General features: G+C 45.9%; 1 protein-coding gene across 1 annotated transcript; it reads right to left on the bottom strand.

Annotated features, from left to right (window-relative positions):
- Positions 1 to 35,015: 35,015 nt before the first annotated feature.
- On the bottom strand, positions 35,016 to 105,206 carry LOC138286772 (keratin, type II cytoskeletal 8-like). The gene is made up of 7 exons (XM_069227271.1): positions 105,099 to 105,206; positions 101,726 to 101,821; positions 100,090 to 100,254; positions 96,702 to 96,827; positions 47,445 to 47,665; positions 46,467 to 46,521; positions 35,016 to 35,949 (listed from the first exon to the last, which is right to left on the bottom strand). Exons 2-6 carry the CDS (start codon positions 101,786 to 101,788, stop codon positions 46,497 to 46,499), a joined length of 600 nt encoding a protein of 199 aa, XP_069083372.1. The 5' UTR covers positions 101,789 to 101,821; positions 105,099 to 105,206; the 3' UTR covers positions 35,016 to 35,949; positions 46,467 to 46,496.
- Between the last annotated feature and the right edge of the window lie 38,973 nt (positions 105,207 to 144,179).

The raw sequence follows: 144,179 nt of genomic DNA, 5'->3' as shown, positions 1-144,179 counted from the left end.
AAACAAACAGATGTTGCTGTAAGACTTCAGTGAGAGAAATACACCAACACTGCTGCAAGACTTCAGTGAGAGACACACACCCACCTTGCTTATGAAACGCACAGTTGCTGCTATAAGACTTCAGTGAGGGAAACAACACAACATTGCTAAAGAAAAACACCAGCATTGCTGCAAGACTAGTGAGACACACATCCACATTGCTAATGAAACAAACAGATGTTGCTGTAAGACTTCAGTGAGGGTAACACACCAACATTGCTAAAGAAATACACCAATATTGCTGCTACACTTCAGTGAAGCAAACACATCAAGATTGCTAAAGTAACACACTAACATTACTAGTGCAACACGCTAACATTGCTGCAAGACTTCAGTGAGAGAAACACACCAACATTGCTAAAGTAATGCGCTGAAATTGCTACAGAAAATCACTCTGACATTGCTTCAAGACTTCAGTGACACAAAAATGTAGATATTGCTGCAAGATTTATGAGAAACACACCGACACTGCTAGAGAAACATATCGACATTGCTGTAAGACTTCAGTGAGAGAAACACACTGACATTGCTAAAGAAACGCAAAGACATTGCTGCAAGATTTCAGTGAGTGAACACACTGACATTGCTAAAGGAACACACCAACATGGTTGCAAGATTTCATTGAGTGAACACACTGACCTTGCTAAAGGAACAAACCAACATGGTTGCAAGATTTCAGTGAGTGAACACACTGCCGTCGCTAAAGAAACACACCGACATTGCTGCAAGATTTCAGTGAGTGAACACACTGACATTGCTAAGGAAACACACAGACATTGCTGCAGGATTTCAGAGAGTGAACACACTGACATCACTAAATAAACACTCTGACATTGCTGCAAGATTTCAGTGAGTGAACACACTGACATTGCTAAAGAAACGCACACCCATTGCTGCAAGATTTCAGTGACAGAAGCACAATGACATTGCTGCACGACTTCAGTGACAGGAACTTACAGACATTGCTACAAGACTTGAATGAGAGAAACACTGACACTGTTGGAGAAACACACTGACATTACTACAAGACTTCAGTGACAGAAACTCACCGACATTGTTACAAGATGTCGGTGACGAAGTAACACATTTGGAGCCATAGAAACACGTTGTCATTGCCGCAGGAATTCGGTGACATAAAACCCACCCATTGTGCTCGTTAAGTACTGTAATATAGAAGCACATATATAGCTCTGCGCGCCTTTAGAGCCACTGATGCTCACTGACAGAGCTGCAAGTTTCAGTGACTTAGAAAAGCATCAACAGTGCTTTGAGAATTTGGTGATATAGGTCCTGATTATATGTTGCCATTATGGTAGCGATGGAGTCCCCTCCCCCCAGTATGGTGGCCCTCTCACCCAATCTACATGCGGGCGGCCCTTCCGTTTGGTCACATCAGAGACTTCTCTGTTGTACAAGGCCACTTCTCAGCCGGCCTTGGGGAGTAAGGGCCATCAGAGAAATGGCTACATGTCCACACGCCCAATTTAGATGTAGGCAGTTTTTACTATCTTTCCCCGGCAGGCAGTGAGGGACTGTAAAATGGTAATAATGCCTCCCTTCCCCAATGAGAGAAAACTCCCAAGGCTAGGGAAGCATTACTTTATTTCTTTACAAAAAAAGAAAATCAAGTCTTCTAGATGTTGTTTTTGTAAAGCAAACAAGATACTCTGTGCTACAGGGCTGCGTCCTGCTGATGCAGCCTTGAGACACAGAGTAAAATGCATTGATAGGAACTCCTGTGGCAGTGCATGCTTCGTGGTCATTTGTAAATTAGGCGGGTGGCCCCTACATCGTGGGAACGGAGTAATTTACTCTGTCCCCGTGGAGGGATGGCAGGCTGTCCATCCAGACATAAATCAGGGCCATAGTCATTGATATATGATATAGGCTTTGATATGTGTGCAAAACATATAAACACATTGAAGGTGCTGCAAGATTTCAGTGGTATACAAACATTGTCAGCAGTAGCAGACTGTGGTGATATAGAAACACATCTACAGTGCTGCTGGACCTCAGTAGTATAAGAAATATATAGTAATTAAGTATAACAAACTTCATTTTAGCATGATGAATTTACAGGAATGATTCACTGCTTTTTACACAATATAGAATATTCACCAGGCATGTGTGCTCATTGAAGTAAAGAACCATGCTGCAACCAAAAATACAGCAACCTTGATGACTGGGTGGGTACAAAAAGTAACAGCATGCAGGATAAATGAACACGTCACGAGTACTTAGGATTTCAATCTGCCAAAGTGCAGCCTGTCCATTAAAACCAAGGTCATTTTGTACTAATTCCTGTAACTTTTTTCACGGACAATATAGTTTCGGGGTTCAGAAATTAAAACAAAAGCACATAAATTCACAGAAGAAAGAGAGTGCTAGAGTTCCCCATCTCATATAAAGTAAGAACTGCAACTCCATTCCTTATGCGATCAACAGGAAAAGAGCTTTAGCAAACAGTACCGAGGGAAGCAAGGCTCCGCCCACATGGTGAGAACCCTGACTCTAGTACACAGGCACTGGAAGTATCAGTGCGTGCGGTGCTGCAGCACCCCTTGAAATAGTCATGCTGGATTTCAGGAGGCGAATGAGCAATACAGCCACCTTTACATTTCTTCTTTATCCTGTCACATTTTCTGTGCATTCAAAGCTGAAGGTCAAAATCAGGCTATGGCTTCTGAGAAATTGCTGTTTATTCTTTTAACATGAAGATTGGTGTTTACTTTTTGTTTTCTGGCTGCTGAGTAAGAGGATTTTGTTGAAGTGAACTATGTGCCAATCGTGCTGGAGTACAAGCGAAAGATGTACCAACTTACAGATGTTTTATCAAAACTTATAGGCCCATATTTATACTTTTTGACGCAAAAATTAGCGCCGGCTAACGCCATTCTGAAGCGCCATGCGGGCGCCGTATTTATTGAATGACGTTAGCTGGCGTTAGCCGCCGGCGCCGTCTGGTGTGCGTTAAAAAAAACGACGTACACCAGGCAGCGCCGGCGTAGGGGGGAAATGGGGCTTGGGCGTCAAGAAATGGGGCAAGTCAGGTTGAGGCAATTTTTTCGCCTCAACCCGATTTGCGCCATTTTTAATTCACTCCCAACCCCCATAGAAATGACTCCTGTCTTAGCAAAGACAGGAGTCATGCCCCCTTGCCCAATGGCCATGCCCAGGGGACTTATGTACTTATGACAAAGTAGGTGTCCACGCTAAAAAATGATGCTAACTCCATGGACTTTGGCGCTAGACGCGTCTAACGCCAAAGTATAAATATGGAGTTAGTTTTGCGTCGAAATTGCGTCAAAAAAAACGACGCAATTCCGGCGCAAACGGAGTATAAATATGCCCCATAATGTTTGAATGAAAGGCTGAAGGCTCTCATTTTTTCCTAACACAATACAATTTAAATACATATATGTACTGTACAAATATTTCAAAATACACCAGCAGTTAAGAAATCACAAATGAAGCACTATTTAGGTCGCAGGTTACCAGACAGCATAGCTGTCGGGTTTGCTGAAGGCATCTTGAGAACAGTCAGTAAACTGACGCTGGAATGCATTCTGCCTGTTGCTTACCATTGACTTTGTGGTCTGTAACTCACATTTTCTGGCTTTCCATTTGCTGGCTTTATTTGCTTTAGACTGTCCAGCTTGTGTTCATCCCTTCAGTTGCCCAACCTTGTTTACTGTATTCTTCCACAAACACCTTCTGAAAACATGCCTTTAAATCTTTTTATTATCTTGTCACATTTGCTGTGACAGAGGTCAGATGTCAGGCTCTCTCTTCCAGGGAGTTTGGAGTTTATTTTTCTTTCTCTGACTTTAAGGTGAGAGAATTTATATGACAATCCTGCTGAGTAGAGTAATCATTTAAGACAAGAAGGGATGTTCTTTCATTTCTAGCACACAACAAAAAAAAAATTATATAGTCTGAATGATGTTTCAGACTATATCAGAATTAGTACAAATGAAGCACATTTTTTGTAATTCTGAAGTGTGGTGGAAACTAATATTTGAATACAATCAAAACACATCAATACACTAGGTAATGACACTTGCACACATTATCGTTTATGTGCAGGAAAACCATATTTCGGTGCAAATGTAATAGTCATTTCAATTGAAATCTATGCCACGCCACTCCATTCTGACACCCCACTCCCCCCTGACATGCCACTCCACTCTATGCCCCTCCACTCTAAGACACTCTGCGACACACAACGCCCCTTGACTCCACGCTACTCCAATCTTCGCCACTCACTCCACAACCAAACATGTCACTCCACTCTTTGCCCCTCCACTCCACACTAATCACCCCATTCCATTCTATTCCACTCCAATCCACCCTACTCCAATCCATCCCACTCCTCTCCAATGTACCTCAATCTTCCCCACCCCTTTTCGCTACAATTACTCCAATCTGTTCCACTCCAATCTACCCCACTCCACTCCACCCACCCCCTCCATCACAATCTACCCCACACCACCCCAATCCACCCCTCTTCAATCTCCCCCACTTCAGTCTACACCAGTCTAACCCAATCTACCCCACTCTAACCAAATCTACCTCACTCCAACCCAATCCACCCATTCCCCTCTACTATGATCCAGTCAACCCTACTCCACTACAATGTATCTCACTACAACATACCCCACTCCACTCAACCTCAATCTTCCCCGCTCTACACCAAACTACTCCACTCCAGTCCAATCCACCCCACTGAATCTAACCCCGTCAACACCACCATCACTCCAATCTACCCCACTCAACCCCAATCTACCGCTCTCCACTCAAATTTACCCCACTCTTCTCCTATCTATCCCAGTCTACCCCACTCCAGTCCACTCCATTCTATCCCAATCCACCACACTCCAGTATACCCCAGTACAGCCCACGCTACTCCACTCTACTTGAATCCACTCCAATCTACCTCACTCCACTCTTCTATACTCCACTCCAATCTACCCATTCCATTTACCTATCTCTATTCAAATTTGCCCAACTGTACCCCGAATCTCCACTGCAATCCATCCAACACCCCTCCACTCTATTCTACCCCACTCTCCTCCAAACTACCCCACTCCAATTTAACCCACTCCACTCCACCCCAATCCAATTTATCCCACTCCCCCAATCTATGATACTCCAATCTACCCCTCCCCAATCTACTCCACCCCAACCTACCCCTGCCTACTCCACTCCATTCTACTCCACTACACTCCAATCTATCCCAGCCCACTCCAATCTATCCCACTCCAATGATCTCTCTCCATCTAGACCACTCCAATCTACCCACTCCAATCTACACTCCATTCCAATTTACCCTACTCTAATCCACCCAGTCTACCCCACTCTAAACCATCCGCCTCTACCCACTCCACTCCAAAGCAGTCTACCCCACTGCACTCCACTCTTCCCCAATCTATTTCACTTCACTCCAATTTGTCAAACTCCAATCCACCCCACTCCAATCTAGTTGCACTGATCCACCCTATCTATTCCACTTTACTCAACCCCATTCTACCCCACTTCATTCCACTCTATCCAGTCTACCCAACTGAGGTCTACCCACTCCAATCCACCCAATCTACCCCACTCTACTCTAACCTAATCTACCACACTCCATCCCACTCTACCAAATCTACCCCACTCCACTTCACTCTAATCTACCACATGCCACTCAAATCCACCCCAATCCAATCTAATCTAACCCATTCCACCCAAATCCACCCCACTTCAATCTACCCTATCGCACTCCACCCCAAACTACTCCACTGCAATCTACCCTATCCAATCCGCTGCACTCCAATCTAACCCAGTCTACTCCTCTCCAATCTACTCCGCCCTAATCCACCCAATCTACCCCACTCCACTCTAGCCCACTCCACCCTAATCTACCCCACTCCAAACTACGCCTCTCCACTCCAATCTATCCCACTCCAATCCACCCCACTCCATTAGAATCTACCCGTCCATCCCGATCTACTCCACAACACACTATCCAACTCCACTCCAACCTACTCCACTCCAATCTACCCCACCCCAATCTACCCCACTCCACTCTCTCACCTCTCCAATCTACTCCACTCCAATCTGCCCCACTCCAATTTATTGTACTCTTAACTACCCCAATCTATTCCACTCCACCCCAATCTTCCTCAATCCATCCCAATTTACCCCAGTCCAACGCACCACGCTAATCTACGCAACTCCCCCACTCTAATATACCCACTCCAATCTTTCCCAATCCACCCCCCTTCAGTCTACCCCTCCCTACCCACACTCCACTCTACGCTGACTTACTCCACTCCACTCTACCCTAATCTCCCCTATTCCACTCATCCCCACTCAAATCTACCCCACGCAATGCCACTAACTTTAGCCATGCTGAACAGCAGCTACACTGGTGTACGACATGGCTAATCCTAATCAGAAAGGCGAGACCTATTGGTTTTGCCACTGCTTGTTTTGCAATTCTGATGGAAGCAAAACATTTTAACAGGATCAAAACAAATCCAGATACTTTAGTTGGTGATATGAAAAGGATAATTAGCCACTGAAACTCAATTCCCACACAGTGCTGTTTGTCTACTATGTAAAACTCCAAGTCTGTGAAAATTTAGTGGCCATTTCAATGGACAATCTGCTGTCTGTAAATGCCCACACCAAGCCATATTAATATATTTGCAGCAGTCTGCTCTACAATGCACCCCCTCCTGCAGAGCACCCCATTCCCACTCTCCTGCTGAATGGGCGTGGCTCATTGACTGCACTTCTTCTTGGTATGATGCTTGGATGATATTCAGAATCCCTATGCTTCAGTGATGTGGCATTGATGGCCGCACCACCACTCTGAACATTGCTCCAGCATCACTGCTACAAGGTTAGATTGCACAGAACCTGTGTACTTCTGTCGAACAGGAGTGCTTGTTGCAATTCCATCAGCTCCAGGTGGCTTTTCCCGCAGTTAGCATGACCAGCTCCTCCTTATGTAATAAGGCGGGGCGTGTAAATGTTAACCAGCAGGGTGTATGCAGGGTCAGACTGGCCTATGGGGCAATCTGACACATGGCTGCTAAGTTTTCAGTATGCATATGTGTGACATTTCTCTGTTTGCATGCTGTTTATGTGTGACATTTACATGTCTCGTGCGTGACACGATGAGTGACACTTGTGACAGCAAGCAGCTGGAAAAGAAAATTGGTGCAACGTAGACAGTTCCATCCTTATTTTATTGTTTAACCTGAAGTACAGGAACTTAAATGTATAAAGTGTGAATAGTAAAACTACAGTAACAGGACTTAATGAGAGGAAAACAATCAGATTAACTAGTCACACCTGATAGAGGATTACCCCCAGATCACCAACATTAACCCATGTCAGGTCCCAACCTGCTCTCCTCTTTGTACCTTTATTCATAGAGTCAAATGACCTATCTAAGTAACACACCTGATAGCCAGTATTGTTGTGCGAAATGCCTAGGACTAGAAACTGTGCACTAATGACAGTGAAGTTGTCACCGTAGTCGCAGAGCTCACATTTAAAATCTTAGACGTATTAACTTTCCAATTTAGTGACATCACAGATGTCAACACACAACAAAACTGTGTGAACGCAGCTTTCTTTCCTGGTCTACAAGTTTAGCAAAGGCAGCAGAAAGCCGAGCTGTAGAGCAGGGGCCTGGAATGGGGCTTTCAGACTCCTTCTAATAGGGAACATTGTAAGTGTCACGCAAGCCCAAATTTAAGGAAAACACAGTTTCATAGACACTCTATACTTTGATCCCCGCCTTTCCAAGGTAACAGAACCCTACGTTTGTGCATTGAACTAGGACCACTGTAGAGACATATTTTGGACATTGTTGAATAGGCTTCACCGCCACACCTGAATGGTGCAAATGGCAGCACCACTGACAGGTAGAATCTAATTCACAGCATGCAAAATGAGAAGTCTGATGGTGCTAATGAAATTGCCTAAATCTGTGTGAACTAACTAGGTTACCAAATTTCTGGGTTTAACACGGACATTTTACGTGTGGGCACGATATGTGTTGTGTTTGAGTGTCAGTGAATAAATCTTTGGGTGAAGAAAAACAATAATAACTTTTTTTTATAGCGCACCGTGCTGTACCATTAAGATTGACCAATAGGCTGCTAACCTAGGAAGATGAAAAGCTGAGTAGGCCTTACCAGGATTTTGTTCTGGGAACGTGCTGAGCACTTCATTTGTCAGGATGGGATTCTTACCTCATATCTACAGAAAGCCGAGCTCACGGAAAGCCGAGTTGCTGTGAATAAAGATGAACGCAGGCCGTTTATAGGTCCCCATTCGGGTAGATGTCTTGGCCGTCAGCAGTACAGGCTGATAAGCGTCAGCGGTCATGAAATTAGATAGGTACAGTCTGCCATGAAAAGCATATTGAAAGTATGTCATCTGTGCCAGCAGATTGACGAGCTGCGCACGTTTCACCCAAAGCCTTAAAGACAAACAATAATTGACCTCTCTTTGACCCTGTGGATCCGGCCCTGTTTCAGGCACTGACCCGCGAAATGCTGATTCCAGAGCACATAGTAAAAATCTATATAATTTGGTGCCAAATAGGGAACAACTACAGAACTCAGAATCGCATGACAATTTTTTAATGCGGGAAAGACTACCGATTTGCGTTAGTCTGACCCATAATGCGTGGCACTTGGCAGGGCTGCTGGCAGTGCCCGGTGGGCTGGGCTGGCAGGTCACTGTGTGGAACGATTTTTTGGGGCCCGGTTTTCAGTATGAAGGGCCAGTTTTGTTGTTGATTTCCTCGCTATTACCACAAACATTGCATGCAGGAAACTCGAATCCATGCAATCTTCCAAACTCTGTGCAGTGGCGTAACAAAGGCTCCGGCAGCCCACGCGGTGCGGGGTGTGGGGCGTTGGGGGGGGGGCGAGCTTCAGGGGGCCCACTCAGGACATAACACTGTGCAGGGGCTTCAGGCCCCTCACCTGGTCCAGGACAGAAGGGGCCCCTCTACAGGTACTTTGCAAGGGGATGGGGCTCAATTTTCGTTATGCCACTGACCTTGTGAAGCTCCTATACAGCTCGTCTTTACTAGTTCAAAACTGGATTGCAAATGTGGACCTCTTTTTAAGCTATCTGATTCGGTAATGGGGACAACTTTAAATTTGATGTCTGGACCTATTCTGTGTCCCAGGCCGACCCTGGATGTCTATACAAGTGAGAGACTTCCACCACCCTGTGGCCGAATTAAGAAGTGCAGTCTATTACTTAAAAATGTAATGCTAGAAACGAAGGATTAACCCATAAAGCATGAAAAAGAATCTCCATGTCCTTTCAGCGAAACGTACTTTGGATGTGTCTGATTGAGTGAAGTGCCCTGAAGTCATCAAACAATCAAAATTCTGTCATACATAATGGTGACCCTATGGGTTACCAGCCACTTCTGTGGTGGCAGTGCCTGGTGCCACTGGTGGAAATGTGTGGCGCAATTCTAAGAACAATTCTGAGCCCTTATTTATTTTTCGAAAATTAAGCACTGGGGTTCTCAGGGCTAAAGACCCCTCAGCTGACCTCGGGGGACCATGAGTTCTGTTTTTAGAGGTCTACAGGGTCGGACAGGCCTATAGAGAAATCTGTCAATGCCTGAAGGGCTGCTTTACCAGGTCAGTGCATGGCTGTTTTTTAGGGCTGTTTGTAGCCCGATTTCATGGTCTGGTGGCCAGTTTTCTCTATTCATCCCTCTGGTATTAACACAAACTTTCCCTTCAGCAAGCACAAATGCATACAGCCCCTCCTCATACCTTGCAAAAACACATGTACATCTTCTCTTTACAAGTTTAATACTGCCCTGATTTGCAAAAGTGGACCCCTCATTTTTAGCTATTTGATTCACTAGTGGGATCACTTTTCTTTTGGTGCCCGGACCTATTCTTTGTTCCAGTCCGATCCTGGAGGTGTAGGCCTACTAACGACATCCCAGGTTTGCCTGCTGTTGTTCCCCGCAGACCGTTTATCTGTTTTAAAGCAGTTTAATTCATGCTCCAATGACTTATCACTAATTCCATTACTCTGGGTCCATCCTCCCACATTGGGGTCACTATATTCTGAAGCGTGTCAGCCTCCCACAGCCCAGCTTAGTAGAGCTGAGAACACCAATCAGATCACAACATTTTCAAGTAGCCTTATTTACCGCGGACTTATAACAGGACGGGCTAGTCCAGAACATCCTGGCATCATTCAGCTTTTAAAGCAATCCTCCTCCGAGTCTGATAAGTTTGCCTGGTCACACAACAGGAGGCAGTGAGGGTCTGTTGACCAGAATGAGAAAGAAGACGGTATTACTGGCGATTAATTGAAATATCACTTCTTCATCCTCTTCCTTGTTCTTGTCATTACATTAGGAGGCCCAAAAAAGGCCCCGGAAAATTGGCCAAAAAATGGGCAACACGATTAGCTGCTGCTCACTGCCTGTTTATTATGAAAAGGCTCTAGTAAATATCACTTCTTAGCTGAGAGAACTCCAGAAAGGTCTGTGGGCTGCCCCCACGTTGCTGTGTGCAATGCTTAACAAAAGGTGAAGAAGGTGGCGGTATTTCTGCCCCACAAGTGTAGGTTACAAAAGTTCCTTGTGATTCTGCCCAGGAACCAATCACAGCCCTGGCAGGTCTCCCTTGAATAGTTTCCTGAATCTGGTAGGCGGGGGCTATCGAGGACTTGACTCAGAGACTTAGCGCCTGAGTGAAAGGCTTAGACAGTGGCGTAACATGGGGGTGGGGGGCGAGGTGTGTGGGGTGTTACACCCCCTAATAAGTGTATTTTCTGGTATATAGTTGGGTGCAGGGGCTTTCACTCGGGTATGGTGAGTCCTCTGTCGGATTTCACAAGGAACGTTTACATAAACACAGCCAAAAACCAACACACTTAATCTCCCTCTCTGCTTTAAAGTCTTAAAATGTTTTGGTAATTTTACAAAATATTGTGTTTTCTCTCACTTAATACCTCTACCAATCCGTATTCATCTCCCTTTCCACCGGGGTTGGACTGGAATACAAAATAAGCCCGATCACCAAAATGAAAGTGGCCCCCACTAGCAAAGCAGTTAGCTAAAAAGTGGTAATATCAGACAAATCAACAATAAAACTAGTCCATCTGGCTGTAAAACCTGCCCACAACTGCTACAAAAACGACCCATACACTGCTCTGTCAGACCAGCCCATCAGGCACTGCCTATTTGCCCCATAGGACAATTACTGTACCCTGCTTTTTGGATAATGTATTTTAACATTATATGCCAGCTTTATTGTTAATAAATCTGATGCTGACCCCCTCAACCCACCAAAAAAACAATCTTACTGACCAAGCTATGCCCCTGTGCTTAGACCCTTTCTTGGAAGGATCAAAATGAACTAAAAATGTGCCTTGTTCTCAATAAGAAGACACTGTCTCAAGGTAAAATGAAAGTGTTTTTTCTTTAACATCCAAAGTTTGGAAATCAACTTCTTCAAGAGAAGAGCAAAATGGATACAATTCATGTAAAATAATTTCTTGATCCACATTAAGGGAAATCTCATGACTGTTTTATCTGGAAACATCCTGAGAAAGAGATGCTTACGGGAAAGAGATCCTGATTTCTCCAATCTTTTGGCTGTGGTAACAACTGTCTGAAAAGGAATTATCAAGGTTACTTGCTTTAAATCAGCTGAGGAGGCGTAAACGCAAGTCACAACCATTGACACCACCACCACAGAATATTTTTAAACCCATCATAGTCCCCCATCGACCGCTGACAATAGTCACCACTGAAAACCCTCCCGAAGAAAGGTTGGAATACACACTCTGTTCTGATTGGATCGAAGTTTCTTTCCTCACACCATGTTCCCAAATATTCCCAATGATGTAATTCCCAATTTTTTGATGGATAGTAAATCCCACCTGAACACTTCGCATCAGGTTCACATTTGAAAAATGGTGCAAACCTGATTAAAACCTTTTGTAAATCTGGGCTTCACTGTTGCTGGCATATCTGCTTGCATCTGCAACCAGGACCTTACTGACGGGGGTTCTTGTTCCGAGCTTGATAACAGAGGACTTCTGATCTTTGAATTATGGCTTATGGAAGACACACTATGCCTGAATCCACGCACAACCTGGCCCCTAAAACTTTAACACCCTGTGTCAACTACAAGTGAAAGTTTCTTCATGTTATTAAGAATCTCTTATCTTGAAATTCTTTCAGAACAGCATCTCTGCCTCTGAGCTCTGGAATTCAAATGGCCCAACCATCTGTGTAGGTAAGGATTTAAAAGGAAACCTTGTGAAGAGGGACAAACAAAAGAGTGATCACCTTGGTGAATACTTGGGGAAGTGATTTGAGGCCAAAACCTACTGAAAGTGCTGGTCTTCTACCATAAACCTTGGTACATCTGATCACTGGGAAAGGACAGAATGTGCAAGTAAACATCCCGAGCATCTGTAGCCATCAGAAGGTATAAAAACTATTTAGAGCTCCTTGCAAGCTGCTTTGCACTTTACAGATACACAAAACACAGAGCTAGTAGTGTTGTTATGTTGCGAATGGGCAATCTCCTAACAGTTAGGAGAATGGAGTACTCAAAGGAGTTTGGGAGTACTCAGATCAAACCTTTTAATCACTATAGTAAAATTATTTTTCGGACTTATGTCTCAATCACAGGCAGAATACTTCTGGGTGTTCCACAATATGTTGGTGGATTGATACTTTATAAAACCACGAAAACAGAGGTAGGAGAAATCCACCCTGCCCCACAGTCTCCTAGTCAGATACTCAAACTGCACACCAAGGTAGGGCAGGTGTATGACTCGCACCCTTAGTTTCCAAAGTCGTAATTTCTTATATGCTAATTCCACACTATTACCCCATGTGGAAAAAATGTTTGTCATGGACGGAAATTCCTCACCCACACAATCGTGCAATGCTTCATCCTTGGCCAGTCCACCCTCTCCGGTTAAGATGGTACTAACCCGGTGGTCTCAACCTTAACACACAAAAAAAAAATTGTTGGGAAAAGGCAGCTCAGAATAAAGTATGTCCTGGTAAATGTAGGGAACCAGCTCTCAGTATAATAAATCTGCCTCTCTGCGTATCCTGGATGTCACCGTTATTAGTTGGTTTGCACATGCTGAGTTTCTCACCACAAAATTACCTGAATGGAGCTACCCACAGAATATTGTTGCTAAGGCAGAGAGGAGAGCCCGAATAGCAATCGGGACTTACTGCTGGAAACCCGAGTAAGGGAACCCAAGAATTGTCTGATATGTGTTAGCACATACAGTCCACTTTTGAATGAAATGAAGAGAATGATTAACAAACACTGGCGGTTTTGTCTTCGGGCCCTTAGGATTTGAGAAACCAATGTTCTCATTTAGGGCAGCTAGCAGCCTGCTTGATCAGCTGTTACACACAAGACCACGGGCCCTTTGAGAAGGTCCAAGCCAAAGGACCCTTTAGAATTTCTAGAATTTACCCCGTGCAAGAGGTCACTCCCCGTGTGGTCAGCGTTATGTATGCCACCTAACTAAAAAGGCAAAGGAGTTGGACCTGGGACTCGATCCACCATGGACCTATTGCGGCTTCAGTAACTGCAATACGAAGAATGTGGTGTATGTGATCACATCCACACGTGGACTTCTGCATTAATGAGCATGGGAGCACTTTTAGGTGCAAAAGGACCACAGCCAAACTGGTGCACCACTTTCTGGAAGTTGGCCACAGCACAGATGACTTCGTTTGGTTTATAATTGAACATAAGGACCTGAAGAACACTGATCCGCACACTCTTTATTTAGGATGGAGCAAAGGTGGGTGTACTCCCTTCACACTGATACGAAAGGACTGAATGATGACCTACCATGGTCGCAATTACATATGAAATAAATGTTGACTCTGTTTCACTTAAGACTCCTGACCATTCTCCCAGTCTACATAACACAGGGGTCTGGGGTACTGCCTTCCTTTCTTTCAGAAGGTGCATCTGATGATGTTTCGGTGCACTGAGGTTATTTCAACCCTACGTGTCAGTTTGCTGGCGATGGATAGACTGTATGCAGAAAAAATCCCGACATGAAAGGCATCACTGTTGGGAATCTTTCCTTCTTTATCCCAGGAGTGGTGACATGAACCCCAGGATGTATCATGGTCACTGATAAGATATCTAAAGTACCGCTCTGAGAGCACCATCGGGACTTTTTCAAATTAAGCACAAGATAATAGCATTTCAGCTACCACAAGACTGGGAACTTAATTCTGTTTCTTTGAGTATAAGTGCCCCACACAAACTGGGTAGGTTTCAGCTATGGGGACCCCCATGCTTGAACACCAGTATATGCCTCCTTTCATTGTATGAATACTTAATATATACTCGTGCCTGTTCAACCGCTAGGGTTGGGCAGAAGGATATGGAGGCTGAAAGTATTAACAAGTTGTAAAATAAACTTAGACAAATACAGGAAAGAAATGCAACTATTTTTTTCTGTTATATTTTTGAGGAATTCCTGTAAAAATCCAAAGCATTGTTTCAAAACAGAATGAGGACGTGAACGTGCTAAGAGCCGCCCGCCCCTCATCTGGGGGATCAGAACTACATTTCCCATCAGGCTTCTGTGCACAGACACGACCTCCGTCACGCGCCCGATGCGCTCCTTAGCAGAGGCCGCCTGTAGCACAGAGGAATGCAGCAGCACTGTAGAGGCACGAGGACAGGTATAGGGCGCCAGGTCTACACCTTAACAGAGTAAGGGGAGGCAACACGAAGACCGTACAGTAATGAGGGGGTACCGAGGCCTAATCATCAGTTTCCACAGGTGATGGAAGGTGGGCTAACAAGCTCAACTATATACCTTGTATCTCCCTTTTGACTCGACACAAAAGACCGTACAGTAATGAGGGGTACCAGGGCCTAATTATCAATGTCCACTGGTGATGCAGATGGACTTAACAAGCTCCACTATAAACAATGCATTTTAGGGGGGATGGATGGGGCCATTTAACTACATCATACAACAATGTTTACCTCGTGGTATGGCACAAGACCTGTGATGGGAAATACCGGCGGGGGACAAGGGCCTAATAATGTATGTGCACTTACAAATATGAGTACGGGTAATAAGGTCTCCGGTTGGTATTACTTACCCATGGAGCCATTGGAGCTCACAAAATGTGTGGAACGTGGACATTTAATGATGTAACTGAGATTCTACAAAGAGGGATTGTTAGAACCCTCAGTCATATCTTGTGTTTACCAGCCATGTATGAGATTTGCCAGACTGGGACACCTCTTTTTGTGGTTTTTTTACAATGATTAAACATATAGGAGCCTGATTTAGAACTTGGCGGATGGAATACTCAATGTATCCAGGACATAATGGGATCATACTACAGCAGATAGGATATCTATCATGTTTGTGATGGAGTAGTTCCCTCCGCCAATTTCTAAATCAGGCCCATAGTGAGCAAAATGCTAGGCATGTTGTTACCCCAGACGTTTTTGCCTCCATTTATAAGATTGGATTCACCTACAGATTTGGTTTGATTTCAAGAACTTTGTTTTTTATAGGCCCAGGATTTTATGGATTGGCTTGTACGGGGGCTTTCCCAGACCAATCCCAACAACATAGCTGTCAAGGGATGTCACTATCCTTGCCACTGTGGAATTGCGCTGGTAGCCTTTGCCTACACAGCTGTTGTTCTCTTGGCTCCTTCTTTGGCATTCAGCGCTCTCATCCACACTTTAAGTGGTTGCACCCATGCGGCCTTCTGCACACCATTTAAGTTCATCATGGTCTAGGGTATGAGGGTATGTACGGTATAGAGCTCGACACCTTAGGTCACCTTTTGAGCAGAACATTAGGGATCTCTCTACCTACACGTATGGTAGTTCATGCTTTAATTGACCTCTGTCAGATTTTGCCCCGCGCCTTGGAAGGGGTTCTGAATTCTGGTGAGTCATCCTCAACAACATGAGACGGGGCTGAATACTGGTGATTCATCCTCAGCTGCCGAGTCATCAACAACAACAACTTGAGGTGGCCATCTTTGAAGCTCTGAACTATAAGTAGCTTGGCTCCTGAACATTCAATGCTTCACATCAAGGAATCCAGACTTGATGCATCTCCTGTCCAGCTTCTGAATTCGGATCAAATGTCTCACTCTGTATATGATAAGTACTCTATATAGAGCTCTTCCGCTGTGATATTAGTCCCACGGCCACCACACTCATTGATAGGGGCTTTGTTGCCCTGCTTGGGCCTCTGGCCGCAAACCTGGATAAAGGAAAGTTTGGTACCTTTAACCACCGGCAAAAACTGAGCATTCTAGCTGCCAGTCATTCTAAAAACAGCCATGCTAGGGTTTTTTTAGCTGCATAGCTAAGTTTGTTGTTTATTGTATAAGTTGTGTTCTCTTTTAACCTCCCTAGGAACTCTTTATATTTGTGCAATCTGGTGTGCTATCATGTGAGGAGAAACACTAACCATCGGTGTGCACTTTGTCAGCGTACTAGTGGAGATCACGCATCTACTAGGTATGAAGGATGACACTACACAATTTATGTGTTGTGATATATAATGTTGAGCTGTGACAAGTAATGTATGTACACTTGTGATATTCTTGTTTTTGCACATCATCGTGAGGTCATACGGTGTTGCCCCTCCTCGAGTGCGCCGATTAGCAGGCGCAGTATCTTGTTTCGCCCCTTTTGCAAACCCTAAGTATCCTTTTAGATAACCTCTGTCAGTTTCCGTTTGGGTGATATAACTGTCCTGCTACCTGTACTAACATTTTACTTATGAGTACTGGTTCTGTAGGTCCAAGTGAGACCTCTGGAGGATACTGAATCTTTACGTTTGTTGCTTTGGTAAATTGTTTTAGCCTTTTTTTCTTTAGCTTGTTATTTTAGTTTGTTGTTTGTTTCCAAACCCCTTTCCCTTGTGTTCATCCCGACCCCCTGCGTTCTTCTTCTGCCGGTGGCGGTGTGGTGAATGCAGGGGAGAGACGGTGCGTGCTGCTCCCACAACTCTTGGTCTTGGACCTCGAGGATGATGACCTAAAACTGCAACATGCTTTGCCAATAGCAACTAGCTTATATGCATTGTTATTGTTTACTTCTGGTCCTCAGTGTGTTACTACAGGCAAGGTGCCCCCTCATAGTGACTGATGAGGTTTATCCCTGACGACTGCAGGGTAAGTTTGCATATACACATATTGTTGCATGTTTGACACAATGCTGTGCAATCACAAGGAATGAAAATAAGTACTTTAGATGTGGATCACCCAAGATTTTTCCACTGTGTGATTTTTTTCAATGTGTGTTTTTACGAGTGATACACACCAGTGTGTTTTTTACATCATCCCCTATTTTCTACTATAGGTTTCTGGATTTATGATATATAATTGTGTGTTGTTTTATCACTAGATGTATCAACATGACTACGTAAGAATTAGTCTTACCTCAATGCATGATTTTTACATGCAGGACAGACAGTAGGGACCTTGTGACGGACGTGCCATGACGAAGGCCCAAGACCCTGTCCCTGGGAGCACCATTTTTTCTCCAGGCGGGTATCCTCTCTTTTGGTGGGCTGAAACATGTTGGGGGTGTGGTGAATCCTTATCATTCCTAGACACCTCTCTAAGGTCGCTCCTGAGATTGGAGCAACCAATGTTTAATCCTACCCTGTGCAATCCAACTAAGAAAGGAGACATCCAGGATGCGCACAGAGGCATTTTTATTATAGCAAGATCTGGTTCCCTACATTTAACAGGACATACTTTTTCAAGCTTCCTTCTCGTACCAAAAACTGTTTTTGGGGTTAAGGTTGAGACTGCCCGGTTAGTGCCATCTTAACCTGATGGGGCAGACCAGCCAAGAATGAAGCATGCCACGATTACGTGGGTGAGGCATTTCTGTCCATAAACAACATTTGACCACTTAGGGGGTAATAGTGGAGAATTAGGATATATGAGATACAACTTTGGAAATTTAGGGGCATATTTAAGAAAAGTGGTTCTGCACACAGTGCAGCGCCACTTTTCTTACACCCTTTAACGCCCCGTACCGCCACCTTGTGTGCACCGTATTTGAAATACGGCGCACCATGGCGCAGGTTAGGGGGCAATAGTGTAATGTTTTATGATGCTATTGATGTACTCTGCAGGAGTAGCAACATTTTGGCGGTACTCCTGCAGAGTACATAGGGGCCCATTGTAAACAATGGTGTGCCGTCTTTTAATGCCTGATCTGAGCAGGTGTTAAAAGTGCCGAAAGAATGGTGGAAAGAAATCTGTTAGATTTTCTTGCGACATTTTTTTGCCCCCCTAAAGGGGAAACGCCCCCTTTGCATACATTATGTCTGGCGCAGGCATAATGTAACGCAAAGGGTTACAAAGTGGCGCAATGCATGCATTGCTCCACTTTGTAAATATGGCACGAGGATTTTGGCCATCTAACGAAACATCAAAAGAATGACGCTAATGTGTCAGTAGATGGCGTTGGGGACTCCTAAATATGCCCCTCACGGTGTGAGTCGTACACTTGCCCTACCTTGGTGTGTGGATTTATACTCTAGACATCTGAAAGATTACAGCGGCTGGTGACTACATCCATGGGTCTTTCAGAAATTAGACTCTATAGATATGATTGCTTCTCATCTGAATTCTCAGCTAAATCAGTTTTACAATTGGCGACTGGACCCATGAAACCTGGCCTCAAATGCTTTTCTGCAGGATTGGTCAACTGGTTATCTTTATGCCTTTTCCATTTTGTTCTGACCCCCAGGTGCCTGGTTTTGCAGACAGAATTCATGGGTAGTTACTGTCACTTTTTCATGGAGGGCTCAGCTCTAGTTCCTCTGGTCCCTACAGCTATTACCAGACACAAATCTGCAGTGGCAGCTCATTCCTTTTTATAGTGGTGGGGCAACCTGGGGGACACTCCAGGGATGCCTTTAGGTGCAACCCCAAAGCTCTCAATCGTAGTCTGTTACAAACAATGTTTATAACAGGTCACAATTAAGACCTGTGGAGTTGAGCCTGAAGGCAGTCCAAGTCTATAAAAATAAATTAAACAATAAATGTATTTTTTTTTTAAAGTACTCCTCATCTACAGCCCTCTCCGCTCCTGAAGTTTGGCACAAGGGGTCTCTGGGCCAACTCCCCTAAGCAATCCAGACGCTGCCCTCATGCTGTTAACCAGCACCTAGACTGCAGGGAGAGGCCTCTCTCAGTGCCCACAAGAGCCTGTGTCTGCTCTCCACCCAGCTGTCTAAGACAGCTCAGGTGGAGAGGTTTAAAGTGCGCACGTGTGGCTTGCCTTTGTAAGACAGCCGGCCAAAGTGACATGCGCACTTTAAACTTTGTGTGCACCACTCCTCTGCTGCCAATCAGCAGTAATCCTACTTCCCCAGCACCTGGCCCGGGCTTTCTGGCTGCACAGAAAAATAAAACGGTTATAAAATAATTTTATTACCTTTTTATTTTTCATTTTTACAGTGCTAGCAGCAGGGTCGGCTATGCTCCTCAGCCTAAATGGAGTGTCCGCCTCTGCACCTGTGTTTCTTGTGTATCATACACTGTTGTTGCTGATGCCTCAGAGAGTCGCTTCTGAGCTGATTCTGTCAGGCATCCTCCTTTTGTTGGCTCAGAATCCTTCTGGGAAACCTGGGCTCTCACAGTACTTCCGGCTTCAGCTATTAACCTTATTCAGTCACCATGGCCCAGGCAACTTCCAAAGCCTACAAGTCAGTTTGTTGATTTTGGTCTCATTGGTGCATGGAAAGAAATCCTAATCCTATTTTGGCATATGATACCACACTTCTTAATTTCCTACCTTCCTTTGCATCGTAAATGAAATCCTTCCCGACTACAAAGCTGAAATGTCTATAGCGCAGAGGCATGTTGATCATAAACTAGTCATCTTTTAGTTTGCAGGTTGTTGAAGAATATTCAATATTTTAAACCCCAGAATACAATTTTTAGTCACTATGGGATGTTAATACGGTCCTCCAGATAATCTACACATGCCCTAATAATGATTGGCTTTCTTTTAAAAGTTAACTGCATTATTTTGTTTAATTTCCTTCAAGAGATAGTCAGATGCTAAGGTAGTGAGCATTCATATGGGACATTATAAACTTTGAAAATGTGTTTTTCTCAGTTATGAGATGTACACAAAATGTTTTCTTTGAGTTGAGTATCTATATTTTCGTTCACATCTGAAGCTATGTGTGGCTCTATGTCTGAAAGAATGTGAAGTACAAACGCTGAATCTAATCTTCTCATAAGTTATTGCTATATCTTTTAGGAAGCCTAGGTCTTCTTCCTCCATCCTGGCCTGATGTGGTAAGTGGATGAAGGCCTTAGTTGGCGTAGACTCCGATACTCTTAGGGCATATTTACAACAATAGTGGTGCTGGCCAGTGCAGCACGTCACCTTGCTGCACTGCCCTAGGCCACAGGGAAAGGGCAGAAATGCACTGTGTTTACAAAATATGGTGCATGTCTGTCCCTTCCTCCTGCACTGGTGGCCTTTTGGCTGCCTAACGCCAACGCAAACACCCTTGCACCATGGCGTGATGGTGCCTGCGTTGCATGCCGATTATTTTTGTGTAGGAAGGGACACCTTTCTGCACAAAAGCAATCCTGGGAGGCTTTTTCCTCCGTCTATGTGTGCTGCAGAATGCAGCACTCATAGAAAGAGTTAAAAATGAGAAGAAATAAAGATATTTCTCCTCGCTACGCCTCCCCTGGGAAGGGATAACGATTCCCAGATTTACACGTCCTTGTGAATCTCGGAACGCATCAAAACTCTTGGGTTTTGCATGGGAAAACCCACTGCAGTGCCCATGGAACGCCCCCCTGGAGCAGAGTAAGGCAACTTGTGCTGCGGTGCCTTACCTTATATCGATGAGGCCATGAAAAGCCACGCAAAGTGGCACTGCGTGCTCTCATAGATATGGACCTACACTTTGCAGCGCCTGAGCGTAAAAAAAAGTGACACACGGGCGGCACATGGGGCTTGTAAATACACCCCTTAGTGTTTACACCATCAGGGGTTCAGTGATCTCCAAAGCTTTCTGGGCTGGAGCAGGGTTAAAAGACATTCTTAGATCTGCCGATGGGTCAAGAGTTTCTAAGTTCAATTTTTCTGTTTGCCGGTGGCTCACGCCTCTTTTGCTATTGTTGGTGCTCTGTGAACATGCATGATATAGCCCCCCCGACTTCCCATAACATGCAGATTATCCCAGCTACGCTCACATAGGAAATTCCTGATTTAATTATCCCTCTACTCTCTTTGTTTAATTAAATGTACTTTATTTCCTTCCAAAAACGACTTTGATTGCGCTATAAGTTCTCTTTCCTTTCTCCTCACTAGTACCTGGTTCCACAGTGCGGGGACCGAGATGATGACGGGATACAATCACATACACATGATCTAGTTGACTCAGGGGAGACATCTTGGACTAACAGAGATGAAGTTGCTTTGATTCTCTTGGGATTTCTCTCACTGATGGTGTTTTTTTATTCTTTCATAGACTTTGATTTGCTCTTTCATCAAGAAACGAGGCTGAGCGTAAACTCGGACTCCCCATATGGATTATGGGTGGATTTAATTGGTTTTCTGAACACATGCTGGGTGTCACATGAATACCAAGAAATATAGTATTTTTGTTTTGTGTGGCTACTGTGATTAATAGTGGCAACATTGGAGAAGCATAACATTGGCCTCTGTGTACCTAATAAAACTGGAACTAAGGGTAATGCAGCTGGGAAAGTCTGCCTTTTCCACATGGTTCCAGGTTTACCATCAAAGACTGACTCTGACAGCTTGTGATGACATGTTTCAGGTATGGTAGTCTTTCTTCATTCTTGGTTAGATGGCGATGTCTTATTCACACAGCAGTAGGCGTGAGCTTTTGGGGTTAAGCATTAAGGCGGGAGGTTTTTCACATGTGCTCATGCATCTTGCAGGCTGATAGCCATGCCTGTTGTCCAGGAGATGGTGATGCTCTTGTCTTTTTCTGTGTGAGGGATTCCTGCACTGACGCAGTCTGTCTTTACTGTATGTTCTGTCCGTGAGAAAGGCACGGGCTCTACCTGTTGAGTGTGTGTCACTGTTGCTTGTGTTGCATGTGTGATTTGAATGATGGATGCTTGCTGCTAGAGCTGCATTTGTTCCATGTGTGACTGAAGGAAGCTTTTCTTGCTGCTGCAAATATTGACCTCTATTATGAGTGTCGCGGTGTTGGTATGATATTTATTACATGACATAAATAACAGTACGCTGGGCATGAGTATTTTTTGCATATAATAAATGTCTTTGATTGCAAGTTTCCCTATTAAAAAAGGTGTAGCGTGCCGACACTAAATGTCACAGTATTTTTGGGGTATATTCAGTGTGGAATATTTAAGGGACAGAATACAGGGAGTGCAGAATTATTAGGCAAATGAGTATTTTGACCACATCATCCTCTTTATGCATGTTGTCTTACTCCACGCTGTATAGGCTCGAAAGCCTACTACCAATTAAGCATATTAGGTGATGTGCATCTCTGTAATGAGAAGGGGTGTGGTCTAATGACATCAACACCCTATATCAGGTGTGCATAATTATTAGGCAACTTCCTTTCCTTTGGCAAAATGGGTCAAAAGAAGGACTTGACAGGCTCAGAAAAGTAAAAAATAGTGAGATATCTTGCAGAGGCATGCAGCACTCTTAAAATTGCAAAGCTTCTGAAGCGTGATCATCGAACAATCAAGCGTTTCATTCAAAATAGTCAACAGGGTCGCTAGAAGCGTGTGGAAAAACCAAGGCGCAAAATAACTGCCCATGAACTGAGAAAAGTCAAGCGTGCAGCTGCCACGATGCCACTTGCCACCAGTTTGGCCATATTTCAGAGCTGCAACATCACTGGAGTGCCCAAAAGCACAAGGTGTGCAATACTCAGAGACATGGCCAAGGTAAGAAAGGCTGAAAGACGACCACCACTGAACAAGACACACAAGCTGAAATGTCAAGACTGGGCCAAGAAATATCTCAAGACTGATTTTTCTAAGGTTTTATGGACTGATGAAATGAGAGTGAGTCTTGATGGGCCAGATGGATGGGCCCGTGGCTGGATTGGTAAAGGGCAGAGAGCTCCAGTCCGACTCAGACGCCAGCAAGGTGGAGGTGGAGTACTGGTTTGGGCTGGTATCATCAAAGATGAGCTTGTGGGGCCTTTTCGGGTTGAGGATGGAGTCAAGCTCAACTCCCAGTCCTACTGCCAGTTCCTGGAAGACACCTTCTTCAAGCAGTGGTACAGGAAGAAGTCTGCATCCTTCAAGAAAAACATGATTTTCATGCAGGACAATGCTCCATCACACGCGTCCAAGTACTCCACAGCGTGGCTGGCAAGAAAGGGTATAAAAGAAGGAAATCTAATGACATGGCCTCCTTGTTCACCTGATCTGAACCCCATTGAGAACCTGTGGTCCATCATCAAATGTGAGATTAACAAGGAGGGAAAACAGTACACCTCTCTGAACAGTGTCTGGGAGGCTGTGGTTGCTGCTGCACGCAATGTTGATGGTGAACAGATCAAAACACTGACAGAATCCATGGATGGCAGGCTTTTGAGTGTCCTTGCAAAGAAAGGTGGCTATATTGGTCACTGATTTGTTTTTGTTTTGATTTTGAATGCCAGAAATGTATATTTGTGAATGTTGAGATGTTATATTGGTTTCACTGGTAATAATAAATAATTGAAATGGGTATATATTTGTTTTTTGTTAAGTTGCCTAATAATTATGCACAGTAATAGTCACCTGCACACACAGATATCCCCCTAACATAGCTAAAACTAAAAACAAACTAAAAACTACTTCCAAAAATATTCAGCTTTGATATTAATGAGTTTTTTGGGTTCATTGAGAACATGGTTGTTGTTCAATAATAAAATTAATCCTCAAAAATACAACTTGCCTAATAATTCTGCACTCCCTGTATTGTTAGAACAATATCAAGAGGCAAAATATCAGAAGATATGTTTCTATAATATTTCTATAAAGAACTCTGCATATATGGACCTTGGTGATATACATATCTTCAAGGTACATGGATGTGTCGTTCAGAATAGTGAACCTCACCTCCCTCTATGCAATTAACTGTTCGATATTTTGTCCCTCAATAATGTGGTAACAATATTCTGTCCCTTTGATATTTAGGATTCAATATTACCTTCTATAATCTAATGTCCACCTGAGTAACATTACACCTGTCAGGTTTTATTGCGCATGATGATTACCAGGTTCAATAACATCTGACAAACTCATAATTCTGACTCACGTGCTAACAGAGTTTTGCATGGTTGTCAGACTTTTTCCAGTCACTTGTAATCAAGGCCACAGTAAGTGTGCATGGGAGGCCCCCCGTGGCCCCCTGCACCTGTTCTCTGTCAGGCGTTTCATAGCGGTGCTACACCATGAAACCGCTGGCGGAGCATGACGTCGTAATCCCCATGGCAGCGCTGACGGAGCTGGTGGTTCCCTGCCTGTCCGACCGCCAGGGTTGTAATGTGGCGGTTGGACCGCTGCTTTGACGGCGGTCCAGACCGCCGCAGTGAGTGTGGTGGTCTACAGACCTCCACACTCGTAATAAGGCCCTTGGTCTTTCCTTTTGTCCAACAAATTAGTTTGATTACGCACAGACTAGGAAAGATTTATTCAAATTGACACAGAAGTTCAAATGGAAAAAGCACTTTCTCACGAATCCCAGAATATAGAACTGACTAAGGTTGATAGGAGGGAGCTGTTGGCTAACCATGATTTCACAATAGGAGATGTGGACTTGCTTGTAACCTTGCATGAATTGGAAGGTGGTGACACCATGAGGCAGGAGAACATTGAGAGGTTCTTAGAGGGTTTGGGCATTACCTACAATAAGAGCATTCCTAGCCCTTTTAGACCGAAATCTACTTTCATACTTCAATCTTCCTATAATGTGATAGATGCCTTCCAAGATGTCACCATAAAACATCTTAAGAATCTTAGGAGAAGGAAGCTTAGGTCCAATAAAAATGCAACCTGGTCACAATACAAAGCTATAAGAACGTTGGCGGAGGATAAGAGCATTGTTATTTGGCCCGCTGACAAGGGGGGCAATGTGGTTATTTTACCTATTGGTATGTATGTAAATGAGGCTGAGAGACAACTGCAGATGCAGGAATGTTACCAAGTGATTACTAGAGATGAATACCTTGAGATCATTAAAGTTTTCTGGGACAAGCTCAGTGATTGAAAGAACAGGGTCTATTGGAGCAAGACAAGTATGATTTTTCTTAAAATGTAATCATCCTAAAACTCTGGTAATGTATTTGTTGCCTAAGATACACAAACATAGTAGCAATCCTCCTGGGAGACCAATTGTGTCCTTTATAGGGAGTTTGCTCGAAAATTGCTCTAGAGTTGCAGACCACTTTATCAAACCTTTTGTGACTGCTCTTCCCTCTTTTGTTCAAGACACAAAAGATTTTCTTAGGAAAATTCATGATAGCTGGATTAACATATAGTAATGAAAATTACTTTACGTTAAAATACTGTAGAAATTCTCTGAAAAAACAAAGGTTACAGGGATGTTATAATTAGGAAATTGAATTAAAAATACCTTAGAAATTCGCAATTTTTCTATTCCATATAAAATATTTAAATGAAAATGATCTCTGATTTAAAATTAGGTTAAAATTACTGTAGTTTTATTTTTATTTTGTTGTCAATTTAAAATAAATATATTCAATTAATGTACATTAATAGTTAAAAAGTTTTTTAGCCTTTTTTTAAAGAACTCCATCCAAGTGTGAAAGGTTGCTAGTAGTAATTTGACAGATGTAAATTTGGCGCCTCCCTTTGTTTCAGGGAGTGGAGACATGTAAATCAAGTCTATATTTTGTAGTAAATTTGACTTACTTATATAGTATTCCGGACTTACTCCTGAATTATATGAGTAAGCCGGGAATGCTATTGATGTAAGTCACCTACTCATAGCAAAATCATTATTAACTGGGGCCCTGTATTTTCACTAGTATACCAAGAGTACTCCTGGTGTACTACAAGACTACATCACAGCAATATCTATGGACTATTAGTAAAAGAGGACAGATGGCATGATTTATGAAGGTGTTTTTCCTAGGTTAAGACAGTTTGAAAATAAAGTGAGTAGCCAGATAAATACCTCACCCTAACTTTGAACCATTGGGCAGCGCATGAGTGAACAAAATAGGCAATCACGCTCCTTTTTGTTAAGGTCTTCAGAAAATATTAATCTAAACAAAGTTTGAAAAAAATGTTGAAAATTAAAAAAAATTCACAGTTTGATTTTAAAATCATTTGATCAAAAAGCTTCATGTGTATCAGTCTATTCTTTCTTCCTTTTTTCTTTCATTCTTTCCTTTCTTATTCTTCATTCACTCTTTCCTTCTGTCTGTCATTCATTTTTTCTTTTTTAATTTCATCTTTCTTTCTTTACAGTTTCTGCCTCTTTTCATTCAACACTTATTCCTTCTTTGGCTTTCACTTTGTCCAGTCCTCAGTTATTCAATTTCTTCTTCCTTCTATCTTTTTGTCCTTTATAGTTCCTTTCATTAGTGTTTCATTCTGTTCATCATTCCTTCCTTCTTCCTATTCTGCTTCTGTTCATTTTTCTTTCTTGTTATAATTCTCCTGCACTTTGTGTCTCCCCTTCCTTCAATTCTTCTTTCACTTATTACTATGTTTTTTTAGTTATGTCTCTCTTTCTCTTATTTCCTTTATTTGTTATGTGTATTTGTAAAGTACTGTATCTTCCATAAGGGTATCGCGGTGCTGAGCAGGATTGTGCCAGGCCCTGCTTATGGTAAGTGTGTTAATTGAAAAGCCTGATGTTCAGCTTCTTGGGGAGTTCAAGAGCGGAGAAGACTCTGGTGTGGAGTGAGAGGCAGTTCTATGCATTAGGAGCAATTTACTAGAATGCCCATCCTCCTGATCTGGTCCTGCACATGTGTTGGATGTGTGCAAGTGGGAGTCCTGCGGAGCGGCGGTGTCTGGGAGGTTTGTGGAAGGGGATGTGACTATTCAGTTAAGTGGGGAGTAAGTTGTGTAGTGCCTTAAATGTGTGTGTGAGGTGTTTGAAATTAGCACATATGTGTATTGGGAGCCAGTTGAGTGCCCTGGAATATGGTGTAATGTTAGTTCTGTGACAGAGATTGAGGATGAGTTATGGATGGTTTGTAGTCTTCTAGTGAGGTACTTTCATGGTCCTGGCCTAGAGGGTGTTCCGGTAGTCCAACTTGCTGGTGAGAGGCATGGGTGACAATTTATGCTTGTGAGCCATTTGACAATCTTCTTCAACATCTTTAGGAAGTAGAAGCAGGATGGAGTGACATTCCTGACTTGTGCAGTTATGTCCAGTCAGCTGTTGATGATTAGTCCGAGGCTCCTGGTGTGGGTCCAAGTTTCGACTGGCCACTAGTTGGAGTCCCGCATTGAGGTGTTTTTTGAAAAGATCCCTACTTCTGTCTTGTCAGTATTGAGGTTGAGACACTTGGCTTTCATCCAATTAGAGACCTGGGTCATGCAGACAGAGAACGTATTTCTTGTGTTGGGGGTCTTGTCCAAGAAGGGGAGAATGAGTTGCGTGTCATCAGCGCAGGAGAGGATACCAGGCCGACAGCTTGTGTTCTCTCTATTAAGAATGAGCAGATGCAGTGGAGAGCATGTACTTGGATGCCAACCTCCTGGAGGTACCTGATGAGGAAGGGTTGTAAGACTGTGTCAAACGCTGAAGAAAGGTCCAGGAAAATGAGGGGTGCTGTGTCTCCTCTATTAAGGATCATGGGGGTGTCATCTGTGAGAGGGACGAGTGCTCTTTTCTGTACTGTGGTTGAGCCTGAATCCAGACTGTGTGCTTTTGAGGAGCTGGAGGTTGCTGAGGTGACCAGTGAGGTATCGGATGATTAGTTTCTCTTAGACCTTTGCCCAGTATTTTAGAAGGGAGATGGGAGTGGTAGTTGGACAGCATGGCTGGGTCAGTGGATGGCCTCAGGGGTCATGGAATGTGGCTTAGTCGATGGAGACATTGAGGATGGGTTCTTGTGATTCTTTGATCTGTAGGAATCCTTTGATGATGGTGTGGTGGGAACAAGGATCACTTGGGGCCCCCAAATGGACAGTCTTCATGGTAGCAGTGATTTTTACAGTGGTGATGCAGGCCACAGGTCAGGGTTCATTCTAGAGCCCTGATGAGAAGTTAAGTTGTGATGGTGACGGGATCCGGTTGAGGGTTGAAGATGCTGTATATTTAGGTGATTTTTGTTACAGAATTTTGAAGACTTGTTACAAAGGTCTTGTGAAGGGGTGAAGTTGTTGGAGGCAGCAGGAGGTGTGGTGCAATTTTTGATGATGGCGAAGATTTTCTTGCTTGTGTTAGTGCTGGCGTTGATGTGATCTGCAAGAGCTGTGTGCTTAGTGTTCCATAGCTGCTGGTGATATCATCTTAGGGATGATTTGAAGATTTGTTATCTGTGGTGTCTTGACTTGTTCTCCATTTTCACACCAGCTGGTTGCAGTGGTGTTTCTTCAGCCTGCGGTGCTCTGTGGACCAACTGGCCTGGGGTCAGGCTCTCGCTGGTAGGCTACACTTGAGGGGAGCCAGGATGTTAGCTCATGCGGTCATCTAGTCGTTTACGTTCTTGGTGGCTTTCGCTAAGTTACTGGTGTGCTCTGTCCGATGCGCGGGCAGGGCAGAAGCCCACTCCTCTTCTGTGATGTTTTTCCAGCTGCAGCAGGTGGTTCTGGTGGTGGTAGGTCTGTGGTGGTGCGGTATAGGTATGCTGAAACCAACCATCATAGTTTCTGGATTATGGTCTTTGATGTTGATGACGGAGGAGAAAAGAGGGTACACCAAGAGGGTGGGTTTGGTAATGTACCGAGTGAGACTAAGGTTTGCAAATGTTTCTCGAAGGGTCTTTGAGTTTTGATTGGTGTGGTATTCTAATTTCAAGTTAAGTTCTTCATGGAGGATGAAGGTTCTGGTGCAGATGATGGCGGTGAGATGAAGTCTGTAATGTTCTTGGTATAATAGGTGCTGGATCTTGGTGGTCTATATGCGAGGGTTCTGCTCAGGTAGAAGTTGGCTGTGATGTGTATCGTGAGTGTGAGGTGTTTCATGTGTAGATGGTGCAGCTGATGGAATCTTTGAATATAATGGCAACTGCACCTCTGGGCTTCTGCTAATGGTCTTGCCTGCCAATCTTGTAGCCAGCACTTATAGCTGTAGTAATGTCGTACAGTGGTTGAATTTAGCCATGTTTCCATGGAAAGGAGCAGGTCCAGGGCCTGATTGTGCAGTAGGTCCCGTAGCTCCATGGCATGTTTGGTGAGTGAGCAGGTAGGAGCATGCATCAAGTGTGGCATGGTGTATGGATGGTGTTTGGTCTATGTGTGCCTGAGTAAGTGGCTGGTTTGTGTGAGTGTGGCCAAGTGTGGTGCTGAGTGGGGGAGTGGTAGATCCAGGGTTCCTGGTGCTTGGCACCATATATATATATAATTGCCACCAGTTCTTTTGCAGTTGCAGCTTGCGTCTTCAAAGCAATGCACATACTTCAACTGCTGCATTTCAACTGTATTTTTTAAGTGGCAATAAAAAAGTAAAGTAACTCTTGTGATTATGTTTCTGCTTTAAAAGGATCTGACTTTTGTCTAGCGGCAGTTTTGATACTATAAAGTAGCGCAGAAGGTTTATATGCCTACTGCAAAGATCAAATCTGTATTATATGTGAATAGCTGAGTGGATTAGTAAAGCCAGACATTACTTGCTCTATAATACAAATGAAATGTATGTGCGAGAGGGGCTATGGAGAGATGAAATGCACTTTTGCTGGGTGGTAATGAGGGAATCGGAGGAAGAGGTCATGGGAGTGGGAGCACCAATAATGCTTATTGGACTGGGCGCTAGAGGCGCTAAAGACTGTGATGATTGGTATGTGTCAAGGTGATGTAATAGTGTGTCTTTTTTGTTTTTTTGAGTGTCTTGAGAGAACATGTTGATTGAGGGAAGAAGCAAAGGTAAAGTGACTTTTACTGTTGCAGGTATCACACACAGACCCACCAGCAATTTTGTGACTGTTTAAATAGGCTATTATTTTAGAGTGACAGTTTCGCCAGTAACAGAGATGGCATCTCGTTGGATGACTGCTGCCCACGCCCTAACTCTAGTTATAGAGGACAGCTCTGACATAGGATCAGAGACTGAGACAGCAGATACTGAGACAGCATCTGAGGGATAGGACAATGGTGCAGACTCTGGGAGTGATTTTTCAATCGGAGGAGCCCCATTCGATAACTCCTCTTCTAGTGATTATGAGGGAGGTGATGAGGAGAGTCCTGCTGTCCACTCACAAGCACAATCTGTGCAGCGGGACAATAGTGGGTTAGCCCAACCTAGAGAGCAGGTGCATGCGGCGGCAAGCACAGAGAGAGTGCTCTTTTGGGAGCTCCCCAATTTAGTTCAGCCCCAAATTCCACCGCCCAAATCCTATTGTGGAGACATCAAAATTATCTATCACAAACAACCTGGTTTTGTAAGGCAGGCACCTGTGTTTTTGGTCCTGGGCTCAGAGGCCATATAGGGAAACCTACCAAGCCCAGACATTTCTGGAAACTAGACATCTAGGGGAGTCCACAGAGGAGTGACTTGTGTGGATTCCCCAAAGTTTTCCTACCCAGAATGCCCTGCAAAACTGAAATGTTGAATAAAAACTATTTTTTGTTGCATTTCTGTCACACAAACTACAGGAATATGCTGGGATCCACAAATTTCCTACCACCCAGTGTTTCCCCACCTGTCCTGCTAAAAACGCTAGCCCACTTGAGTGCCTGTACCTAGTGCTTGCGTCAGGAATGGATCACCCCTGGGTCAACAGTTGCCGTCATGTAAGGACCAACATTGACAGTTGTGTGATCTATTCCTGACAAGGGCACTAGACCTACCCACACAAGTGAGGTACCATGTTTATCAGGAGACTTGGGGAAATGCTGGGTGGAAGGAAATTCGTGGCTCCTCTCAGATTCCAGAACTTTATGTCATTGAAATGTGAAGAAAAAATGTTTTTTTTGTAAAATATTGAGAATTGCAAAGGGTTCTGGTTAACAGAACCTGGTGAGAGCTCCACAAGTTACTCCATCCTGGGTTCCCCTAGGTGTCTAGTTTTAAAAAATGGACAGGTTTGGTAGGTTTGTTAGGTACCAGCTGAGCTAGAGACCAAAATCCACAGCTAGGCACTTTCCAAAAAACACATCAGTTTTATTTGATGTGTTCATGTTGCGTTTTGGGGCATTTCCGTTCGCGGACACTAGGCCTACCAACACAGGTTAGGTACCATTTGTATCGGGAGACTTGGGGGAATGCTGCGTGGAAGGACATTTTTGGCGTCTCTCAAATTCCGGAACTTTCCATCACCGAAATGTGAGGAAAAAGTGTTTTGTTTTGCCAAATGTTAAGGTTTGCAAAGGATTTGGGGTAACAGAACCTGGTAAGAGCCCCACCAGTCATTCTGAATTCCCCTAGATGTCTAGTTTTCAAAAATGTATAGGTTTGCTAGGTTTCCCTAGGTTCCGGCTGAGTTAGAGGCCAAAGACCACAAAAATAAGGTTCGTTTTCTTTGGGAGAATGTGATGTGTCCACGTTGTGTTTTGGGACATTTCCTGTCGCGGGCACTAGGCCTACCCCCACAAGTGAGGTACCATTTTTATCGGGAGACTTTGGGAAATGTTGGGTGGAAGGATGTTTGTAGCTCCTCTTAGATTCCAGAACTTTGCAGCACCGAAATCTGAGGGAAAAGTGTTTTTTTTGTGCCAAATTTGGAGGTTTGCAATGGAATCTGGGTAACAGAACCTGGTAAGAGCCCCACAAGTCACCCCATCCTAGATTCCCTAGGTGTCTAGTTTTAAAAAATCCACAGGTTTGGTAGGTTTCCCTAGGTGCCGGCTGAGCTAGAGTCCAAGGACCACAGCTAGGCACGTTCCAAAATCAGATTTCAATATAAAAATGTGATGTGTCCATGTTGCGTTTCCTGTTGTGGGCAGTAGGCCTACCCACACAAGTGAGGTCCCATTTTTACCGTGAGACTTGGGGGAACACAGAATAGCACAACAAGTGTTATTGCCCCTTGTCTTTCTCTACATTTTTTCCTTCCAAATGTAAGACAGTCTGTAAAAATCAAGTCTATTTGAGAAATGCCCCCCTGTAATTCACATGCTAGTATGGGGACCCCAGAATTCAGAGATATGCAAATAACCACTGCTTCTCAATATCTTATCTTGTGCCCATTTTGAAAATACAAAGGTTTCCTAGAAACCTATTTTTCAGTCGTTATATTTATACCCGGTATACAATGAAAACACGTATCAAGTTGCAGCTCATTTATTGGCTCTGGGTACCTAGGGTTCTTGATGAACCTACAAGCCATATATATCCCCGCAACCAGAAGAGTCCAGCAGATGTAATGGTATATTGCTTTTGAAAATTTGACTTCAAAGGAAAAAGTTAGAGAGTAAAATGTGAAGAAAAAAAATGGCTGGGTTTTTTCAGCTCAATATCAATATATTTTTATTTTAGCTGTTACTTTCTGTAGGAAAACCTTGAAGGATCTACACAAATGACCCCTTGCTGAATTCAGACTTTTGTCTACTTTTCGGAAATGTTTAACTGTCCGGGATCCAGCATTGGTTTCACACCTATTTCTGTCACTAACTGAAAGGAGGCTGAAAGCACAAAAAATAGCAAAAATGGGTATGTCCCTGTAAAATGCCAAAATTGTGTTAAAAATTTGTTTTTTTTATTCAAGTCTACCTGTTTCTGAAAGCTGGGAAGATGGTGATTTTTAGCACCACATATCCTTTGTTGATGCCATTTTCAGGGGAAAAAACACATGCTTTCTTCTGCAGCCCTTTTTCCCATTTTTCAGAAAAAAAACCAAAATATTTGCTGTATTTTGGCTAATTTCTTGGTCTCCTCCAGGGGAACCCACAAACTCTGGGTACCTTTAGAATCCCTAGGATGTTGGAAAAAAAGGAAAAAAATTTAGCGTGGATAGCTTATGTGGACAAAAAGTTATGAAGGCCTAAGTGCGAACTACCGCAAATAGCCAAAAAAGGGCTCAGCATTAGAGGTGGGGGGAAGGCCCAGCAGGTAAGGGGTTAAGTAGTACCTAGGAGGTTGTATGAGCCTGGGGTGCCGTGGGCAAGAAACCAGTGATGTCACTTCCTGTGCAGATGGATGATGGAAAAATTCAGGGTTGTCACAACCTGTGCAGATGAGGGATGGGAAATTATATCCTCTTGCTTGGTGTCTTCTTTTAAAGATAGTTTTGGCGGGAAACCAGGAATGTCACTTCCTGTTCAGATGGATGATGGGCAATTCAGTCATGTCACTTTCTCTGCAGATGCATGTTGATAAATCCAGTGAAGTCACTTCCTGTGCAGATGCATGATGGGAAAAACCATCCTTCCTTTCTTTCTTTCTTCTTGCCTCACTTGCTTTTGTCTTTAATTAGTCTTTTTCTTCTTTGCATTATTTTGTTCTATTGTCCTTGCTTCCTTCTTTCTCTTCCACCTGCCATTAAAAACGTTGTTGCTCCCTCATTTTCTTATTTGTAACTTCTTTCTTTCTTATGTGATACATATTGAATGAAAAACATACATTTAATGTAAATTGTTCCAAAATAATATAAAATCTTTATACTGCTATAGACAACACCCGGGACTTGAAATGTACGTGTTTATTTGAAATTTAATTTGTTTGCACAGAACATTTTTTTTTCCATGAATGAATGTGTTGCAGTTGCCTTCATTCATAATGTTGTATTTTCAATCATAGAGCAAAGCCTCTAAACCCTAAGATAGTTGAACAGTCTGTAATGAGCTGTAAGGCGTAATCGTATTAAGTATTTCAGAAAGGGTCTACGCTTGACTGTAACAGAAGAGCAACAACACAAAGTGAGAGAACTATCTATACGTTGAAACCTTAGACACAACCCTTATGCAGTAATATTTTGATGTGCCAACGTACCTTACATTCTTTTGCAAGATACCCACATGCTGTTCATGGTACCAGGGGCACGAGAATTTTAAATAGAGGGTTTTTGGCCTGGAATATTGAATAAGGAATATTGTTATACCTTAATATCGAAACCAAACTATTGAGGACAAACATATAGATACATATACATGGAGTTAAGCATAGAACAGCACTACATACTTACATGTCCATATGTTTCCTTGATATTTTGGCTACAATATTGAGGCATGTATGTATATGGTATTTCTATAGTGCAAACCTAGCCAAAAAGCAGTGGTGGTATAACAATGTCCCATAATCAATATTCATGATTCATACTGAGAGAGGAAGCGATAGGTAGTCGATAAAAGCCTGGTTTTGATTATTTTTTAAATTGATGGATTTTCTGATTGCTGCAGCAGTGGGTTTGGAAAGAATGTCAGAGTGACTCTACATGACAGAGTGAGTCTGCAACACTGAGGGCCAGATTTAAAAGAAACTGGTGCAGCGATGTGCTGCGGCAAAATGAACAGCGTCGCACTGTGCCAGTTTTTGAAATGCAGGGCTGCGCCCCATTCACAAGAGTATGGCGCAGCCCTGTATTTCCCCCTTACCGGCACTAACTTAAGCTGCCTGTGCCAATGCAGGCATCCTTGCACCATAGTGCAAGAGTGTCAATGTTGAGTGGAGTGATTGTTTCTGTGCAGGAAGGAGTTCCTTTCTTCACATAAACAATCCACAATAGCGATTTGGCACTTGTATGCATGCTGCAGACATAGAAATACCAAAGTGTCATTTTTAAATGATTGTTTATGTGCAGGAAGGGACACCTTCCTGTACATAAATAATCATCCATGGCATTTTGCTTCTTCTATGTTTGCTGCAGAATACATAAAAAAGCTAAAAACGAGAATGAATAAAAGCATTCCTCCTCGTTTTGCCATGCTAACGCCACCCCTGGGGGTGGCATTAGTTTTTGGCGCTGCCAGAAATGTACAATTTCTCATAAATCTGGGGCAGCGTCAATTTCTCGTAAATCTGGTTCATGGGTGTTGTAGTTGAACGCCCACTGCAACACCCATTGCACGCCCCTCTGACGCAGAAAACTGTGTCGGAGGGGCCCATATTTAAAAGGAGGCGTAATGCCACAAAAAGTGGCGTTACACCTCCTTGTAAATATGGAGCAGTGGTTAGCACCACCGGAGCGTCGCAAAAAGTGATACTCCGGTGGTGATAGGGCCTTATAAATCTGGCCCTGAATATGTACTGCCTTATTAGTTTTATGGAAATATGAGATTGACATAAATGCCGGCAGAATGCAGCAACCCTTCCAGAATGCATCACTAGAACGCTAGCCAAAAAAGACGACACCTTGTTTATCAAAAAGTATAAAAACATACGTGGCATGATGAACATCCTTAAATGATTAAACTACAGATTCATTGTACTGCATACTTCACATGCGATGTTCAACCTCCATCCACATAGATCAGATCAAAAGCTGGCATCTAATGATAGGTTGCGATGTAGGAGAAACCTAAGCTGTAGACTCTTGGGTGCTTCCTCCATTGTGACGTAGCTCCCCTTTGGACTACTTCCTACTCGTTGTGGCTGGTCCTTGGGGAAGTGGCTGGCTTCGGATAGTCTCTGGTAATTCACGGTCTCAATGGTCTTGATCAGGACGGGCTTCTTCGTTGGGCCGACTAGCTGGTACAGGCACTGGTGTTGGATGGGTCAGTATAGTTGGAAGAGACCTTGATGTTCGCCATCGGGTTGAAGGTCTGCGAGTACTGCAGTGATCCTGCTGCGAAAGCAAGGACCATTACATATAACTTTCAATTAGATAGAGGAAAGTGGAAGAAATTCAAATGTAGCAAGCACAACAGGCATCACTGATCTTATTAAAGGGTTGCACACATGCATGTCATTTAGGAATTGCCAGAGGTTGCAGCTGCAACCTTTGGCTTGCCCCTTGCGACCCATGGTCAAAGAGGTAAGGAGCAACTCCTCCCCTATGGCGGACCACCCCCACCAGCAACAGCAGCTACAAAACTTTGACAGCAAAAACATAATAAACACTGTTTATTATGCTTTTAGTATAAAAGTAGGCGGGGTCACGGGTGTGACGGGAACAGAGTACGCATGTATGTTTGGCCGGCTGTCTCAGTCCAGCCAAACATACATGCGCAGTAGGCTCTGTCCAACCTGGCAACACAGTGCCGGATTGGAAAGAGCAGGCAGAGGCTCCCACTCTGCCTCGGAGCGCCCTCGCTGGGCGCTCCATCCAATCCTACCGTTGCTTCCATGCTGCCAGCAGCATGAAAGCAGCAGTATGATTGGATGCAGGGTAGCCTGGGGGCCTGTGCCTGCAACGACAAAGCAGAGCGGATGGAGTGGTTCAGCGCAGTGGGGAAAAAAGGTAAGTTAAATTTTTTTTGGGGTCCCCACCACCCCACCCCTTTTCCATCCCGTGACCCACGCCTGACAGAGGAGTAAAGGCAGATCGATGAACAGAAGGTAAACTGTGTTCTGATGAGCTCTGTTTAATTTCTCCAGCTCCCACTGGTAGATAACACTTCCAGTGAAATAAAATAAATATTGAAAAAGTCCAAGCACACTTTAGACTATATTATAAAATGAAACACATTATGAAGCATACACATTATTTAAACGTGTTGCCATGATCAATTACTGTGACTACATGAACTGTTAACTTCTGAGATCTGTAAGTGTGATAGTTCATTAAAAGTGATCATAAATCAAAACTTATTGACACTTACAAATAGTAAATCAAGCCAATAACATAGTATATATGCAATATATGGTCCATACGAATTAGTACAGGTAGGCTTGACCGCTCTTGTGTTTTTTTGTCTTTTTTGTGCATCTCCATCTGATTTGGCAATATGTTTCTCTTTGAAGTATACACTAAGCTTCAGTGACATTGTGATGTCTTCATGATTAAGGTCTTCTGGTGTCACTTCCTGGGATCCAGGGTTAAAGGTCATATGATGTCACTTCCAATGGTATCATTGAGTCCAAAGTATGCATAATGTCACTTCCACTACCACTGGCATTTTGAATACTCAACGTCCATGGTTGCACATACAAAAATAAACATTCGCTGTGCTCAACAGTGCTTAATAATCCACTTACAGCCCATGTTTCTTTACACTAACAGGCAGACTTGCCAAACACAGGACCCACCCAGTAATGGAATCAGGCCCTCTGTTGGGGCACCAACCCCCACTTCTGCTCCGGCCGGTGCAGAACTTATGTCTAATGTTGTGTATTACTACAATAGCAGTAGTGAGAGAATTTGTGGCTCTTAATGCTCTAAAATGGTCACAATGTATCCCTCTTTCCCTAGTGTCCACTTTTGATTCCTCCATTGTGGATTCTGTAATGAACCTCTTACTTTAACACCTCAAAGGCTAAGGGCCTGATTTAGATTTCGGTGGATGGGTAACTTCATCTCAACGGTAATGGAAATCATGTCTGCCAAAATATAAATCCCATTGTTTCTCACAGGATTCAGATTTCAGCAGACTGCATATCCATCGCAGTTGTAACGGAGTAGCCCGTCCACAACAATCTAAATCAAGCCCAAACTCTCCAATACTTCCCTTCTCTTCTTGAAAGTTAACAGAAGACCCACAAATCATTCCATGTGCCCACCATGTCAAGGCTTTACTTCCCTGAATGCCGGCCTCCAGGAAGGGTAAGATGCCTTACTTTCTATACAATTATGTTGTGATGTGTGACAGAGGGAAGCAATGATTTAGACAGTGGCAAACTTTACAAGCCTGTTTGTGGCACTGCACAGATCAAAGTCATAGATCTGTGCCAATCTGCAGACGTTTGTGTATGTTGTAATCTAGGGGAGAGTATGAGAAAAGATGTAGTTCGATGTCTTCTCTGAACATTGTTGCTTGCTCCTACAAATGGGGTATGCCAAGAATTAAACTCACGAATATGCACAACGCAAAAGGCCCAGCAAATATACATCAATAAGTCTGGAAGTTGCATAGTGCAAATCTGATAAGGGTAAATAAAGAGACTACAGGTGCTGGGATCTCACAGGAACTGGTACCAGTAGTACGGAGTCAATGGTGAAGACAAGAACCAAGAAAGGTGGGTCCACAGACATACCGCAGGAAGTATTAGAAGGGTTGAATGGAGAATGGGAGAACAAGAGGGTGAGTTTGAGTTACTAGGTATGGATGGATTTTGGAACAATTTTCTCTGTACTTGCACACCAACCCATGCATGAAGTGCAAAGCAATGTGGGCCAATTTTAGAGGTAATGCTTGGTCTTGGTGACAGTCAGCTGGTACAGATCTTAACTGGGCAAGCCATTATTTCTCCTGTGTATTGGATTGTGGGGAATCTATCTGACAGGAAGAATGCAAGCAAAATGAATATACTGATTCAATGACCCTGATGAAGACTGTCTTTGAAGGAAACACGTTGGCTGGGCTGCTGAATAGTACAAAGAGAATCTAATAAAATGCAAATGTGACATTACATCATGGCTCCATCCTGATACTTGGCTGATGAATTTGATGAACTGGATAAGAAGGAATTTTCCTTATATAAGTGGATTTCCTTTCTCGAGTTCGGCTACCACTACCCATTGGGGAAGCGAGCTCCTCTTCAGTGCTTGGTTCCATGCACAAAGTGGTTAAACATAGCAATACCAGCTAAAAGTAGGGATGTAGAATTCCAAAACCTGCAAAAAAGAATACTTCTGGCAGGAGATAATTCTTGTAAAAACATTGATAAGAAATCCTCTTAGAAAAATGTTATTTTGTGTAGAAATCTTATTCTGTAAGGAAGCTGGACAAAGCTGGTACTCTCAGCAAACTCCACAAAGTTCGAAGTTGGAGGACTTCACTCAGATATTGCACAGCAGAGGTATACTAGATCCCAAATTCCTGCTAGCCCCCAAATTCAAAATTAGGAGACTTCAATCTCAATTTCATTTTTTTTTTGTCATGGCCTTAAAACACAGATAATGATTCAGTGAATTAGCTATGCTTTTTTGTCCGATGCTCCTACCAGGGAGTTTCAAATGTCAGAGCTCTTCAAAATAAAAAATAATCTTTACTTCGCAAGGAGTCTGCATTCATAGTACTTGGAGAACTAAAATGTCATCAATATTTTAGCCTCTCTTCAATGGTAGTCCAATGTGTCTCAAACTTCTTAATAATTTAGCAAGGTCACAAGGCATGTCTGCCTTATTTTTACCTCTTTTATTGCTACCGGCGTAAAGTAGGAAAGTACAGAGGAAGGCCCCATACCTACATGCGGATTAAACGTTAGCAGAGTATAATGTAGAAAATGTTAATACATAGCAAATTGTCTTAATGTTTTATATTAAAACTGATACCAGTTAAACTAAAGCCCATATTTTAATAATTAATTTTTTTGATTTACCAAACTGTCATGGATGATAGTAAGTTGTGGTGGATGGTGGAAACAGTTGTACACCACCACCGGTTGGATGCTAACTTTCTCTTTCAACAGTTAACTCTCCTTTATAGATATAATTGCTTTGAAATTATCAAAAGGCAACAGTCAAAAGTATACAAAACTCCCAAACACATAACTAATCAAACGTGTAGTCTCATAAGTCAGCTATAGAAGGTGCTTTAAAATGGAAATCAGGAGGTACTGGTACTTACTATCCAAATTCTTCCACAGTTAGTAGATGGTTTGGTAAGAGCTGGTACTGACTTATTGAGGTTCTTTTTTAACTCTATAGGTTCCGTTATATATTTATATTCATTACTTTAAAGTTGAAGAGATTAAATTGCAGGAGTGAATTCTCTACTAGTCAATCAATTTAAAGCTCATATACAATTTGGATTCTTGCGCCTGAGGACTGGGTAAGCCCATTTTGATGACGTCTGGGCTCGGTTACTTTAATGTCCATATTACGTTCGGGTGTGAAAGCTCACCACCTACTGTTGTTTTTGGAATACTAAACGCCTGATTAAGATAATTTCACATGTCTATCCTGAGGATGGCCCTAGCAATATGCTGTAAAGCGCACCGAAACGTCTGTGCTAGATTGCAGGAATAGGACCAATATTCACAAACAATAGGCATTGTAGTGAGAACATTGATGACTGCATTTCTCTTGTTTGTAGGCAAATGGACAGCTATTTACATATTTTTATCTATTTGTGATCTTGCTCTAAGTGTCTTTGGCACTTTATTTTGGAAATGTTTTCACACATCGCATTCCTCATGGATTAATTTAAAGCTACACAGATCGATATAAATATGTGAAGTTCTAATGACAAATAAATTAGTATTTGTTTTTGCCATTTACCTAGCTTCACATATAACTTATACAATGATTGACACAATTCCACTGTTAAATAACTTTAAAACCTCCAGAAAGTAGTGTACAAATGAATAGTAAATTAATGAAACTCTTGGGGGTTAAGTATGCTATGATTTAAATGCTGGACTGTTATCACTTTCGCTGAGTCATGAACATCGCTCACATGTGTTTGACTTTTGTCTTTAAAGTAGGGATGCCTTACCAGAGATCCATACCAGAGATACATTGTTTTGCACATTCTTTTTCTCTTTTTGTAACAATGGGCCATATGTACAAAGCCATTTTGCAAATGCACACCCCAAGGTTTGCAAAACGACTGAGTTTGTGACCAAAAATGGCTTTTAGGGATGTATTTATGTATGTATTAAACTCATTTTGCAAGATGGAAAAACCTTTCTGACTTGCAAAATGAGGTTAGTGACCCCTATTAAACATTAATTAGGAAGGGGTGTTAAAGGAGTGTCCCCTTGTAATTCGGAATGGCAAGTGTCAACGTCTTATGACCGTGATTGCAGTCACAAACTATTGATCAGTTACCAGCACCTCAAAGGAGGTGATAGCTAATTCAACAAGCATTTGCCATGCAATGGGTCTCATATTTGCTCGACTTAGAGCTATTAGCGCTGTAAATGAAAATTAAAACAGTCAACATAAGCGAGCCTATTCAAAGTGCCGCAGCCGCCATGAACACAAAGGAGAGACACAAAAGTAAAAAGAAGTTAGCTCAAAGTAAAATGTATCGGCAAAGGTGCAATTATCCATCTAACAGGGTTGATGGCCAAGGCGGTAACAAAACTGGCCCAAGGACGGACAAACGTAAAGCATTTACCAATGGTAACAAAGGATTTTTTAAAGGCAAGCCCATGAACGAGTGATAGTGGTGGGCGTGGTTAAAAGCCCACAGATAGATTACAACAGGCCCGAGCACTTGCGCGCTTGACCTAAAAAGGAGAAGAACACATTCTCCATGGTGAAGGTTGTCTGTTAACGTCAGGGAAAGTTTTCCCAAATAGTATTTTATTTGAAAGCAACATGGTTAAGGAACATGGGCTGCTTTAAAAAAAATATATGCCTTTTTTTAAACGTGATCACAGGGATGGTGGTCTGCTGTTCTGAGCCTCCATCCATGTGTTTTCAGCCAATTACACAAGACCATAAATTGAGACCTACCTTATTCAAGCTGGCTTGGCTGATGAGGAGTGATACCCTGAAACTGGAACTAGGATGCCTGTTTCCAGTCCAGGGAGTACCTGGTATGGCAGTTCAGGGTAGACTGTTCCTGCTGGGAGCAGGATCAAGACTGATTTGCAAATGTCTGGGTCGAAACTGGGGTGGCATGGTGAGGAAAATAAGATGGATTCAACCCAGATTTGTGACTGGGAGTGAATGTTTGACAATGTTCTGCATTCCGTATATCAACTTTTTGGGTTGCTACCTAATTAATATTCTTTATGACTTGTGATTTTGTGAGGTGACCTTTTAGGATAGAGATCGCACAGCAAAGTCAGAGACAGGTTGCAAGTTTGCAGCCCGTTTTTGCAACTTGTCTCTCAGTTGATCTGGACACAAATTAATTGCCTATGCACATTTTAGTCATTAGTGCATTGCTACCTGTGTGAGTAGTGCCAAAATACAACATTGGATATAAAAAACCCTATTAATTTCTCAAAGATAATTATTTAACAAACATGCAGTTTCACCCATGCCACACTTTGCATGCCACCATTAAGAGCTTGGCACAGAAAAGCTGCTTGCCTCTGTGCATTATGTCATTTTATCGGTTCTGTTTGAAAGCTAATTAACAAGCTAAATACCTGGGTTATTTGGTAAAGCTTCGGGGGCAGCCGGCTGGGTTTGTGGGATCAGCAGAGGCCCTGTTGCCACACTCCGGATAGAGAACCACCCACCTTAGATTCCTGCTCTGTCAATGTGAATTATTCTGCCACCATTTCAGTACCACCCACGTCACCATGTTGTGGAAGCCTGCTTACATTTTTTTATCTTCTTAGAAACAGGCACCGAAAGTAGCATTTTGTTTGTTTCTGATGCTGATGCTGAGGGAGGTTCCTTGCTGTGCTTGGGGATTATTGATGGTTTTTCCATCCCATGTCCATCATTCCTTGCCTGGCAGACCTGGGAAGGTAAAATCTTTCTTAGGAGGTCTGTCCTGAATAGGACATCTGGATGCTGTAGAGGTGGACGCCCTAAGGCGAGCGGGCAACTGCAATTTATTCTCCCAACTCAGAGCCTGAGTGCGCTCCACCAGTGGCCAATCAGCAGCTCTCCACTCCAGGGAGAACCACAAGCGCTGTCCACACTGCACTTCTTTAAAGTACCTCTTCATCAGTCATAAGATAAAACAAAACCATGTTAATGTGAACAAGAATGTTACTGTCATGTATAAGGAATGTCAAGTCTTTAAATCTTATCCTCTAAGGAAAATTTTACATAAACGTCATACTGACCAATAGATGATTGTTTTATAAAAATGACAAAGAAAATGCACAAGAAAAAAAGCACTCATGGAAACTGACCAACAGGGAGTCCCTCTTCAAGATCATAAAATAAGGCAATGTTAAGTTCTAACGAACTGTGATGGTGAAAGTAAGTCAAGAAGTCAAATATTAGCTGAATATTGTAGGAAAGTACCCTCTTTTTTGGAATAGTTGCCCCCTTTTTCTGCCTGATGTCAGTGTTTTTGACTGTGTTCACTGGGATCCTGCTAACCGGGACCCCAGTGATTATGCTCTCTCTCTCCCAAAACTCTGGAATTCATCCATATTTGGCACACTGGTGACCCATTAAAAGTCCCTAGTGTGTGGTACCTAGGTACCCAGGGCATGTACAGTGTATTTTGCAGCTGCCAAGGCTTGTTGGCATCCGTCCTCTAAGATTTTCATGCATCTTGAATCTCCGGCCCCAGCACTCTACCCTGCGACACACAGCTTCCTGAGTGGTTCTCCGGCTGCATGGGAGCCTTCGTCGTAGTGTTGCATGGGCCTCTTCTGCAACTTTCTTGTCCCCGTCCTGTGTGACTCCTGTGTGCGCTGCCTGGTGCTCTGTGGGCTCTCTGTGTTGCTGAGGGCCCTCTCTGACTCCCCCTCCTCAGTAGAGTCCGCCTGGTCCTTCCTGGTTTTGCATAATTCTTCTTTTCATTTCTGTGTGTGATCTGGGAAATTTACTTTGATTTACCCCTGTATTCCTGGTCGCTGGGGTGGGTTGTAGTACTTACCTTTGGGCTTTCCTAGTACTCCCAGCTCCCCTCTGCACACTACAATTGCCTAGGTGGGGGACCAACTTTTGCATTCCACTTTCTTAGTAAATGGTTTGTGCTCCCTCTAGGCCCATTTCCGACTATTGTGATTTTCCCTTATTGCACTGTTATGCCTATTTCTCCATACTAGTGCATATAATTTGTGTATTACATACCTCCTAAGGGAGTATAGTCTCTATGGTATTTGTCATCATCATAAAGTACCTTTATTTTTGTAACACTGTGTGTTTTCTTTCATGTGTGTGAGTACTGTGTGACTACAGTGGTATTGCATGAGCTTTGCATGTCTCCTAGATAAGCCTTGGCTGCTCATCCACAGCTACCTCTAGAGAGCATGGCTTCTAGACACTGCCTACACTAAACTAATAAGGGATAACTGGACCTGGTATAAAGTGTAAGTACCATAGGTACCCACTACACACCAGGCCAGCCTCCTACAAAGATGCATATCAGAAAAGAGCAAGGATACTCACATTTAGTGGCACTGTAGAGTCAACCGTGGGATGCTCTAAGCTCACCCTCCATTTTGGTAATAGATGTTTTTGAATTCAGGGCCTAGTACCACTTGCCTAGGGCAATTTATACAAAAAAAGTGATGGATTGATGGGTCGCCGTTTAACTTCTTTCATGAGAATACAAACGTTTGGGGGTCTTAATTTCACATGGTGTCAAATACAATTTTGGAGGGTAGGAAACCACCCACTCTTTCATTTTGGGGCTGAGGTGTGTGTGATATCCTTCAGAACTACTGTTCCATAAGCCTCTTGGATGCCTCTTGGATTCAGCTCTGACTGAGTTGAACACTTGATCAAGAAATCAATATTTACTCCCATTTAGAACCACATTTCTAGCAAAGGATGAAAACTGTAAATTGAGCATTTAGACTTATGCTGGTACTAATAATATATGATTAGGTGAATGAACAACCACCTTCTATGGCCTATATTAAGCTTGAAGATCCTTAAACAGTGTCCCCAGGTAAGAATTGTGAAAGGTACTTGACAAAGCCTCCCCCCTTACTTACTGTCAACCATCAACATTACTTGTACTGAAACTAAGCAAGAACGAGATGGGGCGCTGGTGTTAAGTGGGGTTCAGAAGCACTGCCTTATGTCCCAGCTCTCTTTTGTCATTACATAAAGAAGGTGATTGATAGCTAATGGTAGGTTATGTGGTTTATGACGTTGGCAAGGAAAATGGGCTAACTATAGCTAGTTAGCTACCTATAACTATACGCAGAGTATATGGTCTAAAGAGGTTAAAAACTAAAGAAGGGAAAAATAAGGCTCAACCATTAGAGAGAGTGGCTTTATAATACTCTATGGGTGTTCATTTTTATAAAAACCCTAGCTGGAAAACCCAGCTCGAATTAGTCCTGCATACCAGAAATTAAATATAAAGTTCAGAGGGAGCGCTATCTCAACAACAATTACAGCATACCAGACAAAAGCTGAAGTTTTATATGGGTCCGTACTCTGGGGGTATATAATCCCACATCAACACTGAAAATTATTTCCATTCTTGGGTAAGCCATCTTCTTTCAAACTCTCTTATGGTTGCACTACAATATCATACGGGCCTCTGCGGCATTGTAAGTAAGGCCATATTACATCCTGCAGCACTTCAGCTTAGCTCTTCGAAGAATAGAAAGAGCGATACTTATTGATCTGATGCAACAACCTGGATCATTAAGGCTGCCATGCTTCATGCATGTAAGAGAAACATTGGAGACATTGGCCACAGTGGAATAGGCATGCAGTATGGCCAATTCAAGTGAAATTGGAGATTTGGAAATTTACTTAGATAAAATCTAGCCAGAGCTGGCTAACATCATCTACTTTAAACTGGTAATAGGTACGTTGCTTTTTAGCAAAATTCATGGTAATTTGGAGAAAATTCCTTATGCTGCTCTGAGGAGAAATATCTCTCTCTGATGTACCAGCAGTTAGCAGTAACAGAGGTAAAAGGGGCTATATTGAGCAGTAATGATCCATCAATTACGGCAGAGACGAGGATGATTGTTTAAAGGAATAAGATTATGCCCAGCCTTTGCACATGGCCTGGTAAACTTGTATTTTTATGTAATAACCTGTATATTTGTACTATGAATTAGCCTGGTTGGCTACCGAGCTTGCCAGTGCACTTGGACTTCAACAAACACATGTGAAACATCAGTAAATAAGACAATATGGGGGTTATTCTAACTTTGGAGGAGTGTTAATCCGTCCCAAAAGTGACGGTAAAGTGACGGATATACCACCAGCCGTATTACGAGTTCCATAGGATATAATGGACTCGTAATACGGCTGGTGGTAAATCCGTCACTTTTCCGTCACTTTTGGGACGGATTAACACCTCCTCCAAAGTTAGAATAACCCCCTATATCTTAACTGTGGAGAGGGCTACTTATATACCAGTAGAGATGGATGTTTTTTAATCTTTTTTGTATAGTTGTACCTTCATTCTGTATTATGTTGCCATAATATGTTAATTGGTTTTATGACCTATGACCTAAATAACCTTTTTTGAAAGAGGACACACAACAGAGGTTGCTGCCATTTTTGATCCAGCCAGAACCACTGAGCCTCTCTTTCAAACACCATTTCTGGCATCACCTGTAGGTCAAAACCAAAAGGGTGCACAGTCTAAACTTCCATTTGCACCACAGCACAGAGAGAGGGCAGAGACTCACCAGCCTGTCGATGGCGCTGTACACTTAGGATTACACTGGAGTTGGATCGTTCAAACTAGGGAAGAGACAAGAGAAACAGAAATAAGTGAATACTTTCCCACAGACCAAAGGCCAAGCTGAATAGAGGGCATGCAAACTGAATGTCCATGACTGCAGCCAAGGGACAACAATAGGCCAATTTCCAAAGATCACACAATATGGCAGGTGATGTCTGACAGCAGAAGAACAGATCATCCAGAAAAAAGTAAGCAACTGCTTTTAAAATAAATGGAAGCAGTTTGGTGTTCTGTGGTGTTGTTGAGGATAAGAACAGACATTGCTAGTGTGAAATTTCAAATTATTCAACAGTTAATACATACATCGTTAAGGAACTTGAATAGCTCAGCTCCTTGAACTAAGTTGCTTCAAGGTACTTGCCGAACCCTTGCCGGGGCCCGACAATACAACTGAATACATAAGTGAATTTGACCTGCTGGATTGCACCAGTCAATTCGATCTTGGAGAAATTGCCCACTTAGGAGATGTAAGTTCAGATAAAGGACTTAAGTAGACCCTGTATCCAAAACAGAGAGTTGGTACAGAGAGAGGTGATACAGAGCTATGTCATGTCAGTGAACAAGAAAGAACGATTGACTGATTGCTTTTGCTGATCTCAACCACTTATAATAACTTAGGTTTCACGTTCCATTTCTTCATTCTGAGACTGTGGATGGGTAAAATATATCCAGATACATGAAAATAACACTTCTTATTCTGCGTAAATAAATTTGTTGTGAATGTATTTCATAGTAAAAGGTCAAGGAAGGAATGATTACTCATAAAATCAACTCTCTGTGTGCATGTATGGAAATGTTTGCATAAGAGGAATACATAGGAATAGAAATTGAGGAACGTCATGGTTCCTACACACGTAGGTTAAGCGTTTCTTCCTGGTGTGTTTGACACTGTGGTGGTATTTCCCTTGGCAAACCCACTCACCGGAGCTCCTCCCCTTCCAGCAGTTTCCGGTAGGTGGCAATCTCAATGTCCAAAGCCAGCTTGGTGTTCATCAGGTTCTGGTAATCATGCACTTTGCCTGCCATGACCTGCTTGGGACCCTTGAGGGCCTTCTCCAGCTCCTGAATATTATTCTTGGTGTTACGAATTGCCTGCTCGCCTTGTTCCTCTGCCGTCCCAATGGCGTTCTCCAGGTTGGTTCGCTGAGAATGGAGAAAAGAAAATACTTTAATCATGCATGCACATGTAAAACACATTGGGCATAATTCAGAAAAAAGTCATGAGTCTGCACTTGCAGGGCTATGACCTTGCATGAGTGCAGCAGTATGGTGTGTTCAGGGCCCCCCAATAGGTGCTGTGAGGGGGGGCCCCACTACAATCACCCAGTCACCCATCATTTTCTTTATCTTGCCATTGCAACATACCACCAAGATATCAGCAGGATTTTCTGTCATTTTTCAGTACTACAATTAGCTCAGGGGGATCAACATGTTCTGGAGTCATGGAGTCATCAGGACATGTCAAAAAATATTTTAGATGTTGTTCATTTACAAAATCAGGGTTTATGGGTTCCAGAAGTAGAAATTCCCGGTGAAATGGAGGGATCCCAAGGTTACTGACATAGGATCATAAGCATTTGAGCTGTCTAAAAGTCAATCTGCAATGCACCATTAAATGTTGTTACTGGTGTTTTACTCTTTATATGTCTCGGTTTCATTAATCCCAGTCCACCTCTGATTACTAGCTCTCATTCTTTCATCACTATTTCTGCTTCAAGCATACCACGTACTCTCTCATTCTTCCACAACATCTACCCCTCTCCCGCATATTTAAGCCCCCTCACTTGCACTGCTGATCTCTACTGCTATGATTCTCACTTCTATTTTTTCCAGTTTTCCTCCCTCCCCATCATATTCTCTCTCTCCAGGTTTCCGTCTTAACTCCACCTCTTTCCTCCTATTAAATCAGTTTATTCTAGTTTCCACTTCATATTCAATCTCATGCCTCTATCATGTTTCCTCGCACCTCATCTTCTTGTTCTCTTGCATCTCTGGTAGACATTTTTGCACTTCTGTATTTCTTCTGGGTTTCTATGCACCTCAATCTCTCTTTAGTTTACCCTTTATCTTTCAATGTGTTGGTTACTTTGCAACCCTCAAGCTTTTATTCTCTAAACTCTGTGCCTACCACAGTGTCAATCCCACCCCACCGCTCATTCTCCATTTCATCCCTCAGTTATAATTCAATGTGCATGCGTCACATTCTATCGGTTCATCCCTCCACTCTCCCTTTGACATTCAGTTCTCCTTGCCCACTTGATAACTGTAGCTATTACTTCTTTTAAACTCTTCTGTTATCTTAAAACCAGTTCCTTTCTAGTAGCTATTTTCCTGTCCCTTCCAGTATCCTTTCTTTTTAATTCACCACCTAGCATTTCTTGCTGAGTTTTCCACTGTGGTATATCTCTTTTGCTATTACCACAAAACTGCTGTCACCCAATTTCTTTCTGCTTCTGTATAGTCCCATCCCTTTCATTCAGCTTTTTCTCTTTCTTTCATCTCCCTCTAACGTTTTGCCCTAATTCTCTCACTTTGCTCTCACTGAATTGTTCCTTCTCCTTTGCTGCTCCTTTGCGTCAGTCTCCCTTCTTTTCCATTATTCGTTTTTCTGTGATCATGCTGAACCCTAACCTTGCCCTCTGCTCTTAAGATTCATGTTACCATTTGTGACAGATTTCAGTAGCAAAATCAGTAAGAGAGCATGGGTCTCAAAGAATGGGTAGAGTACAGACAGGAATAGGTCACGTGACATCAGCAGAGTAACATTCACTTACAAACCCAGAACAGGAACCACACACCCACACACAGACACACATTGACACACAGACACACACATGCACACATACACTAAGATTCATTCACGCAGAAGAGGAATAGCACACAGGGCTAGAATGCAAGCTTCCTTATACAAATAACCATTGCTGAGCCAGCAGCTGTGCAGGCTTCCTTCACACACAGAACAGGCACAACACAAGCAGCAGGATTGCAAACTTTCTTAACACAGAAAAGACACAGCTTGCATCACAACTTTCAAAATAATAAATTGCACATTACGATTAGCAGCTTTCCTACTGCGTGAGCAGTGGCAGTGCAAGCTTCTTTCACACTAAACATCCAAACTATGAGTAACACCTGCAGAAGGCTCCATCTTAATACATATACAAATAACAAGGAGCACTGCAGATCCCCCACAAAAAAAATATTCATCAATGAGGATAAGGAGCGGTGAGAGCCGCCTTCACAACAGAGGTGTAATATTGGTGGCAGTTGTGAAAGCATCTATTACCACAACAAGTAGAATTCCACAGCAGGAGAGTACAGGGGATGCCCGTGCAGCATGAATGGATAGGCGACCAGCTGCCAATGGGCAACATGTCACATGTGACCTCTGCCATTCCTGGTCTTTAATCCAAAAGATCTGTGCAAACATGGATTTCTAATGCCAGAATTCAAAAGTTAAAAACAAATCTACAAGCACCAGAATTCACAGTGGCATTGGCTAAAACCCAAGACTAGCCGGAGGTTCCATTTGAAATTTGTGGGTGTGTGTGTGTATATGTGCATGTATCTGTATGTGTTTGAATATGTGAATACTGGTGTCTCAAATGTTCTAGAAGCTAATCCTAATGGGTGTTTGTTAGAAATGGGGTCTTTGGTTGGCACTCAGGTTACCCCCTGTCCAAGCAAGGACCCTCACTTTAGTCAGGGTAAGTCACACACAATCCAAATTATCCTGTGCCCACCATCTGGTAGCTTGGCACTGAGCAGTCAGGCTTAACTTAGAAGACAATCTGTGAAGTATTTGTGCAATAAATCATGCAATAACACAGTAGAACACCACAAAAATACACCACACAGTGTTTAGAAAAATATATAATATTTATCTGGTAAGATGCAGATACAGTAAGTATATGTTGAGATATCACTGTAAAAATGATATAAAGTGTCTTTAGTCGCTTGAAAGCAACAAATGACTCTTGCAAGCACAAAGAATCTGGTTTGCGCTCAAAATCTCAGCAAAGAACCACAGAGGAAGAGATGCATGGAAAACAGGTAGGGGTGTGCCGATTTCTTGGGCCGCACCCGGCTAAACATCGTTTATTTTTCACGCAGGAAAGGCTTTGCAGCAATTTCAATCGCGCGGTCTTGGATCCTCATCGGATTGCGGGGTTTTCGGATGCCCCGGAACGATGCGTTGAAATCTGGTATTTGCAAGACGAAGTCACAGGGGCTGCATCGATCCAGTGGGCGTTGAGTGGAAATTTGTACTGCACGGCAGACGCCGTGTCGATTCCTCTCAGGAAGTTGGGCTGCATTGTTCCGGCTCAGCTTTGCGTCGATCCAGTTGGCTGTGCGTTGAATTCCCAGTCGCCACGCTAGTGCTGTGTTGATCTTCTCCTTCTGAAGTCGGGCTGCGTCGTTCCGGTTCGGCATGTGGTGAATTTTTCACCGCAATGCAGCCTGTGCGTCGATTTCCGCTGCACAGGGAGTTCTTATTGCACTAATGACGTCTTTTTGGTCCTGAGACTTCAGGGAACAGGAGGCAAGCTCTATCCAAGCCCTTGGAGAGCACTTCTTTAGCACAGCCAGAGAGCAGCAAGGCAGCAGGGCAACAGCACAAGGCAGCATTCCTTCTCAGAAAACAATCAGGTGAGTCCTTTGGGCAGCCAGGCAGTTCTTCTTGGCAGGTTGCAGGTTCTGGTTCAGGGATTCTTCACCAACCTGACTGCCAACTAAAGACCCCATTTCTAACAGTGATTAAACAGATTGCTACATCTAGGAAGAAATCTCAGTGTTGTGTCAGATGCAGTTAGGGTATACATTTTGAGGTACATGTTTTTAATTTAGTCAGTGGCGCTCTGAGAACTATAATATGTATGATTCTGAGAAATCTGCAGTATCAAATATGCATTCTAAAAACATAATTTATCTTTATTTTATTTTTACCATCAGTACAATTCATATTATAGTGCATGCATGGGCTCCATCGGAACAAGATAATATAATGGTCTTTTTATTGTCTTTCACCCTTAAATGAACGATACAAAAACTATAGAATTCACCGTGAGGTGGGTAAAGAAGACAGGCTGTTACCTCAAGGGTGCAGTCTTCAAAGAACTATGGAATCGTCAGGGCTTTACGTAGGATGAAAAGGTTGGGTTGGGAGGGTCGCTAAAAGGGGAAAGGCCTAAAAAGCATAACTATACATCTCTGTTCAAAAGGCATGGCCAATGTAATTATAGATGTGGCTTTAAACACATGAACTAAATCCAAGAGCATCACAGAGTGTGGTACCTGACTGGTGCCCCACTGCCTCCACGTGAGCGTTCTTTTATTGCACCCAGACATATCACGCATAAGAGATCTGCGCTTAAAACAAGCCAGGCATATTGGCTTTGCCAGTGCTTGTTAACAATATGATGTTGATGAAAAATGATATTGTAGTGAAAAAGTCGAATTCAAAATGTTTCATTTCTGAAAATTTGAGAAAATTAATAATCACTGAGGTATGTGGAAAAGATAGTCTTCTTTTGTGTGGCAATCACCCTTGTCCTCCCCTGCACCGCAGTCTCCTCTGTACTTTCTCTGTGAAACACTTATAGCCCTTTTCTAACACATATTTCTAAAATCACCAATTTTTATGTTTCACACCTCATCTTCCCTCTCTTCACTCTCTCCTTCTGAATGTACCTTCTTGCATCTCCTTCACTTCACCGTCCCCACACACATTCACCTGTAAGGACTTCATTGTTTTTAACTTTCATCCTGTCAGAACTACAACCAGCAGAGAATTCCTTGACTCAACTCATTCCAAACACCAACCCTGTCCAAAACAGACATCTGCTAACTGAAACAACATTCCTATCCTAACCAAAACCCCTGACACTTTTCACACCATATCAGTTACCTCAGCTGTATGCTGCATGTTTCACAATTGTAGGTCTGCTATGAAGCACAGACTGGAAATTTCTGACACCATTGATCTCATAATTCTTACAGACACCTTGTTCAATGACACATCCCACAGCACTAGGATCTTCTACTTCCTCCAAATTACTCCATCATCAGGTAGGCAAATTCGGGGGAGGTATCACAGCCATTTACAGAGATTTACTACAATGCAAAGAGATAGCAAATGGCTCTTTCTCTACACTCCATTGCCTCACTCTGAACCTACATGCTCAACAGAATTCTCCTTTTAAAACAGATCCATTTTATCGTCCATCGGGTGGTAACACGGCCTATATAGAGGAGTGCATGGACCTTGTATTTTACAGCCCAAATAACCCAAGGCGACAAAGTGATCTTTCTAGGGAGCTTCACTGCAGCTCCACAGAAGACTCTACAGTGAGACACCTCACCTCCACTCTCTTCAACAATGATCAGATCCACAACAATCTAAAATGAACATACACAGAAGACTTCGTACTAGACCTAATACTCTTCAAAGAAAACATACTCTCAGTGAATTATCTCATCTCGGTAGACTGGTCTGATCAATCCCTTATTCCTTTCACCATGAGAATCTCTTATATGATAATGGGCCAACAAAAAGAGCAAGTACCTGGTAGAGACAAAAGGAACATGAACATCGGTATACCAAGCAATACGTTTCAGAAGGCACTACCCTCCTACCCCTCTTTGGCCCCTCCATCGATGTGAATAATGAACTCCTGCAGCTTTGAATGGCTTTCTGAGGTGCTCGATGATGAAGCTCCACTCCAAAGCAAAAAGAAACAACCTAAACCATCAGCACCATGGTTCAACAAGGCCCTATATGATGAAGAAAATGCCTTAAGAATCTTAGAGAAGAAATGGGGATGGTTGCTCTGCGCCACTAATCTTACTTGTCTCAGAGATGGTTGGTCCCTATACAAAAAAACACACTTTTTGAGAGAATTCCAACCACTTTAAATCCCTCTTGGACTCAGCCAAAATCAGACTGAAGCAAGTCTTTGATCTGCTCAAAACTACCAACAGCCCCTCCTCATCTTTCAAATTTGAAGAACCACCATGTTTCAACAGTTCTTTGACTCCAAATGTCAATAGCTTCTATGTCATGAAGTCCACCCTACCCCTCCACTGATGTGCAAATTCAAAGTCACTCGAGGCTACATGTACGTACGTTTTGCGATTCGCAAATTGGTTGCAGCGCTATGGTATGTTCCAATGCCATTTTGGAGTCCCAAATAGCGATGCAACCAATTACCGAATTGCAAAAATCTTAGAGATGCCCCCTGAAAACATACCAGACTTCCAGTGTGGGCTGACTAGTTTTACCAGCCTGCCACACACCAGACATGTTGCTGACCACATAGGGAGAGTGCCTATGTCACTCTGTGGCCAGGAACAAAGCCTGTACTGAGTGGAGGTGCTTCTCACCTCCCCCTGGAGGAACTGTAACACCTGGCGGTGAGCCTCAAAGGCTCGCCCCCTTTGTTACATTGCCACAGGGCATCCCAGCTAGTAGAGATGCCCACCCCTCCGGCCACAGCCCCCACTTTTGGCGGCAAGGCTGGAGGAGATAATGAGAAAAACAAAAAGGAGTCACTGGCCAGTCAGGACAACCCCTAAGGTGTCCTGAGCTGAGGTGATTCTGACTGATTCCCCCAATAGGATTAGGGATGTGACCCCCTCCCCACCGGGAGGAGGCACAAAGAGGGTGTAGCCACCCTCAGGGCTAGTAGCCATTGGCTACTAACCTCCCAGACCTAAACACACCCCTAAATTGAGTACTTAGGGGCCTCCAGAACCTAGGAAGATAGATGCCTGCAACCTGAAGATGAAGAAGGACTGCTGACCTGAAGCCCTGCAGAGAAGACACCAACTGCTTATGCCCCAGCCCTACCGGCCGGTCTCCCCACTTCAAGAACAAAAACTGCAACAGCAACTCGTCCCCCTGGGTCCAGCGACCTCTGAAGCCTCAGAGGACTACCCTGCATGTAAAAGGACCAAGAAACTCCAGAGGACAGCGGCCCTGTTCCACAAAGACTGAAACTTGCACCAAAAAAACAACTTTTAAAGACCACACATTTCCCGCCAGAAGCGTGAGACTTTCCACTCTGCACCCGACGCCCCCGGTTCGACCTGCGGAAAACCAACACTACAGGGAGGACTCCTCGGCAACTACGAGCCCGCGAGTAGCCAGAGTTGACCCCCCTGAGCCACCACAGCAACGCCTGCAGAGGGAATCCAGAGGCTCCCCCTGACCGCGACTGCCTGCTTCAAAGAACCCGACGCCTGGTAAACACACTGCACCCGCAGCCCCCAAGACCTGAAGGATCCGACCTCCAGTACAGGAGAGACCCCCAGGTGGCCCTCTTCCTAGCCCAGGTGGTGGCTACCCCGAGAAGCCCCCCCTTGCCTGCCTGCATCGCTGAAGAGACCCCCGGGTCTCCCATTGAAACCTATTCAAACCCGACGCCTGTTTGCACTCTGCACCCGGCCGCCCCAGTGCCGATGAGGGTGTACTTTTTGTGCTGACTTGTGTTCCCCCTGGTGCCCTACAAAACCCCCCTGGTCTGCCCTCCGAAGTCGCGGGTACCTACCTGCTGGCAGACTAGAACCGGGGCACCCCTATCTCCATTGGAGCCTGTGCGTTTTGGGCACCACTTTGACCTCTGCACCTGACCGGCCCTGAGCTGCTGGTGTGGTAACTTTGGGGTTGCCCCGAACCCGGTGGGCTACCTTGGACCTAACTTTGAACCCTGTAAGTGCTTTACTTACCTGCAAAACTAACAAATACTTACCTCCCCCAGGAACTGTTGAATTTTGCAGTGTCCAATTTTAAAATAGCTTATTGCCATTTTTGCCAAAACTGTACATGCTATTTTCATTTGAAGTATTGTTTATAAATCTTGAACCTGTGGTTCTTAAAATAAACTAAGAAAATATATTTTTCTATATAAAAACCTATTGGCCTGGAATTGTCTTTGAGTGTGTGTTCCTCATTTATTGCTTGTGTATGTACAACAAATATTTAACACTACCCTCTGATAAGCCTACTGCTCGACCACACTACCACAAAATAGAGCATTAGAATTATCTCTTTTTGCCACTATCTTACCTCTAAGGGGAACCCTTGGACTCTGTGCATGCTATTTCTTACTTTGAAATAGTACATACAGAGCCAACTTCCTACACAAACCATATATACAGGACAGTCGCAAATTGCGAATAGTTGCAAAAAGCCCGTTTTGCACACCCAGATTAGCACTGATTCCAAACAGGTGGTAACCAGAACCAGAACCAAAGTATAAAAGCAGACCCAGAGGGCCTCTGGATTTCTCAAAATGGCTGGCTCTACGTGATTGCATGGAGGAGGAGAGTCCAGGCTGCCCAGCAGAGGAGGAGGAGGTGGAGACAGGAGAGGATATACAGAACCAGGCAGACCATATTTCAACAAACTGAGGAGGAAATATATGACAAATACAGACTGAGCAGCGCAGTTATCTTAGAGATTATTGAACTGCTGAAACCTCAGCTAGAACGCCAGACCTTGCGCAGCTGCTCCATCCCCACACATGTGCAAGTGCTCTGCTCACTGCACCTCTTGGCCTCGGGTAGCTATCAGGGGGTGAATGCAGTTGCTGGTGGGGTGTCCCAAAGTGCCCTGTCATGATTTTTTAGACGGTTCTTAGATGCCTTACTCACACACATGTCCAGATACATATACCTACCCAGGAACGAGGAGGAAATACACAACATCAAATTGGACTTCTACAGAATTGAAACTTTCCCCATGTAATAGGGTGTGGACGGGACAGATATACCCATTTGTCCACCTGCAAATCTGGAAAATGTGTTCTTCAATAGGAAATGTACTCACTCACTCACATCCAGGTAGTATGTGATGCCCATAATTTCATAACTGATATAGTGGCAACATTTCCAGGGAGCACACATTATGCATACATTTTCAGGCACAGTGGGATACACCAATGCCTAGAACGTGGGGAGTTTGGTAAAGGATATTTATTAGGTACTGTGTAGTACACATCGGTGTCATGAATACATGTCACTGCATAACCATGTTAGGCCATGCTCACATCTGCTGTTTTGTTCCACAGGTGACAGTGCATATGCTCTGAGGCCATGGATACTCACCCCATATCTAACACCTGCCAATCAGAATGAGAGGCACTACAACATTGCACATCGGCGCACGAGAACCATCATTAAGAGGACATTTGGCATGTTAAAGTCACGTTTTCGATGCCTGCACAAAAGTGGAGGGGCACTCCAGTATGCCCGAGAGACTGCATGCAAGATTGTGGCGACATGTGCCATCCTACATAACATAGAAACCAGACGTGGGATACATCTCACCCTAGATGACACAGATTCGGAGGATGAGGAGCAAGAGCCACCACAACGACAGCCTGGGGATGGTAGCATCGCACTGGAGGGCAGGCGGAGACGGGACCACATTGCAACTCACTACTTTGGCAGGTACGTTGCAACCGTTACAGCACTCACAAGTGTAAGACACACATAGCCAGGTTGTGCAACAAAACATATTCCTTTAATGTCAGGAGTGTAGTATTGAACTGTTGCTGTTTAGCTAGCAGTAAAAAAGTAAAATGTAACAACGTCTGACACATTAACATCATGTGCCTCAGGCGAATCCCAGGTAAGCAACATCACACCCTCCTGGGCTACACCCTCCATGGCCCGTTCCTGGTTGGTCCCCTGATGTCTGGCGGGCACTGCAACTCCGCAGGATGCGTGCATCTGAGGCAGAAAAGCTGCTCACGCTTCAGATGTCCTCACTGTCCTGAGGGGTCTCACCAATGCCCCTTGCTGCCTGGGAGGTCTATATGAGGACCACTGCATGACTGATGTGCCCTAGTCCTCTTGCCACATCTCCGCCAAAATGGCTGAGTTCCACCTGTAGCGTAACAGTGCACCTTGACAGGCAGGTAGTTGTGGTTGCGAGGCGGCCAATCGACTGACTGAGCCTGTCCAAACGGGCAGCAGTGTTGCACTCCCTGTGCCTTGCATGGGCCCGATCCGCTACCTTTCCCTACACAGGTCATTGATGGCAGTGGTGAGGTTTACCATCTTGTTGTTCATGTTTGTAAATTGTGTGTCGACATTGGAAAATCCCTGTGTGAGGGTCTGTTGCAGTCTGTGCAGGTTCCGGTTCATCAACCGCATTTGTTTGTTTTCCACGCGGTGACTGCTCAGTAGGGATACCTCTAGTCCAAGGAATTGTTCACCTGTGACATCCTCCTCATCTGCAGCTTGTGTTTGATGACGCCGTCTCCGCCCAGACCCAGCTGTTCTAAGTGGCCGACTCACACCCATCTGTGGCCCCGGTGTAAGGTTTCCTGTCTCAGTGTCCACATCTGTCTCTTCGGTGGTCTCATGTGCATGGTGGACAATTGGTGTTGTCATGCACTCCCCTGCAGATATGCTGGCAGCCTCGTCTACTGTGATGGTGGCATCTTCATCTCCCTGCAAACTAGGGTCATCGGTGGGTGCTTGAGGGAGACCTGTGGGACACAGGGGATACACTGTCCCTGCCTCTCTGATGGTGGTGTATCAAAATATATACTCCTCAAAAGTTGGACTACTGTACTACATTGCCCATAATGCTTTGTCCTCTAGGTTGCAATTTAGGCATGGAACGAATTTGGATGATGTATGCTTTTGTGTACTGTGGTTGTGTGCGTGGTGCATTGAATGGTGTAAATAAGTGAGATTTGCTATTTACTTTTGGAGGTTCCCGGTGCTGAACTATCCAGGTCCCTAATTCCTACAACAGCCTCTGGCTCCTGTGTGGTCTCCACCATGCTCTCTATGGCTGTAGGAGGTGGTACTGTGGATGGTCCTCCTCCTGTTCCGTGCGCCTCCCTCATCCGCTCTGACACCCTTTCTTCTGGACCTAAGGTCATACAACCTTTTGCGAAACTCATCGATGGTGCGATGGCTGACTCCAATCGCATTGATCTTGCTCTGAATGTCCAGCCAGATCTTCTTTTTCTGTGTGTCAGGGACACTCATTGCTGCCTTGCCAAACAGGACCTCATGGTGCAGGCAGCAGTCCTCAGTCAGTACCTCCAGCTCCTTCTCAGAGAATTTCAGTTTTCTCTTCCTCCCTGCAGTGGTTGTCTCCTTAGTCTGAGTTGACATGGCTGCAGTTGCTCCTCTCAGCTGGGTGTGCCTCTGCTGTCTATGCTGGGTAGACTCCTCCCAGTTCCATGGGGGTTACTTCCTGGTTCTGATGTCATCAAACAGCACCAGGAAGTGTGTTTTCAAATTTTTTGCGCACCTAGGCTACACCCATGTGCGATTTAGGAAATCGTAATTTGCGATTTCATAAATTGCGATGCGACTCCGCACCGAATCGCAAAATGGAAATGCGATTTGCACTTACATCCCGTTTTGCGAGTCGGAAATAACGATTCGCATTGAGTCGCTATTTCTGACTTGCAATTCTTCTGCTTCGTACATGTAGCCCTTGGCAATTGAACTTCAAATCCTCTTTGTAGACCCAATCCCGGGTGACACTAGCAAAGTCCTTTATACTCAGTTACTTACATGCTTTCCTACTCAGCAAACTGGTGAATGTCTTTCGCAGCCAAGAAGCGCTTCCTGGCTGCCTCAAAACTGGGCATGTCACCCCTCTCCTCGAAAAAAACCTTCTGTAGACACTAATGACCTCAACAACTATTGCGTGATCTCCAACCTGCCTTACTGTGTAAAATCATTGAAGGATGTGTAGCGAAGCAACTCACCAACACATCGAAAACAGCGATCTACTAGGTGAATGCCCATCTGGCTTCAATCAGGTCTACAGCACAGAAACTGCACTGGCACAGGTGGTAGATGAAGCACTTTGAAGTCTAGGCTCGGACAACCTCTGCCTCCTGATTCTTTTCGACCTATCATCAACCTTCGACACAGTCAGCCACCATACGCTCCTTGACACACTCAAAAATCAAATGGGCATTGATGATGTGGTATTTAAATGGTTTGCCTCATTCCCTATAGGCAGGTTACACAGTGTAAAAATTGAAGACTATCTCTTGACACCAATTGCGGTTAAACAAGAGGTTCCCCCGGGGGCTATTCTTGCCCTGACCCTCTTCAATCTATACATTGATCCACTTAGAGTCCTCTTTAAGAAAACAGGATTCTTCTATCATCAATATGCAGATGCCACACAACTGTATTGAAAGGTCTCTCACCAAATGACATCTCACACCTTGTCATCATGCTAAACTTTGTTCAACACTTCCTCTGCAATCCTGGATGGATACACACAACATCCTTAGCAGTAAATGTGAGAAGGTAGCCTCTTTCTAGCCTTGTTACCCCCACTTTTGGCCTGTTTGTGAGTGTATGTCAGGGTGTTTGTCACTGTTTTCACTGTCTCACTGGGATCCTGATAGCCAGGCCTCAGTGCTCATAGTGAAAACACTATGTTTTCAGTATGGTTGTTATGTGTCACTGGGATCCTGCTGGTCAGGACCCCAGTGCTCATAGGTTTGTGGCCTATAGGTATGTGTCACTGGGACCCTGTCACACAGGGCCCCAGTGCTCATAGGTGTGCATGTGTATGTTCCCTGTGTGGTGCCTAACTGTCTCACTGAGGCTCTGCTAACCAGAACCTCAGTGGTTATGCTCTCTCATTACTTTCAAATTGTCACTAACAGGCTAGTGACCAATTTTACCAATTTACATTGGCTTACTGGAACACCCTTATAATTTCCTAGTATATGGTACTGAGGTACCCAGGGTATTGGTGTTCCAGGAGATCCCTATGGGCTGCAGCATTTCTTTTGCCACCCATAGGGAGCTCTGACAATTCTTACACAGGCCTGCCACTGCAGCCTGAGTGAAATAATGTCCACGTTATTTCACAGCCATTTTACACTGCACTTAAGTAACTTATAAGTCACCTATATGTCTAACCTTTACCTGGTAAAGGTTGGGTGCAAAGTTACTTAGTGTGAGGGCACCCTGGCACTAGCCAAGGTGCCCCCACATTGTTCAGAGCCAATTCCCTGAACTTTGTGAGTGCGGGGACACCATTACACGCGTGCACTACATATAGGTCACTACTATATGTAGCTTCACAATGGTAACTCCGAATATGGCCATGTAACATGTCTATGATCATGGAATTGCCCCCTCTATGCCATCCTGGCATAGTTGGCACAATCCCATGATCCCAGTGGTCTGTAGCACAGACCCTGGTACTGCCAAACTGCCCTTCCTGGGGTTTCACTGCAGCTGCTGCTGCTGCCAACCCCTCAGACAGGCATCTGCCCTCCTGGGGTCCAGCCAGGCCTGGCCCAGGATGGCAGAACAAAGAACTTCCTCTGAGAGAGGGTGTGACACCCTCTCCCTTTGGAAAATGGTGTGAAGGCAGGGGAGGAGTAGCCTCCCCCAGCCTCTGGAAATGCTTTCTTGGGCACAGATGTGCCCAATTCTGCATAAGCCAGTCTACACCGGTTCAGGGACCCCTTAGCCCCTGCTCTGGCGCGAAACTGGACAAAGGAAAGGGGAGTGACCACTCCCCTGACCTGCACCTCCCCTGGGAGGTGTCCAGAGCTCCTCCAGTGTGCTCCAGACCTCTGCCATCTTGGAAACAGAGGTGCTGCTGGCACACTGGACTGCTCTGAGTGGCCAGTGCCACCAGGTGACGTCAGAGACTCCTGCTGATAGGCTCCTTCAGGTGTTAGTAGCCTATCCTCTCTCCTAGGTAGCCAAACCCTCTTTTCTGGCTATTTAGGGTCTCTGTCTCTGGGGAAACTTTAGATAACGAATGCAAGAGCTCATCCGAGTTCCTCTGCATCTCTCTCTTCACCTTCTGATAAGGAAACGACCGCTGACCGCGCTGGAAGCCTGCAAACCTGCAACATAGTAGCAAAGACGACTACTGCAACTCTGTAACGCTGATCCTGCCGCCTTCTCGACTGTTTTCCTGCTTGTGCATGCTGTGGGGGTAGCCTGCCTCCTCTCTGCACCAGAAGCTCCGAAGAAATCTCCCGCGGGTCGACGGAATCTTCCCCCTGCAACCGCAGGCACCAAAAAGCTGCATTGCTGGGAACCGCGACTTTGCAGCTACTCCGGCCCCTGTGCACTTCCGGCGGAAATCCTTTGTGCACAGCCAAGCCTGGGTCCACGGCACTCTAACCTGCATTGCACGACTTTCTAAGTTGGTTTCCGGCGACGTGGGACTCCTTTGTGCAACTTCGGCGAGCACCGTTTCACGCATCCTCGTAGTGCCTGTTTCTGGCACTTCTCCGTGTGCTACCTGCTTCAGTGAGGGCTCTTTGTCTTGCTCGACCTCCCCTCTCTCTTCAGGTCCAATTTGCGACCTCCTGGTCCCTCCTGGGCCCCAGCAGCGTCCAAAAACGCCAAACGCACGATTTGCGTGTAGCAAGGCTTGTTGGCGTCCTTCCGGCGGGAAAACACTTCTGCACGACTCTCCAAGGCGAGAGGGATCCGTCCACCAAAGGGGAAGTCTCTAGCCCTTTTCGTTCCTGCAGAAACCTCAGCTTCTTCTGTCCAGTCGAAGCTTCTTTGCACCCGCAGCTGGCATTTCCTGGGCATCTGCCCATCTCCGACTTGCTTGTGACTTTTGGACTTGGTCCCCTTGTTCCACAGGTACCCTAGATTGGAAATCCACAGTTGTTGCATTGCTGGTTTGTGTCTTTCCTGCATTATTCCTCTAACACGACTATTTTGTCCTTAGGGGAACTTTAGTGCACTTTGCACTCACTTTTCAGGGTCTTGGGGAGGGTTATTTTTCTAACTCTCACTATTTTCTAATAGTCCCAGCGACCCTCTACAAGGTCACATAGGTTTGGGGTCCATTCGTGGTTCGCATTCCACTTTTGGAGTATATGGTTTGTGTTGCCCCTATCCCTATGTTTCCCCATTGCATCCTATTGTAACTATACATTGTTTGCACTGTTTTCTAAGACTATACTGCATATTTTTGCTATTGTGTATATATATCTTGTGTATATTTCCTATCCTCTCACTGAGGGTACACTCTAAGATACTTTGGCATATTGTCATAAAAATAAAGTACCTTTATTTTTAGTATAACTGTGTATTGTGTTTTCTTATGATATTGTGCATATGACACTAGGTGGTACTGTAGTAGCTTCACACGTCTCCTAGTTCAGCCTAAGCTGCTCTGCTAAGCTACCATTATCTATCAGCCTAAGCTGCTAGACACCCTATACACTAATAAGGGATAACTGGGCCTGGTGCAAGGTGCAAGTACCCCTTGGTACTCACTACAAGCCAGTCCAGCCTCCTACATTGGTTGTGCAGTGGTGGGATAAGTGCTTGAGACTACTTACCACTCTTGTCATTGTACTTTTCATAAGAGAAAAATATACAAAACAAGGTCAGTGTATATACACATAGCCAAAACGTTTTGCATTTCCTCTTTTCACTCTTTTCTAAGTGCTGAAAAGTACTCCTAAACTTTCAAAAAGTTCTTAAAAGTTTAAAAAGATTTTTTTCTGTCTTTGCAAAAAGTTCTGAAAACTTTTGTCTCTTTCTCTATCACTTTAACTCTCTCTAAAAAATGTCTGGCACAGGCCAAAGTGTTGATCTGTCCAAACTTGCATATGACAACCTTAGCTGGAAAAGAGCAAGGAGTCTCTGTATAGAGAGAGGTTTGAGTGTAGGGAAGAATCCTGCCTTGGAACTGTTAATTAACATGCTTAGAGAACAGGATAAGGCCATAGGTGCCCCATCTGTTGAAAAAGTACCTAATAGTTCCCAATCTGATTCAGGGACTCCCCCAGGAAAAGATTCAGGAAAGAAACTTCCTAGCCTGCCCATTACTAGACAATCTAGCATAGATGGTAATGATGATGAGCCACACCAAATAAATAGTGTTGTCTCACATCATAGCAAAAGCATTTATTCTCACCATACTGGTAGTAATGTTTCTGTAAACCAAGCTGTTAAGTTGGCTTTTGTAAGGGACAGGTCTCCTTCTGTTCATTCCCATCATAGCTCTGTTTCTAGAAATGTCCCTCCCACCAACCCTGATGACAGAATGTTAGAGAGGGAACTCAATAAGTTGAGGGTGGAACAAACCAGACTGAAGCTTAAAAAGCAACAGCTGGATTTGGATAGACAGTCTTTTGAATTAGAGAAGGAAAGACAGAAGTTGGGTTTAGATACCCATGGTGGCAGCAGCAGTATTCCCCATAGTCATCCTGCAAAAGAGCATGATTCCAGGAATCTGCACAAGATAGTTCCCCCTTATAAGGAGGGGGATGACATTAACAAGTGGTTTGCTGCACTTGAGAGGGCCTGTGTTGTACAGGATGTCCCTCAAAGGCAGTGGGCTGCTATCCTATGGCTATCATTCAGTGGAAAAGGTAGGGATAGGCTCCTTACTGTGAAAGAAAATGATGCTAATAATTTCCAAGTTCTTAAGAATGCACTCCTGGATGGTTATGGCTTAACCACTGAACAGTACAGGATAAAGTTCAGAGAGACCAAAAAGGAGTCTTCACAAGACTGGGTTGATTTCATTGACCATTCAGTGAAGGCCTTGGAGGGGTGGTTACATGGCAGTAAAGTTACTGATTATGAAAGCCTGTATAACACAATCCTGAGAGAGCATATACTTAATAATTGTGTGTCTGATTTGTTGCACCAGTACCTGGTAGACTCTGATCTGACCTCTCCCCAAGAATTGGGAAAGAAGGCAGACAAATGGGTCAGAACAAGGGTGAACAGAAAAGTTCATACAGGGGGTGACAAAGATGGCAATAAGAAGAAAGATGGTGAAAAATCTCAAGATAAGCATGGGGATAAGGGTAAAACCAAAGATCCCACTTCAAATCTTAAACACTCTTCAGAGGGTGGGGATAAAACAAATTCTTCCTCTTCTTCCCAACCTGCACACATTAAAAAGCCTTGGTGCTTTGTGTGTAAAAATAGAGGCCATAGGCCAGGGGATAAGTCCTGTCCAGGTAAACTCCCTGAGCCTACCACCACTAATACATCAAGCTCTAGTGCCCCTAGCAGTACTGGTACTAGTGGTGGGACTGCTGGCAACAGTCAAGCAAAGGGTGTAGTTGGGTTCACTTATGGGTCCATAGTGGAAACTGATGTAATCAGTCCCAAGACAGTTTCTGTCACACCTAGTGGCACTGGCCTTGCCACACTGGCTGCTTGTCCCCTTACAATGGATAAGTACAGGCAGACAGTTTCAATAAATGGTGTTGAGGCCTTGGCCTACAGGGACACAGGTGCCAGTTTCACTTTGGTGACTGAAAACCTAGTGCCTCCTGAACAACACATCATTGGACAACAGTATAAGATTATTGATGTCCATAACTCCACTAAGTTTCTTCCCTTAGCTATAATTCAGTTTAGTTGGGGTGGAGTTACTGGCCCTAAGCAGGTGGTGGTATCACCTAGCTTACCTGTAGACTGTCTTTTAGGTAATGACCTAGAGGCATCAGGTTGGGCTGATGTAGAGTTTTATGCCCATGCAGCCATGCTGGGCATCCCTGAGGAATTGTTCCCTCTCATTTCTACTGAAATGAAAAAGCAAAGGAGAGAAGGCCTGAAAACTCAGGATCCCTCTCCATCAACAGGTAAAAAGGGTATCACAGTATCCCCTAACCACCCTACCATTCAGGATACTATTCCTGTGGTGGGAGAAACCTCTCCTGGGGTGGCACCTGTTCCAAGGGAATCATCAGCTGGCAAAGCTGGACTCCCTGAGGTGGAAGTACCTCTCTGTGGGATAACTAACATTGGTGAGAAAAAGAACACCATTTTAGTTAACATGGAGCATCCCTCCAACCCTCCCAGAGAAACGTTAGTGCAGAAACCCTGCACTACCTCACAACACTTAGGACAGCATCCCTGCCCTAGTGTGGAGCTCATAGGACAGCATCCCTGCCCTGCTCCAACTCAAGAGAAACAGCATCCCTGTTCTCTCTTCCAGCCAGATGGACAAAGTTTTTGCCCAGCTATGGCTTTTCTGAGACAGCATCCCTGTCTGGCATTTCCATCACTACAAATAGGTTCAGTGGACAATTCCCACTGCTCTAAACTAAAACTTACTGATAGAAACTCTGAAAATACATCTTCACATTGTTGCTTAGCTAAAAAACTTCAAACAGGGTGGTTTACATCCCCACAGGGAAGTAACCATATAGTGGATGATAAAGGGAGTAACCAGTCTATTGCAGAGCTACTCTCTACTTATCACCACTTAGACAATAAAGTCTCAACTGGCCAAGGTTAGCCTTATTGTCCTTCGTTTGGGGGGGGGGGGGTTGTGTGAGAAGGTAGCCTCTTTCTAGCCTTGTTACCCCCACTTTTGGCCTGTTTGTGAGTGTACGTCAGGGTGTTTGTCACTGTTTTCACTGTCTCACTGGGATCCTGATAGCCAGGCCTCAGTGCTCATAGTGAAAACACTATGTTTTCAGTATGGTTGTTATGTGTCACTGGGATCCTGCTGGTCAGGACCCCAGTGCTCATAGGTTTGTGGCCTATAGGTATGTGTCACTGGGACCCTGTCACACAGGGCCCCAGTGCTCATAGGTGTGCATGTGTATGTTCCCTGTGTGGTGCCTAACTGTCTCACTGAGGCTCTGCTGACCAGAACCTCAGTGGTTATGCTCTCTCATTACTTTCAAATTGTCACTAACAGGCTAGTGACCAATTTTACCAATTTACATTGGCTTACTGGAACACCCTTATAATTCCCTAGTATATGGTACTGAGGTACCCAGGGTATTGGGGTTCCAGGAGATCCCTATGGGCTGCAGCATTTCTTTTGCCACCCATAGGGAGCTCTGACAATTCTTACACAGGCCTGCCACTGCAGCCTGAGTGAAATAACGTCCACGTTATTTCACAGCCATTTTACACTGCACTTAAGTAACTTATAAGTCACCTATATGTCTAACCTTTACCTGGTAAAGGTTGGGTGCAAAGTTACTTAGTGTGAGGGCACCCTGGCACTAGCCAAGGTGCCCCCACATTGTTCAGAGCCAATTCCCTGAACTTTGTGAGTGCGGGGACACCATTACACGCGTGCACTACATATAGGTCACTACCTATATGTAGCTTCACAATGGTAACTCCGAATATGGCCATGTAACATGTCTATGATCATGGAATTGCCCCCTCTATGCCATCCTGGCATAGTTGGCACAATCCCATGATCCCAGTGGTCTGTAGCACAGACCCTGGTACTGCCAAACTGCCCTTCCTGGGGTTTCACTGCAGCTGCTGCTGCTGCCAACCCCTCAGACAGGCATCTGCCCTCCTGGGGTCCAGCCAGGCCTGGCCCAGGATGGCAGAACAAAGAACTTCCTCTGAGAGAGGGTGTGACACCCTCTCCCTTTGGAAAATGGTGTGAAGGCAGGGGAGGAGTAGCCTCCCCCAGCCTCTGGAAATGCTTTCTTGGGCACAGATGTGCCCAATTCTGCATAAGCCAGTCTACACCGGTTCAGGGACCCCTTAGCCCCTGCTCTGGCGCGAAACTGGACAAAGGAAAGGGGAGTGACCACTCCCCTGACCTGCACCTCCCCTGGGAGGTGTCCAGAGCTCCTCCAGTGTGCTCCAGACCTCTGCCATCTTGGAAACAGAGGTGCTGCTGGCACACTGGACTGCTCTGAGTGGCCAGTGCCACCAGGTGACGTCAGAGACTCCTGCTGATAGGCTCCTTCAGGTGTTAGTAGCCTATCCTCTCTCCTAGGTAGCCAAACCCTCTTTTCTGGCTATTTAGGGTCTCTGTCTCTGGGGAAACTTTAGATAACGAATGCAAGAGCTCATCCGAGTTCCTCTGCATCTCTCTCTTCACCTTCTGATAAGGAAACGACCGCTGACCGCGCTGGAAGCCTGCAAACCTGCAACATAGTAGCAAAGACGACTACTGCAACTCTGTAACGCTGATCCTGCCGCCTTCTCGACTGTTTTCCTGCTTGTGCATGCTGTGGGGGTAGCCTGCCTCCTCTCTGCACCAGAAGCTCCAAAGAAATCTCCCGTGGGTCGACGGAATCTTCCACCTGCAACCGCAGGCACCAAAAAGCTGCATTGCTGGGAACCGCGACTTTGCAGCTACTCCGGCCCCTGTGCACTTCCGGCAGAAATCCTTTGTGCACAGCCAAGCCTGGGTCCACGGCACTCTAACCTGCATTGCACGACTTTCTAAGTTGGCCTCCGGCGACGTGGGACTCCTTTGTGCAACTTCGGCGAGCACCGTTTCACGCATCCTCGTAGTGCCTGTTTCTGGCACTTCTCCGGGTGCTACCTGCTTCAGTGAGGGCTCTTTGTCTTGCTCGACGTCCCCTCTCTCTTCAGGTCCAATTTGCGACCTCCTGGTCCCTCCTGGGCCCCAGCAGCGTCCAAAAACGCCAAACGCACGATTTGCGTGTAGCAAGGCTTGTTGGCGTCCTTCCGGCGGGAAAACACTTCTGCACGACTCTCCAAGGCGAGAGGGATCCGTCCACCAAAGGGGAAGTCTCTAGCCCTTTTCGTTCCTGCAGAAACCTCAGCTTCTTCTGTCCAGTCGAAGCTTCTTTGCACCCGCAGCTGGCATTTCCTGGGCATCTGCCCATCTCCGACTTGCTTGTGACTTTTGGACTTGGTCCCCTTGTTCCACAGGTACCCTAGATTGGAAATCCACAGTTGTTGCATTGCTGGTTTGTGTCTTTCCTGCATTATTCCTCTAACACGACTATTTTGTCCTTAGGGGAACTTTAGTGCACTTTGCACTCACTTTTCAGGGTCTTGGGGAGGGTTATTTTTCTAACTCTCACTATTTTCTAATAGTCCCAGCGACCCTCTACAAGGTCACATAGGTTTGGGGTCCATTCGTGGTTCGCATTCCACTTTTGGAGTATATGGTTTGTGTTGCCCCTATCCCTATGTTTCCCCATTGCATCCTATTGTAACTATACATTGTTTGCACTGTTTTCTAAGACTATACTGCATATTTTTGCTATTGTGTATATATATCTTGTGTATATTTCCTATCCTCTCACTGAGGGTACACTCTAAGATACTTTGGCATATTGTCATAAAAATAAAGTACCTTTATTTTTAGTATAACTGTGTATTGTGTTTTCTTATGATATTGTGCATATGACACTAGGTGGTACTGTAGTAGCTTCACACGTCTCCTAGTTCAGCCTAAGCTGCTCTGCTAAGCTACCATTATCTATCAGCCTAAGCTGCTAGACACCCTATACACTAATAAGGGATAACTGGGCCTGGTGCAAGGTGCAAGTACCCCTTGGTACTCACTACAAGCCAGTCCAGCCTCCTACAGTAAACAACAGTAAACCCACCATTGTTGACAGTGCCAAATCCCCAGGAATTATCTTAGACAAAAGACTCAACCTACATTCTCAAAAAAGGCACCACAGTCACAAATGTCCGCTGTCAACTACTTCTTCTGTGGGAAGTCCACCATTACATTACAGAGCCGGGTCTGAAATCTCTTGCTCATGCAGTTGTGCTCTCCAGAATAGACTATTGTAACTGTCCCTTGACCGGTCTCCCCAAAACCCATCTCACCCCCCTGAAATCGATTCTACACTCAGCAGAATCTTTCGTCTATGGGACCAAAAGGAATGATCACATTCGACCTCTATTGATCATTCTCTGATAGTTGCCCATTGACGCCAGGACAATTTACAATAGCGCTTGGGTCACCAATAAAGTTCTGCACATATCCACTCCTCGTTACCTGGTGGACAAACTCAAGCCATCTGGAGGCTCTAGACCATCCCGAAACACCAAAGCAATACTACTAGAACCCTCCATTCTTTAAAAACTAATGACTGATGACACCATAGTTCTTGGGTAGTGCAACCAGAATCTGGAACACATTACCTCCAAATCTATCCACAACCACCTTGGTGGCGACTTTCAAAACAGACTTGAAAGCCCTTCACCTCCAATGATATTTTAGTTAACACATCACAAACAATTATTGGCATATATAGCTACACTATTTCAATCTTTTCACTGCTGTATATACCTATTGTACATTTTGTATTTTTTAATTTTAAACCATCTGCAACTTTCATGTAATGAAATATTTCTATTGGAAGGCGCTCTTTGGGTAATGGCTGTGCTATTTAAATGTGCATAAATAATTAAACATACAAATAAATAAATAATGTGCAGTTAGTCAGCTGGGGCTTTGGGGGCCCTGCTGAAATGGAAGGAGTAGCAGCCCTCCTGTTCTGCAGGGGCCAAAAGGGGGTGGGGGGCTCCCTTACACCCTTGGACACTGTTGGTTTACACAAAATGTTTCCAGGTTATGACTGAAAAAAGTGCCACAGGTATGCTTGAAATATCTTGAGCAATCTTTTGTCACTTTGGCAGAGGCATTTCCCTTTGGGGTAGTTTTGGCCATTGTACAATTACTTTTTAGGTTGAGCCTGCTCTCTGAGGCATGCTGTATATACTTTGTGGGCTTACAGCCCACCCACTGCTTTTCATTTGTTTATAGCAGTGTCCTTTAAAACATCTTGCTTCTGAGTGGTTAATCATTTGTCCCACCTTTTTGTCCATTGATTACTCCCACAGAGCGGCGCCCTGGTACTTGTACTCTTCCACTTGTCCCATTTTAGCAATTGTTGAAGAAACTATTTTTTCTTTTCTTCAAGAGTACTGCACACAAGACCTCCATCTTTTCAGTGCTTTATTACCACAGCACCTGCTTTCATGCGTCACCATCGCAACCACATCATTATATAGCATAATCATGACCCAAAGGTATTCAAGTGTTTTACATGAGGGCACAGGGAGATTAAATGATTTGCCCAGAATGTTGAGCTGACTCCGAGACTCAAACCCAGTTTCTTTAAATCCAAAGTCGGCAGCTCTGGCAGTTTCACCACATCCTCTCCCCAATTATTACCTTGGGAGACAGTCATTTTATGGTCTGGCTGAGTATATGTGCAACATACTATATTGCTACTTTAAGTGATTGAACATCAAAACTTAAACATATTTCATAGAAAAATATTGCTGCAAACATCACGTGAGTTTAAATTACGATAACGTGCAAGAATGTAAATATCTGTGAATGGTTTTGACTGTAAAGTTGTCAGAGAAGTAATCTCTTGTTCCTTGTCTGTTTCAGATAGCATGTCATGTGATGTAATTGGCAGTCATGTCTTTCTTTTGTTTCAATGTTTGTGTTGCTGTGCGTGGTCTGTCACCATTGCAGACATATCATCATACAGCCAGATCTCGACTTTAGGTTAATCAAGCACTGTAAAAGCATGGGGAGATTAAATGCTTTGTCCAGAATATTGAGCTGATGCCGAGACTTGAACCCACATCATTATATAGCGCAATTTCGACCCAAAGGTATTCAAGTGCTTTACATGAACCAATGGGGAAATTAAGGCCCTCATTACAACCCTGGCGGTAAATGCCGCCGACCGTCGTTCTGACGGCCGCCAACATACCGTGATCGCGGTATTATGACCCACACAGAGAAATCCATCACTATACAGACACCCATACAAGTCCCCCAGCCCAAAGGTCAGAGATAAACTGGTGGTACCAAAACCCACACCGTTACACCAACAGAAATACGCCCACAGCATCATGACCCACGAATCACCGCGGCGGACATTCAACCACGGTAAACCATTGGCGATACACACCGCTGCGCTCAAAATACACACACACTAACAAAACTACACCACATTGGACAATTCAAACTATACACACCTGACACACATACACACACCACACCCACACACCCAATCCAATATAAAACACCCACCCACATTACCCACAAACCTTCATGATGAAAAAAATATATTGCCAACTGAAAGCGAGACAAGCCGGAAGCACCCACTGAATCTGAGCCACATAACACATCACCCATACACCATCCACGCACCTCACAGCACACACCCCAACACATCACCCCACACACCCTCACACATACCACTCACACTATACCCATGGCACCACAAAGACACCCCAGATTCTCAGAGGAGGAGCTAAGGGTCATGGTGGAGGAAATCATCCGGGTAGAGCCACAGCTATTCGGATCACAGGTGCAGCAGACGTCCATTGCTAGGAAGATGGAGCTATGGCGGAGAGTCGTGGACAGGGTCAACGCCGTGGGACAGCACCCAAGAACAAGGGATGACATCAGGAAGTGGGGGAACGTCCTACGGGGGAAGGTGCGTTCTGTGGTAGCAAGACACCAGGTAACCGTACAGAGGACTGGGGGTGGACTCCCACCTCCTCCCCCACAACTAACAACATGGAAGGAGCAAGTCTTGGCGATCATGCATCCTGAGGGCCTCGCAGGAGTAGCAGGAGGACTGGACTCTGGTAAGTCAAATCTTTACTACTATATCCCCCACCCTACCTGCATGCCATCACAAACTCCTACCCTTACCCCCACCCCCATCACTCCACCACCTCACATATACCCAACTATCACAACCCACCCATCTCAATACCAAGCCCTGCATGCAACAACAATGCATTGACACCCATCACAGACCTGCATGGACACCCATCACCACAGCATGCACACTATTGACAATCACTTAGCCAAACCAATAACATCTCACACAACCCAAATGTGCCTTGCTAATAACAACCATAGAGGGAAACATATCCATGCACAAGATGGCACACACAGATACAATAACACTGCATTTACATCCCCACAGGACCCCCACTCAACGTCACCGGAGAGGAGGTGCCACCAACATCCAGTCCCCCCACAGAAGAGGCCCACAGTGATGACAGCAGCTCTGCACGCCTGGATCAGGATGACCAACCTGGCCCATCAGGGACCTCTGGACAGTCGGTTACCCTGTCACAGTCCCAACCCTCCACAGAGCATCCCCCCTCAGGAAACACCAGCACAGCACCCACCCAGCGGGCCCATCCCTTTTTTTCACAGGACACGCCAATCGGCAGTGTGTCCACCACTACAGGGATCCCAGGCAACCCCACAAACCCAAGACAATCAGAGACCTGGGGTCAGTGGCAGTGGGCACACGGTTCAGTGGACAGAGGCACAGGACAACAGGGAAGCTGGGAGGACTGCTGTGTGACAGGGGGAGGACAGGCCTCAAAGACATCCACACCACCCTGGTCACCATTGAAGGGGTGCTGGCAGACATGGCCAACACCATGAGGGAGACAGTGGCACAACAACGGGCCCCTGACACTAGGCAAACCGAAGAACAGCCCTCCACCTTCGCCGGCGCTAGTGGACAGGAGGCCTCGCCACAGGACCAACAGGCTACCAGCACCCCACCCCCTGCAGAAGGAGAACCACCACACACACGGTCCCTGTGACCCAGGCAGAAGCCAGAAGCCAGAAGCCAGAGAACATTGCCAAGACCCCTGCCAGGAAATAGGACTCTTCTGATTGTCACACTTGTGTCCCACTCTGTCACCCTGTCCACCTTGAACTGCCATTGCTCCCCTTCCTATGCCCCTTTGGACAATGCACCTGTGATATAAATAGACTGGACTCTACCCTGGACTTATCTCCATCAGCAACCCAGCCCATTGCAATACTCCCTCCACTTATTAGCACATAAATGAACACCCTTGGAACAAATACAAGTATGGAGTCTGTTAATTGATTGTAATATGTATTCGTTTAACAAGCTGTAAACATTGCAATTCTACTGTACAGTTATGTATACATAGGTATGACTTGTAGTGGGCAGCAGTAAACACACCAGGAGCCAGAGTGGGGCACAGATATCTGAAAATTGAGATGCCAAAGGGTACAGTAAGTGGCCATAGAATTTGGAAAATCAGGCTGCCATGTACAATGTCCAACACAAAACTGCAATGTAAAGTAAAGTTACAGTGTCTTACCTGTGCGTCACTTGAAGTACTGTTGAATGAGTGAACTTCTTTTGTCCACATCTTCTTTCTCTGCCTCCTCTTCCTCACTGTCCACAGGCTCCACCGCTGCCACAAGACCATCTCTAGGCTCATCTTCCTGCAGAAAAGGCTCTTGGTGTCTCAAGGCCAGGTTGTGCAATATGCAACATGCAACAATGATCTGGCACACCTTCTTGGGTGAGTAGTACAGGGACCCTGTCAGATGGAGGCACCAGAATCTGGCCTTCAGGAGCCCAAAGGTTCGTTCAATTATCCTCCTTGTTTGCCCATGTGCCTCATTGTAATGTTCCTCTGCCCTTGTCCTTGCATTCCTCACTGGGTTCAGTAGCCATGAGAGGTTGGGGTAACCAGAGTCACCTCCAAATATCGAGGAATACCTGTTAGACAGACACTCACCCTTAGGGACAACCCCACACCCATATACCTACATCAACTGGGTGGGAACCATGGGCTCACCTATTAGCCATACCCAGTGCCTCTGTAGTTGAGACATCACATATGGAATGCTGCTATTCCTCAAGATAAAGGCAGCATGCACATAGCCAGGTTACTTGGCATTCACATGGGAGATGTACTGGGCCGCCAAACACACCATCTGCACATTCAGAGAGTGAAAGCTTTTTCTATTCCTGAACACTTGTTCATTTCTCCGGGGGGGGGACAAATGCTATATGTGTACCATCAATGGCACCAATGATGTTGGGGATATGTCCCAGGGCATAAAAGTCAGCCTTCATTGTGGCCAAATCATCCACGTGGGGGAATACGATGTAGCTGTGCATGTGTTTCAGCAGGGCAGACAACACTCTGGTCAACACGTTGGAGAACATTGGCTGAGGCATCCCTGATGCCATGGCCACTGTTCTTTGGAATGAACCACTTGCCAGGAAATGGAGCACTGACAGGACCTGCACAAGAGGGGGGATACCTGTGGGCTGGCGGATAGCTGAAATCAGGTCTGGCTCCAATTAGGCACACACTTCTTGGATTGTGGCCCTATCAAGTCTGCAGGTCAGGATAATGTGTCTGCCCTCCATTGTCACCAGGTCCACCAGGGGTCTGTACACGGGGGTGGGGGGTCTCCATCTTCTATTCATCCTCACCGGTTGAACTCTAGGGTGGAAAACGGTGAGCAGAGGGTCATATTCACACATATGTGAAAATAAAAATGCATTTTTCCCTTTACAGAAACAGTATGTGAATACGAAAGTCAGTTGATGTGCCAATGTCTGCTGTGACGCAGTTAGGTGCCATGGCCTGTGCCCCCCTGAAATGGCGGCTGCCTGACCTGTCAGGAGAGACAAGTGGAAATGAGGTAATTCCGCTGGCGTTGTGCGCAGTTGCGGTCGGCTGTCAACGACCGCCGCGCAACTTCCCATTGGTTAACATTGGGCTATATGGGTTCCAGGAGCCGATGGCAATGTACGCAGTCAGGGACGGTATGCACCGACGCGGGCATAGCCGCCATTTTCTATCTGTTCACTCACTTGCTACCTGACCTTCAACAGGAGAGGACCTACACTGCAAGTGCTGCTGTGACCTGTGTCTGGAAGCGACAATGACTCAAGCGTCTGGGGAAAGGGCACCCGCCTTCACTTCGGAGGAGTTGAAGAGACTGGTGGATGGGTTCCTACTCCAGTACACTTTACTCTATGGTCCTCCAGACAAACAGGTGAGTACACTGTGAGCATAATGCTTGGGCCATGAATGTAGGGATTGATGTGTGTGTAAGCCTCGTGTAGAGGGGGGCTGGGGGTCCTGGACAGAGTGCTGCATGTATGGTGGTCAATGTATGTGCGTAAGGGGATGGGAGGGATATTGTGGGCCATGAGTGTAACAGTCCGAACGGTATGACTAATCCCTTTTCTGCTGTATTTTTCCAGCAGGTCAGTGCCCATCAGAAAAAGGGAATTTGGCGTGCCATCGCCAAGGATGTGCGGACCCTGGAGGTCTTTGACAGGCGGAGCACCCACTGCAGCAAATGGTGGGAGGACCTGCGCCGCTGGGCAAGAAAGACAGCGGAGGCCCAGCTGGGCTGGCCACCCAACAAGGATGGGGTGCACGTCGTACCCTGACCGCCCTGATATTCCGCATCCTTTCGGTGGCCTATCCGAAGTTGGATGGGCGCTTGAAGGCATCACAGCAGCCACAAGGGGGTGAGTGCAGATTCTGAAGCATGACTTTGTGTGCATTAAGGTTGTACCTGGGTGGGGGATGTGGGCTGTGGGTGCCCGTAGGCCAGGGCGAAACGGCAGGGTAGGTCCTTTGTTGGTCAGGCTCCGGAGCACTCCAACCCCAATAGTGTTAGTGGGCATCTAGTACTGGGCAGGGTCCTGTTGGTTTCAGGTGTCCAGCTAATGGCATTAGACATTGTACCCCATGGGCTGGTGACTATCTTTGTAACTGGTAGTGCATGGCCTAGAGCATAGGGCTGATCCCTGTGTATTGTGTACGCCAACGGCAGTGTTGTTGCTGACATTGACCAAGTGTCTCTTCCCCCCTTCTTGTTTTGCCACCCTGTCCTTATGTGCATTAGCATCATCTGGCGGAGGAGCAGAGGCATTCCACATGGCGAGCTGCATTCCACATGGGCCTGGAGGCCGAATCCACCGATGGTGAGGGCACCAGTGGGACGGAGGGCGAGGGGAGCACCACGACGGAGACAGAAGGGGACTCTACAGACAGTGACTCCTCCTCCGATGGAAGCTCCCTGGCGGTGGTGGACACCTCTGTGCCCACCCCAATAACCGGTACAGCCGCCACCCCGTACCAGCACCACCCTCCCAGCAGCCCCTCAGCGTGTTTCCCGTGCCCGCTCACCCAGGAGGGTGGGCATCTCCTTCGCCCCAGGCACCTCAGGTCCTACCCCAGTCAGCCCTGCTGCCCTCAGTGAGGAGGCTATTGACCTCCTGAGATCCCTCACTGTTGGGCAGTCAACCATACTGAATACCATCCAGGGTATCGAAAAGGCATCTGCAACAAACAAATACATACCTGGAGGGCATTCACTCTGGCGTGGCAGCGAAACAGAGAGCATTTCAGGCTCTGGCCTCCGCACTGATGGCAGCCATTGTCCCTGTCTCCAGCCTACCCCTCCAACTTCCTCTACCCAGTCCCAATCCCCTCAACCCCAACCTTTCCCAAGCACACCTTCAGACCAGCAATCACCCAAATCAACACACAGAAGTGGCTCAGGCAAACACAAGCACCACACTTCATCTCACAGGCACTCACACAAGCACCATCCCCATGCAGATACACCAACATCCACTGCCTCCACTGTGTTCCCCTTCTCATCGTCCACTCGTCCATCGTGGACTGGGTAGCTGAGGTGCTCGTCTGGGCTCTGACCACCCTGGCCCGACGTGAAGGACGTGGGTGGGGGAGGGGTAGGGAAGAGGTCACCAGTGGCAAGGAAAAGCTTCTTAGGGACATTGGGGCGGGAAGAGGGTGAAGATTTGGGAGTGGAGGAAAAGGAAGTGGTTGTAGGAGGTGTCTGTCTGCTGTGTTTGGGTGCAGGTGCATGGGCTGGATGCTGTTGTGAAGTGGATGGCTGTTGGGTGTCTAAGTGCTTGCGTTTGTGTACTTTGGGAGGAGGGGACACAGGCACAGTGGGAGAGGAAACAGGGGACATGTGCATGGATGTGGGGGTGGTGACTGTCAGTGAGGGGTGAGTAGTGATAGGCATGCTGGTGATGGAGGTAGTGGATTAGGATGTAGTTCATGCAGGTGTGAGTGGAGACGCTGCTGGGAGGGAGGCAGATTATGAGGAGGAGGGGGCCACAGTGGAGGCAGTGGATGTTGGTATGTCTGCATCCGGATGGTGTTTGTGTGAGTGACTGTGTGATGATGTTTGGTGTTTGTGTTTACCTGAGCCACTCCTCTGTGTTGTCCTGGGTGCATGCTGGTCTGCCTGTGTGCTTGGGATAGGTTGGGGTTGAGGGGAATGGGACTGGGTAGAGGAAGTTGGAGGGGGAGGCTAGTAACAGGGACAATGGCTGCCATCAGAGAGGAGGCCAGCACCTGGATTGATCTCTGTTGGGCCGCCATGCCAGAGTGAATGCCCTCCAGGAATGCATTTGTTTGTTGCAAATGGGCTGCCAGCCCCTGGATGGCATTCACAATGGTTGACTGCCCAACTGAGATGGATCTCAGGAGGTCAATAGCCTCCTGACTCAGGGCAGCAGGGCTAACTGGGGCAGGGCCTGAGGTGCTTGGGGCGAAGGAGATGCTCACCCTCTTAGGTGAGCGGGCACGGGAAACACGCTGAGGGGCTGCTGGGAGGGCAGTGCTGGTATGGGGGTGGCGGCTGTACCTGTAGTTGGGGTGGGCACAGAGGTGTCCACCACCACCAGGGAGCTTCCATCGGAGGAGGTATCACTGTCCGAACTGTCCCCTCCTGTCTCCGCCGTGGTTGTCTCCTCGCCCTCCGTCCCACTGGTGCCCTCACCATATGTGGATTTGGCCTCCAGGGCCATGTGGGATGCAGCTCCCTCCGTCGCTGGGGCCTCTGCTCCTCTGCCAGATGATGCTAATGCACAGAAGGACAGGGTGACAAAATAAAAAGGGGGTGGAGAGATAAAGGGTACACTTGGTCAATGGCTGCTCCAACACCAGCGTTGGCGTACATGACACACACATACAGGGAACAGCCCTACACACTAGGCAGTGCACTAACAGTCACAATGCTAGTCACCAGGCCATGGACAGGAATACCTAATGGCACTAACAGCATACCAGAGACCCACAGACCCCTGCCCAGTAGCGGACACCTACTAGCTTGGTTGGAGGTGGTTCACATCATACCCTGCCCAACATGGGACCTACCCTGCACTGTCCGGCCTGGCCTAGGGGCACCCACAGGCCCACATCCCCCACCCGGAGACCACCCCACCACGTGCAATTAGTAAATTGGGAAACTGTACTCACCCCCTTGTGGCTGCTTTGATGCCCTCAAGCGCCCATCCAACACCGGATAGGCCACCGCCAGTATGCAGGCCATCAGGGGAGTCAGGGTCCGACGGGCACCCCTTCCTCATTGGGAGGCCATCCCCAGCAGGGTCTCCGCTATCTTCCTTGCCCAGCGTCTCAGGTCCTCCCACAGTTTACTACAGTGGGTGCACAGCCTGCCATAGACCCCCAGGGTCCGCACGTCTTTGGCAATGGCACACCATATACCCTTTTTCTGATGGGCGCGGACCTGCAGAAAAATACACATAAAAAAAGGTATCAGTCAGACCGTCCAGCCTGTTACACTCATGTCCCACCATAGCCCTCACATCCCCTTACGCACAGACATTGACCACCATATATGCAGCACGCTGCCCAGGACCCTTCCACCAACCGCCCCCCTTACACAAGGCCCATACACACAGCACTCCATGCATTCATGCCCCATGCATCATGCTCACAGTGTACTCACCTGTTGGTCTGGAGGCCCATACAGCATTCGGTACTGGGGTAGGACCCCATCCACCAGTCAGTCTCTCCAATTCCGCAGCGGTGAAGGCAGGGGCCCTTTCACCAGTGACACGAGCCATGGTCAGTTCCAGACACAGGTCACAGCAGCACTTGCAGTGTAGGTCCTCTCCTGTTGAAGGTCAGGTAGCAAGTGAGTGAACAGATAGACAATGGCGGTCACGTCCGTGGTGGTGCGTACCGTCACCGCCGGCATACATCATCTTTGGCCACTGTAACCCATAGGGCCCAATGACAACCAATGAGTAGTTGCACAGCGGTACTCGACTGCCTCCCGCAACGGCGCACAACGTCAGTGGAATTACCTCATTTCCACATGTCCATCCACACAGGATAGGTGGACACCATTTCAGGGGGGGCAGGTCATGGCACTTTACTGCGCCACGGTACACATAAGCACCATTTGGGCCTATACAACAATATACTGTTACAGTCACAACATGCAATGCAGTGTAGTGTTGGGAAATGTGGAATACTGACCAGCTGCTCCCTGTTTTGCCCCCTAGATTACAACAGCTGCAGATGAATAGGAGATGGAGACGTCCCCCCATGTACAGACCCCTGGTGGACTTGGCAACTATGGAGGACAGGCACATCATTCTCTCCTATAGACTTGACAGGGCCACAATCACAGAGCTGTGTGCCCAATTGGAGCCTGACCTGATATCTGCTATCCGTCACCCCACTGGGATCCCCCCTCTTGTGCAAGTCCTATCTGTGCTCCATTTCCTGGCAACTGGCTATTTCCAAGTGACAGTGGACTTGGCAGCAGGAATGTCACAGCCAATGTTCTCAATAGTGTTGACCAGAGTATTGTCTGCCCTGATAAAACACATGCACAGCTACATCGTATTCCCCCAAGTAGAGAATTTGGCCACAGTGAAAGCTGACTTCTATGCAATGGGACATATCCCCAACATTATTGGGGCTATTGATGGTACACATATTGCATTTGTCCCCCCCGGAGAAATTAACAGGTGTTCAGGAATAGAAAGAGCTTTCACTCGATAAATATGCAGATAGTGTGCCTGGCGGACCAGTACATCTCCCATGTCAATGCAAAGTATCCTGGGTCTGTGCATGATGCCTTTATCCTGCGGAATAGCAGCATCCCATATGTGATGGCTCAACTCCAGAGGCACAGCGTGTGGCTAATAGGTGAGCCCTGGTTCCCACCCAGTGGATGTTGGTGTATAAGCATGGTGTGGGCCCTAAGGGTGAGTGTGTGGCTAAAGGTTGTCCCTTGATATTTGCAGGTGACTCTGGTTACCCCAACCTCTCATGGCTACTGACCCCAGTGAGGAAGGCCAGGACCAGGGCAGAGGAACGTTACAATGAGGCACATGGGCAGACAAAAAGGATTATCGAGAGGACCTTTGGCCTCCTGAAGGCCAGGTTTCATTGCCTCCAGCTAACTGGTGGATCCCTGTACTACTCACCCAAGAAGGTCTGCCAGATCATCGTGGCATGCTGCATGTTGCATAACCTTGCCTTGAGACGCCATGTGCCTTTTCTGCAGGAGCTTGACGCTGGAGATGGCTGTGTGGCAGCAGTGGACCCTGTGGACAGTGAAGATGAGGAAGCAGAGGATGAGGATGAGGACAACAGAACAGCAATAATACGACAATACTTCCAGTGACACACAGTTAAGACACTGTAACTTCACTTTACATTGACAGTTTTGTGTTTGACATTGCACATGGCAGGCAGATTCTCCCAATTCTATGGCCACTTACTGTACCCTTTGGCATCTCTATTTTCCGAGCCTACAACAGGTCATTCCTCTGTATACATTCCTGTACAGTTGTATTGCAGTGTTTAAAGCTTGTTAAACGAATACATAGTTCAATCATTTGCCGGACTCCATACTTGTATTTTTTTTAATGGTGTTTATTTAAGTGCCAATAAGTAGAGGGGTATGTACAATGGGCTGGGGCGCTGGTGGAGGAAAGTCCAGGATAGAGGGGGTCTTGGCAATATTCTCTGGCTTCTGCCTGGATCGCAGGGACCGTTTTCGGGGTGGTTCTCCTTCTGCAGGGGGAGGGGTGCTGGTGGCCTGTTGGTCCTGTGGCAGGGCCTCCTGCCCACTAACGGCAGCGGAGGTGGAGGGCTGTTCATCGGTCTTCATCGGTGTGGCTAGTGTCAGGGGCCCGGTGGTCGGCTACTGCCTTCCTCATGGTGTTGGCCATGTCTGCCAGCACCCCTGCACCCCTGCAATGGTGACCAGGGTGGTGTTGATGTCCTTCAGGTCCTCCCTGATCCCCAGGTACTGTCCCTCCTGCAACAGCTGGGCCTCCTACAACTTGTCCAGTATCTGGCCCATGGTCTCCTGGGAATGGTGGTATGCTCCCAGGATCCCTGCAAGTGCCTCCTGGAGAGTCGGTTCCCTGGGCCTGTCCTCCCCCTGTCCCACAGCAGTCCTCCCAGCTTCCCTGTTGTCCTGTGCCTCTGTCCCCTGATCCGTGTGTCCACTGCCACTGACCCCAGGTCCCTGATTGTTCTGTGCTTGTGGGGTGTCCTGGGGTCCCTGTAGTGGTGGACACACTGCTGATTGACGTGACCTGTGGACAAAGGTATGGGCCCGCTGGGTGGGTGCTGTGCTGGTGTTTCCTGAGGAGGGTGGATCTGTGGTGGTACGGGACTGTGCCTGGTAGCCGACTGTCCAAAGGTCCCTGATGGGCCAGGTTGGTCATCCAGATCCAGGGGTCCAGAGCTGCTGTCATCACTGTGGGCCTCTTCTGTGGGGGGACTGGATGTTGCTGGCACCTCCTCTCTGATGACGTTGGGTGGGAGACCTGTGGGGATGTAAATGCAGTGTTATTATTTCTGCATGTGATATCTTGTGTATGGGTGTGTTGTCCTCTATGGTTGTGATTCCCCTGGCAGCTTTGACTTGTGTGAGTAGTTGTTGGACTTTTTGCCTTACGCAGGGTCATCCCCAGTCTTTTTGCCTCCTTCCTCCTGGTTTTTCTGACCTCTCGCTGTTGGCTCTAGGACTCTGAGCACTTTATCACTGCTGACCAGTGCTAAAGTGCCGGTGCTCTCCCATCTAAAGTGGGTATGATTGGCTTATACCTAATTGGCATATTTAATTTACCTATAAGTCCCTTGTACAGTGGTAGCTCTATACCCAGGGCCTGTAAATTAAATACTACTAGTTTGCCTGCAGCGCTGCTTGCTCCGCCCACAGAAGTAGACTTTCAAACCTGTCTCAGGCCTGCTAGCGCAGGGCCTGTATGCGCAGTTTTCTGCCACAGGGACCTGGCATCTAAACTTACTTGCCAGGCCCAGAACTCCCCTTTTACTACATGTAAGTCACCCCTAAGGTACGCCCTAGCTAGCCCTTTGGGCAGGGTGCCATGTATGTAGAAGGAAGGACATGTGCCATGTTGCGTGCCCTGTCCTGGTAGTGACAAACAGCCTAACTTGGTGTCTCACTGCTGTGAGTGCTGCCTTCTCATAGGATTGCATTAGAAACGCCCTGCCTTATGTGTAAGGGGTATTGTCTGATATATGAGGGGTAGCGTAGGCGTGTTTGGTATGGTTGTGATGGTGATAATAAATGCTGCTTACTGGTGTGGGTGTATTTTTTATTACTATCACAGAAATGCCACTTCTAGAAAGTGCGCATTTATCTGTGCTTATGAGTCTGGTGTTTTGCAGCTTGACTCCAATCCACGTCTGGGCAGAGTGACAGTTGGGGCTTTGTGCATACTTCTCAGACAGCCTGTACACAGGGAGGGTGGAGGTGTCACAGAGGTGCATCTGCATACTGAATAGTCTTCCTGGGCTGAGAGAAGGGAGAGGCGGGGCACACCTGCATTTGTAAAGACTGTGCCCTGGCCTCACACAATAGGGTCGTTAACCCCCCACTGATGTTTGGAGCCTGTGCTGAAAGGAGAGAGGGGACATTCCCAGAACCAGTTGTAACTGGCTGGAACCTCCTCTCCCTACCATTGTAAAACACTGTAAGAACTGACTATAAGTACAGGGGAATTTTCCCCACAATTTGGAGACTCTTGGAATCATCTTAGAACTGGACACCAAAGACTGAAAGGACTCACCAGGAACTGCCATGGACTGCTGCTGCTGTGCTGACCTGTGACCTGCCTGGTCACTGTGAAGGACTTGCCACTTGCTGCCTTTCCCTTGTGCTGGCCTGTATCTGGGCCCTCCACCTGAGAACCTTGTCTTAAGATTCTTCTCCCCACGGTCAGGGTCCTGTGGCCCCTGACCCCTGCATCCATTTCTTCACGAGGGGTGCTTCTCCGTGGTTGAGGCTGCCATAGCGCTGATTGCAGCGCGCTTATGGAGCCTTGGGAGCTCGTAGGCTCCTTGTTGCATTGTGCCTCTTTAAATAAGATCACCTCAGCGGCCCGGGAAGCTGGAAGAACACTCGCGCACCGCATCAGGTGCAGGCGAGTGTCTGCTCGGGCCCCAGGAGGGGTCTGATCTTCTTGTGGCTTCACGACAGGACCAGGGGAAGGCGCTGGGAGTGCCCCCTTCCCCCTGGCCTCTGCGTTAGGAACAGGACGCTCTTTTTCTGCTGTTAGGTAAAACGGGCATTATTGTGCCCCCCCCTTGGTGGAAGGGCCAGTGGAGGCCCGGGGGGGCCCCCAGAGATCACGGTTCCTGGGAGGGGCCTGTCATTAAACCGGAGGGGGTGCGTGGTGCCCCCCTCCTGCCCTAAGTTGTTTTTGCTGGCTTTGGCCCCCCTCGTGAGGGCCGGTTGAGGCTCTGGGGGGCCCCCAGTTATCACAGTCCCTGGAGGGGCCTGTCTATAAAAGAGAGGAGGTGCATGTCGCCCTCCTCTGACCCCAGAGTATAAGGGAGGCCGCTGTTTTGTGCATAGGAGCGCTAGGGGCCCCATTGTTTGCCTTCTAGGCACTGGAGGTGCCTTCATCCAACCAGGTACTGTTTAAAGGACCAATATAGTTGCAATCTAAAGTTCTTCCTACAGACTTTTGTTTGATTCATATATTACCTACCTGCGTTTGATGTTTTTACATATGTGTATGCAAATGTTCCTTTTATGGACATGCTTGCTAATATGTTTTTCTAACTTGCCATATGTTTTCTAATGTTCCTACTATGGGCATTTTATGATATTCTTATGACAAGTGCTGTGATGTAATAACGTGTTTTCCTGACTACTGCTTATGTTGCAGAATACTGAGTAACCTGTGTGTTATGTGTGACTACTGCTACGTTGCAGAGTAACTAATGTGTAACGTTCTGACAACTGCTAAGGTAGCAGGATAGTACTGATATGTGATGTTTGGTCTGATAATTGCCTTGTGTACAATACAGTATATTTTCATATAATCTGGTGTTGTGTTTCCTTTTTGGTGGGGATATTGCGTCACGTGTGTTGTATGTGTTGTGCAAACGCTTTACACATTGCCTCTGTGTTAAGCCTGACTGCTTGTGCCAAGCTACCAAGGGGGTGAGCAGGGGTTAACTTGGACGTGTAACTCCCTTGCCCGGACTAGAGTGGGTAATGTGAGAAGGTAGCCTCTTTCTAGCCTTGTTACCCCCACTTTTGGCCTGTTTGTGAGTGTATGTCAGGATGTTTGTCACTGTTTTCACTGTCTCACTGGGATCCTGATAGCCAGGCCTCAGTGCTCATAGTGAAAACACCATGTTTTCAGTATGGTTGTTATGTGTCACTGGGATCCTGCTAGTCAGGACCCCAGTGCTCATAGGTTTGTGGCCTATATGTATGTGTCACTGGGACCCTGTCACACAGGGCCCCAGTGCTCATAGGTGTGCATGTATATGTTCCCTGTGTGGTGCCTAACTGTCTCACTGAGGCTCTGCTAACCAGAACCTCAGTGGTTATGCTCTCTCATTACTTTCAAATTGTCACTAACAGGCTAGTGACCATTTTTACCAATTTACATTGGCTTACTGGAACACCCTTATAATTCCCTAGTATATGGTACTGAGGTACCCAGGGTATTGGGGTTCCAGGAGATCCCTATGGGCTGCAGCATTTCTTTTGCCACCCATAGGGAGCTCTGACAATTCTTACACAGGCCTGCCACTGCAGCCTGAGTGAAATAACGTCCACGTTATTTCACAACCATTTTACACTGCACTTAAGTAACTTATAAGTCACCTATATGTCTAACCTTTACCTGGTAAAGGTTAGGTGCAAAGTTACTTAGTGTGAGGGCACCCTGGCACTAGCCAAGGTGCCCCCACATTGTTCAGAGCCAATTCACTGAACTTTGTGAGTGCGGGGACACCATTACACGCGTGCACTACATATAGGTCACTACCTATATGTAGCTTCACCATGGTAACTCCGAATATGGCCATGTAACATGTCTATGATCATGGAATTGCCCCCTCTATGCCATCCTGGCATTGTTGGTACAATTCCATGATCCCAGTGGTCTGTAGCACAGACCCTGGTACTGCCAAACTGCCCTTCCTGGGGTTTCACTGCAGCTGCTGCTGCTGCCAACCCCTCAGACAGGCATCTGCCCTCCTGGGGTCCAGCCAGGCCTGGCCCAGGATGGCAGAACAAAGAACTTCCTCTGAGAGAGGGTGTGACACCCTCTCCCTTTGGAAAATGGTGTGAAGGCAGGGGAGGAGTAGCCTCCCCCAGCCTCTGGAAATGCTTTGTTGGGCACAGAGGTGCCCAATTCTGCATAAGCCAGTCTACACCGGTTCAGGGACCCCTTAGCCCCTGCTCTGGCGCGAAACTGGACAAAGGAAAGGGGAGTGACCACTCCCCTGACCTGCACCTCCCCTGGGAGGTGTCCAGAGCTCCTCCAGTGTGCTCCAGACCTCTGCCATCTTGGAAACAGAGGTGCTGCTAGCACACTGGACTGCTCTGAGTGGCCAGTGCCACCAGGTGACGTCAGAGACTCCTTGTGATAGGCTCCTTCAGGTGTTAGTAGCCTTTCCTCTCTCCTAGGTAGCCAAACCCTCTTTTCTGGCTATTTAGGGTCTCTGTCTCTGGGGAAACTTTAGATAACGAATGCATGAGCTCAGCCGAGTTCCTCTGCATCTCCCTCTTCACCTTCTGATAAGGAATCGACCGCTGACCGCGCTGGAAGCCTGCAAACCTGCAACATAGTAGCAAAGACGACTACTGCAACTCTGTAACGCTGATCCTGCCGCCTTCTCGACTGTTTTCCTGCTTGTGCATGCTGTGGGGGTAGTCTGCCTCCTCTCTGCACCAGAAGCTCCGAAGAAATCTCCCGTGGGTCGACGGAATCTTCCCCCTGCAACCGCAGGCACCAAAAAGCTGCATCTCCGGTCCCTTGGGTCTCCTCTCAGCACGACGAGCGAGGTCCCTCGAATCCAGCGACACCGTCCAAGTGACCCCCACAGTCCAGTGACTCTTCAGCCCAAGTTTGGTGGAGGTAAGTCCTTGCCTCACCTCGCTGGGCTGCATTGCTGGGAACCGCGACTTTGCAAGCTTCTCCGGCCCCTGTGCACTTCCGGCGGAAATCCTTCGTGCACAGCCAAGCCTGGGTCCACGGCACTCTAACCTGCATTGCACGACTTTCTAAGTTGGTCTCCGGCGACGTGGGACTCCTTTGTGCAACTTCGGCGAGCACCGTTTCACGCATCCTCGTAGTGCCTGTTTCTGGCACTTCTCCGGGTGCTACCTGCTTCAGTGAGGGCTCTTTGTCTTGCTCGACGTCCCCTCTCTCTGCAGGTCCAATTTGCGACCTCCTGGTCCCTCCTGGGCCCCAGCAGCGTCCAAAAACGCCAAACGCACGATTTGCGTGTAGCAAGGCTTGTTGGCGTCCATCCGGCGGGAAAACACTTCTGCACGACTCTCCAAGGCGTGGGGGATCGATCCTCCAAAGGGGAAGTCTCTAGCCCTTGTCGTTCCTGCAGTATTCACAGTTCTTCAGCCTAGTAAGAGCTTCTTTGCACCAACCGCTGGCATTTCTTGGGCATCTGCCCATCTCCGAGCTGCTTGTGACTTTTGGACTTGGTCCCCTTGCTCCACAGGTACCTTCAGACAGGAATCCATCGTTGTTGCATTGCTGATTTGTGTTTTCCTTGCATTCTCCCTCTAACACGACTATTTTGTCCTTAGGGGAACTTTGGTGCACTTTGCACTCACTTTTCAGGGTCTTGGGGAGGGTTATTTTGCTAACTCTCACTATTTTCTAATAGTCCCAGCGACCCTCTACAAGGTCACATAGGTTTGGGGTCCATTCGTGGTTCGCATTCCACTTCTGGAGTATATGGTTTGTGTTGCCCCTATCCCTATGTTTCCCAATTGCATCCTATTGTAACTATACATTGTTTGCACTGTTTTCTAAGACTATACTGCATATTTTTGCTATTGTGTATATATATCTTGTGTATATTTCCTATCCTCTCACTGAGGGTACACTCTAAGATACTTTGGCATATTGTCATAAAAATAAAGTACCTTTATTTTTAGTATAACTGTGTATTGTGTTTTCTTATGATATTGTGCATATGACACTAGGTGGTACTGTAGTAGCTTCACACGTCTCCTAGTTCAGCCTAAGCTGCTCTGCTAAGCTACCATTATCTATCAGCCTAAGCTGCTAGACACCCTATACACTAATAAGGGATAACTGGGTCTGGTGCAAGGTGCAAGTACCCCTTGGTACTCACTACAAGCCAGTCCAGCCTCCTACATTGGTTGTGCAGTGGTGGGATCAGTGCTTTGAGACTACTTACCACTCTTGTCATTGTACTTTTCATAAGAGAAAAATATACAAAACAAGGTCAGTGTATATACACATAGCCAAAAAGTTTTGCATTTCCTCTTTTCACTCTTTTCTAAGTGCTGAAAAGTACTTCTAAACTTTCAAAAAGTTCTTAAAAGTTTAAAAAGTTTTTTTTCTGTCTTTCCAAAAAGTTCTGAAAACTTTTTTCTCTTTGTCTATCACTTTAACTCTCTCTAAAAAATGTCTGGCACAGGCCAAAAAGTTGAACTGTCCAAACTTGCATATGATCACCTTAGCTGGAAAGGAGCAAGGAGTCTCTGCATAGAGAGAGGTTTGAGTGTAGGGAAGAATCCTTCTTTAGAACTGTTAATTAATATGCTTAGAGTACAGGATAAGGCCATAAGTGCCCAATCTGTAGAAAAAGTAGCTAATGGTTCTCAATCTGATCCAGGGACTCCCCCAGGAAAAGGTTCAGGAAAGAAACTTCTCAGCCTGCCCATTACTAGACAGTCTAGCATAGTTGGTACAGAGGTTGAATCACATCATACTGATGATGTGCTCTCACATTATACTGGTAGCCAAGCTGTTAGGGTGCCCTCTGTAAGGGACAGGTCTCCTTCTGTTCATTCCCATCATACCTCTGTATCTAGAAATGTCCCTCCCACCCACCCTGATGACAGATTGTTGGAAAGGGAGCTCAATAGATTGAGAGTGGAGCAAACCAGACTGAAGCTCAAGAAGCAACAGCTGGATTTGGATAGACAGTCTTTAGAAATAGAGAGGGAAAGACAGAAAATGGGTTTAGATACCCATGGTGGCAGCAGCAGTATTCCCCATAGTCATCCTGCAAAAGAGCATGATTCCAGGAATCTGCATAAGATAGTTCCCCCTTACAAGGAGGGGGATGACATTAACAAGTGGTTTGCTGCACTTGAGAGGGCCTGTGCTGTACAGGATGTCCCTCAAAGGCAGTGGGCTGCTATCCTATGGCTATCATTTACTGGAAAAGGTAGGGATAGGCTCCTTACTGTAAAAGAAAATGATGCTAACAATTTCCAAGTTCTTAAGAATGCACTCCTGGATGGTTATGGCTTAACCACTGAACAGTACAGGATAAAGTTCAGAGAGACCAAAAAGGAGTCTTCACAAGACTGGGTTGATTTCATTGACCAGGCAGTGAAGGCCTTGGAGGGGTGGTTACATGGCAGTAAAGTTACTGATTATGAAAGCCTGTATAACACAATCCTGAGAGAGCATATACTTAATAATTGTGTGTCTGATTTGTTGCACCAGTACCTGGTAGACTCTGATCTGACCTCTCCCCAAGAATTGGGAAAGAAGGCAGACAAATGGGTCAGAACAAGGGTGAACAGAAAAGTTCATACAGGGGGTGACAAAGATGGCAATAAGAAGAAAGATGGTGAAAAATCTCAAGATAAGCATGGGGATAAGGGTAAAACCAAAGATCCCACTTCAAATCTTAAACACTCTTCAGAGGGTGGGGATAAAACAAATTCTTCCTCTTCTTCCCAACCTGCACACATTAAAAAGCCTTGGTGCTTTGTGTGTAAAAACAGAGGCCATAGGCCAGGGGATAAGTCCTGTCCAGGTAAACCCCCTGAGCCTACCACCACTAATACATCAAGCTCTAGTGCCCCTAGCAGTAGTGGTACTAGTGGTGGGACTGCTGGCAACAGTCAAGCAAAGGGTGTAGTTGGGTTCACTTATGGGTCCATAGTGGAAACTGATGTAATCAGTCCCAAGACAGTTTCTGTCACACCTAGTGGCATTGGCCTTGCCACACTGGCTGCTTGTCCCCTTACAATGGATAAGTACAGGCAGACAGTTTCAATAAATGGTGTTGAGGCCTTGGCCTACAGGGACACAGGTGCCAGTTTCACTTTGGTGACTGAAAACCTAGTGCCTCCTGAACAACACATCATTGGACAACAGTATAAAATTATTGATGTCCATAACTCCACTAAGTTTCTTCCCTTAGCTATAATTCAGTTTAGTTGGGGTGGAGTTACTGGCCCTAAGCAGGTGGTGGTATCACCTAGCTTACCTGTAGACTGTCTCTTAGGTAATGACCTAGAGGCCTCAGGTTGGGCTGATGTAGAGTTTTATGCCCATGCAGCCATGCTGGGCATCCCTGAGGAATTGTTCCCTCTCATTTCAAGTGAAATGAAAAAGCAAAGGAGAGAAGGCCTGAAAACTCAGGATCCCTCTCCATCAACAGGTAAAAAGGGTATCACAGTATCCCCTAACCACCCTACCATTCAGGATACTATTCCTGTGGTGGGAGAAACCTCTCCTGGGGTGGCACCTGTTCCAAGGGAATCATCAGCTGGCATAGCTGGACTCCCTGAGGTAGAAGTACCTCTCTGTGGGATAACTAACATTGGTGACGAAAAGAGCACCATTTTAGTTAACATGGAGCATCCCTCCAACCCTCCCAGAGAAACTTTAGTGCAGAAACCCTGTACTGCCTCACAACACTTAGGACAGCATCCCTGCCCTAGTGTGGAGCTCATAGGACAGCATCCCTGCCCTGCTCCAACTCAAGAGAAACAGCATCCCTGTTCTCTCTTCCAGCCAAATGGACAAAGTTTTTGTCCAGCTATGGCTTTACTGAGACAGCATCCCTGTCTGGCATTTCCATCATTACAAATAGGTTCAGTGGATAATTCCCACTGCTCTAAACTAAAACTTACTGATAGAAACTCTGAAAATACATCTTCACATTGTTGGTTAGCTAAAAAACTTCAAACAGGGTGGTTTACATCCCCACGGGGAAGTAACCATATAGTGGATGATAAAGGGAGTAACCAGTCTATTGCAGAGCTACTCTCTACTTATCACCACTTAGACAATAAAGTCTCAACTGGCCAAGGTTAGCCTTATTGTCCTTCGTTTGGGGGGGGGTTGTGTGAGAAGGTAGCCTCTTTCTAGCCTTGTTACCCCCACTTTTGGCCTGTTTGTGAGTGTATGTCAGGATGTTTGTCACTGTTTTCACTGTCTCACTGGGATCCTGATAGCCAGGCCTCAGTGCTCATAGTGAAAACACCATGTTTTCAGTATGGTTGTTATGTGTCACTGGGATCCTGCTAGTCAGGACCCCAGTGCTCATAGGTTTGTGGCCTATATGTATGTGTCACTGGGACCCTGTCACACAGGGCCCCAGTGCTCATAGGTGTGCATGTATATGTTCCCTGTGTGGTGCCTAACTGTCTCACTGAGGCTCTGCTAACCAGAACCTCAGTGGTTATGCTCTCTCATTACTTTCAAATTGTCACTAACAGGCTAGTGACCATTTTTACCAATTTACATTGGCTTACTGGAACACCCTTATAATTCCCTAGTATATGGTACTGAGGTACCCAGGGTATTGGGGTTCCAGGAGATCCCTATGGGCTGCAGCATTTCTTTTGCCACCCATAGGGAGCTCTGACAATTCTTACACAGGCCTGCCACTGCAGCCTGAGTGAAATAACGTCCACGTTATTTCACAGCCATTTTACACTGCACTTAAGTAACTTATAAGTCACCTATATGTCTAACCTTTACCTGGTAAAGGTTAGGTGCAAAGTTACTTAGTGTGAGGGCACCCTGGCACTAGCCAAGGTGCCCCCACATTGTTCAGAGCCAATTCACTGAACTTTGTGAGTGCGGGGACACCATTACACGCGTGCACTACATATAGGTCACTACCTATATGTAGCTTCACCATGGTAACTCCGAATATGGCCATGTAACATGTCTATGATCATGGAATTGCCCCCTCTATGCCATCCTGGCATTGTTGGTACAATTCCATGATCCCAGTGGTCTGTAGCACAGACCCTGGTACTGCCAAACTGCCCTTCCTGGGGTTTCACTGCAGCTGCTGCTGCTGCCAACCCCTCAGACAGGCATCTGCCCTCCTGGGGTCCAGCCAGGCCTGGCCCAGGATGGCAGAACAAAGAACTTCCTCTGAGAGAGGGTGTGACACCCTCTCCCTTTGGAAAATGGTGTGAAGGCAGGGGAGGAGTAGCCTCCCCCAGCCTCTGGAAATGCTTTGTTGGGCACAGAGGTGCCCAATTCTGCATAAGCCAGTCTACACCGGTTCAGGGACCCCTTAGCCCCTGCTCTGGCGCGAAACTGGACAAAGGAAAGGGGAGTGACCACTCCCCTGACCTGCACCTCCCCTGGGAGGTGTCCAGAGCTCCTCCAGTGTGCTCCAGACCTCTGCCATCTTGGAAACAGAGGTGCTGCTAGCACACTGGACTGCTCTGAGTGGCCAGTGCCACCAGGTGACGTCAGAGACTCCTTGTGATAGACTCCTTCAGGTGTTAGTAGCCTTTCCTCTCTCCTAGGTAGCCAAACCCTCTTTTCTGGCTATTTAGGGTCTCTGTCTCTGGGGAAACTTTAGATAACGAATGCATGAGCTCAGCCGAGTTCCTCTGCATCTCCCTCTTCACCTTCTGATAAGGAATCGACCGCTGACCGCGCTGGAAGCCTGCAAACCTGCAACATAGTAGCAAAGACGACTACTGCAACTCTGTAACGCTGATCCTGCCGCCTTCTCAACTGTTTTCCTGCTTGTGCATGCTGTGGGGGTAGTCTGCCTCCTCTCTGCACCAGAAGCTCCGAAGAAATCTCCCGTGGGTCGACGGAATCTTCCCCCTGCAACCGCAGGCACCAAAAAGCTGCATCTCCGGTCCCTTGGGTCTCCTCTCAGCACGACGAGCGAGGTCCCTCGAATCCAGCGACACCGTCCAAGTGACCCCCACAGTCCAGTGACTCTTCAGCCCAAGTTTGGTGGAGGTAAGTCCTTGCCTCACCTCGCTGGGCTGCATTGCTGGGAACCGCGACTTTGCAAGCTTCTCCGGCCCCTGTGCACTTCCGGCGGAAATCCTTCGTGCACAGCCAAGCCTGGGTCCACGGCACTCTAACCTGCATTGCACGACTTTCTAAGTTGGTCTCCGGCGACGTGGGACTCCTTTGTGCAACTTCGGCGAGCACCGTTTCACGCATCCTCGTAGTGCCTGTTTCTGGCACTTCTCCGGGTGCTACCTGCTTCAGTGAGGGCTCTTTGTCTTGCTCGACGTCCCCTCTCTCTGCAGGTCCAATTTGCGACCTCCTGGTCCCTCCTGGGCCCCAGCAGCGTCCAAAAACGCCAAACGCACGATTTGCGTGTAGCAAGGCTTGTTGGCGTCCATCCGGCGGGAAAACACTTCTGCACGACTCTCCAAGGCGTGGGGGATCGATCCTCCAAAGGGGAAGTCTCTAGCCCTTGTCGTTCCTGCAGTATTCACAGTTCTTCAGCCTAGTAAGAGCTTCTTTGCACCAACCGCTGGCATTTCTTGGGCATCTGCCCATCTCCGAGCTGCTTGTGACTTTTGGACTTGGTCCCCTTGCTCCACAGGTACCTTCAGACAGGAATCCATCGTTGTTGCATTGCTGATTTGTGTTTTCCTTGCATTCTCCCTCTAACACGACTATTTTGTCCTTAGGGGAACTTTGGTGCACTTTGCACTCACTTTTCAGGGTCTTGGGGAGGGTTATTTTGCTAACTCTCACTATTTTCTAATAGTCCCAGCGACCCTCTACAAGGTCACATAGGTTTGGGGTCCATTCGTGGTTCGCATTCCACTTCTGGAGTATATGGTTTGTGTTGCCCCTATCCCTATGTTTCCCAATTGCATCCTATTGTAACTATACATTGTTTGCACTGTTTTCTAAGACTATACTGCATATTTTTGCTATTGTGTATATATATCTTGTGTATATTTCCTATCCTCTCACTGAGGGTACACTCTAAGATACTTTGGCATATTGTCATAAAAATAAAGTACCTTTATTTTTAGTATAACTGTGTATTGTGTTTTCTTATGATATTGTGCATATGACACTAGGTGGTACTGTAGTAGCTTCACACGTCTCCTAGTTCAGCCTAAGCTGCTCTGCTAAGCTACCATTATCTATCAGCCTAAGCTGCTAGACACCCTATACACTAATAAGGGATAACTGGGTCTGGTGCAAGGTGCAAGTACCCCTTGGTACTCACTACAAGCCAGTCCAGCCTCCTACAGGTAAGTTCTGCCTGTCTGAGGTTCATACCCAAGCCAACCAGAAACCCAATTTCTAACAGTAGTCATTTGGTGGGATAGGTGATTGTCTCTAGTGTGCATGCTTTAGTGATGGGTGTCCATGTAGGTCTGTGATGGGGGTCCGTGCATTGGTGTTACGTGCAGGGCTTGGTATTGGGGTGGGTGGGTTGTGATGGTGGGGTGTATGTTTGGTGGTGGACTGATGGGGGTGAGGGTACGGGTGGGGGTTTGTGATGGCATGCAGGTAGGGCGGGTGTTAATAATAAAGATTTGACTTACCAGAGTCCAGTCCTCCTTCTACTCCTGCCAGGTCCTCAGGATGCATGATTGCCAAGACTTGCTCCTCCCATGTTGTTATTTGTGGGGGAGATGGTGGGGGTGCTATCTGGTGTCTTGCTACCACGGAACGCACCTTCCCCTGTAGGTCGTTCCAACTCTTCCTGATGTCATCGCTTGTTCTGGGGTGCTGTCCTACGGCGTTGACCCTGTCCACGATTCTCCACCATAGCTCCTTCTTCCTAGCAATGGGTGTCTTCTGCACCTGTGAGCCGAATAGCTGCGGCTCTACCCGGATGATTTCCTCTACCATGACCCTTAGCTCCTCCTCTGAGAACCTGGGGTGCCTTTGTGGTGCCATGGGTGTAGTGTGAGTGGTGTGGGTGAGGGTGTGTGGGGTGATGTGTCGGGGTGTATGCTGTAAGGTGCGTGGATGGTGTATGGGTGAGGGTTTTATGTGGCTCTGGTTCTGTGGGTGCTCTTGGTCTATCTCTCTCAGTTGGCAATTATTTTAGTCGTAAAGGGTTGTGGGTAGTGTGTGTGTGTTTTATAGTTGCGTGGGTGTGTGGGTGTGGTGTGTGTATGTGTCAGGTGTGTGCAGTTTGAATTGTCCAATATAGTGTTGTTTTGTATATGTGTGTGTATTTTGAGCGAGGCGGTGTGTACCGCCAATGGTTTACCGCGGTTGAATGTCCACCGCAGTGATTCATGGGTCATAATGCGGTGGGTGTAGTTCTGTTGGCGTAATGGTGTGGGTTTGGATACCGCCACTTTATCACTGACCTTTGGGCTGGCAGACTTGTGTGTGTTGGTGTATAGTGACGGATTGCTATGTGTGTATCATGATAGGGCCAGCGGTAATCCACCGCGCCAGCGGTATGTTGGGGGCAGTCAGCATGGCGGTAAGCGGGACTTACCGCCAATGTCATAATGAGGGCCTCTGTGTATTGGGCCCACTTCTGTGATCTCCAGCCTATCGGTACCCCTCCTCTGCTCCCCATCACCAGAGTATCTCTACGGCATGATCATTTCAATGGCACCTAATCACAGAAGGCTAAGGCATGCCCACTTCAGCTGCACCCAATCAGACAGGGATAGGGCGAAGACATACTCACTCCAGCTGTACTCAATCAGACTGGTGTAAGTCATTCCAGCTTGACCTGCAATTAATATGGCAAGGCTAAGGCATGCTTGTTTCAGCTGCATTCAATCAGAAAGGGTTAAGGATTGCCCGTTGCAGCTGCACTCAGTCAGACAGGGCCAGGGCTACGACATGCTCACTCCAGCTGTACTCAGTCAGACTGGGATAAGGCATGCTAGCTTGATCTGCAACTTATCAGACAAGGCTAAGGCATGCTTGTTTCAGCTGCATTCAATCAGAAAGGGGTAAGGCTTGCTCCCTTCAGATGCACTCAGTCAGACTGGGGTAAGACAAGACTATGGCATGCTTACTTCAGCTGCACCTAATCAGACAGGGCTAAGGCATGCTTGCTTCAGCTGCAACTAATCAGACGGTGCAAAAGCATGCTCGCTTTGGCTGCTTCCATTCAGACATGGTCTAGGTATGTTCGCTTCAGCTGCACCCAATCAGATAGGGATTAGGTATGCTCGCTTCAGCTGCACCCAATCAGGCAGGACTAAAGCATGCTAACTTCGACTGCAAAAAAATCAGAGAGGGCTACAACTCCACAAGACTACACTAGTACTAGAGAAGTGCTATACAAATGACAAATAACAGTAAAAATCACTCGCCTTCACCTTTGTACTCACCTCTGCTCCTTCATAGGCAATGTGCTCTAAATATAAACTGGTAGTAACCCACCATGCTGGCATATCACAAAACAAATTAAATAAATACATCTCTATACTTCGTCTATTCCCTTTATCCTCACTATGGGGGTCATTCTGACCCTGGCGGTCATGGACCACCAGGGTCACGAATGACGGAAGCACTGCCAACAGGCTGGCGGTGCTTCAATAGTCATTCTGACCGCGGCGGTACAGCTGCGGTCGCCCAGCCGGGGCCGGCGGTTCTCCGCCGGTTTTGCCCCGGCTGGGAGAATCCGCCAGGGCAGCGCTGCAAGCAGCGCTGCCCTGGGGATTCTGACCCCCGTACCGCCAGCCTGTTTCTGCCGGTTTTCACCGCCAGGAAGAGGCTGGCGGTAAGGGGTGTCCTGGGGCCCCTGCACTGCCCATGCCACTGGCATGGGCAGTGCAGGGGCCCCCTAACAGAGCCCCATGAAGCTTTTCACTGTCTGCTTAGCAGACAGTGAAAAGCGCGACGGGTGCAACTGCACCCGTCGCACCGCCGCAACACCGCCGGCTCCATTCGGAGCCGGCTCCTGTGTTGCGGCCCTCATTCCCGCTGGGCCGGCGGGCGCTAACTTGGTTAGCGCCCGCCGGCCCAGCGGGAATGTTGGAATGGGGGCAGCGCTATTTTGACCGCGTGGCGGCCAAATGGCAGTTCCCTTCACTAGCTCAAATGCATCTCTGCCACTTTTCTCTTCCCGTAACACCACTGCATTTCTGCCCTTCTTTTATCTTGTGTACTCAATGTGTCTCTGCCCTTCCACCCTTCTACCATCCTGAATGACTGTCTACTCCCCAACCCCTGTCATCTCACAATGTGTCTCCTCGGATACAGCATCGTCAGCACATCTGAATCTCTTTCCTACCTCCTCAGCTCCAGTGCATAGATGCCCTCCACTGTTTCCATCCTGCAAACGATCTCTGATTTCTTTTACTCCTGTTACCACCTCTTGTCCTTACCTGACTTTTCAAGACTTCAATGTCTCCGTTCATCCTCTGAATTTGACGGGTAAGGTCTGAAATCTCACTCTTGACATTTTTAAGTTCATCATTGTGCCTTCTGGCCTGGTTGGCCAAGTCATCAAGCTAGAAAACAAATACAGCAAGGTTATTTAGTAATCATGTATCTGTATGTAGCACTGAACCAAATGTGTCTAGCTGGAGGAGACCCAATCGATGTCTTCCGTACAATCTTTTCCAAATTGATCTCTTTATGTAGCGGAAGATGGCATATTTGAGAAAGGGACAGTTAATAAAAATGTCTTCTAAATTCTCTTGATTGTTCATGGTATTATATAACATTGTGAGCTCATGAGAGCAGGGGCATTTGTGGGAAATATTTTGGATGCTAGTTACATAGTTCTGGCTTTCCAGCCAATAAGACGTGTAGTTATCCTTGGAAAGCTGAAACTGCAAGTCCCACAATGCAGAGAGTGATTAGCTCTAAACGAATGGGGTTGTTTAAATTCCAGTGGGTGGTCCACTTAGGCTGCCAGGGGGTGGAGGTGGAGACCTGTCTCTGCTCACCCTGTGACTGACTGCCAACACTATTTAAAATATTTACAATTTTCAGGCCCATTGATGTATCATTCCTGATAAAAGTGCATTGACTGATACACTGGCAGCTCTTTTGTCAGAAATTAATGTCAGGTAGGCAGACATCTTGCCATGGTCCATTTAGCATTTTTTTCTCCCAATTAAGACCCCATAGTGAAGGGTTGTTTCCGAGAAACAAAAAAACAATGTTGCTGACATGCAGGTAGCTATCTACCTGCATAGAAGGGTTATTGTTGGTTTTTCCTTCTTGGGTTCTATGTGTATGCATGTGGATAGGACAATCTTTGATGGGTGCACTACACTAAGTAGGTTGGGCCACTGGATACACCACAGGTGACACCCCCATGGCAGATGGGCCTCTGCCAGTGATTAATCAATGCAGATTAGGAGAGGGCTCCACCAGTTGTTAACAGTATCTCCAACTCTAAATTGGTGAACCCTAGGCATCCCCTAAGACTAGCTGAAAGTCACTGATCCTCATGGCATGGGCTGGTTGGCAGCTTTGCTCTTCCAAACAACTTTATTGTTCAAGATCTGGATGAAGGTCAAAGGCATCACATTGGTGAACTGTCTTTGAATCTCTGAACCTTTGCACTTCTTTGACAGATATGCGTCTTTGGTTCACAAAGTTACATATAAAAGGATGTTTCTTCAGTCTGTGACTCCATGGGCTTAATTTAGAGGTGGTGGCAACGTGAAGTCCTCAAATTTCTGGAGGAAGTACTGAATCTGAATTTCCTCCACTACAAGAGTATTATGGCAGAATTCCACTCTGAATTTTCCTTCGAATGCTGCACTTCCTCCTGAAATATGGGGATTTCCTGTTAATATTCAACTCTCAATTACACCCTATGCTGAGGCTTTCCTAAGAATTATTGCAGATAAAAAGATTGTGCTTTTCAGAGTACACCTGCAAGTCCAGAGATTTTACTGTATGTAAACTTCTGTGATAAAGTCCTGTACTGCACAGTGAGACAGAAGAAGCTCACCGGAACTATTTCTTCTAACGCAGGTCTGACTGAATGAGCCAGAAAATAAAGGGCAAAACATTGCAAATTTTAGGAACATCGGCCCTGATGTACAAACTTTCCATTGTCAAAATGTTTTTGAAAATTGTGCACAACTTTTTGCGAATGGAAAGGAATTTTGCAAACCTTCCTATGCTCTGATAGGTCTGTTTACAAAATTCAGAAGTAGTAATAGTTTGTAATCTTACCTACCACATCAATATCCATCAGGCCAGTCAAATATTGCAACTCACTATGATTGGATGCTATCACAGGTATGGTGGCCCGCTGGGGTCAGCAGACCACTGTGTTTGTGATCATGTCTTAAATACTGTCGTCTTTTTTTCAATGCAACCCGATTTTCCTTTAAATGAACACACTGCATTTAAAAATATGTTTTTTTTTTGTTTGAGCGTTCCTTTGGACCACTTCCTACTCCCCAACAAACAGTTTTTTTAAACATTTACAAAAGGGGCAGGGTCCCTAAGAAACCCCTTCTCATTTGCCAATGGGTGAAGTGTCAGTAAAATGCCAGTGTTTTGAGACTGGATTTTAGCCTCAAAGCAATGACACACAACAAAAAATATCACTTTTGGAAGGGATGCCCCAAACATGCCCCTTGTGTTTTTTTTATCTATTTTGTGATTCAATTACCTCTTACCGAAGTGCAAAATGAATTTTGTACATAACAAAAGGTCATTTTGCTGTTGCAAACCATATGATTGTGCGAATCACAGGTATGGTGACCACAAACTGGCCCTTTACACTAGGTCCATGCTTGGTTCCAAATACTGGAATGACAATACAAGCAATGTTAAGTTGAGGGGTTGGACCTTAGAGGATGGAGGACATGAGCTGGGTGACCACTGAGTAAGTGAGGTTGGTTGCCAGCACCTGAGGTTTAGAAATATCCTGAAATCCAGGGTTTAGAGCTTTTTGTCCATGAAAGAATGTGTGGGACTGATATCAGGGGTAGGGTAGAGTCATCAAATTCTAGCATTGACCAGACCAGAGACTGAGGTTCTCCGTGGTAAGCGGGGTATCAAGAAGCAGCGAGGTGTTCTTTTGTGTAGGACACATTGACTTTAGTTCGAGTGTGCATGGGAAGATATGTTGGAGGTGCATTTCAGAGATCTGACAAGCATGGGAAAACTTCTAAAACTGAGGTACTGTAGTCCACTGAAAACACGATTCATCAGGAATAAGAAGATGAAGTGAAGGAGGAGCATGAGGAAATAATGTAGACAAAGGAGAAAAAGGACCAGTAGTTTAAGAAGAGAAACAAGTTAAAGAATCTGACACAGAGGAAAAAAGTGACTGGTTGAGTTAATGACGGAGTAGATGATGTGTCCCAACGTCAGAACGAGAGAACAAAATAGAAAAGGTACAGTGATCAACAGAGAAAAAGAGAGAAACAGAGAAATTGGGAAAAGATGATTAAGGAGAAGGTTTAGAGTAAAAAGCTGAATGCATAGAAAGAAAAGGTGACAGCAAAAGAACCTAATAAGGAAAACGTTTAGGGAAGAGAAGGGTAGGTTAATTATAATAAGGGTTTTAGGTTCTGCCTGTTAGATGCTGAGTCAGCATTATTTGACTTGGAGCCTTCTTGGTAACACCAAATTGTTTGCTTACTCACAGCTGCAGGCTCCAGCTTTGCTCAGGTGTTAAACTGCTTCAGAACTTTGCAACGCCCTTCAGTTGCAAATGATCAAGTGCTTCTGTTTCTGCAGGATGATAACAATTAATTTGCAAAATTCTATTTGGCTCATGACAATGGCACACACCTTGCTTTTGTACCAATGCTCAGCCTCCTGCTGGCTCTTGTCGGCCATGGCCTGGTACTGGGTCTTCACGTCTGCCATGATGTGCTTCATCTCAGGCTCGAGGCTGTTGTCCACCACCACCGAGATCTGGGCGTTGTGAATCAAAGACTCAAGCTCTTTCATCTCCTATGGAAGAAAAGAAAGCAAAGTACAAGAGCTCAGATAATAGTAGACCATCAGCAGTTTTAGAAGGGGCATATGCTCTAGATGCGCAGCACTGGACCCAGACATAGTATGGAGTCATCTCTTCTTTTCTCTCAAGAGACCCAGTTGTATGGCTGTGTCTGGGCTTCCACAATCTAGCTTTCCTTAAGGGATGAGGGACAGACTGAAGAAAAGTTGAAAGAACCCAACCAGAGTAGACACAAGGCACAAGAAATAACAGCTATAACTCGATTAAGCCACAAAGATACTCAGTGATAGGTTTCAACCAGATTTGAGATGTAAGCCCTGATTGCAAGCTATTTGGAAATTAAAAGTATTCTGATGTGCAGAGAGAGAAGAAAACGTACAGCAGAATCCAAGGTTGGAACATTCTCCATGGTAGGCATAGTGTGGTGAGAGAAATTCCATCTGCAATGAGTTCACATTTAGAATGTCTTCAGACACCTGCAAATGTTTCATAACCACTCATCTCTAAAGCAGTCACTTAACTTTACGTTTTTTTAAAGATCCTCCTGGTTCCAGCTGCTGGTTGCACTATGATATGGCCTTACCTTCAGAATAGTTTATTCAGGTAAAAAAAGATACACATTTTGAAATAAACACAAAATGGTAAAAAGATTTTACAGTGTCTGGCATCACGAAGATTCATTTTAAAATGAGACAGAACTCTAAGGGGCTTCTTTACAAGCCTTGTGCTGCAGGTGTGTCACTTTTTCCCATATAAAAAGTAATGCACCAGCAGTGCAAGGGGCTCCTGAATATGACTACAAGTTTCCAGAATTATTTGTTACACACCATTCAATGATAAGACTGTCTTAATCTCTCAGTAAGTTACAAAGAGGGACTAAAAGTGAACTTCTTTGTTTCTTAATCTCAAAGTCAAAAATCCTCACAGATGCATGTGTACGCCTACCCCGACGATTTACCAAATTCACAAAGCCAATTTCTTTACAACATAGAAAACTACAATTTAACTACACTCACGCACTTAATGAATCAGGATCTGAAAAGTACATGAGCAGATCATGCTATTTCTGAGCATCTGTTGCAAGCGCAAAAAGAAAATGTTTTAATCCATTCCCTGAAAGAGAGGACCTGCAAACAGTGAAGAGCCCTTGACTTGTTGATGCAATAGTTCTGTTAAATAAATTCCAGATCACCATTCCTTCCTGTGTAACAGACCATGTCCTTCAACCTCTGTTTCACCAAAATGAAACCTCTTTAGGTGCACATCCAGGTGAAGAAGCCCCGTAAGACACCTTTGAGGATTATCCCCTTTGAAATGCTGATTGCAAAACACAGGGCAGGAGCCAAGCCATTGGGTGTCCACCTACTGACATGGATCTCAGAAATCATGTTATACATCAATTAAAAGTTTACATGGTGTACAAGTGACTAACGTAAAACAACAATACCTTTCTCTACTACTGACCTCTTGGTAGAGCTGCTTCAGGGATTTAATAACATAACTTATGCTGTTGAGCTTCGACTCCATGTCCACTCTGTGCAGATAAGTGTTGGCAGGATCCTGAACAGGAAAATAAGATTATAGGAAGGCAATAAACTTTCATTTTTATTTCTTTGGTGGGCTTCAAAAAAACTATATACCTTGGTCCTTTCTATCCTCTACCTTGGCAACACCATGCTAGCAAACACCCTTGCCTCTTACCTGGCTTCACTGAAGAGCTTTCTGCCCACTACCATCTGATTCAAAGTTCTAAGTAAGTAAGTATGATCTGACCACCCCCTGGTGATAGAACTACAAAGGCATCTGCTAACATGCCTGCATGACCTTCAAGAGGTGCTGTGACGTATATAGTAAAGTGACATCCAAGACACCAACTCACCTTGCTTATACAAATTTCTTTTCAGGCGGCCAACAAGATAAACAGACCTTCAACATCACCAAAATGGAAATTATGAGATGCAAAGAGGAAAAGAACAGAAGGCAAACCCATGCACCAAGGATTCAGGCTCTGGAATAGTATCCCACCACAAATCAGAATCATTGCTTGGCTCCTCGGCTTCCAAAATAAGCTGAAATGACTTTTCTTCAAGGGGCATCTTCACCGTAATTGATAAGGAACATCCTGGTCCCTTCAAGAGTCCTAACATACCATGGCTGCCCCAAGCAGAGACACCTCAATTATTTTTTCTTGTATCATCATGAAATTACTACCTGTAAAAGGCAGTAGGACAACATTCATTCGATAGCACATCTTCTAATAATCTGCTGCCCAGATAGATGTGGGACATTTGACCCAACCCAATACATAATAAGACCAAACATTACACTTGGATTCAAAGAACTGCAGAAACAAAAGTTTATAGAATTAAAGTGCTTAACACAAACCTAAATATTCCTAATTCTAGTTGCAACCTTAACCTAATTGTAATCCCCTTGTTATACCTAATTTTAGCATTAATCTGTAAATCCAATCTACTAGCCTAGTCTAAAGTCTGGGCAGGATTTACACAGTGTGAAAGCATGCCTTTGATACTGAGTCTGCCACGTGATTGTGTGTATCTGCAGTAGTGCAGGATTATTAATCATTGTAGTACTGTTTGAAGTGCAAAGCACCTCAGCTCTACACAGGAAGGAGTGACCCTCGACTGGGGATTTGGTAATTTCTATTTGCAAAATCTAATTTTATGTAGCCCATATGTTCTGCAGAGATGGTATTAAAATGCCTCTGCAAGTGGGACTAGACCACACCCTGAACATGGTACATTTATCTATCAAGCAAATACTGGCAGTAAGACAAAGTAATCATTGCGCTCACATGGCTGAGAAAGAAATATTTTAGATTTTCCTTTTGGGATGCATAAGACAGAGATATCTACCGAACTATAGGGTGTCTGATGTGCCAAGCCTATAATAATTCATTAAATAAAAAAAAGGTCTAGTGATATGATTAAATATGGCTTGCAGCTCTAGCCTAAATTCACTAAGCGGTGAGTGTGTGCTCAAGTGGTGTTGTGCAATGTGAACTCTGCCCAGATGCTTTTATAATAGTACATCAATTCAATGCTATGCGCGTCTTTGCAGTGTCCACACAACATCTTAGTAGATAACCCACTAAAATCCATAAATGTTGTGCTCTAATTTCAAATTCAGTGTCAAATAAAGATTTCTGAAATAATTGATAAATCTGGCTGAGAGCCCAACAACACTCTTTGCACTAACTAGAATGGTTATGAATAATGGCTATAAAGAAATCTGTATATTAGCAGCTCTTCTTTTTTCATTATATATATATCTCAGTTAACATCATATCTATATCACCCTGGTGGTCTTGTTTCAAAACTGGGAAATCAGCCCATTTCCTTTTTAGCCTGTGCCCATGACATCATACTACGGTCATTAACAGCCATCGGCCACCAAAATCATGTAACAAGAATTGAAGAATTTAACCATATTGATGATCTAAGGGTAAATCTTGATCAAACAAAAACAATGAGTTTTGGAAAGCTCAGAAAAGGCTTGAAATTGGTTATTGGCAAGTCATGTATCGAAGAAGCAAACTCATAGAACTACTTAGGGGTAACAGTTGATAACAATCTAACTTGGTTTGCACATATAGAAAACAGGCGGAAGGAAGACTTCAATACCACTAAGTCACTAAAACAATTATCCAACAGTGATCTTGCAAGCGCTTACAATATTCAACTTGAAATTGATGCCAACCCTATTATACAGCACCGTCGCTTTTGATGACGCACTGTGCACCCCCTCAATAAAATCTATAGTAATTAAGTAAAATCCTTGTTAAGCTTGCATCATTCAACACCAGAGACAAGACACTGACTCACCTTACTCTCACTGATAAATTAGCACCACATGGCCAAGTTAACGTGATTTATTAATGCCAAAGCCTCCACATGTTAAGCAAATACAGTTTTTTGAATTTTGAAGGGATATAATAATATTGTAAATTATGTTTTTTTTAATGATTTACACAGAAAACATTTGAGCGCTGGTTTTGTGCAGGGCTCTAAGAGCCAAGGCAGAGTCTTGGCTTCATATATTTTGTTGGCTCACCTGTATGTCTACTTTCAGATGAGCCATTTTCAGGTGTTTATAGGAGGTCAGGATTGAGAATTCAGGCTGCAGACAGTGCACATTTCTCACAGTGCTTGCCAGTGGGTGAAAAGGCTGTTTGACTATATTGTCATCTATTGTCATTGTCCTGGCCTCTCAGTCCAGCCCACAGAGCAGTGCTAATGCTAGCAGGCAGCATTATAAGTTCTGCTAGAATGAGAAGTAACTAAGACCATATTATTGAAAACATGTTTATCCAGTACATACGTTCTGTGTCCAGAAAGGAAGTTGCCTACTATATTGTAAACTTGCTTTGTAGACATAAAACATAGGTCCAGGATAAAAGAATACATTTCAGAAATATGTACGTGCTGCGTCTAGAAAGCAAGTTGCCTAATTTAATTTAGTTAGGTGACTTGCTTTGTAGACACAGAACGCACACCCGGGATAAATGACTTTAAGAAGCATTCTCATCCAGGCAGAATTTACAATGCTTATGCCGTTAAAGGCACAGAAAGTGCCTAATATATTCCCTGCGGTGCATTTTGCTCTCCCTCTCTTTCTACCAGCGAGAAAGACAGAGCAAGTAGTGACAAAAGGAGAAGGGAGCGAAGGGGCGAGTACAAAGAGAAAAGGAAACGTAAAGAGAAGGGACAGAGGGAGGGAGGAAAAGAGGGGCGAGGTAGGAAAAGAGGTAAGGGGGGAAGAGATACAATACGAAGAGGTGTGAGTCCAACCACGAAGAGAAGTCCACAACACTTACCTCTACAGTCTTGTTGTCCGGTTGGCTTTGCGCTGCACAGGATGTATTACACACCTACAGTCTGCCGCGCTTCTTGTCTATGAGTCAGCGGCTCGTGAAATCCCTACCTGCTGGAATGTTCTAAAGAGATGCACGACGCAGAAGCATGTGCAGTGTCCAATCCTCACAGTCATTATTTCAGTCTCATGACCCTGTGAGGTCTACCCCTCCTCCAAAGGCTGTAACCCCTCCCTCTCTTAACTCGTCACGCTGTGATGACTTGGGAAAGGGAGGAGTGGTGAGAGGCACCTGTAAATAACTGACAAGGAGCCCCGGGAGTACAGGGCTGATAATGGACACGCCCGGGGTTGCTTCAGAATACGACTTTTATAGCATCATTAGTGGGTGGTCCCTAGAGACCCCCAAGTATTGCACACAGGGCTGGCAGCATGGCAGCCCATATGCAGTTTAATATTTGCTGCTGCCACCATAGAACTGGCACATGCGCACTACCTCGTGTGCCTCATTAAAAATGCCTGACACCACCTTCTTGGAGAATGGACTGGCAGGCTAAGGCAGTGGATACTAATTGCTTTGTGCAATTACCATCCATAACCCATGTGATCAGAAGGACAGGGCCCCTCCGCCCACACTCTGAAACTGCTGCTGCCATTATCTATGTCCAACTGAAATCAAACCGTCAGAGAATGCTTTTGGAGTGTCTGGCAGGCCCACTATGTTAACCTCCCTACAGCTAAAGGGTTTGCCAGTGCACCCTCGACATTATCACGCAAGTGCTTAACTGTCACAGAGGCAAGTGCGAGTTGCAGAATGTTCACTTTTAAATAACTATCCAAATAAATGTGGGACGATGGTCCTAGCAAGAAGTAATCTAAAGACTCAGAACTAGATAGGTGTTAAATTCATCATACCACACGTTATCAACGCTGCCCATGTGAGATCCAGGCAAGCGCACTAGCATGTACAGGACTGCATGGTTGTACAGGCCAAGCACAAGATCACAAGATCACATATACTAAAAGCTTGTGTTTCAATGGGGTGGTGAGGATCACATTTGGCCATCCTTTGGTTCTACGGCCTTTCATTTCCCTGATCCCAGGCAGGTGCCGTGGCTCAGGCAGAACTACCGGAGCTGCTATATTTGGTGGGGGAAGAGAGGTGAGGGTCATGGAGTCATGAGGAAACAGACAAGCTGGAGGGAGGGGAAGGAGAGACAAGAAAGAGAAAGATCCTCGATGACACCAATGAAAAGCACGGAAGGAAGGTTGCGGGCTGTAAGCCCCTTTTAAGATTTATATACAATACAATAGATTGCACAAGCACAGCGCCGTGCAGGCAAAACCTTAGAAAAATAGTTCCACAAAAGTAGATGGACCCAGCATTTGGTCGACGGGACACAAAAGAGCAAACACACTTGGAACAAGCATCCGTAAATGCAAGGAAATAGTGCTACAGTCAATAGAAACGGAGGAAAAGTAAGTGGCAAGCACAGGAACCAATTAAAACACTGAAAGCAAGAGGGGGTGGGATGTAAGTCTCTTTTAATATTCATATTAAATACAATAGATATCGCAAGCACAGCGCTAGCGCTGTGCAGTCGACACCTAAAAAGTACCAACCCTCTAATTTGCGCATGACAAGCATATGTACAAATGGCTTGTGACTATTTAGGCAGCTGTTAACCAGACGACTGTGACAGGCTCCCTGCCTCCCTCATATCACCTTGTATAATGCACTTTCTAAAATAATTGTAGAATTGCTAAAAACGGGAATGTGGTGTCTGTCATTTCGGCATTTGGAAAATTCAAATACAAGGATGGAGGTCTGCATCTGCTACGCGCATGGTACGTGAACAGGTGTTTCTATAAGAGTTGAGTCAATCCGGGAGGTGAACCTTAGATGAGCATTAACTCGTCCGCAGTTATAAATAATTGGTCTTCTGGAGGAGACCAATGGAAAGGTCTGTCAATACTTTCCCTGTGACTATTTGGGAGAAAGCGGTCCTAATTAGATGCTGCAAGTAGAGAGCAACTGTGCCACACAGGGAAAAAAGGGGAGTTTTTGGATTAATCTCCGGAGTCACATCGGTCCCTCTGGCACCTTGAGCCTTCAGATGTTAGACTTAGAAGGAGATTTATTGATGATTGTACAGTCATGAAGTACTGATAGGGGCTTCCTACTACAATATTCCATCCTGATGATGACCTTTTTTGAATGAGTTTCATAGGTTGGGTTGAAACTTCGACATAAATTAAAATGCGGACTGTGTCTTGAAACTGTCAGTAGATTCTAGACCCCTGTACCAAAGAAGACTACATGATTTTAGCCATATTTGTATATATTATCTTGCAAATAACACCGATGCACTTTAATTTCACTTTATTCACTTGCACTGCGTTGTCACTTATTAGGAGCACCTAATATTAAGTGTTTTGCCCTATTGAGGGTGAGTTTGAGTTGTATAATTTTGGAATTTTTTGAGTCTAATGAAATGGATGAAATACTTGATGAACCTTTCCGAGTTGAAGGGTTTTTGTGAAACAACCACTGCCGTGAAAGTCAAGGGCTATTCTTCCCCCTGGGGGACCAGTTTTTGCAATTCCAATAATTCATCTGCAGATACTCTGATTTGCAGCAAAAATACCGCCCTAATAATATTAATGGGACAGCAATAGTGTGAATATTTTTTAACATCATTTTTGCACTGTGCCAAATTAGTACATCCATCGCAGTGCAAACACAGTCGGGGTTCACAACACAAATGCAGCACATAAAAAGCATCTGCAGCAGGCACAAGGGTGGGTGTTGGTGTATAGAGCCCCCCACTAATTTTTGAGACGGGACTCAGTTCCCCTTACCAGAGACTGAGAGGTATAACATTGGTGGGGGAGTTAACAAATATAGACACACAATGACTCATGGAAAATTTCAAAACTAACTCCATGCGCAAATTTAAATAATTTTTCTAACTTGTATATTTTGCCATTTTAATGACGTGTAAATTATGCTTGAAATAACTAGGCAGGGGCAGCTCCTCTGCTAAGGTGGAGGAGCATCGCACCACTGGATCGGGGGGAAAGGAAAAATAAAATGACAATAACGCTGCATTATTATCATTTTATTTTTCCTGGGAGAAGGGGCGGGCAGGGCTGGAGGGAGGGAGCAGGAGGAGGGCTATGTGCACAAAAAGTGCGCATGTCTCTTTGGCCGGCTGTGTTGCAGTGTTATAAGACCAACGACTATCCTTTAGTTGTCACCTCGAACCTGCTTCAGCTTGAGTGAAGTTAGCTCAACAATATCTTCTAACTCCTAAGTTTTTTCACGAGGCCGTATGTCCAGGAGCAGAATGATCTTTTTTTCTATAGCTAAACTTTCAATGAGCTTTAACTTATAAGTGTTTACAATTTTTATAATAATCTTTGTCTTGACCTCTCGACCTGTATCGCTTTACTGTTTTACTTTGTAAATGCTGGTACCTGCATCTCCCAACACCTGTTGCAGAATTAAGCCTGAGCTCAGCCAAGCTACCAAAAGGTAGAGCTAAGTGTTCTCTAGAGAGCTTGTAGCCACCCTGTGAATTGTTAAATTTAAGGTGCATAGCTCAAAACACTCAAGCTCATTTTCCCTAGGAGTGTGGAAAGCCACTCCACTGAAGTCCAAGCATTTTCTCCACGAGGGCATGCCTTGCATGCTATTTATTCAAATTACACATACAAAACCATTGCAAGATTTTGGCAGATTTTTGGAAGATATATCTAGTATTGAAAGGAACACTAGTACTTTGCACATCCCAAATTACCACCTCATCCATTTTTCTCACAAAAGTTCTCACCTTGTGAGGATAGCTTCTCACCTTCAAGAATTAAAGACAGGGCGGGAGGAGACTTACAACCCCTCCCCACAGCTTCCAAAGACACTCTAATATAGTAGTAAGTATTCCCTATTCTCCAGCTACTTTGTTTTGTCTGTCCCACAAAAACATATACCTATGTATGCGGAGAACTCCCACAGATGGGGAAGCCTGACGCACAGGAAATAGTATGGGGGCGGGTCTTCAGTCCTACGTTTGTGAATAGCATTTTGTAGTATGTGAGTAATACAAATGTGGTGCAACGTTACGCACTACAAAATGCAGCTTGTGACAGGGGTCCAAAGACTCACAGGAATGAAGATTACCAGTATGTAATTTGTTCATTAATACTTTTATTCCTCTCCCCTTCAACTCTTCTAGGTACGTCCTCCCTCTGCCGAAGGTGTCGGCTCTCAAAAACAGTTTGTAGTAGGAATAACAAGCATTAATGACACCTGGGAGGGCGTGCACTTGTGTCTTGTGAGGAGATAGGCTCACGACGAAGTCACAGCACCACCTGTACAAGAAGAGGAACATGACACGCACATTAATAAGTGATGCAACATCTGGGGAGAAGCCTGCATTATTGTAATTACACCGACCAATGTTCGAAGATTCAAGTTTCTCACCCACTTGAGTTGTTTCCGCGACTTTTTATCTCTTGTAGAACTTTAACTTTTTCATTTTTATTTTTTTGTAAATAATTGCCATCTCGGCTATCTAAATTGCCCAGAACAAAAATCAATGCAAGGCTCAAAATGTGGCACCTCTGACTCAAGAAATTGTCTTCAAAACTTTTAAAAGTGAAGTTAAACATTTTGTAGCAAACATCCTTAAAGAAGTGTTCGTATTTATTAGTTGTAGTTTCAAATCTTGAACTTCACGTTGACCTGGGTGGTTTTTTTTTTTAAATATAAATTCTACAGTACATTCACAAAATTAATATTTGTTGGCATAGCATAAACAGCTGCCAGAACATTCCTTGCTGGCATGATTTATGAATAACCTCTCACACAGTGCTGACTTAATTAAGGTCTCAAACTCATTTTATCAGCTTCATAAAAAATAAAATCCTGAGTTTCCTTATTTGTGACATGGCTTGCGGGTCTCAGACAGAGCTATATCATGAGCATGAACTCACAGTGTTATCTCTCTGGGTTTCAAAACTGAAAATTTAGGGGCATATTTGCAAGGAAGTGGTGCATCAGCTCTGATGTGCCACTTTACTTGCACTGCCCTGAGCCCCACAAATGCCACCATGGTAGTGCTGTATTTACTATACAGCACACCATAGCGCACGTTAGCACAACAGAGTCAAAATTTAAGATACCATTTTGTCCCTTTGCTGGATTGGTGCCATAAATGATGGTGCTTGTCCAGCATAGTACAGGGAGGCCCATAGGTTTTTATGGGGGTGTCACTTTTACGCCTGCCCTGAGCAGGTGTTAAAAATGACAGAAAAAATGGCGCAGTTAAATCTTGTAAATTTCACTGCATCATTTTTCTGGGCCTCCTAACTGGGAAAACCCCCTCCTTGCATATATTATACCTGGCGCATCTATAATGTGGCGCAAGGGGTTACAAAGTGGCACAATGCATGCATTGCACCACTTTGTAATATGGCGCACAGTGGGGGCCTCCTTAACGCCTCCTTAGTTTAAAGAAAAATTATGCTAGGGTGGCACAAGGAGCTTGTAAATCTGGCCCTTAGTGTCAACAGTAGAGAAGAAGAAATGACGTGGAAGGTAATGGGCTGTGGGAGAAAATCCATGGTTCAATAGACACTAGGCTAAGAGTGTAAATTAATCCCACCTTTCCCATATTCTTTAATTCACATGATCTGACAGAAGTAGTTTTAAACCCTCCCACACTCCACTTCCACTCATGCCGTGCCACCCTACCCCCCAGAATGCATCACAGATGAACTACCCCTTTTCTTATCTTCTAGCCAGCTAATACAGCCAGCTTGTGTTAGAGCACTCTACAACTAGATACAATAAATAAATAAAAATAAATACATCTCACAATCCCCATGTAATAAAAAATGTTGAAAATAAAAAATACACAATACTTCTGGGGACTTTCAGGCAGCCCTTTTCATCCATTAGTCTTTTGTTGTACAACTCATTTTGAATGGGGCTGTGGGTCTGCTCTCTTCAGCTATCGCCTAGGTTCACTCTGACTACTGGCATTCTACTCTTTCTCACTTTCACAGTCTAAGAGCCTCATTACGAGGCTGGCCGTCACAAGACCACCATCCGACTGCCATCTCTTCAAAGGGTCCTAGATCCCGACGGGGTGATAGCGGTCTTGGTTGCAATCATCGGTGCTGAACTCAGTGCCACCCTGCTGATTACAACCTTGCACTCCCCCAGCCTTTTCATGGTGGTTTCACAAACATGAAAATGCAGACAGAGAACAAGTGCAGGGGCCCCCCTGCTCACCGCCATCAGAATGCGTACTACCTGCTTTTGCAGACACTGCGTATTCCGAGGGTGCCCCCTGTGCGGCTGCATTGGACTTGGCTCCTTGCGGAACCAAGTCCAATGCCGCTGCATGTTTTGCACTGGGCTGACCGGCGGAAACCTTGGTTTCCGTCGGTCAGTCCAGTGCAACACTTGTAATGGGGCTGGTAAGGAGACAGCCAGCACTGTGGCGGGTGCATCACTGTGAGTCTGGTGGTCGGGTGTACTCGTAAGTATAGTCCTTCAATGCCCAGCACTGCTATGTCAATGTAAGCTGTTTGGGACCAAAAATAGGTTTTGCCTTTTACCCATTTTCCCATGTTTTATTATATAAATGGTGAGGACCTATCATCTAAACGCCGAACAAAATTTTAGAAAACACACCACAAATCAAGCATTGACAAAGCTAAAAGGTTGACAAATGATGACAGACCTATTGGTTTTTCCAGTGACTGTTTTTAGGTCTCACCTAGGCAGCGCATGCGCTGCCTCTATGGGGCTGGCTGTATCTCATCTGTGGGCATAGACACGCCCACCTCTTGTAATTTGTTCATTTGCATGCCCTCCAAAAATCCTCACATTTCTGTGGGCAGTTACTTACATTTGTCCTATTTTTTTCTTTTGCAGCTCAGCTCAGCTATGGAGAGCCGCAGAACTAAGTGCTGTACAACCCTGCGTGTGAGCCTCTTGTGATTCTTGTTTACTCTGCTCCTTTGTGACACAAAGCGCGTGGCTTCCCCTCCTCCTCCTCCGCTGACAGACTTGAAGAAGCACTCACGGCCGTGTCCCAGCATGCTCCACTACATCCTTTATGAGCCAAAGGCCATGGCTTCCCCTTCTCCTCCGACAATTTGTTTATTCCCACTTAAAAGTATTTTTCTGAATAATTACAACCATTTGAAGACATTTTGTGATACTTGTTGAATTTTAAATGGATTTTCTGCTCAGTCGAGATACAGTTTTATTTCTTTTTATTCACCTTGTTGGGCTGTTTTATGTAAACTTTGTTATTTTATTTAAGGTCTGCGTCTAGGAGGGACATCATTGTTCATGTTTAAAAACTATCACTTTTAAAAAGCACTTCTCAGTGCAGTGCTGCAATGTTACTTATTAACGCCAAAGCCTCCACATGTTAAGGAAATACAGTTTTTTGAATATTGAAGAGACATAATAGTATTGTAAAGGATGTTTTTTTTTTTTTTTAACATATTTTTATTAAATTTTAAATAAAATCAAACATTTCGATGCATTCATTTAGCAGCAGTGATAGGATGTTTACAGTTACAATAGTTTGCTGGGTGCTTATTTATTAGATTTAACAAACAACCAATAACTTTCGCACACCGCTAGATCCGCGCTTTTATGTCTGTACTTACAGGCATTGATAGTTCGCGCATTTGATACTATCTTTCGTGCGGAGGTTTCGATGCCAGCAAGAGTTCTAGTTCAGGGCGAACCCTAAGATGGACGGGAGAGAGCGGGGGGCGGGGGAAGGGACAACTTAACTTCTGAAGACCCTGAGTTTACTAGTTGGGGACGATGGGCTGTGTGTATTAATTGGCTAGTGTGTATTTGGGGGTGCAGTGTATTTATATCTGTGCTTAGGCACCATTGGCAGGTGTGTGCGCTACTCATGATTACTGTGGTATTGCAACCGGGGTGAAACCTACAATTGTCTATGTTATCGCGTCTGACTGCTATTCAGGGAGGTTTTTCGTCATTCTTTGTTTCTAGTTTGGAGACCAATGTGCCCCAGGTTTCACAGCCCGAGTGTCGAGGACCACCTTGCGCCAGTTTCGTTAGTACCTGATATTCAGCACGTGTCCAGCGAAGCGTAAGAGCGAGCCAAGCTCCATGGTCAGGGGCCTTAGAGGCCTTCCAGTTCATGGCTATTAGTCTTTTGTACATTGCATAAGCCAGGTCTACGAATCTGTGCATAAATTTGCTCCTTTTTGTTCTGGTCCTGAGGCCAAGTAGACAGGATTTGGGATTCGCGTCCAAGCCCAGGCCAGTCATTTCCGACAGTGCAGTGGTCAGCGCGGTCCACTCCCCCCTTACCTGCGGGCACTCCCAGACCATATGATAAAACTGTGCTGCTGGGGTTTTACATCTAGGGCAAGTTGGGTCCGATCCAGGGAACATACGTTTAATTCTGGCTGGCGCTAAATAAGTCTGATGTAAGTAATTAAATTGTGTGTATCGGAATCTGGGGTTCCTTGAGACCTCGCGTGTGTGGCTCAGGGCTTTTGACCATTCTGTCTCTGTGATCGGGTCAGGCAGTACAGCATTCCACCTTTCTCGGGCTTTCTGCTGATTAGACTCCGGGGGCTTATTTAGTAGTTTGTATGTATTTGAGACTACTTTTTCACATGTGTCGTAGCTCAGCATATGGTGTAGGTTCATTGAGATGTCTGGCTCAGCGTCCCCGGGTCCCCATGTACCTCTAATTGCATGACATATAGCGTGGTATGTCAGAAATTGCCCTGGGCTGATCTCTGTGAGGGCCTGTATATCTTCGAAGGACATTAGTTTTCCTTCCTCAAAGCATTCTCCTACCGTGCTTATGTCCGCTTCTATCCAGGTTGCGGATAGGTGAGAACCAGTTGTCACCCATCCAGGGATTCGTTCTAGTGGTATGAGAGGTGAGTAGGGAATTTTTTTGGCATCTTTTTGAATATACTTCTTCCAGTATGCATGTGCTGCTGCCATCAATGGGTTTGCGCATGTGCTTTTAGTTTGCTTGCTCGAGAGCCACTCAAGCAGGGGGACTCCCCGGAGTCGGGTTACCAGCCAGGCAGCTTCCGCCGACCCCGAGTTATGAATCCAATTTGAGATCCACTGCAGCTGTGCTGCCGCAGAGTAGAGCTCAAAGTTAGGGGCTCCCAGTCCACCCGCCGCCACTGGGTGATATAGTGTGTTGAGTGCGACTCGCCTTCTGCCATCACCCCATACCAGCTGCACCAATGCAGAATTTAAACTGTTGAAGAAACTTTTAGGAATTATGATCGGCAGGGCAGCGAAGTGATATAGCAGCCTGGGCAGCACTAGCATGTTGGCTATGGCAACTTTTCCCAATGGTGAGAGCGGTAATTTATTCCAGAAACGCAATGAGCTCTTTATAGATGTCACCGCCCTCCCCAGGTTGCCATCCCTGAGGTCTTCAGCACTGTGATAGACGTTAACCCCGAGATATTTGAATGTGTCGAAGCACCATTTTAATGGGCCTGGTGAAGTGTTCTCTCGTCTCGCTGGGGACCGGCCAACCAGTGGGAATATACAGGATTTCCCCCAATTAACTATCAAGCCCGATATCTCTCCAAACTCGCGTAGCAATGACATCACCGGGGGCAGTGCCTCCCCAACACTGCGTATATAGATCAAAGCATCATCTGCATACAATGATATGACGTGGGATGTGCCGTTCCTTACCACCCCCCATTCTTCTGTTTTTGCACGGACACGCGCGGCCAGTGGTTCCATCGCCAGGGCGAACAACAGGGGGGAAAGGGGACAGCCCTGCCTTGTTCCCCTGCTAATTGGGAAGCTCTCTGATATGACTCCTCCTGTCTTCACCCTGGCCTGCGGGTTGGTGTACAGTATGCGTACCCATCTTATAAATTTTGGGCCTATGCCCATTCGCTGCATGGTGGCAAACAGGAAGTCCCATTCTAGTGTGTCGAATGCTTTTTCGATGTCTAGCGAAATCACCGCTTCCTCAGATGCACTCGGGGGGGTATCGCCCATTACGCTTAGTAGCCTACGAATGTTGAGAAAGGTGTTGCGTTTTGGGATAAATCCATTCTGGTCTTCGTGTACTAAAGTGTGCATATGAGGAGCTAGCCTGTTGGCTAGTATTTTGCCAAGTAGTTTGCAATCTAGATTTAGTAGAGACAGGGGTCTATAGGACCTAACGTCAGTGGGGTCTCGCCCCTGTTTCGGGAGGACCACTATCATTGCCTCTCTCATTGTGGGGGGGAGACTTCCCTTGATCTCTGCTTCTTCCATGACTTTTAGGAGATGTGCGACCAGGTGTGTTGCAAAGGTGGAGTAGTATTCTGATGGCAGGCCGTCTGCCCCTGGAGCTTTATTTCTAGGTAGTTGTTCAAGAGCCTTATTTAGTTCTCCTAGTGTGATGGGGGCCTCTAATGTCTCCCTGTCATTTTGTGTGAGTTGGGGCAGAGAGGATTCCACCAAAAAGGACTCGAGTTGTTGGGGGGTGCATGATGTGCGTGTGCTGTATAGCTGTGTGTAGTATTTCCTGAACGCATCATTAATTTCATCCTGTGTGGTTGCTATTGCGCCTACGCCTAACACTATTGCCCCTATTGGGGGGCATTGCCGTTCCTCCCGCAGGAGCCATGCGAGCAGCCTACCCGATCTGTCGCCTTCCGCTTGTAATCTGGTCAAGTGATATTTGTAGTCATGTAGGCGTAGTGTGGCGTCTGCAGCTGCGTATTCTGCACGCGCATCTTTTAATGACGTATATGGTGTTTCGCTGCGGGCCACTGCGTTCTCTAGTGCTCTTAGTTTCTTTTCCAGTTTGGTAACCTCTGCATGGAGTGTGCGTCTTACCCCCCATGTAGTGGAAATGCAGTGCCCGCGGGTCACTGCTTTATGTGCGTCCCACTCTACTGCTCTTAAGCTTGTAGTGCCAGCATTCAATTCCCAGTACTGCTTGAGCGCTGTACTCAAAGCGTCTTTAAATGCAGGGTCCTGCAACGCTTCCACTTGTAATCTCCAGGTTGGGATCGCTTGTCGCCTCCTGCCCCAATCTAAAGTTATTTTAAGCGGTGAGTGGTCTGATAGTGACTTAGCTAAGTATTCAATCCCGTTGGTTACTGTGCAAATGTCCCGGGTACCCCATAGCAGATCTATCCTAGTGTATACTTTGTGTGGTACTGAGTAAAATGAGTATTCTCTGCGCTGCGGGTGCTTCATGCGCCACAAATCGCAGAGACCCATGTCACTGGCCCATGTCACCAGTGGGTACCCGGGGCGTCTGTTGGCCGCTGAATGTGTGGGGGGGCTTGACCTATCCAATGTCAGGTCCGGCGTATTATTGAAATCACCACCCCATATTGCAGGTGCTGCAGGGTTAGTCAATAGAGCTGGGGTGAGCGTGTTCAGGAACACAGGCAACGCAGTATTCGGGGCGTATATTCCTATGAGTGACAATTGTTTTCCGTCTAATTTACCCTCCACCACCACGTACCTACCTCCCTGGTCTATCCTGTATGATGTTAGAAGAAATGGAACACTCCCTGCCATCCATATCAGGACCCCCCTCGCAAAGGTTGAATAAGATGTGCCTACGATCTGACCTCCCCATCTGTTCCGCAGTTCTTGTAAGTCTGGGTCCAGTAGGTGGGTTTCTTGTAAAATTGCAATGTGTGTGCCCTGGCGTTTGAGTCTTGCATGCACCCTGGACCTTTTTCTGTGGTTCCCTAGACCCCTGACATTCCAGGTGACTATGATATATTTGCTTACGTTGTGGGCTGTTTGCTGGGCCATGTTTGTTTCGTAGTGGTGCATCTAACAGTCTGGTCCCTGATGGGGTCCAAGCAGTCCTCCCCCTCCCCATCGCCACTACAGCCCATACCCCAACCTCCATCTATGTGTCTTGTGTTATGCGCAGACCCGCGGTGTACAAACTGGTAATTACCCTCCCTCCCTCCCCAACTGGATCCCAACCCCAACTGTGAACCAACAAAAAAACAAACGCACACCCCAGAGAGGTGCGACCTAGGCAGTGTCCGTGTGGATGTCTGCGGGGGAGCTATAATACTATCCGGGTGCGGCTCATTATAGGGGCTCGCATCCTTCTGCAGATTCAGCCTGCAAGTTGTGTGGGGCATCCCCGGGGCGCAGCAAACCAACCCTCCCCTGCCGCGCGTCACCTCCAATTACACGCAGGCTAAATACAGGAGTTGACTCTGAAAGCAGAGAAACAAGGATACATAATTTCAAGCGATATGTCCAGCCGCTGTCGGCGGGACACACAATATTCAATCCTGTTCTCCTTCTGTGGCAGCGGGTCCCGCCCTGGTGGTGGGTCATCATCAATTGTTCAGAGTATGTCCGCGGTCCGGGGAGTAATCTCCGGGCCTTTCAGCGACCCCGTCAGTGTGGAATCCGAGCTTATTGAATCCGATTCCTAACCCTCCTCCGGATGGGTTCTGAGTGTCTCAAAAGCATTTTGTGTCAGCAGGGGAGTTTCCTTCAGGACCCTGGCTCTCTCTTCCGCAGCCTGTTTCTCCGTAGGTTGACCCCCGGGTCGTCTTTTGGGGCGTTTCTGATTGGATGCTGTGGACCAGTTGTCGTTAATACCGGTTTCTTCTCGGGGTTGGGCAAACCCCTTGGCGTGTAGCCATGTCCAAGCGTCTTCCGGAGATGTGAACACGTGGGTGCGTTCATCTGTTAGTACTCTTAATTTAGCGGGAAATAGCAGAGCATACTTTATGTCATGTTCACGGAGACGTTGCTTAATTTGAGCAAAGGAGTTGCGTTGTCTTTGCACTTCCTGAGTGAAGTCTGGGTAAGCGTGAACAGTTGAGTCCTCATATTGAAATGGACCTTTGCTGCGGAATTGTTGCAGTATCGCATCCCGGTCTCTAAAGTTCAGGAACCTGGCTATCAGCGGTCTTGGGGACTGGCCCGGTACTGGGGGGCGCCCGGGAGTCCTGTGTGCTCTTTCTACTGAGAAGAATTTCGACGGGGCTCCGTTCAGGACCTCTTTGGCTAACCACTGTTCCAGTTGAATCTCTGTGTTTTGTTCTATTGATTTTTCCGGGAGACCAAGAAACCGTATGTTGTTGCGGCGTGATCTTCCCTCCGCCTCTTCTGCTCTCCTCAGCAGTGTTTTTACCTCTAGGTCCAGGCGGAGAATTTGTTTTTGGTTGTACGTTACTTTGGGGCACATGTCATTTAGCGTCTCTTCCGTTGACTTCACTTTTTCGGATAATTTGCGGTGGTCCGCTCTAAGAATATTTAGATCTTGCGATACCGTATCTATTCTATTTTCTAATGAAATTTTAGCGTCCATAATTGCTTGGAGTACTCTCTCGAATTGTGTAGAATGGGCCAAAAGTGTAGATTCCAGTGATTGTAAGGTAGGAGTAGGGTGTTGGTCCCCAAGCGCTGGTCCCTGCGTGCCCCGGTCCTGATTCCTCGCTGATTTTGATCTCCCGGCCATTTTGACTCGATTTATGGGTCTCTGTTTCTACTGCGCTTACATGAGCTCCTCAAGCCCCAGGTTGGACGGATATGGAGGGCTGTGTGTACTCACGGATCCCCACCGTCATGCGCTTTAAGTTTTTTGGATTACAAACTGCCTAATTTTCCACGAAATGAGTTCCTGCTTGGTTGCCCGTTTCCAGGTCCCTCACTCGGCACCAGCGGGGGGGCGACGGATAGCGGGATGATCTCCGAAGTCAATCCAATATGCCCATCATGTCGGCTCCAACGATTCAGTGCCTGGGCGTGGGTCCCCCACCCTCACAAGGTCAATTGCCATATGCACTCACTTCCAATTGGGCTTCCATGCAGGGTTCTGCTCCTCTTACCGGGGGAATGGTGGAGTCATAATATACTTCGGGGGAGGCCCCACTCGTAGCCCGCAGACGTTCATGAATTGCAGGAGCCACTAGGAGTGTCCAGGGGGGCGTGTAGAGCAAACCGCCAGGGCTCCAGATGCGCACCGTGACTTTTACTGCGCGACCCCCCTAAGTCGAAGGGGGGGGCACGCCTTGCAGCCGGAACGCAGGCCAAGGGGGGGGGAACCGCCAAAGGTCCCCAATCACGGCTTCACTGCCCCTCCGCTCCTCCCCACCACGGCAGTGGAGAGGGTTGTTCAGCGGTAGAGGGGGGGGGGGAGAGCCCCGAGGCAGGTCCGCTGCCCTTCCGCAGCGGGATCCCCCCACCGCCGCACCCCCACCTCACCTCAGGGGCTCCGGGACGGAGCTCCGAGCCTCGCACCGAGGCAAAATGGCGGCCGCTGTCCTGAGGCGATGTCGTCCCTCGGCGGCTCCTCCGTTCAGCCCCGTGACTTTTACTGCGCGACCCCCCTAAATCGAAGGGGGGGGCACGCCTTGCAGCCAGAACGCAGGCCAAGGGGGGGGGAACCGCCCAAGGTCCCCAATCACGGCTTCACCGTCCCACCGCCCCTCCCCACCACGGCAGTGGAGAGGGTTGTCCAGCGGTAGAGGGGGGGGGGGAGAGCCCCGAGGCAGGTCCGCTGCCCTCCCGCAACGGGATCCCCCCACCGCCGCACCCCCACCTCACCTCAGGGGCTCCGGGACGGAGCTCCGAGCCTCGCGCCGAGGCAAAATGGCGGCCGCAGTCCTGAGGCGATGTTGTCCCTCGGCGGCTCCTCCACTCAGCCGCCCCAGCGCCCCCGTGGCCGTCAGCAAGGGGAGAGAGGCTCCTAGAGCGGGTTACTCCTCTGTATGAGGATATTGGCGACCCCGGGGTGCCCCGCAATCGTTTTGGAGGCGAGCCCGAGACGGAGCGCTTTACGAAGTGTCCTTCCCGGTCGCCATCTTGGCTCCTAGGATGTTTGTTTTATGATTTACACAGAACATATTTGAGCGCTCAGTTTGTGCAGGGCTCTAAGAGCCAAGGCAGAGTCTTGGCTTTGTATAATTTGTTGGCTCACCTGTATATCTTCTTTCAAATTAGTCATTTTCAGGTGTTTATAGCAGGTGAGGACTGAGAATTCAGGCTGCAGACAGTGCACATTTCTCACAGTGCTTGCCAGTGGGTGAAAAGGCTGTTTGACTATATTGTCATCTATTGTCATTGTCCTGGCCTCTCAGTCTAGCACACAGAGCAGTGATAATTCTAGCAGGCAGAATTATACGTTTTGCTAGAATGAGAAGCAACTAAGACCATATTATTGAAACCATGTCGTTTATCCAGTACATACATTCTGGCTCCAGAAAGGAAGTTGCCTAATTAAGTAGTAAACTTGCTTTGTAGACATAAAACATAGGTCCAGGATAAAATAATACATTTCAGAAATACCTACGTGCTGCGTCTAGAAAATAAGTTGCCTGATTTAATTTAATTCGGTGACTTGCTTTGTAGACACAGAACGCACACCCGGGATAAATGACTTTAAGAAGCATTCTCATCTAGGCAGAATTTACAATGCTTATGCTGTTAAAGACACAGCAAGGGCCTAATATGTTCCCTGTGGTGTTTTTTGCTCTCCATCTCTTTCTACTAGAGAGAAAGGCAGAGCAAATAGTGACGAAAGGAGAAGGGAGCGAAGGGCAAGGGAAAAGAGAAAAAGAAATGGAAGGAGAAGGGACAGAGGAAGAGAGGAAAAGAGGGGCGAGGGAGGAAAAGAGGGGGGTAGAGATACAATACAAAGAGGTGTGAGTCCAACCACGAAGAGAAGTCCACAACACTTACCTCTACAGTCTTGTTGTCCGGTTGGCTTTGCGCTGCACAGGATGTATTACACACCTACAGTCTGCCGCGCTTCTTGTCTATGAGACAGCTGTTTAGTGTTGCGTACCAGTGACATAACTGGTACTGGGACAGTACAATCAGTGGGGGTGGACGGGGTGTTGGTGTTTCCTTGCCCCACGTGTTTTCCCCCCTACGCTCTTTCCGTAATTGATTGGTTTGCCCTGATGTTGTCAGGGCATGTATAAAAAATAAAGGGTGTGCCCGAGGGAAGGAAGGCAGATATTACGGAGTGGCTCAGGAGGTCGCTTCCCGGCAAGTACTCGCTGCCTCACCGCCCCGGCCACAATAAAACAAACAAACTGTGTACAGCATAGTCATTTATTTATGCAGTGTCGGAAGGCGCCAACACTACATTGGTGACGAGGGTGTGTGGTGCAAATCACAGCTGTCCCTGTGGTCGCTGCTTGTCTTTGCGGTGCTCGTGCCACGTGGGCTGTCCGGTGGAGGCTTGGTCTGCCTGTCACACGCTCCCTGGTGGTTCTTCGTTGCTGCAGAGGATCGCGGAAGCTCCGCGATTCTCTCTTTTGATAAGGGCAGTTTGTGAAGGTTTTTTGCTGATGCCGGGCGGAGCCTGTAGCAGCGGCCCCGCCCACCGAAGCCTGTTTTTCAGCATTGTGCTGCTCCTGCTGTGTAGTGCCCTCGGGCAGGGTCCTCTGAACGAGACTGTGTTTTTTCCTCTGAAGCTTCTATGAGACTGTTTTTTTTCCTCTGAAGCTGCTCTAAATCTGTTGACTTCTACACTGTGAAGAGCCCTCCTGCCCACCTATCAATTTGTTCCCACGCCCATCTGAGTCTGAAGATGCCCAGTGAATGCCACTGGCAGTGACTTTCTACCTCTACCGCTCAGCACCAGCGCTGTTTGTACTGACAACGGTTCAGTGAGTACCAGAGTTAGTGTTTCGGGGCCAAGACTGTTTTTGCGAATTATGAGTATACCTGCCTGCTGCTGTCATGTCAACCATACTGACATCTGACCAGGCCCCTAAGTGGAAAGAGTGGGTGAAAAGTGTCATGCTGTATTTTGAGGCCACCAAGGTTGAAGACGCTCAGAAGTGTGCCTTGATTTTGCATTTAGGAGGAAAAGACATCTACAAAATATCTAAAAACCTTATTGAAGATGACCCCAAAACACACACTACTTTAATTGCTGCCCTAAATAGACATTTCGATCCCATGGCCAATATTGACTATGAGCGGTTTGTTTTTAGGCAAGCCCGCCAACAAGTGGAAGAATCGATTTACTCTTTCCACATGAGGCTGAGAGATCTTGCCAGTACATGCAGGTTCACCGACGAAGTGGAAGAGATGAGAGGGCAAATCATTCAAGGGTGTTCATCAATAAAGCTTAGAGAACGTATCCTGGAGGTGTCAGGAAGGTCCCTACCCGACATTCTCCAAAAGGGACGCACAAAAGAGTTATCCAAGGTCCGAGCGTCTCATATGGAAGCAGCCCTACAGAGACCAATAAAGGAAGAAGCCACCAACACAGTAGCTCCAGCCATGAGCAAGACAAGATACTGCGCAAACAAACCTCTGCAAAAGCAATGTGGGTATTGTGGTGGACCGTCACACGGACCGTCTGAATGTCCGGCCAGAGGCAAGAAGTGTGCTGGCTGTGGGAAGCTAAACCACTTTGTGAAAGTGTGTAGGTCAAGCAAAACTCGAGCCGCAAACACTTCCATCAATGTGACAGCAAGCCAGTCTGAACACAGTAGCGACATGGATGATGATAAAGCTGAAGTACATGTGGTGCATTCAATATTCACTATTGGGAATGCTTCTCATATGTAGACAAAGTTGCCGAAATGCCAAGTCCAATTAGGCACCCACAAGGTTCTGGCAGTGGTTGACACAGAAGCCTCAATTAACATTTTAGCTGCAAATGAACACTGCAAAATGACTCCAATTCCAATACTGTCCAGAGCTAAAGCCAAAGTCTATGCTTATGGACAGACTATGCCACTGGTCCTTAGAGAAGTGTTTAATGCTACCATTACCCATGAGTCCAAGCCCATTCTAGCTAAGGTGTACATGGCAGAAGAAGGATGTGGAATGTTACTGGGCTGCAAAGCTGCTGAAGACTTGGGGGTTGTCACCTTCGCACTCAGTATACACCAGGAATCAATAACCGAACTTTTGAGCCAGTATCAAGGAGTGTTTGAAGGGATCGGTTGTCTGAAGACCACAGAGGTGTGACTACATATCGATAAGACTGTGCAACCTGTTGCCCTTCGCCATAGACGCATCGCGTTTCATCTAAGACCCCAAGTAGAGAAAGAGCTGGATCACCTGGAGAAGGCGGGCATTATAGAGAGAGTGACAGGATCCTCTCCGTGGGTTTCTCCTATTGTAGTTGCCCGCAAACCTAAGCAGCCTGGCAAAGTTCACATCTGTGTGGATATGCGCCTCCCTAACGTCGCTATTAAGCACGAACAACATTTGACTCCCACGATCGATGACATCATTGGTGAACTTAGCGGGTCGTGCTGGTTCTCAAAACTTGACCTACTGTCAGGGTACCATCAACTGGTATTGTCAAAAGAGTCACGATACATCACAACTTTTTCCACACATGTAGGGCTGAGGAGGTACAAGCGTTTGAATTTTGGAATCTCCAGTGCTGCTGAAGTTTTCCAAAACGTGATACATGAACTGTTAACTGATCTACCAGGGACACTCAATGTCAGTGATGACATTCTGATACACGCACCTACTATCGCCAAACATCATTCCCTCCTCAGAAGTGTTTTGTAGAGGATCCAAGAGTCTGGTCTGACGTTGCATCGACAGAAATGTGAGTTTTTGAAAAACAAAATAATTTTTTTCGGATACATATTCTCGGCAGATGGCATTGCGCCTGACCCAGCAAAAGTGTGTGATGTCAAAGATGCACCTCCGCCCACGTGCATAACTGAAGTTAGACGTTTTTTGGGAATGGTGAATTACTGTGGCAGATTCATCAAGGACTTATCAACTCTCACCCAGCCACTCCGCCGGAATCTGACCAAAGTATCTGAACCATGGACTTGGGGCTCAACTGAGCAGACAACTTTCGAAGCCATCAAGGATGCTTTGTCCAGTGACACCACCCTGAGATATTTTGACCCCAGTAAAGAGACCAAGGTCGCAGTTGATGCAGGTCCAAAAGGCCTAGATGCTGGGCTGTTTCAGGAACAAGGTAGTGGGAATTGGTCCCCAGTAGCATATGCCAGCAGATCATTAACTGATACTGAACAAAGGTATTCTCAAATAGAAAAAGAAGCAATTGCGCTGCATTGGGGTTGTAGACATTTTCACATTTACATCTATGGACGCCCTTTCGTAGTAACAACTGACCACAAACCTTTGTTGCCGTTGTTCAATGGCACTGCGTCAAAACCTCCTCCCAGGATAGAAAAGTGGATGCTCCAGTTACAGGACTACCAGTGTCGGTTGGAGTATTGCCCTGGGTCTGAAAATCCAGCAGATTATCTATCCAGACATCCACAGGCCACTTCAGACGAAGAAGTACATGATGCCCAGGAAACGGAGTAATATGTTAAATATATCTCAGAACGATCGAGACCGTTGCCTATCTCAGTCAGTGAGATAGTTGAGGCTACAGCAAGTGATGAGTGTTTCCAAAAGGCTTTAGCTGCAATCCGAACCAACCAATGGTATGTGGTGAAGAGACAACTGCCAAGTCTAACTAATGATTCTCAGCGCATTCTTGGGAGTTTGTATAATGTTCGGGATGAGCTTACCGTAGATGCGGATAGATGTCTGCTCCGAGAATGCAGGTTGGTCCTACCATCGTCTCTCATGACCAGGGTGGTGCAGTTGGCTCACCATGGACATCAGGGCATGGTCAAGACAAAGAGCCGATTGAGATCCAAAGTATGGTTCCCTCTCATTGATGAGCAAGTGGAGGAAGTAGTGAGGTCCTGCGTGTGGTGCCAAGCCTCTGGAGAGCTTAGTCGCCCCATCCCAGTTGAGACTGAAGCCAGCATTGATGCACCCTGGGAGTCAGCCAGTCTCGATTTTGGGAGCCTCCCAGATGGTCGCCACACTATGGTTGTTATTGATGATTTCTCCAAGTATCCTGAGGTGGAGATCATATCTGCTCTCACAGCTGAAATGGTGATATCTCGTATGGAGAAAATTGTAGCCACCCATGGTCTCATCGCTGAAGTTAAAACCGACAATGGCCTGCCTTTTCAGAGTCGAGAAATGGCTGAGTACTTTAAAAACACTGGCATTCGACATCGGCAGATAACGCCCCGTTGGCCTAAAGCCAATGGGGAAGTAGAACGTTTCATGAGAACCCTAAACAAAGTGATCCGCATCGCTCATGCGAGTAGTCAGACTAGCGACTATGTCATTTATTCCTTTTTACGCAATTATCGCCAAACCCCTCACTCCACTACCAACCGAGCTCCTGGACATGTAGTTTTCGGGTGAGCAATAGTTGATTCCATCCCACATAACCAGCCTTGGGTCCCGCAAACTATACATGGGGACCAAGTCTTTAAGCGACAATCGGCAACCAACCACTATGCCAGTCGCAGGAGACACGCTGAAAACTCTGACCTCAGAGCTGGTGATAAAGTGCTGCTGAAGGAAATATCATCTGGCAGTAAATTCCGAATGCCTTTTGGTATGGATCCTTGGACTGTCATCCGTTGGAACGGATCATCGGTTGTGGCGCAGCAGGGAGCTGTTGTTGTCACCTGTAACATATCCCTATTTAAAAGATTCTATCCTCCAACCAATGACGCTCAAGATCCAGGCTCCCCAATTCTGAATGACAACGTGGAGTCCATACCTGGTGGAGATGTTGGTGGTGATCCATGTTTGCCTGTCTCGGATGTTACAGGGCAGGCCCCTGTCCATGATAACCCCTCCTGTAGAGACTCTAGTCAGGACCCTGTCCTCGGAAAGTCATGTGTTACAAAATACAATTTGCTCAGCAACCCGACTCCTTCTACGAGGCTGCATGACCATCTCGTTGATGGGTGACTTGTGTACAATTGTGTGTGTTGTTTTTTTCATTTGATTTTTGGAGGAATGTAGTGTTGCATAGCAGTGACGTAACTGGTACTGGGACACTACAATCAGTGGGGGTGGACGGGGTGCTAGTGTTTCGTTGCCCCACATGTTTTTCCCCCTACGTTCTTTCCATAATTGTTTGGTTTGCCCTGATGTCGTCAGGGCATGTATAAAAAATAAATAAAGGGCCTGCCCGAGGGAAGGGAGGCAGGCGTTATGGAGCGGCTCAGGAGGTTCGCGTCCTGGCAAGTACACGCAGCCTCTCCGCCTCCGGCCACAATAAAACAAATAAACTGTGTACAGCGTCATCATTTATTTATGCAGTGTCGGAAGGCTCCGACACTACAAGCAGCTCGTGAAATGCCCTGCCTGCTGGAATATTCTAAAGAGATGCACGAGGTGCAGAAGCATGCGCAGTGTCCAATCCTCACAGTCATGATTTCAGTCTCATGACTCTGTGAGGTCTACCCCTCCTCCAAAGGCTGTAACCCCTCCCTCTCTTAACTCGTCACGCTGTGATGACTTGGGAAAGGGAGGAGTGGTGAGAGGCACCTGTAAATAACTGACAAGGAGCCCCGGAAGTACAGGGCTGATAATGTACTCGCCCGGCATTGCTTCAGAATACGACTTTTATAGAATCATTAGTGGGTGGTCCCTGGAGACCCCCATGTATTGCACACAGGGCTGGCAGCATGTCAGCCAATATGCAGTTTAATATTTGCTGCTGCCACCATAGAACTGGCACATGCGCACTACCCCGTGTACCTCATTAAAACTGCCTGACACGTCCATCTCGGAGAACGGACTGGCAGGCTAAGGCAGTGGATACTAATTGCTTTGTGCAATTACCATCCATAACCCTTGTGATCAGAAGGACAGGGCCCCTCCGCCCACACTCTGAAACTGCCGCTGCAATTATCTATGTCCAACTGAAATCAAACCGTCAGAAAATGCTTTTGGACTGTATGGCAGCGATGCCATGTTAACCTCCCTACAGCTGAAGGTTTTACCAGTGCACCCTCAACATTAACACGCAAGTGCTTAACTGTCAGGGTGGCGTGTACAAGTTGCAGAATGTTCACTTTTAAATGACTATCCAAATAAATGTGGGACAATGGTCCTGTAAAAAAAAACAGAAAACTCACAACTAGATAACGTGCGGTATGGAAAGTTTAACGCTTATCAAACGCTGCCCATTTGAGATCCGGGCAAGCACGCTAGCGTGTACATGACCGTACGGTTGCACAGGCCAGGTACAAGATGACTTATACTAAAAACTTGTGTTTCAGTTGGGTGGCGAGGATCACATTTGGTCATCCATTGGCTTCTGTGACCTTTCGTTTCCCTGATCCAAGGCAGGTGCCATGGATCAGGCAGAACCGCTGGAGCCGCCATATTTGGTGAGTGTAGGAAAGTACCATCTTTCTTGGCATGTTACCCCCAAGTTTACATGTACGTCAGTATGTTTTTTCCTGTCTCACTGGGATCCTGCTAGGCAGGAGCCCAGTGCTCATGGTTTGTGGCTTAAATGTGTATGCCTGTGTAATGCCTAACTGTGTCACTGAGGCTCTGCTAATCAGAACCTCAGTGCTCATGCTCTCTCTGCCTTTGAGTTTGTCACTATAGTCTAGTGACTACATTTACCAATTTAAATTGGCATACTGGACACCCCTTATAATTCCCCAGTATATGGTACCTAGGTACCCAGGGCATTGGGGTTCCAGGAGATCCATATGGGCTGCAGCATTTCTTTTGCCACTCATAGGGAGCTCAGACAAACCCTTACACAGGACTGCCATTGCAGCCTGCGTGAAATAATGCACACGTTATTTCACAGCCATTTTCACTGCACTGTAGTCACCTATATGTCTAATCTTCAGTTGCTGAAGGTTAGGTGCAAAGTTACTAAGTGTGAGGGCACCCTTGCACCAGCAAAGGTGCCCCCACGTAGTTCAGGGCCATTTCCCCGGACTTTGTGATTGCGGGACACCTTTACACGTGTGCACTACATATAGGTAAATACCTATATGTAACTTCACAATGGTAACTATGAATATGGCCATGTAACATGTCTAAGATCATGGAATTGTCCCCCCATTCCAAATCTGGTATTGGGGAGCCAATTCCATGCATCCTTGGGGCTCCACTATGGACCCCCAGTACTGCCAAATCAGCTCTCTGAGGCTTGCAATGCAGCTACAGCTGCTGCCACCTCACAGACAGGTTTCTGCCCTCCTGGGGTCTGGGAAGCCCAGTCCCAGGAAGGCAGAACAAAGCATTTCCTCTGAGAGCAGGGTGTTACACCCTCTCCCTTTGGAAATATGTGTTACAGGCTGGGGAGGGGTAGCCTCCCCCAGCCTCTGGAAATGCTTTGAAGGGCACACATGGTGCCCTCCTTGCATAAGCCAGTCTACACCGGTTTAGGGAACCCCAGTGCCTGCTCTGGCGCAAAACTGGACAAAGGAAAGGGGAGTGACCACTCCCCTGTCCATCACCAACCCAGGGGTGGTGCCCAGAGCTCCTCCAGTGTGTTTCAGACCTTTGCCATCTTGTTTTCAGAGGTGTGGGGACACTCTGGAGGCCTCTGAGTGGCCAGTGCCAACAGGTGACGTCAGAGACCCCTCCTGATAGGTGCATACATGGGTAGGTAGCCAATCCTCCTCTCAGGGCTATTTAGGGTCTCTCCTGTGGGCTTCTCTCCAGATTACAACTTGCAAGAATCCACCAGGACTCTCTTCGACTTCTGCCAAGGATCGACCGCTGACTGCTCCAGGACACCTGCAAAACTGCAACAAAGTAGCCAGAAGACTACCACTGACATTGTAGCCCCTAATCCTGCCGGCTTTCTCGACTGATTCCTGGTGGTGCATGCTCTGGGGTCTGCCTGCCTTCACCCTGCACTGGAAGCCACGAAGGAAATCTGTGGGTCGACTGAATCTTCTGCCAGCTCCAGCAGGCACCAAACTACAGCCTCACTGGTACTCTGGGTCCCCTCTCATCCTGATGAGCGTGGCCCCTGGAACACAGGTGGTGGACCCAAGTGACCCCGACTGTCCAGTGGTCCAACTGTCCAAATTTGGAGGAGGTAAGTCCTTGCCTCCCCTCCCCAGACAGTAATCCTGTGCACTGTGTGATCTACAGCTACAAGGACTTCTGTGCACATTTCCAAGAAATTCTGCATGCACAGCTGAGCCTAGGTCCCCAGCACTCCGTCCTGTGATGTTCAGCTCCCTGAGTTGACCTCCGGTGTCGTGGAACCTCTCTTTGCAGTGTTGAGACGACCGCCATGTTTAGTCTTCTTGAACCCATGTTCAAGGACTCCTGCGGGTGCTTCCCTACTTCTAGTGGACTCTCTAAGTTGCTGAAGACCCCCTCTGTCTCCCCTCCTGAGTGGCAACATCCTGGTCCTTCCTGGGCCCGGGCAGAACCCTTTTTCTTCAACGTGACTTGCAGGTAGCAAGGCTTATTTGCGGTATTTTGCCGAGGAAACCACCCTGCATCCACCAGCACACCGTGGGACATCTTCTGCACAAAGCAGAACCTCCTACCTCATTTTGTTGGTGGATAACCAGCATCTTCTTCCAACCAGAGGCAGTCATTTTGCGAATCCATCCGGGGTTTAGTGGGCTCCTGCCCCCCTGGACACTTTAGTGACTCTTGGACTTGGTCCCCTTCCTTTACAGGTCTTCAGGTCCAGGAATCCAACTTCAGTGCTTTGCAGTCTGGTGTGGTCCTTGCAAAATCCTTTATCACAACTCTAGTGTGTTTTGGGGGAAATAGTAGTACTTTACTCCTGCTTTCCTGGGTCCTGGGGTGGGGTCTCCTTTACGCCCTTGGTGTTATTTTACACTTCCAGCGACCCTCTACACACTACAGGTGCCTAGGGGTGCATTTGTGGTTCGCATTCCACTTACTTAGTATATTGTTTGTGTTGCCGCTAGGCCTATTGCATTCTATTGTGTTTTACGGTGTTTGCACTACTTTCTGACTGTTTTACTTACCCTATTTGGTTATTTGTGTATATTTTGTGTATGTTACTTACCTCCTAAGGGAGAATATTCTCTGAGATATTTTTGGCATATTGTCACTAAAATAAAATACCTTTATTTTCTGTAACTATGAGTATTGTCTTTCTTATGATATAGTACCTATATGATATAAGTGGTATTACATGAGCTTTGCATGTCTCCTAGTTCAGCCTTGGCTGCTCCGCTATAGCTACCTCTATCAGCCTAAGCTCCTAGAACACTACTAATCTACTATTAAGGGATAACTGGACCTGGCACAAGGTGTAAGTACCATTGGTGCCCACTACAAACCAGGCCAGCCTCCTACAGTGAGGGAATAGGGAGTTAGGAGAAAAAAGACAAGCTGGAGGGAGGGGGAAGGAGAGGCAGGAAAGAGAGAGATCATTGATGACACCAATGAAAAGCACAGAAAGGAAGGTTGCGGTATGTAAGCCCCTTTTAAGATTTATATAAAATACAATAGATTGCACAAGCACAGCGCTGTGCAGGCAAAATCTTAGAAAAATAGCTCCACAAAAGTAAATGGACACAGTTTTTGGTCAACAGGACACTGATAAGAGCAAACACGCTTGAAAGAAGCATTGGTAAATGCAAGAAAATAGTGCTACAGCCACTAGAAACGGAGGAAAAGTAAGTGGCAAGCACAGGAACCAAGGAAAGCAATGAAAGCAAAGGGGCGGGATGTACGCCTCTTTCAAGATTCATATTAAATACAATAGATTTCACAAGCACAGCACAAGCGCTGTCCAGTCAAAACCTAAAAAGTGCCAACCCTCTTATTTGCGCATGACAAGCATATGTATCAACAGCTTGTTAACCAGATGACTGTGACAGGCTTCCTGCCTACATCATATCACCTTGTATAATACACTTGTTTTATAATTGTAGAATCGCTAAGAAACAGGAGTGTGGCGTTTGTCATTTCGGCATTTGGAAAATGCAATTAAAAGGATGGAGGTCTACATCTGCTATGCGCACGCTACGTTAACTGGCGTTTCAATAAGAGTTGTGACCGTCCAGGAGGTAAGCCTTAGATGAGCATCAGCTCATCCGCAGTTAAAAATAATTGGTCTTTTGGAGGAGACCACTGTGAAGGTCTGTCAATACTTTACCTGTGACTTCATGGGAGAAAGTGGTCCTAATTAGATGCTGCAAGTAGAAAGCAGGGAAAACAAGGAGAGTTTTGGGGAATAATCACGGGGGCCACGTCGGTCCTTTCTGCACCTTGAGCCTTTAGATGTTATACTTAGAAGGAGATTTATTAATTATTGAACAGTCATGAAGAACTGATGAGTGCTTCCTACTACAATATTCCATCCTGATGATGACTCGTTTTGAATAAGTTTCATAGGTTGGATTGAAACTTCGACATAAATTAAAATATAATCTGTCTCTTAAAACAGTCAGTAGATTCTAGACACCTGTATCAGGGGTATTGTAAAGAAGACTACATGATTTTTAGCCACATTTGTATATATTATCTTGCAAATAACACTGATGCACTTTATTCACTTGCGCTGAGCTTCACTTATTAGGAGCACCTACTATTAAAACGTTTTGCCCTATTGAGGGTGTGCTTGAGTTGTATAATTTTGGAATTGTTCACGTCTTCTAAAATGGATGATATACTTAATGAACCTTACCGAGTTGAAGGGTTTTTGTGAAACAACCACTGCTGTGGAAGTCAAGGGCTATGCTTCCCCTGGGGGGACCATTTTTTGCAATTCCAATAATGCATCTGCAGATACTCTGATTCACAGCAAAAATACCGCCCTAATGATATTAATGGGAGAGCGATTGTGTGAATTTTTCTGAATATCATGTTTGCACTGTGACAAATTAGTACATCCATCGCAGTGCAAACACAGTCTGGGTTCACAGCACAAAAAAGCATCTGCAGCAGGCACAAGGTGGAGGTGGGTGCGGGTGTATAGAGCCCCCATACTAATTTTAGAGATGGACTCAGTTCCCCTTACCAGAGACTGATAGGTGTCACTTTGGTTGGCAAGTTAGCAAACACAGACACAAAGACTCATTGACATTTTTAGAACTAACTCCATGCACAAATTTATATCATTTTTCTAACTTGTATATCTTGCCATTTTAATGACGTGTAAATTATGCATGATATAACTAGGCGGGGGTGGCTTCTTCGCTAAGGCGGAGAAGCGTCAACCCACTGGATGGTGGGGAAAGGAAAATTAAAATTATAATAAAGCTACGTTATTATAATTTTATTGTTCCTGGTAGAAGGGGCGGGCAGGGCTGGAAGGAGGGGGCCGGAGGAGGGCTATGTGCACACAAAGTGTGCATGTCTGTTTGTCCGACCGAGTTGGGCAGGCCAAACAGATATGCGCACTTTGCATGTTCCCTACCCCGCTGTATTCCACAGCTGAGTGGAGAACATGCGCAGGCTTCCACTCCCAGTCTGAGCTGCTCAGACCAATCATGTTGCTGCTGTCATGCTGGTGACAGCAGTGTTGTGATTGGCTGGGAGCCTGTGTGCAACCGGGAAGAGAATGACGGAGGGGAGACAAACGTGTCTCCCCTACAGGTAAGTGTTTTTTTTTTCCTTTTATTGTTTCACCCTCTCTACCCCACCACCCTGGCATCAGAATATGCTATTTCTCACCTTCAGCTTCAACAAAATGTCCATTTGCAGTGTTATAAGACCAACGACTATGCATTGGGTGTCACCTCCAACCTGCTCCAGCTTAAGTGAAGTTAGCTCAATAATATTTTCTAACTCCTAACTTTTTTCACAAGGCCAAACCTCCATGGGCAGAATGATCGGGTCCACCTCAAAATTATGGTGCCATAAAAAACGTTTTTTTTCTAACCTATTATGGACTTTCAAAGGACCCATGACTAATGCTGCATACCGTAACCCTGTTGGGTACTTAAGACCGTTCCTAGATAGATTATTTTTCTCTATAGTTAAGCTTCCAATGAGCTCTAACTTCTAAGTGTTTATCAATGAGCTCTAACTTATAAGTGTTTACAATTTTTATACTAATTATTGTCTTGACCTATCGACCTGTATCACTTCACTCTTTAACTTTGTAAATGTTGATACCGGCATCTCTCAACTCCTGTTGCAGGATTAAGCCTGAGCTCAGCCAAGCTACCAAAAATGAGAGCCAAATGTTCCCTAGAGAGCCTGTAGCCACCCTGTGAATGGTTACAGGATGCACAGCTCAATATACTCGAGATCATTATCCCCAGGAGTGTGGAAAGCCACACCACTAAACTCCAAGCATTTTCTCCACAAGTGCATGCCTTGCATGTTATTTATTCAAATTACACATACAAAACCATTGCAAGTTTTTGGTTGATTTTGGGAAAAAAAAACTAGTATTGAAAGGAACACTAGGACTTTGCTCATCCCAAATTACCATCTAATCCATTTTTATCACCACAATTCTTACTTTGCAAGGATAACTTCTCACCTTCATGAATTAAAGACATGGCTGTTGGAGACTTACAACCCCTCCTTACCTGGTTGCATGCTTAAGATGGTTCCTAGACAGATGCTTTTTTTTCTATAGCTAAACTTCCAATGAGCTCTAACTTACAATGTTTACTATTTTTATAATTATTTTTGTCTTGACCTATCGACCTTTATCGCTTCACTCTTTTACTTTGTAAATGCTGATACCTGCATCTCCCAATTCCTGTTGCAGGATTAAGCATGAGCTCAGCCAGGCTACCAAAAATGAGAGCCAGGTGTTCCCTAGAGGGCCTGTAGCCACCCTGTGAATGGTTACATTTGGGGGAATATTTATACTCTGTTTGCGCCGAATGTGCGTCAAAAAATTTGAAGCACATCCGGCGCAAACCGTGCACCATATTTAAACTGTGACGGCCGCGGCCGCGTGCGTCAAAATCCCGGCGTGTGCGTCGTTTTTTGGAGGCGGGAATCCCCCTTGCATTAATCATATGCAGGGTAGGCGTTCCGGTCCAAAAAATGACTCAAACGGCCGTGCGTTGTATTTATGCTTCCGGGCAAAAATGACGCACGGCCGGGATGCAGACTCGAAAAATGACGCACAGCCCGATTTGCGTCAAATTTTAACGCCTGGGTCAGGGCAGGCGTTAAAATAGGGCAAACACATATGTATTTATTCAGAACACACAGAAGCAACAGCGGAGCAGCAAAAGGGAGACATGGAGGTGCTACTCATCCTGCATGCACGTAGACGCAGAGCACAGCAACAACAACAGCAGCTACCACAACACCAGCAGGGACCCCAAAGGCAGCGCAGAAGGCAGGAGAGGATATTCCGCACCAGAACAACTCTCCATGGCCTCAGGGAACATGACATGATCCAGAGGTACAGGTTGAACTGGCAAGCCATTCAGCACCTGCTGCGCAACATAGAGCCACAGTTGGCACTCATCTTGCTGACACCCCACACCATCCCAACACAAACCAAGCTGCTTGCTGTACTCCACATGCTGGCAAGTGGCTCTTTCCAAACAACTGGTGCCCTGGTTGCCGGAATATCACAGCCATCATTCTCTGCCTTTTTGCCCAAAGTACTGGATGCCATCATCAGAATCACACCCCACCACATCTGCTTCCCTAACACACTGCAGAAGCAGCAGGAAACAAAACAGGGGTTCTCTCTCATTAGTGGCTTCCCACACGTCCTTGGTGCAATCGACTACACACATGCATGCCTTGTGCCACCTGCTGCAACTGAACACCTCTACCGCAACAGGAAGCACACACATTCCATCAATGTGCAGGCCATTGTCGATCACCAAGGAATGATCATCAACATTGTAGCTAAATATCCTGGGAGGTTGCATGACTCATTCATCTTCCGTCACAGCACCATCAATCAACACTTCCAGGATGGACGGTATGGCAATGGACTACTTGTTGGTAAGTACAAAAACCTACTAATATAGACACTGCACAGCAACCCTCTAGGACACACAACACATACACCACAACAGCAACATGTCGACAAGAACACACTGAGGTTGTGACATCGCTAGCCATGTTTCATTGGTCACCATTGAACCTGTCACACATCTGAAAATACTGTACAGCCTAATATTAAGACGTCTATGATCACAACGTTTGGAGTGGGTTGCCTAAATGTCACCTTGCAAATAGTAAGCGTCTCAATCATGTTTACATCAATCCATTGCATAAGTCTAAAGATATGGGATGTACATGGTACATTGATATGAATGTGTTAACAACACTGCCAAATGTTACCTCTGTATGGAACTATCATCTCACCCCCAATGGAGACACAGGGACACCTGTATCACAAGTCACAGTGCAAGGGAGGGCACTCTGTACTGCAAATTCCTAAACATACTGCTGACAACCAGTCAGCAGCCAAACACTCGTTCAGCCAAGGAAACAACACAATGCAGATGGTACATCCTACAAGCCTAGGATGCAACACAATAACACAAAAGAGTCACAGACAACACAAGACAACTACTGACATGCAAGCTGATATAAATGGGCCAAGCTACATCAAAATGATCCCATTCACTTTCTCTTTCAGCTGATCAGGGGTATGGGATCCAGCCATGGATCATGACACCTATTGGCAACCCAAGTACTGCAGCAGAGCGTGCCTACAATTACGCACATAGAAGGACACGCACCATAGTCGAGAGGACCTTCAGGATCCTCAAGTCGAGATTCAGGTGCCTCAACATCACTGGTGGTAGCCTCCTATATTCCCCTGAAATGGTCTGTAAGATCATCCTAACATGTGCCATCCTGCACAACATTTGCATAAGAAGGAACATTCCCCTCCTGGACCCAGACCCACACATGCCTGAAGAGGAGGATGGTGGCCTGCAACATGAGGGGAACAACAAAACACGGCCGCTGGATTGCGTAGGCGCCAACATATCGTTAACAATTTCTTTTAAATATAATCACCATCACCACTTAATGAACTAATGTAAATAAACACCGAAAATAATCACCACATCATTGTCTGGCTAATCATTTGTGCACACCTTTAGCTCAAACTATCAGAAGAAGAGTGTTGCCTCATGAGCATTGCTGATATACCAATCGGGACACAGAAAATCCCAGAACAATTGTGATGCATATCATACAACGGTCACATACACACACACTGTAAATGACTGACATCCTGTACATTTCACCTTTGAAGGGCAATAGCAGAGGACCACACCTATTACACACATAAATGTTGGAAACATGGTTCATCGCAGCGTATGGCACACAACTAAGACACCATCACTCAATAAGGGGAAAACAAGCCTCATACATGAGGCAGTTGATGTGCTTTTTCTTCAGTAACAGGATTGTATGACCAGACCCTTGACAGCAGTAAGTCCAACTACATCCAATCTTTGCAACGACTATCTGTGACTAGAGTTCCATATAAGCAGAACATAGACAGCACAAGTGCCACACATATGACAAGCATTGCGCACATGACATTCCATGTACATGTCAGCCCATTTCCCAACTCCTGACACACCCATGCAACTGGTCACAACCCACCTGTCTGAAGAGGTCCCTGGAATACAAATATGTGTACCCCGATATTCTCTCCCCTACACACACAGACTAACAAGAGTAATCCAGTGTGCTACACCCTTTCCTATGGTATACCATTGTCATAGTACTATCTGACTGCATGGACGTCAGCTCAATTAATACACTGGCTTGGAGTTTTTAAGCCCTGGTATCACCTGTAGATTGCTTCCCGTGTGAAAAGTACTGTTGACCATTAGATTGCAAATCTCACCTACAGGACTTGTGAGAAACTGATGCAGCCCACACCTGTGATCACCTCCATGCACACCACCCATTTTAACATGCCCTGCCCCTGCTGATGCCTCTAACAGCATTGAAGTTGACATTTTGACAAATGCACCGTTAAGCATTGCTACTAATGAAGCAGTGTAACACAGCCCTTGGGTTAATGTGTCACCTTCAAAAACACAGGACATACACAGTTTGACATGTCAACTGTCTAGTTCTCCCTCCGACCAGTCTGAGTCAGACCACTGATCATGTAACTTGTGAAATTGCTGGATCCTGATTGACCCTGCATCCTGTCAGCCTGACTGGCACCTGTCTGTGGGTCACCCTAAAGATTCCATGTGGCTACATATTTACCACACTTGCTTTACAAAACCTCTCATTCCTCAGAGGGTATTTTGTCATGTGCGTCATCAATGCATACTCAAATACATTGTATAGCATCATCTGCCTTTTATTTGTACCATATTTGTTACATTGTACTTGAATAGCAAAATCATGGCCCATGCCTTGTCTGGGTCTCATAAATGCACGAACGACAAAGTGTGAGAGTGTACCTGGGCCATAGCCTGGGATTGTGTACGTGGCCTCCAGCAGAACCAGCAACCTCAGATAATGTCCATGAAAAGTCTACACATGTTAGGACCCTGACAGTTCACACGCTGAATTACATTGTTCACAACATATTGATGGGTCGTGTGTGGTGAATAGCTGCGAAAATAATCAGCACAGAGGCTATGATGTTCCCAGATGCAGTGGGAATTACAGAGGCCAACCTGTGTACAAATGTTGTAATGACACCTGCCGGAACATGACACCTGAGACAATATCTCACTCAGCACACCAAGGTTGCCCTGTTGACAGTCTCATTACACGTCTTCAGTGACAGGATGGGACCATCCCCATGTAGGGTCGCATGTCCTCATTGACTCTACTCACATTGATCTCCGACGGATACTCAGTAGATACAGGAATAGCTGCCACTGACTCATGATGAGACCTGCACGTAACAGTGACAACATACACCTCAAAAATTTATACGGGATCAACAATGGACCACACACAATGAACAAGACACCTCTGTGCAATTGATTACTGGAAATATGTGGACACGGGCTGCCTCGTATGCTGGTCCACCACAGCCACTGGAGAGTTGTGGCTCAGTTATATGACGTCAACTGTGGCGTCATAATACATTTCTGGTTCACCTTTGGCTGTCAGGGCCAATTACATGGTACCCACTTCGTCAATGCATTTGCCTGACTCACTGTGAGATTCACCAACAAGTGCCTAGGAAGCAGGCACCAAAAATCTAGGACCATAGGATGGTGAAATTGTGGACAATTGACATGACCAAGTTTCTGCTATCTATCTGGTGCATTCTTTTCCATTTGTGGTATCTACATTACCCAAAACCTTGGGAGGGCACACAACGGATGTTGCTACATGTATGACTAACACATGTCCTGTCTCATTTCCACAATGACTTGCATCTTTGGTATGGACACATTGACTACACATTCAACTAGCATATGTTCAAGAATGCATCTTGTGATGCACACACACTGGGTCAACAACTACATTAGTGGCCACTGCACACACATTGAGCCATAGGCATTGAGGTATTGTACCCATGTATGTCACCTTGCTATCCTTTCCTGATGGCAAACATGGCCAAATTGTGCAAGACATATATATAGGCCACACATATGGTCATCTAGTGTGTCAGCCAACCGTCAAACTCCAGTTAAGGAAGTAGTGGTGCATTGTCCACTGCAGTATGATGTCTCACATATGAACATACACCATCAATCACCGAAGTTGTTGCACGCAGCCTATCACAGTAGTGTCCCAAATGTAACCTTAAATGAAGATTGAAACATGCCACAAAACCAGTTAATGCACTAAAATTGAGGAGAATTTATCGGTATGCGTCATTTTTTCACGCATACAGCTTGTGCGTCATATTTTTCCACGCACAGGAGTGAAAATTATGCTGCATCCAAATAATTGTAACCAAAAATTACTATTATTTGGAAGCGGCATTATTTTGACTCCTGTGCGTCTAAAAATATGACGCAAAAGCTGTATGCATGAAAAAAATGACGCATAACGATAAAAACTGCCGCCATTTTACGTGGGATGTGATGTAATGGGATATCCTGTTTGCTGATTCTGTACAGTGGGTGTACTTTCACTTTCACTTTGCAGTCTGCGATTCTTCTAGACTGTGTGGCTGTGTTCAGAGTGTTGTCCAGTTATCTTGTGCTTTGGTGTCGTGTGTGCTATCTTACTTGTTGGTTTGTGAAATAAATATTGTTGTTTTATACTGTCAGAGTGTGTTTTGTTTACATTTGTCCAGTATAGTAGTGTATTTGTTGTTTGTGGGAGTCTGTTGTGGGTAGTGCTAGTTTGGGGATAGTTGGGCTCTTTTAGTTGTTAAGTTTACTTTGTTTTTTCGTACTCCTACTTTCCCCCTTTTCTCCTTTCTTCTTTTTTTTCTCACCTATTCCCCTTTTCTGTGCTGAGATGTCGGGTAGGCCACGTCTTGGCAGGATGGGTGAGGAGGAGTTGGGGGGGGTTTATATGGCTGGTGTGCCATTTCCTCCCACTCATGATCGAGGCAGGTGGCAGGGTGATACAGGGATATGACACTGAGGCGCGAAAAGTCAGGTGGGGAAAGATGCTGCACCACTTGCTGTGCGTGTATGGGAGCCAGAGGAATGACCACCAGCTGAAGCACCGCTGGGCTGACCTCATCTCCAGGGAGCAAGATCTGCTGGACCACCTGGGAATACTGATTGGTGGCCCTGTTGGTGAGTACAGATCATGTAAATATGCACAATTGAAAGCTCTTTAGTGACATCAGATGATTGGTACAATATCTGCCAGCTAAGTTGCTGACTGTGTGTAATGCAGCGGAAACATACAGGGTAATTGATGCACTATGTGAAGGATCACAAATGCTAGCTGTCAGGCAGCACATGCTCTGCAAAGTTACAGGATACTTTTTGCTTAATGTAATTTAGTGCCGCCTTTGTGTCAGACAACAAAACAAAAGATGAGCCAGTCATGTCTCTACAGGTCACATTTGCCAGTGAAGTATAGATGTACTAAAATAATTGCACATTTTGTTGACACAATAGCTAGACTGACTTTGGAAACACTACATGATGCAGAAAATGAGTGCTGCCTTCACGTCAATTGAAGATAGCAATGTGGTCCAGACATATGTCTCATGTGTGTCTGGTGAGTGTGTAAGGAAAGCGTTCACTTAAGTTCTATGATTGTTAGGGATTATTGTGCTCCTTCATCTTTTTGGATACATGTCAGATCTGGATTAGAAAACATTGGGAAAAGGTGTAAGGTGCCCTCAGCTAACATCTTAGACTGGTATTTGGTGTTTGTTGTGCCACTTTCCGATTAGGGATGGCAGTCCAAAGGTATGCACAACGGTTCATATATCTATGTTTGGTGCAAATCACCATTGCTGGGCCACATCAACTGAAGAAACTGTAACAACATGAGGGCTTACAAAAGTCCCTGCCCCTCTGTACATTGTACCTATATGCCATAAATGTGTCATGGCCACATAGGCTGTTTGACAGGTAATGCAGTCCTCAAGTAACCAGCCTGTGGATGTCTCTTTTTGATGCACATGATGAGACGATTACACACCATTATTATTTCTGCTCACTAATGAAGGGGCATGTTTGCCACCACATGATAGTCAGGGCCACTGCATGTGTGTAGATATGTGTGTAACTGTCACACGAGACCCATGCTATGTACATGTTGGCTGTGATATATCCGATGCAGTATAATCATGTCTGAATGGCTTTCATTACTTATGTCAGCTTACACATTGTACTTGTCTTTAAAATTGTTGGTCAGTGCACAGATTCTGAGCACATTTTTCCTTCCATGCTTTACAGGTAGACCGACACCCTACACTGTGGGAGAGGTGGCTCGATTTGAAGACCCCGACCACTACAGTAGGTGTTGATATGTCTGTTATGTGTTGTGTTTGCTGGTGATGTGTGATGGACTCCTGTGTGTTGAACACATAGCAAGGTGTGATGCGCTGGCCAATCATTTGTCTACTTCCATGAGTGGGATTTCAGTTCTTAGAAAATTTTGAGTTGACCAATGCGTATCCAATTGTATTATCTAGGGATTGTAGTCCATTCCTGTAGGGCCCGCAATGAGGACTGGGGTGAGTCATGTGGATAACACTTGTATCAATAAGAGTCGCACTGGAACTCATCTCAGATTGAGTCTGCATGTCAGACTCACATTCTCCCAGATTGGTACTGCAAATTGCTTTCCAAAAGACTTCAGCTTCCCTATTCACCAATGTACTTATTAAACTGTAGGTCAAACTTTCTGGCAATATGTACTTCCACATGTAGTACTACAAGTATGTGGAGCTTGAGTGCAATGGCCTAGGTGTGCATGCAAATCATGCTCATGGGTGTTCTTGCTACTCTGTGTCTGTTGAAAGTCATGCCTTACTGGAAGTATATGATGTAGACCAAGGTCTGCATTTCCTGGCATGTGTGGCGCTAGGATTGGTCAAGGGTTTGCAGACTCCTAATTGTTGATAGACCTTACCTGTGGTGTGTGTGTGGAGCCAAACACGTGTTGAGCTTTCTATACACTCCTGGGTGTGCATGTTGTTTGGAATTGTTTGCTGTTTCTCCACTCCCCCTCAAACACAGGCATGGGTTTGTGAATAGGGTACCTAGGACTGATGCTACCAGTATGTTACACATACATGTGAATAAGTGAATGTTTGGTCAGAACCTACTATACACACTCAGGTATGGCACATGAGTACTGTACTAGCAAGTCCAATTATAACTTGCAGACCATGTGGCTTTAGTTTTACATCACATACACTGACATATGTAGCCCAGGCATTGGCGGAGGATGCGCAGCATGATTGTTAGCTGACAACTGTCAGAACTCAGATGGCAAGTTATTGCCAGTTGTTACCCATCATGTAGGTTTTGGATGTGCTATGTGTGAGATGACCTTTGTAGGCAGGCCTGCCATGTACTTCCTCAGAGACTTTCAATGATCTGTATGGTGATATGAGCTGTTACAAGTACAGTAGATCTATTGTCAGATTGACCGCTTGTGCCATTTCACACAATGCAGTTCCTATGGTAAATTGTTGGTCTTTGTCTTCACACCTGCAAACATGACACCCGTCCAGGTTCAGAGTTCCAGAGGCGGGCCATGAGGTACAAACATATACTGCAGGTACAGTTGGGGTTCAAGAGGATCGCACATAGATACCAGAAGGAACGGGCCTCCGGAGCTTGGTGAGCTTCACCATAGGGTGTCCCCACTTTGCCCACCACAGCCACCACCAGCACAACCACCCACCCACAGCTGGGACTGTTGTCCCTACATCTGCTGTACTCCCAGGCCCGAGCATTGCAACAGCTGCAGGGCAGCCAACTGGCCTTGGCTCCACACGAGCACAGACCTCCTCTGCCGGTACACAGACAGCCCCAGCACCAACACTTGACCCTGCAGCATTCCAGGAACTGGACCGGAAGATGGACCGTGTCTTGCGAAAGATTAGCAATCTGAGCCGGGATGTTCACCACATTAACAGGCGTGTGAAGTCGATAAAGCGGACCCTCTGGAGGGCCAACCTCTAGACTTTGGTGTAAATGGACATGATTCCCTCCCCTCCCCCTCTTTCCTTGTTCTCATACTTAGTGGGCTTAGGGGGATTAGTGTTAGGTTAGTATAGGCTGTTAGTTTAGTTAGTGTTAGTGGGTGGGGGGTCGGGGGTCATTATTCTTTCTATTTTTACTGATTAAGAGTGTGGGTGGGTGCAGGGCTATGTTGGGGTTCTTCTGTGTTTAATAAAAAACAAAATGCAAAAAAAAAAAACATTTTTGTTTAAAAAAATACAAAAATATATATATATTTGTTTAGGATAGTCTAGTATGTGTGTAGGTTAGTATGTGTTGTCCTCCATGTGTCCCGTCTCATAATGGGGGGTGGGGGGTTGATGTTTAGAACGATTCGTTACATGTGATAAGTAAGTTTAGCTTAGGTTAGTTAGGGACAGTTGTGGGTAATGAGTAGTAAGGGTAGATTAGGGTAGGTAAGACTTTTCCCTCAGTTTCCTCTTCTGTGATTACATTTTAATAAACATATAGTTAACCCTTTACAGTATGTGTTAAATGCTACTTGATCATGGCCTTGGCATTAGTGTACATGAATTTTGTTCTATTACATTTGTGTCATATGCTACAAACAAATCCAAACTGAGCTGTAAGACTGGCAGCTACCCCAGAGCTACCTTGCAAAGATTCCACCATTCGTTGCAACCACCAATCACAGTTAACATGGATCCCAACTGGTTTTTGTCGATTAGTATGTTTTCTACGTCACAAACAGTGCTTCCACACTTGGTATTGGGGGAACAGTTTTAAGTCTGACTGCAGTGTGATGTTCAAGAACACCCTTATAAGATGAGTTCTCGTAAGCACTCTTGTCTTCTTGTCTTCATTACTCACATAGATCATTTGTGACACTGTTCAGCATGATTACCTATTTGGATGTAAACTCAGACAGCTTAATTCATGCAGTGTTTTGTAGTGTTTGCTTAGATTTGTGTGCACTGTTATATGTGTTAGTATTGCATGATGACAACATTTAGCTGCCACTATTTGATGACTTAGATATCCTGTGAGGAAGCATTATTCTGTCCACCACAGCATGATGGTGTGTGGTTTCTCACTTCATCAGATATTACCCTCAGGAAGGGCAGAGTACGATGCAATCATGGGTACTGTGCAGATTTATCTGACTACATGATATCAGGCCAGTTGTGTTGACAAGCTACGTCATTTGACAGTAGGCACATTTCAGTTATCTACTGCACAGTTGATGTGTCACATTACCCAGAGACAGCTTTGTTGTGTGAGTGCTATTTATTGAAAAGTGCTGTAGTGCTATATGTACATTGTCCATGATTGTGAGTCCATTCCAGTGACATCTTACATTGTGATCCTACACAAGGGGTTAAGGTAATGCTTCTGACATGCTGGGGTGATGTTTCAGACAGTGCAGAGGGACAGGATTTGCCAATGAGTAAGTGAGAGACAATCACTGGGCAGGCTGACAAGATATACAGTGGTAAGCAGAACAGTCATTGAGTAGAGTTGTTGTAAGACTGGCATTTTACAAAACACAGGACCTTTGTAACAGGTGGCCATGTGGCAGGGACTAGTGCTTCCGGGTACTCTTCCGTGTGATTGTGATCTGTTCCATGTCTTTCCATGTCTTCTTCTTCTGATGTGTGTGTTGCCTCCTCTGTCCTTGTTGGTGGTGGTTGTGAAGGGGCAACACACACCTCAGTGTTAGAAGACATGGAGTCAGACATCCCGGTCGCTGCTACCTGTGAAGGTATTAAGGGCAGTACTG

Source organism: Pleurodeles waltl, chromosome 3_2 (assembly GCF_031143425.1).
Source record: "Pleurodeles waltl isolate 20211129_DDA chromosome 3_2, aPleWal1.hap1.20221129, whole genome shotgun sequence".
Lineage (NCBI taxonomy): Eukaryota > Metazoa > Chordata > Amphibia > Caudata > Salamandridae > Pleurodeles > Pleurodeles waltl.
The sequence above is the reverse complement of the archived record's forward strand: the minus strand, read 5'-3'. Positions and strand labels throughout refer to the sequence as shown.

Bases quoted from the DNA above. Each gene is read 5' to 3' on its own strand.
- LOC138286772 (XM_069227271.1), bottom strand. From the start codon at position 101,788: ATGGAGTCGAAGCTCAACAGCATAAGTTATGTTATTAAATCCCTGAAG. The intron at 96,828-100,089 runs GTGTGTGCCATT...TTTGTTTTCTAG, and splicing joins AGCATTGGTACAAAAGCAAG to CTTGATGACTTGGCCAACCA. The intron at 46,522-47,444 runs GTGAGTGGGTTT...TCTCTTCCCTAG, and splicing joins CTGGAAGGGGAGGAGCTCCG to TTTGAACGATCCAACTCCAG.